Below are 142,742 nucleotides of genomic sequence, written 5' to 3' on the forward strand. Positions count from 1 at the left end.
GGGGGACATTCCTCAGGCAGGAGACAGATTTGACCTGTTATCATTTGTGTCTAACAAAAGGATTTGGGCTTGCATGAAACTTGCTCCCATGTAAAATTTGTGGAAGAAACAGATGATCCTGCCTGTTTTTGCATCAGTTGAATGTCTTGTAATGACAATAAATGTGTCTGATAGCCAGCCGTAGCCAGGCCTAGGTGGACAATCATGGAGAATCATTATCACCAGGACATTTCTAACATGAAGTTTTCTTTTCTTTTCTGTAACTCCCCCCCCCCTTTATGGTCTAGCACACGGGTGTCAAACACAAGGCCCGTGGGCCGAATCCGGCCCGCCAGACCTCATCATGTGGCCCGTGTAGCCGCCGCCGGCCGCCAGCCTTCACCTTTTATTCTCGCTTTTTTTTTGACACAAGAAAGCCGCCTCTTCAGCGCATGCGCGGCAGCCTACAAGCCAGAGAACGTCTGCCCTCTAGCGGCGCCAGCCGTTCTACACAGGAAACCTCCACTTTACATGCATTCAGGAAACCTATGTTTCTGCTTTCAGAGCTAGTTATTACTTACATTATTACAAAAAACAGTAATAATTGAATGCAGTGACAATAATTTATGATAATAAAGAGTGGACACATAGTCCTACAGATACAACCGGCCCTTTGAGGGTGACCAAACTGCTGATGCGGCCCCCGATGAATTTGAGTTTGACACCCCTGGTCTAGCAGAAGCCTTTTTATGCTTGCATGAATTTGCAGACTTCTCCAGTAATAGAGATAAGACTCTACCAGCTTAGCAAAATACAGTAAATGTGATCTTTAGGGTCTGGAAAGTACATACGTACTGAAACTTCGGGTTGCCATATTTCAGAAAGTGAACATTGGGGTTTTTTTGGCCAAAAAATGTTTTGCCCAGAGTTGTTCAGCCTTTTTCGCCGACATAGGTTGCCATATAGAGATCAGCCATGAGCTCAGGTACAGTGGTACCTCGGGTTAAGAACTTAATTCGCTCCAGAGGTCCGTTCTTAACCTGAAACCGTTCTTAACCTGACGTACCAGTGTATTTTCACAATATGTATTAGTATGTACTTCCCCCGATGTTTGGCACGCAGGCTTTGTGATCTTATTCACCCCGTGTCTTGATTGAAGCACCTCTCAGTGAACTGAATATCCTTTCCGCCCATCGTCTCCTCAATTGGCTTTAACAGGGGAGGCGGTGCTGGAGACCCTTTTGGGGGTCAATCATTTGTACAATTAACTGGAGAAAACCAACAGCCTGCTGCCTCCTTGTATCAAGCCCTGTATAGGAAAGCTGTTTACTGTGTGATGTTTCATTATGTTTTTATATTTGCTGGAAGCCTCCCAGAACGGCTGAGGCAGGGTACAAATAATAAAATGATTATTAGTATTATTGTTGTCGTTGTGGCAGGCTGGCATGGCGAAAAGGGTTGCTGTCGTCGGAGCTGGGGCCAGTGGCCTAACCGCTATTAAATGCTGCTTGGATGAAGGTCTCCAGCCAACATGTTTTGAAAGAAGTGACGACATTGGTGGGCTGTGGAGGTTCCAGGTATGTCAAAGTCTGGCTTTGTTGTTTATTTACAAGCAGGGCTGTCTTTAGCATAGGCGGCGCCAGGGTGCAAAATCTGCCCAGCGCCCCCAAATGTTCATTTTAGCTGCTGCCGCTGCCTCCTCCCGGATACTCATAAATGCTACTTTCACGGAGGGAAGACTGGGGGTGTGGGTCAAGGAAGAAGAAGAAGAGAAGAAGAGTTTGGATTTGATATCCCGCATTATCACTACCCGAAGGAGTCTCAAAGCGGCTAACATTCTCCTTCCCCTTCCTTCCCCACAACAAACACTGGGTGTTTGCTGGGTGACCTTAGGCTAGTCACACTTCTTTGAAGTCTCTCAGCCCCACTCACCTCACAAAGAAGTGCGACTAGCCTAAGGTCACCCAGCAGCTGCATGTGGAGGAGCGGGGAAGCAAACCCAGTTCCCCAGATTACGAGTCCACCGTTCTTAACCACTACACCACACTGGCTCTTGAGGGAGGGAGATGCTGCCTTCATGGAGAGAACACTGGGGGTGTGGGGTGAGGGAGGGAGGGAGGGAGGCTTGGGAAGGAAGCTGCACGCTCGCCAGCCATATGGTTGGCGAGGCGCAGCTGGCGGGCGTGCAGGGAAAGGGGAGGCTGCCGGCAAAGCCACACAACTCCCCCACTCGCTGGGGCGCCCCTGAGAGGCCGCTGCCCTGGCGCAACGAACCCCTAAGCCCTGTGGGAAAGACGGCTCTGTTTACAAGGGAATAGCAAAATGTCCATGTGCAAACAGCAATATTGCCCCTTGCGTCAGGATCAGCAAACAGCAAAGAGAATGGTGTTTTGTTTCTGCTTTGCCCACTTGTATCTGCTTAAAGAATACAGTGGTACCTCGGGTTAAGAACTTAATTCATTCTGGAGGTCCATTCTTAACCTGAAACTGTTCTTAACCTGAGGTACCACTTTAGCTAATGGGGCCTCCTGCTGCCGCCGCGCCGCCGGAGCACGATTTCTGTTCTCATCCTGAAGCAAAGTTCTTAACCCGGAGTACTATTTCTGGGTTAGCGGAGTCTGTAACCTGAAGCGTCTGTAACCTGAAGCGTCTGTAACCCAAGGTACCACTATATGTGGGGGAAGAAAAAGAGGCTGGGAGTTCAAAGTTATATTTGGATGGGGGAGGGATTGCTAATCATTGGAAGCTCCTATAAAAACCTTTGCATTCCCGAGTACCACATCCTCCATCAGTAGCAGCAATAAGCCATGGGTGGTTGAAAGGAATTTTCATTTAGCCGGGGACAAATCACAGGTGAGATATCTGACTGGCTATTCTTGGGAAGAGGTTGTGATTGCAAATGATATTTCAGATTTAGAGCAGGCCAAAATCAAAATGGCTGAAAGATTCAAACAGTTGACGCTAAAAATACTTTGCATTTTGAAACGGAAGTTTCTCAAAGTGTGAATCACAGGATAATAGTTTGCAGATTCTGAATATTTGTTTTGATGAAGCCAGTAAGGTATAGAACAATGATATACACATTGCTAAGCTCCTAGTTTAAGAAAAGCTGCACGTTTTCCCAGGGCCTTGAAAATGAGCTACTTTCATTCTTTAAGTTTCACTATGGGTCTCTGGTCAAAAATGGTTTTTGAAGCACTATGGAAACCTGGCAAAATGTGCTAGATCAGAAACCATAGCCTGGAGCCATGATAATAATAATAATAATAATAATAATAATAATAATAATAATAATAATTTTATTTATATCCCTCCCTCCCCAGCCAAAGCCAGGCTCAGAGCGGCTAACAACAGTAAAAATAACACAGTTTACATAAAATCACAATCAATTAATTGAAATACATTCTAAAATCAGTTCATTTAAAAATCAATTCAGAGTCAAATTAATGGCAACCATCAGGCTAGAGTTCTATGCGGATTACAGAAGGAGGGGGTCAGACTGTGCCTTCAGGTACTAAGTACCTGAAAAAAACCATGATCTATGCTCAGCTTTAGAAGCCCTGTTCTTAATTCTGCAATTTCCTTCAGGAGCATGATATTGGGGGCCAGGCCAGCATTTATAAATCTCTAACCATCAATACCTCAAAGGAGATGATGAGCTACAGTGACTTCCCCATCCCTGCTGAGTACCCAAACTACATGCACCACAGCAAAGTGATGGAGTACTTCAGGATGTATGCAGAACACTTTGACTTGCTCAGGCACATACGGTTCAAGGTAAGAAGCCTGGACTCATTTCTATGGCAGGGGTCGGCAACCCTTTTCAGTCGTGGGCCAGTCCACCGTCCCTCAGACCATGTGGTGGGCCGGACTATATTTTGAAAAAAATATATGAATGAATTCCTATGCCCCACAAATAACCCAGAGATGCATTTTAAATAAAAGGACACATTCTACTCATGTAAAAAACACGCTGAGTCCAGGACCATTCATGTGCGGGATTGAGAAGGCAATTGGGCTGCATCCAGACCCTGGGCCTTAGATTGCCTACCCCTGTTCGTTCTCTCTCTCTCTCTCTCTCGTTCTCTCTCTCTCTCTCTCTCTCTCTCTCTCTCTCTCTCTTAAAATAACTTTTACTGAATGATTTTATGTTACAAAAAACATTACAACCATACTACCACTAAATATAATTAAGAAATAAAATTACATACATCAATATTTAGTTTGATATTTGTTATTTACCGTCTTATTTCCTCCCAAACATTCCATACAAAAACACACATATGTACACACACACACACGATAATAATGAAAGTAAATATTTTCCCCCTTTTATCTTATAAAATCTTTTCTTCACCTTTGACTTCCTGTCAAGTCCCTTTGCATATATTTTATCTTACAATCGAATGCACACAAAACAATAAACCTTTCTATATAAATTTTCCAATACATTCTGAAAACATAATAAATCCTTAATTGTTGTCCACCTCCTTTTAGTTCCTTTATCACTCGAATGCTAGCACGGAGTCAAAACTATTATTGTATTTTTGCTTTGAGTTTCCTGTGAGTTTGCTAGTCAACTGAGCCATCTCCACCAATTCCTGTAATTTGATTTGCCAATCTGTTATTTTTGGAGCCTCGTGATCTTTGCCTACCCATTCTCTGGCTACCAAGGCAGCACCAAGCATGATCACAGTAGTGATGGTGGAAAACAGCTGGGAATGGAAAACAGAAGTAGATTCTCCTGTCGTGCCTCCCACTTCCTTTCCTTTAAATGGTTTTAAACTCAAATGATGCTTTTAATAAGGTCTTTTATTTAATTGTGGGTGAGTGCGTATCCTTTGTGTGTTTTTAAACTGTTTTCATGTTACGAGTTGCCTTGGGGTAAAGGCAAGATATAAACAAGCACACAAATAAAAAGCCACAAAGGCAACTTTCAACATGTTTCAAGGGAAATTTGTAAAAAAAACAAAACCCCACAAATTTTATACTCTAAAGAGGCACAAAGTTACAGGCTCTAAAAAGACAGCCTCTGATCTAATAAACTAAAAGCACATTTGGAGTGGTTGGGTTGGGGGACATTTTGACACCCCACCACAATCTCCCAGATTTGTTTGAGGTATGAACTTGATATTTCATGCCATGATAGTTTATTATATATGTTTTATGATTTCATTATGTATAATATGGGACACGGGTGGTGCTGTGGGTTAAACCACAGAGCCTAGGGCTTGCCAATCAGAAGGTCGGTGATTCGAATCCCCGCGATGGGGTGAGCTCCCATTGCTCAGTCCCAGTTCCTGCCAACCTAGCAGTTCAAAAGCACACAGTGCAAGTAGATAAATAGGTACCGCTCCAGCGGGAAGGTAAACGGCGTTTCCGTGCACTGTTCTGGTTCACCAGAAGCAGCTTAGTCATGCTGGCCACATGACCTGTATGCTGTATGCCAGCTTCCTCGGCCAATAAAGTGAGATGAGTGCCGCAACCCCGAGTCATCCGTGACTGGACCTAACAGTCAGGGGTCCCTTTACCTTTACATTTATGTATGATATATTATTGGCCCATCCAGTTCAGCCTTCTCGTCAGCTCTGACTGCTAAGCAGCGCTCCCTCACTTTAGGCGGGAGCATTTTCCCGCCCTTCCTGGGAGTGCCAAGTATTGCACCGCGGCCTTTTGAATGTGTGCAGCAACTACAGTTGTGCTTTGTAAGCTCCCTCTAGTACGGGTCATACCACTTGAGATTGTGGATGAGGCCTCACATGATTTTATGTGGACGTTCGATCTTGTCTCAAGTGATACAGTTTTTATAAGGCTCCCGCACCTTGGAAACTTGCACAATGGCTGTTCTTGTTTTCTGTGCGGAGGAGCACGATTTAGCCATGTAAGCTCCCACCTAGAACCTGATCTGGTCTTATCCAAGAACAGGTTTATAACACGTCATAGAGGGGTGGCAGTGGCGGGGGGTGGCCTTTATGTCTAATAATAATAATAATAATAATAATAATAATAATAATAATAATAATAATTTATTTATACCCCGCCCTCCCCAGCCAAGGCCGGGCTCAGTGACAGTGACAGATATATGTATAAGCTAAACAAGCTATAGCATACGACCCCACTCTCTTGGGGCCCCCAAAAAATTTAAAGGAAAAAAACAACCCGGATGTACATTTCCAAAATATTAGATAAAAAACAAATAAAATAAAACCGACGTACAGCAACAGTGTTTTGTGTTGTGTAGGCTCCTATGATGTAAGTAATGGGCCCCGCCTGCTAGCCTGCTCCCTAAAATATCACTGCTTTGCTCATTTCTATATATAGGGTGCCTACATTCTGCATGTGCAAATGGCTTTAGATACCTATTAGGTCTATAAATTACCATATAGCATATATTCAACACAAAAAAAACAGTGACAATTTGTTGTTGACAAAGGACAGCTGGACATATAAAGGGCCCCATTACCTTCAGTAGCTTAGGGCCTCATCAAACCTAAATCCGGCCCTGCGTCTAGATATTCATTGTATGAGCAGTTCCCAAAATGATTCAAAGGAACGTCATCCCCGTGACCCCCCAATCTGAGAGTGCAATATAAATGTTCCACTTTGCAACCCCACTCACTGGCCTTTGTGAGCATATTTTAATTCATGTGCTTTATTTCCCTTGTCTTTCAAGGCCTGTGTCTGCAGCATAAAGAAACGTCCAGATTTCCCCATTACTGGCCAATGGGAGGTTGTAAGTGAAATATATGGGAAGCAGGAATCTGCCATCTTTGATGCTGTCCTGGTCTGCACTGGACACCACATAGATCCTTATTTTCCACTGGATTTGTTTCCTGGTAGGTGTGATTTTCTGATGTGGTCAACTGCTTGAGAATTCTGGGGAACCCGTACGAAAGCACGCCAGGCACTCCTGTCTTCCACTGCCTCCCACAGCGTGGTCAAACTCATGTCCGTAGCTTCGAGAACACTGTCCCACCATCTCGTCCTCTGTCGTCCCCTTCTCCTTGTGCCCTCCATCTTTCCCAACATCAGGGTCTTTTCCAGGGAGTCTTCTCTTCTCATGAGGTGGCCAAAGTACTGGAGTCTCAGCTTCAGGCTCTGTCCTTCCAGTGAGCACTCAGGGCTGATTTCCCTTCATGGATCACTGCCTTGCCATGGTGAAGGGGCTTGAATAACTCAGAGAAGCTATGAACTATGCCAAGCAGGGCACCCAAGATGGACAGGTCTTAGTGGAGAGTTTTGACCAAACATGATCCACCTGGAGCAGGAACCGGCAAGCCACTCCAGTATCTCTTCCAAGAAAACTCCATGGACAAAGACAACAGACAATCCCTGCTAGGGGCACAGATAACTCTGTGAAACCTGTACGGATGTTTAAATTTGAGGCTTCCTCCTGACAGGCAAAGCAACAAGGATATACCTTCCCCAGTATCATGCAAAATGGCTTATTCCTCCTTTTCACAGGTGTTGAGAAGTTTAAGGGGAAAATTATGCACAGCCGAGAATATAAGCATCCTGAAAAATTCCGGGACCAGCGAATCCTCGTGATAGGATTGGGAAATTCTGGAGCAGACATCTCCGTGGACCTCAGCCATGTCACTAAGCAGGTTCTGCTCGTTTAAGAAAAAAAGAAATAAATCATTTGCCTTTTGTTCTCCTAAACAACTTCCTGGGGCACCTTTCTCAAGCTTTGGGCCCTGTAGTGCCACTGAAACTAGCACATGAGGTGAGCCCTGCTAGTGACACTTAACTGCTTAATTCTGCAAGTGTTTACTTGTAAGGAAGTCTCACTTAACTCAATGGGACCTGATGCCTCAGACTCTTTTTCCTAAATATGCAATTTAAAAACAAAACACAAAGCAATTCATGGGTGAAGGTTGAGCATTGGCCCCACAGAGGGTGGGATTGCTTAGCTCTTGGAGCCCCTACAAATCCTACCAATTTTTCACCCACAGGGGAAAATATACTGGAGTTCCCCCTGTAGGATAATATTCCAAAATAGTTTCCCCCACCTGCCGTGTATCAAAGGATAGTTTATCAAACCCCTACAAGGACACTGCCAGCACATTCTAATATATGTGTCGGTTATGCCTGAACATGTGAACATGTGATCCCATTACACTTGGCTCTTAGCAGGCATCTGTGGTGGGTTTTTCTTCCTTAACCTGCTCGTCTCCTCCGGATAGATCTTTCTGAGCACCAGAACTGGCACCTGGGTGGTGAATCGTGTCTCCGATGATGGGTACCCCTTAGACGTGGTTCATTTTACACGCTTCAAAAACCTCCTTCGCAATATGCTTCCTTGCACTCTGGTGAACCTGTGGGGAGAGAAGAAGCTGAATGCGAGGTTTAATCATGAGAACTATGGTATAAAACCCCAGCACAGGTAAGGCAGGAGACTTTTTTAATCTCGGAGAATCGGGAAGGGTGGGGAATTCTGCCTTTCTTTGCTGTTTTTAGCATTTCTTCTTTTTCTTGTAAATATTCAAGGAACCATTTGCATTCTTTTATTAAAAGTTGGTTACCTTGATTTCTTATTTTTCCAGTAAGTTTCACCATTTCTGCATATTCCATAAGTTTTTATATCCATTCTTCTTTCACTGGGACATCTTCTTCTTTCCATTTTTGGGCAAGTAACATTCTTGCCACTGTAGTTGCATACATGAATAAATTTCGACACAGCTTGGGTAGTTCTATGCCTATAATTCCCAAAAGGAAAGCTTCTGTTGTTTTTTTAACAAACATTATTTTAAACATCTTTTTCAATTCATTACATATCATTTCCCAGTTAAGCTTTAACCTTACTACAAGACCACCACATATGGTCAAAAAGAACCTTCTTTCTCTTTACACTTCCAACACTTATTTGATATTGATTTATACATTTTTGCCATTTATTCGGTGTTAGGTACCACCGATATAACATTTTCATATAATTTTCTCTTAGACCATAACATGCTGTAAATTTTATATCCATATTCCACGATTGTTCCCATGCTTCCATATCTAGATTATAACCAATAACTATTGTCCAATGTATCATTGAGGATTTTACTTGCTCATCCTTTATCTCCCATTCCAATAATATTTTATACATTTTAGACAGGACTTTTACATTACATTCCAACAGATCTCTCTTCAGTTGTGATATTTGTTTCCCAAACACTTGTATCCTACCTTTCTTAAATACTTCGTTCAAATGATGATATTGTATTCATGTTGTTAATTTTCCTGATAATTCCTTAAATTATTTTAATGGATACTCTCCTCCCTCTTGGTTTAATAAATTTCTTTAAGCTGTCCACCCTTCTATCAGATTCTTTTTCTTTACCGCTATAGTTTCCAATGGACGCGGGTGGCGTTGTGGGTTAAACCACAGAGCCTAGGATTTGCCGATCGGAAGGTTGGTGGTTCGAATCCCCACGACGACGGGGTGAGCTCCCGTTGCTTGGTCCCTGCTCCTGCCAACCTAGCAGTTCGAAAGCACGTCAAAGTGCAAGTAGATAAATAGGTACCTCTCTGGCGGGAAGGTAAACGGCGTTTCTGTGCGCTGCTCTGGTTCGCCAGAAGCAGCTTAGTCATGCTGACCACATGACCCAGAAGCTGTCTGCGGACAAACGCCGGCTCCCTCGGCCTATAGAGCGAGATGAGCGCAGCAACCCCAGAGTCGGTCACGACTGGACCTAATGGTCAGGGGTCCCTTTACCTTTATAGCTTCCAAAGGTGAGAGCCAAATGGATGGGGCTGAATCAACCAGCTCCCCTCTCTTATTCCTCTTCTCCCACATCACTGCCTGACCTCTCTCCACCTCCATTCTCAGAGTCCCCTCATCCTTTGACACATCCTGCCGTTCCCACCCCATCCTGGCCGGCACCACAGGGAACATGCAGCTAGTCTATCTGGCCTCACTTGTATGAATCTCCTCTCCATTCTTCTTTCTGTCCACGTGCGTGAAAACACATACCGTATTTTTTGCTCTATAAGACGCACCGGACCACAAGACGCACCTAGTTTTTGGAGGAGGAAAACAAGAAAAAAAATATTCTGAATCTCAGAAGCCAGAACAGCAAGAGGGATCGCTGTGCAGTGAAAGCAGCAATCCCTCCTGCTGTTCTGGCTTCTGGGATAGCTGCGCAGCCTGCATTCGCTCCATAAGAAGCACACACTTCCCCCCTTACTTTTTAGAAGGGAAAAAGTGAGTCTTATAGAGCAAAAAATGTGGTATGTATCCATACTGTCAGGCTTCAGGGAATTCTATCCCTCCCACGGTGGCAGCCAAGAAGCAGATAACAAGAAGAGTTCTTACGAAGTCTTTATTCAATATTCACAGAGAGAGATTGCAGAAATGCCATCTCTCTTAGGTAATGGTGTTGCTCCAAGTACAGTCCCACCCTCTCCGTCTCTCCTATTATACACCATCCCTGTGTTGGCTGACCTGTGCTTTCTGCCTCTGAGCTTTCTGTTCTACTACTCTCAATGCACGCCGGGTCCTGGGAGAGGGGGGTCAGGAATGCTTTCCAGAGACACTGAGTCTGTTAGCTGTATCTCCCCTGGTGCTTCTTCTTCCTGCTGCTCCTCTCCCAATATTTCCCAGCTTCTCCCCTCTGCAGCCCCTGAACTATGACCTTCTGTAAACCACTGTTCTAAATCTATACTGTCCTCCTCTTCTTGGGAAGATTCAGGAAGGGGGGGAGCGGTCCCCACCATTCCTCCTCAGTCCAGTTCTTGACACATACACACAGAGAAGCAAAGGCTTCTCCCCTTGTGCTCCGTAAAGAGCCATGCACACTGGAGGGTGACAAACAACCAAGGAATAAATCTTAATAAACTTCTGCAAGCACAGAAAAACCCACCCAGAGGTTGCAGCACTTCAAGGTCTCTTTCCTTCTTTGCTCCGTAGGTTCCTCAGTAGATATCCCATTGCAGCTGATGACCTTCCGAACGCCATAATTTCTGGCAGGGTGCTCATGAAGCCAAACGTGAAGGAGTTCATTGAGAGAGGAGTGATATTTGAAGATGGCAGCAGAGAGGAAGACATTGACGTGGTGATCTTTGCCACAGGATACAACTACTCATTTGCCTTTGTTGAGGAGCGAGTCATCAAGACAAGGGACAATTGGATCCCGCTCTATAAGTTTGTCTTCCCACCACAGCTGGAAAAGCCCACACTAGCAATCATTGGCCTCCTCCAACCTTTGGGAGCCATCATGCCAATAGCTGAACTCCAAGCTCGCTGGGCCACGAGAATCTTCAAGGGTAAGGAAGAGAGGAATACACTGGGGATTCCCGAGCTACTGCTCTGCTAAGGTCTCCAGCTTGGGCTCTGTTCTGTATAATGAACTCCCTGATCCTGGAACAACAAAGAATTATGGGTGGATTCTCATGGGTGTGAAAAGGTGGCTTCTAATCCAACCATGCATTTCTATAGCTGTGTCTGGGAGAGGACTGAGTTATGAGAGAGGTTGCAGTAGGCAAGGAGACCAGGGCTTGAACCAGAGTTTTACCTGAGAGGACAGGAAGAAATGAGCAGCTTTTTGCATTCTTGGTCAGGAGAAAGAGAGCTGCGAAACAATTGGGCAGCCGATCCTTTATTTGAAATGCTTAACTGGTACCCAGCCAGATGGGTGGGGTATAAATAAATTATTATTATTATTATTATTATTATTATTATTATTATTATTATTAATGTGTGTGTTATTTTTCAGGCTTGCTCAAGTTGCCTTCAGAGGATGAAATGATGGCTGACATTACCGAGAAGGTCAAGTATAATGAGAAACGGTAGGTTGCCGTCTTTCTATACTTACAGTGAGGGATGCTAATTTCTCTCAGGACTTCAACATCTTAAATTTCATGGTCTTGGAAGCTTGCGTCTCATTTCTAGCTTTGTAGAGTGTTCTTCAAATGTGTAGTTTGCCAGAGCTTCCCATTAGTTAATGTCGTTTTTCACCTCTACATTGCTGGTACATGCACATTGATAAAATGTGGCAGAAAAGCAATATTTGTGCCAGTGTACAAGCTTTCCCCCTGCAGGATTCCCCCAGTGTTTGAATAGGGTGGCAAGTGTGTGACCTTTGACCACCAATTTGGGAAGACTAGTAACCCTTGAGCAATAGGATGTGGGGCAGAGGAACAGTTTGGGACTAGTTTCCCCTTTCAACTAGGAGTCAGGGAAGCAGAAAGAGCAGTGAGTTGACTGAGGCTGAAGCATCCTTCCAGTCCACAGTTGCTCTTTGGTGACCTGATGCAGAATTACCGTATTTTTTGCTCTATAAGACTCACTTTTTCCCTCCTAAAAAGTAAGGTGCAATGTGTGTGCGTCTTATGGAGCGAATGCAGGCTGCACAGCTATCACAGAAGCCAGAACAGCAAGAGGGATTGCTGCTTTCACTGCGCAGAGATCCCTCTTGCTGTTCTGGCTTCTGAGATTCAGAATATTTTTTTTCTTGTTTTCCTCCTCCAAAAACTAGGCGCGTCTTATGGTCTGGTGCGTCTTATAGAGTGAAAAATACGGTACCAACTTTGTTGCCTGCTAAGATGTGCAGCCTCTGCCCAGCCTGGATATTTGTAAACAAAGCAAATATTCACAAGGGATGTTAAGTTTCCAATGCTCTCCCATCCACAGGAAAGGGAACCCTGCAGTTCTGTCCTGAAGCCTCTCGCGGAAGTAGGGAGTGTGTTGCCACTGGAAATTATGAGTCTTGCTCCCTGGGATTAAAAGCAGCCAAATGCGCCAAACTTGGCAAAGAGGAGAGGGGGTGGCTGTAGGGAGACCAAGCTGGGGCTGCGTTTAAGGCAGGGGTCAGCAAACCTTTTCAGCAGGGGGCCAGACCACTGTCCCTCAGACCTTGTCAGGGGCCAGACTATATTTTTATTTGGCGGAGGGGATGAACAAATTCCTATGCCCCACAAAGAACCCAGAGATTCATTTTAAATAAAAGCACACATTCTACTCATGTAAAAACACGCTGAATCCCAGACCATCCGCAGGCTGGATTTAGAAGGTGATTGGGCCGGATCTGGCCTCCGGGCCTTAGTTTGCCTACCCATGGTTTAAGGCAGCCTTCCTCAACCTGTGGATCCCCAGATGTTATTGAACTACAACTCCCATCACCCCTAGCTAGCAAGGCCAGAGCTCGGGGATGATGGGAGTTGTAGTCCAAAAACTTCTGGGGACCCACAGGTTGAGAACTGCTGGTTTAAGGTCTCCTTAAAGGTAAAGGGTAAAGGGACCCCTGACCATTAGGTCCAGTCGTGACCGACTCTGGGGTTGCGGTGCTCATCTCGCTTTATTGGCCGAGGGAGCCGGCATACAGCTTCCGGGTCATGTGGCCAGCATGACTAAGTCGCTTCTGGCAAACCAGAGCAGCGCATGGAAACACCGTTTACCTTCCCGCTGGAGCAGTACCTATTTATCTACTTGCACTTGGACATGCTTTCGAACTGCTAGGTTGGCAGGAGCAGGGACCGAGCAACGGGAGCTCACCCCATCACAGGGATTCGAACCGCCAACCCTCTCATCGGCAAGTCCTAGGCTCTGTGGTTTAACCCACAGCGCCACCCGCGTCCCCAAGGTCTCCTTGGGTTCTAACTAATGCCTGCCAATTCCCCCCTCTCTCCTTAGATATGTGCCAAGCCAGCACACCATGCTGCAGGTGCAGTATGTTGATCACATGGACGAACTGGCCTCCCTGTCGGGAGTGAAGCCCAACCTGCCGCGTCTCATCCTGACGGACCCAAAGCTGGCCTGGGAGGTGTTCTTTGGGCCCTGCTCTCCGGCGCAGTTCCGTCTGACCGGGCCTGGGAAGTGGGAGGGGGCCAGAAACGCCATCCTGACCCAGAAGGAGAGGATTGTCAAGGCCACCAAGACCCGAGGCCTGCAGAGCTGCGTGGGCACCAGTCTGCCTTCGACGCCTTGTTTCTTCATCAAAGTGCTTGGCTGTTTTGCCATCTTTGCCATCCTAGTAGCTTACCTGTAGATTGGAGCCAGAGGGGAACCCATTTCCTTGTACCTGCACAACCTTGTACCTGGCAAACATCTAGGATGCTGGGAAGAACAGGTGTGGTTTTAAAGAGAGCAGAATCTGTTACACGTTAACTCTAGCTTGTTCAGCAGTGGCAGATCGTGCAATGAATTCCCCAGAATTCCCCCCCACGTATTCTCCCTTACACTAGTCTGCTTGTTAACATTCACACAATCAAGGGGACTCTGTCCTCACAGGCATATTCAGAATAATAGTCACACTTCTTCTTTTTTGCTTTTGTTCTTTTTTTTAACAATAATTTTTATTAGTTTTCAATTACAGTCCAATCATAGCCTCATTATTTGTTTACTCGTTTAGTCGTGTCCGACTCTTTGTGACCCCATGGACCGGAGCACGCCAGGCACTCCTGTCTTCCACTGCCTCCCGCAGTTTGGTCAGACTCATGTTTGTCGCTTCAAGAACACTGTCCAACCAAGCCTCTTTATAACAATACCCATTTATAATACAATTACTAATGCCAATCGTTCAAATACCAAATTATATAATTTAGATAAGGTGACCCCCACCCCCGCATGCTACAGTTGATGGTTTGATGATTTTCTTTCTTTCTACATTCCAAAATCTTATTAATTTCAATTACATTCCGGTCATAATAATAATCCCTTATACAACAACTGCAATATTAATAACTTCTATTCGTGCTGACACATTAAATGATTTATAAAACTACAAGTTTTATAATCCTCGTTCTTCCTGTGTGTGACAGTTATTCTGTCCATGGTGTTTCTTCCTGTCCTTGTAAAATGTTACGTCTGTCTTTTCCTGGTTGTTGCTGTTATCCATCATACCTTGGGTGGAGCTGATATCCCATTGTGGTTCCAGAAATTTCTCCCTCACTCTGTCCCGTGCTTCGTTATTTTGCAACTTTCACAACAGCTGCAAAAGTCCTTCTGTCCTAATAAATAATTTTTTTTCGCCATTTTTCCTCTCAGCCTGGCTCTCTCAATGTGTTCAGCACCCTAATCTGAGGACTCTCACATTCAAAAGTTCCTAAGGAAAGCAAACCCTGTTACGATGGAAGATAATAAAAAGGTACCTAGTGACTTGTATGAGTTCTATAAACATCCCCCATCTTTTCCTGCACAGATCAGGCTTTTGAACTGCTGAGAAGTGAGGATAAACAGTTTTTGAAATTACAGAGCAATAGCCACGTTAATATTTTATTCATGCAGCTGTCAGTCTACAACAGCTTATAACACAATAAATCTGCCCGTCTTTTAAGATGCCACAAGGCCCTGGGCAACTCTAGCAGCTTAAGCTTCTATGAGACGGAGAAATATCAAAACTGGATGCTTGTTGAATTTCTAAGAAATAAAACATATAATACGCTGAGCTAATCACGGTGACTGTTTACTGAAGTGCAAGAAATAAAACATTATCGGTAAGATATCAAGCAGGGATGGGCAACCTTTTAGGCCATGGATAGGCAAACTAAGGGATGCGGGTGGTGCTGTGGGTTAAACCACAGAGCCTAGGACTTGCTGATCAGAAGGTCGGCGGTTCGAATCCCCGATTGCCTTCTAAATCCGGCCCGTGGACAGTCCAGGAATCAGTGTGTTTTTACATGAGTAGAATGTCTCCTTTTATTTAAAATGCATCTCTGGGTTATTTGTGGAGCACTAGAATTCTTTCATTTCCCCCCCCAAAAAAATATAGTCTGGCCCCCCACAAGGACTGATGGACAGTGGACCGGCCCCCTGCTGAAAACGTTTGCTGACCCCTGTTTTAGGGACTAGTACACGGGACCTGGGGACACGGGTGGTGCTGTAGGTTAAACTACAGAGCCTAGGACTTGCTGATCAGAAGCTTGGCGGTTCAAATCCCTGCGATGGGGTGAGCGCCTGTTGCTCGGTCCCTGCTCCTGCCCACCTAGCAGTTCGAAAGCACGTCAAAGTGCAAGTAGATAAATAGGTACCGCTCCGGCGGGAAGGTAAATGGCGTTTCCGTGCGCTGCTCTGGTTCGCCAGAAGCGGCTTAGTCATGATGGCCCTGTGACCTGGAAGCTGTACGCCGGCTCCCTCGGCCAGTAAAGCGAGATGAGCGCCTTACCTTTACCTTTACATGGGACCAGGTTCAGCTTGCTAGTCCTGCTTAGCAGAAGCCCACACAAAGACTTCTGCTAGAGCAGTGCCACCTCTCCCCACTTTCTGCCCGCCCCCCCGTGGCCCAAAATGACTTGGTGTGTGTGTGAGGAGAATCCCAGGATAGCATGCAGGGGAGCAGAGGGGAGATTGTTCCATTGGGCAAGCAGAAGGGCCTACGCAGACAGACCTTTCTAAGAGTGGAATGCCGAATTCCTCCCTATATTTCCTTGCACCCAGGGGGGGTGGGGAGCACACACTTGTCAATCTCCTTATGTCATGATCATCTGATGTCATAATGACAGCAGGTGGTTGCCATGTGTCAGAGCATAGCGCTTTGCGACGCACATCCCAAATGCCCAACAATAAGCTGGTTGCCGGGCGCTCTGCAACCCCCAAGCTTGAAAGTTAGAGAGGACGAAATGTGCAGAATGGGAGAGGCGCAAAAGTTGGTCTCTGCACCCTCCATTGCAGGAAGGCATTGAGAATTCGCTAAGAACTGCTTCTACACTATTCAGAGAATTACAGTTCTCACGAGCGCCAGAGGTCCAGGCCCAGAGAAGGGCTTGAGCATTAAACCCCTCCATTCTTCTGCCTTCCACAAGGTGTCGTCTGAGATCCACAACTGACTGGGCTCCGTCTCTTTCTGTTGAAAAATCCCCGCTTTCATTGTTAATAGCCAGCCTGATAAAAAGAGTTCTAGAGAACACAAACATTTGCACACTGTTTGGTAGCATTCAGTTGGCCACATAGACATACACCTTTAACTTATGTCCATTGAAAAAATGCTTCCAAATGTTTTCCAGGAAGTCTTAAGTCTGACGCAGACAGTTGGTGGTCCTAGCCCAGCCAGCTCACAGGTTTGCAGCCAGGCAAAGATCAGATGTAGGAAGCAACAGTTGGAGACTCTCTGCCACAATTTGCTCAGATGTGACAGTTATACAGTTTGACATTAAGGCAAATCCTCGTTGAATGTTTTTAAAAAGAGAGTTTTATTTCTGTTGAAATAACTTTGAAATTTATATTTTATTGCACTTTTACTGAATTGGCCCAGTACTGAATTGCTCCCAGGATTGATAGAAAACACATATGGATGGTAGGTTGAGAGGAGTTCCCTACCAGGACAGACTTTGCTCGTGTGCTCAAGACATTGATTCCATAAAACATATTTTGTTGCACTGTGCAAAATATGAGCAAGCCAGGGCTGAACTGATACTACCCTTGCTGGTACCTTTCCCGGGAAAATCAGAGGCTCACTATGTCAGGTTCCTATTGGAAGACTGGACAAATGCTAGAACATTAGCAGTGGCAAAGTTTTTATCGGTGGCTGCAAGAACCAATGATCCCTATATTCTGAACAAAATGCTTGTTTAACCTGGAGGTAGGCTGCATGAATTGTGTATTGCTTTGTAACGATTTGTTGGGTCTCTGGACCGTAATAAAGATTGCTGATGATGAGAAAACACATAAATCCACAGCTCAAAAAGTCAAATTACATTGATGACAGTATTTTGAATAATGGTAATGCGAATGAGTCTGGAGATTAAGTCATATATTACAGAGCCAATTCATTTACAGAGTTTTGCAAACATTGCACTCAAGCAAAGGTGTTCCAGGTAAAAACTAACAAACAAAACAAACAAACAAATGTATTTTGAAGCATGCCCAGGAGGTTATTGACTTGCTGGCTGGGTATTCTGCTTTAAGGACAAAGAAGATCAGAACATGCTGTAGGCAGCTTTGGAAAGCAACCATCTCTGCTTGCAGGTGGCGATGCTTCATTTTTCTGCATGTTTAGTGATTGGTGCTACATATACAATAGACACATCTGCATATAACTGTGACATTTACTGCCATTGCTCCCGATTTAGGGACCTTGAGCAGTAACACCATTGTAAAGCTCCAATTCTGCTGTGGTCCTCAATGCTAAGCACAAAAAAACATGCGTCAAAAAACATTATGACATGCCACTGGAAAAGGAACCATAAGTGGCATGTTGTCTTGCATGTACTGTATTTTTCACTCTATAAGACACACCAGACCACAAGACGCACCTAGTTTTTGGAGGAGGAAAACAAGAAAAAAAATATTCTGAATCTCAGAAGCCAGAACAACAAGAGGGATCGCTGCGCAGTGAAAGCAGCAATCCGTCTTGCTGTTCTGGTTTTATGGGATAGCTGCGCAGCCTGCATTCGCTCCATAAGACGCACAGACATTTCCCCTTACTTTTTAGGAGGGAAAAAGTGAGTCTTATAGAGCAAAAAATACGGTATTTCGCATATGCCTTTGTAGATGCTTTGCAAAGAAAATCTCTCTCTCTTGCACACACACACACACACACAGAGAGAGAGAGAGAGAGAGAGAGAGAGGGAGAGAGGGAGAGAGAGAGAGAGACAGAGACAGAGACAGACAGAGACAGTGCCTTCCTCTCAGAACTGAGTAGCTTGCCACAGCCTATCTACAATACAATTAAGACTAAAATGTGGTGATTCTCTCTTGGTGTTCAAGCAACTGGGTCCTTAGCAGTTCAGCTCCTTGCTTTTTGCACATGAAACTCCATGTTTGTTTGATTTTATGTTTCCCTTTCCAAAACCCCTTTGCAGAGCAGCAGAGGTCAGATCTGTCTGCTGTAAACTGCTGCTTTTGCAAGATTATTTTATTCATGGGATCTATTCACAACACAGCTGAGATTTAATCACCAAGCACATAATCGCAATGGAGTAATTGCTAACTGCCCCAATGGCCACCTATAATTTCTACCAGACCTAGCAATTAGCTCCCACAATTAATTGTATTAACTCGGTTAAACCCATAATTGAGTAATTTTAGTTTTGGGGAAGTATAAACAAGTTCATGTCTGCAAGCAATGCGAGAGCTTTTTTTTTTGGTTTTTGGTAGGTATTCAATAACAAGAGTATATGGAGCTGAAAAGATTATAGCTTTACAAGGCGGACATTTTATGGGTCACATCACATGTTTCGTGGATTGGTTTTCACATATTATCTTCAACCTGCTCCAGTGTGTAATCAAAGACTTGAGGAATCGAATTGCCCCCATGTTGTTAAACACGTAAACAAAATAACTGACCATTTGCTAGCTTATAATGGTGCCTTATATCCACCACCTGAGGGAAGTTGGCAAGCATGGATTGCTGTGGATGAGCAATTTATAGCTGTGGTATTCATTTTTGCAAAGATTCCTACCAGTGTTCTATAAGTCCAAACTGTAGCATTAATGTGTTTTTTAATCATAATTTTTATTAGTTTTCAATTAGAGTTCAATAATAGCCTCATTAGGGAGGCGGGTGGCATTGTGGGTTAAACCACAGAGCCTAGGACTTGTCGATCAGAAGGCTGTCATATCTCCTCTCAGTCTCCTGTTTCCCAGGCTAAACATACTCAACTTCCTTAGCAATTTCAAATAAGGCTTGGTTTCCAGACCCTTGGTCATTTTGGTTGCCATCCTCTGCACACATTCTGGCTTGTCAACTTCCTTCTTAAATTGTGGTGCCCAGAATTGGACACAGTATTCCAGGGACGCGGGTGGTGCTGTGGTCTAAACCACAGAGCCTAGGGCTTGCTGATCGGAAGGTCGGTGGTTCGAATCCCAGCAACGGAGTGAGCTCCCATTGCTCGGTCCCAGCTCCTGCCAATCTAGCAGTTTGAAAGCATGTCAAAGTGCAAGTAGATAAATAGGTACTGCTCCGGCGGGAAGGTAAACGGCGTTTCCATGCGCTGCTCTGGTTCGCCAGAAGCGGCTTAGTCATGCTGGCCACATGACCCGGAAGCTGTACGCCGGCTCCCTCGGCCAATAAAGTGAGATGAGTGCCGCAACCCCAGAGTCGGTCACGATTGGACCTAATGGTCAGGGGTCCCTTTACCTTTACCTTTTAATAGCCTCATTATAACAATGCCAAATTATAATACAGTTGCTAATACCAATAATTCAGATACCAAATTATATAATTTAGGTGGCCCCCCATGTGCTAGAATTGATGGTTTGGTGATGTGCTTTATTTCTGCATTCCAAATTCTTATTAATTTCAATTACACTCCAGTCAAGATAACAATCCCATATACAACAACTGCAATATTAACAACTTCAATTTGTGTTGACACATTAAGTGATTTATGAAACTACAGGTGAGGCACTCAAACTATGTCCTTATTCTTCCTGCGTGTGGCAATTATTCTGTCCGTGATGTTTCTTCCTGTACTTCAGCATTAATGTTGGCCAGTTGACTTTACAAAAATGTCTATTCGGCTTGAGATGCAGCAGGTTTAATGCTCATTTTCCAATATCTTTCAGAAAGAAACATCCACAAATGTTGGGTTCTGTGACTCCTATTTGCACCGATGTGCCTATTCTTCAAAAATAAGAAGATGGGCATGTTCCAAACAATGACTGGGGGTGGTTGCTCAACTGGAAACACTTCTGAACTTATGCTAACAGCTCCCATCCAAGTATGGTGAAAGAAGGCATGGCTGCAAACTGTTGCAAAATTGTTTAGGTTAAGGGAGATTTTGGGTAGAGGAAAAAATGAGATGCTCAGAAGTGGCTAATAACATATGTTTAGAAAAAAAGAAAAGAAAATAGCTATACAACAGACTAATCATAGAATACAGAAGTCACGAAATTAAAAGAAGCCTGCTTCTTGGGAGAAAGGCGATGACAAACCTAGACAGCATCTTAAAAAGCAGAGACATCACCTTGCCAACAAAGGTCCGTATAGTTAAAGCCATGGTTTCCCCAGTAGTGATGTATGGAAGTGAGAGCTGGACCATAAAGAAGGCTGATCGCTCAAGAATTGGGCACTCAGGGCTGATTTCCTTCAGAATGGAGAGGTTTGATCTTCTTGCAGTCCATGGGACTCTCAAGAGTCTCCTCCAGCACCATAATTCAAAAGCATCAATTCTTGAGCGATCAGCCTTCTTCATGGTCTGGCTCTCACTTCCATACATCACTACTAGGAAAACCATGGCTTTAACTATATGGACCTTTGTTGGCAAGGTGATGTCTCTGCTTTTAAAGTAGCCCTGGTCAAAACCAGTTTAGTGGAAGAAAGTGAGTCCATTTCCCAGGCTTCCCCTACAGTCTAATATCCAATTTCTATGGGTTATGATGATAAATAAAGAGTAGTCCAAAAAAAGCTGGAAACAAACGATTTTAATGTTTCCAAAAAATGTTCTGAACTTCATTCCAGAAGATTTAAGTCTCCGCAAGGGAAATGTCTGCATCTAATTAGGATAGAGGGAACATTTTTGTTTATTAGCCCCAGTTTATGTAACTGGGCCTGGCAATGTCAAGCTACTCCTTACACCAGAGTAGCAACACTGAACTCAGAAAGACTACTAGGGTGTAAGTGCTTTGAGAACTTGTCTTTCTCTTGGCCATCAAGCCCTTCAGTTTTTCTGTCACAAGCTATATTTAGATGTGTTGGATGTTTTTTATTTGCTCGTTGACGGTTCAATGGCAGCACAGAGTACAACTAGAAAGATAGAGAAAATAAAGGAGCATTGATAAAAAATCAACTCCCAGTCATGTACTTAGTGCCAAAGGCTTGAACATGTATTGAATTAATATGTCATGCACAAAACAGCAAAAGTCACATGCCTGATGCTTCTCCCTGGAAGCAAAAATGGGATAAAAACCTCTCATTGGCAATGTGATTTGCTGACCAGATCATTCTGAAGAGCTGGTGTGTTTGTGTGTGTGTGTGTGGCGGGGAGTAACTACACATTCTTACCTTTTCCAAAGGGCCTGGTGACTGTTGCCTTCTCTTTTTCCATCAGGGCCACCTTTTAGTGGATTTTAGTGGATATGGTTGTGTAATTCTGTACACATTATAATAATTAACAACAACAACAACAACAACAACAACAACAACAACAACAACAATTTATTATTTATACCCTGCCCATCTGGCTGGGTTCCCCCAGCCACTCTGGGCGGTCTCCAACAAAGTATTAAAATACAGTGGCCTGTTAAACATTACAAGCTTCCCTGAACAGGGCTGCCTTCAGATGTCTTCTAAAAGTCTGGTAGTTGTTCTTCTCTTTGACATCTGGTGGGAGGGCATTCCACAGGGCGGGTGCCACTACCGAGAAGGCCCTCTGCCTGGTTCCCTGTAACTTGGCTTCTCGCAGTGAGGGAACCGCCAGAAGGCCCTCAGCACTGGACCTCAGTGTCCAGGTAGAACCATGGGGGTGGAGACGCTCCTTCAGGTATACTGAACCGAGGCCGTTTAAAATTAAATGTTAAACTCAAGCTATTGATATCTTGTTGAACAGTAAGTCCCCATGAAGAGGTTAAATGGCTTTGGTGTTTTTATGTTGTTGTTTTTAATCACTAATTTAGTGAAGTATGTATGTTTGGGTGGTGGTGTGTGGCTGGAGGAGGAAGAGGAGGAGGAGATGACAGAAGGTGAAGGAAGAGCTGTGAGTGGGGGGGAACCTTTCCCCATCCTTTGGACCACCTGGGAACCTCAACAAACTTGCTGCACCTGGAACACAGCTGTAGGCAACCTGAGCATCACGTACCTTGAGCCTGTCCATAAAAAGCAATTTCAGAGTGAGACACTAAGGTGATGTTCTCTGTTCCCAGGATATCTTCTCATTGTGAGACTTTTGTAGGTGAGAGGAAAATTTGTTTGGACCCTGGGTGTGAACCTGGAGGCTGAGAGGGTGGGTACGTCAGAAGGAAAATGAAATTATATTTATTTATATATATTAAAAGGTAAAGGTACCCCTGCCCGTACGGGCCAGTCTTGCCAGACTCTAGGGTTGTGCGCCCATCTCACTTAAGAGGCCGGGGGCCAGCGCTGTCCGTAGACACTTCCGGGTCACGTGGCCAGCGTGACAAGCTGCATCTGGCGAGCCAGCGCGGCACACGGAACGCCGTTTACCTTCCCGCTAGTAAGCGGTCCCTATTTTTCTACTTGCACCTGGGGGTGCTTTCGAACTGCTAGGTTGGCAGGCGCTGGGACCGAGCAATGGGAGTGCACCCCGCCGCAGGGATTCAAACCGCCGACCTTTCGATCGGCAAGTCCTAGGCGCTGAGGCTTTAACCCACAGCGCCACCCGCGTCCCTTGTATAGTATAATATATATATACTAATATATATATTAGTAACTTTGTATTAATGTCACTTTTTATATGTAACTGTAATATTTTTGTAATGTTTTGTTTAAGTTGCCTGTCGTTGCTTCTTTTTTGTACTCTGCTTGGAGACATTTTTAATATATTAAGTGGTATGGAAATCAAAATTAAATAATCAAACAATGCTTGCTGAAAAACAAGTGGACAGATTTGAACTTTTGCATAAGGAAGGAAAGATTCATTCTCAGCTGGAAAACCACAACTGGAAGTGAGGGAAGCTGAGGTTTCCTGGAATAGTGTTCAGGGTTTTCATGCATATCTCTTCCGTTAATGTTCTGATTGATATGAAACTTGATACATAGAATTAGTTACTGGCTGCCCAAACACAGAAATAGACTTCACTGGAAGCACTACAACAAGAACTTGTCCAAAATCGTGTATTCCTTCATTGTGTTAGAAAAAAAGGTACAGACATTTTGGTTTCCCATTTGGATTTCTGAATTCTGATTTAGATTCAAGGGACAGGTCTGAATTGGCCCAGAGTGAATCTCAGCTCATTCTCTCTCTTTTTTAAAATATATTTTTATTAAACAATTTTAACAAAACAAATTATCCATCCAAGTAATCAACTGCAGTATTTTCTTCCCCTTTTTATCCCCCCTTCCCCATCCCTCCCTTCCCCCCCCTCCCGAGACATCCCTCAGCTCCCTTCTCAGATGATGATGATGATGATAATAATAATAATTTATTATTTATACCCCGCCCATCTGGCTGGGCTTCCGCAGTCACTCTGGGCGGCTTCCAAAAAAATATTAAAATACTGTAATACATCAAACATTAAAAGCTTCCATAAACGGGGCTGCCTTCAGATGTCTTCTAAAAGTCTGGCAGTTGTTGTTCTCTTTGACATCTGGTGGTTTCCAGGTCACCTTCAAAGGTAGCCCCACATAGAGCGCATTGCAGTAGTCCAAGTGAGAGATAACCAGAGCATGCACTACTCTGGCAAGACAGTGCGCGGGCAGGTAGGGTTTTAGCCTGCGTACCAGGTGGAGCTGGTAAACAGCTGCCCTGGACACAGAATTGACCTGCGTCTCCATGGACAGCTGTGAGTCCAAAATGACTCCCAGGCTGCGCACCTGGTCCTTCAGGGGCACAGTTACCAGATTCAGGACCAGGGAGTCTTCCACACCTGCCCGCCTCCTGTCCCCCCAAAACAGTACTTCTGTCTTGTCAGGATTCAACCTCAATCTGTTAGCCGCCATCCATCCTCCAACCGCCTCCAGACACTCACACAGGACCTTCACCGCCCTCACTGGTTCTGATTTGAAAGAGAGGTAGAGGTATGATTTGTTTGCACTTGTTATTCTCTGCATGTTAAAAATTGTACATATCAATACCTTATCTGTCATATATTCTATTAATAAACTTGTGGATGTTTATTCAAAACCTGCCAAGGAGTCCAAGTCATTTTATTGTTTTTTCAAATAATCTGTAAAAAGTTCCCAATCTTCTTTGAAGTCACAATTGTCCTTCTCACGTAGTTTATATGTCAATTTGGCCAGTTCTGCATAGCTCATCAGTTTTTCTTGCCACTGTTCTTTCGTTGGGATTTCCTCATTCTTCCATCCTTGTGCTAATAAGACTCTTGCCGCTATAGTCTCAGCTCATTCTCAACCACTGCATCAGAGGAGACCCGCAGTACCCTAGTAGAAACCTTCCTTGATTTAGAGAAGGCTGCTAGGTCAGCATAAACATCTGCCATAGAGTATGTAAAACATTTACTTTGCCTTTTTCACCATAAATTGCCTTTCTAAAAGTTCTGAACTTTTAGCTCAAAGCTGAGGCCAAGACATACCAAACGCACAGCCAAGAAAAGCATCGTATTTTGTTCACTCAAAGCCTAGCAAACCTGAACAAAGGGGAACTGGGTCCCAACGTAGAATAAAGTGAATGGTTTGGGGGGTGGAGTGGGAGTCAAATGCTGTAAAGAATGTAATTAATATATACAGTGGTACCTCGGGTTAAGAACTTAATTCATTCTGAAGGTCCGTTCTTAACCTGAAACTGTTCTTAACCTGAGGTACCACTTTAGCTAATGGGGCCTCCCGCTGCCGCCGTGCCGCCGGAGCACGATTTCTGTTCTCATCCTGAAGCAAAGTTCTTAATCTGAGGTACTATTTCTGGGTTAGCGGAGTCTGTAACCTGAAGTGTCTGTAACCTGAAGCGTCTGTAACCCGAGGTACCACTGTATTGCCTTTGACCAGCTTGCCACCTCAAGTTCCTATTTTATCCACCTGAGGGTCAGAATCGGGCTGCTGAAGCAGGCAATTTAGCAAAACAGTCTGGTCAAACATGCATCATTATGTGTGTCCAGACCTACTCTGAAATGTCACCCCCTAGCTGCCATCATGTGGCCTAACGGTTCTCAAACTTATTTGGCTTACCGCCCCATTTTCAGAAAGACAAAAAATTACTCAGTGCCCTCCTGGAATTCTACCTTCTTTCAGCAAACAAACAGAAAGATGCCATAATTTATTTTATGTATCTATATTTCTACCAATGTCCTAGTAAAGAAAGTAAGGAAAGATGTGAACAGCTAGGGTTGCCAACCCAGTGCCACAAAGCCAGGGACCGAGAGCTGAGACCTGTGATGTATGGCAGAGGGAGCACAGTGGCTCCTGGTGCTGCTTCTCCCAGGTAAAGGTAAGGTAAAGGACCCCTGGATGGTTAAGTCCAGTCAAAGGCGACTATGGGGTGCGGCACTCATCTCACTTCAGGCTGAGGGAGATGGCGTTTGTCCACAGACAGCTTTCTGGATCATGTGGCCAGCTTGACTAAACTGCTTCTGGTGCAACGGAAAACCATGAGTGCACGGAAACACCGTTTACCTTCCCACCACAGCGGTACCTATTTATCTACTTTCGGGAGTGCTTTTGAACTGCTAGGTGGGCAGAAGTTGGGACAGAGCAATGGGAACTCACCCTGTTGTGGGGATTCGAACCACCGACCTTCTGATTGGCAAGACCGAGAAGCTCGGTGGTTTAGACCACAGTGCCACTCGTGTTCCCCCAGGACCACAGCTGCTGCATCGATCCCCGGACAGCTAAGCCCCAGGAGCCTGCTGCTGCGGATCAGACCCACTCTCCATGCCCAACCAATGAGTAATTTGTTTTGTTTTGCCTTGGATTGCTTGGTTTGCTCGCATTTATTTATTTATCTATTTAGGTGGGTGAGTGCAGAGCAGACTAAAAATGGCAGCACCCACAGGGGAGCAGTGGCGGAGGAAAATACTCGGGTGCCTGGGGCGGGGTGCCCAGCGGCGGGGTACACTGCAGGGCCTTGGGAGTCTGCCTGCCTCCTCCCACTCAGCCACCCCACAGCTGGAGGGGTGGCAGTGGGCGGACTGTTTGGGCAGCACGGAGCCTGCGTGCACCGAAGCCACCGCATCTCTTCCAGGAGAGACGCATGGCTTGGGCGCGCTGCAGGCCCCGCGGTGAGTGCCGCCCGGCATTTAGTCACCCACCTCAGTGGTGACACCTGGGGCAGACCGTGCCTACCGCACCCCCTTCCTCCACCACTGCTTGGGAGGCCTGAGTTGACGAGAGCTTTCCCTCAATGATGCAGTCCTAGCCCTCAGGAACAGCTCCAGCCTCCAGATACGGCAATAACCATCCTCATCCTGATTATATATATACACACACACAGCTTTTTTTGGTTCGTTTTTGTATTTTTAGCCATTCCCCCCTTCCTTTTCTCTTTAATCCCCTTCTCCATTTCTCTTTCTACTCTGCTTTCGCTGACACCTCTTAATTATTGCCCCCTCATTTTTATTTTTAACTTTCATTTTTATTACCATTATTAAATATTTCAACACACTTTTTGTCTTTTACTGCACACACACGCTAGTACTGCTTTTTTCCCCTTCCTCCCCCCCAGCCCACCTATAAATGTGTCCTGGCACATCTGCCCTCTTTTTTGTTCTTCAAAATATGGCAGCGCTAGAATACGCCTGTACAGGACTTGAGGCAGAAGTGAGCTACTATCCAAATCAACATTTTCCTGAGGACAGGGAATGGATGTAGGACCAGAATCAGCCCAGATAATGTATGTCGTGCCTCCTGGCTTTCAAATAAACTCCTCCCACATTTCCAAAGCTAAGAGGGAGAAGTTTCACCTTCTCTGGCGAATCCCACTTGCATGCGGACAGGGAGCTGGCAGGACTGGAAGAAGAGGAGCAGCAAACAAGGAAAAGTAAGGTGATTTTAGTGGCAGCATAAGGGAAAGTAGAGCTGGAATTGGCAGGGTGGACAATCGCAGTATCTTTCCCCAGACTCACTGATTCTGCATCTGCCAAATCCTCATTCTGTTGTAGTTACAGCCTAACAGGCTGCAGCTGGAGGAAAGGGCAAGGTTCGTGTAAGCAGCTCTGCTGCTTGTACAGATGCTCGTGTTTCAAAGCCCTGTAGCCACAGGGGCTTCTCCAAGCCCATGGCATCTCTAGGGCTTGAGTAGGGGTAGCCTAACCCTAATACCAAAAATGTGAGGGGAGTATAAGCCTTGCTCTGCTGTGGACTTTTTGAGGCACTTTTCAGCGGCCGTGTCCTCCCTTTCTCACATTGAATGGAACTGATCTGCAGAAAAGACCTGAAAAGAAAAGAGAGGGTCCACATAACCTTTTTGTAACCTAAGAAATTTTTTAAAATAAAAATTATTTTTTAAAGAAATGGTGCAGGACATGTTTGCAGTGGTGGGAAGCTAGCTCACTGGGAGCCTAGCCAGGCTGGGAATGCCAACTATGCCAACTGGTCGTTTTAGAGTCAGGAGGACAGGCTTTCCAAGAGGTGGGGAAACTTTGCATTCATGCTGTGAGTGTATGGTCCCGGTTTGCAAGGGTGTGTGTGAATGCTCACGGAGGCAAGGACGAGCTTTTTGGTTGTGAGTTGTGTCGGGGTTTGGAAAATCATTTAGCATGGGAGCCCAAGTTCCTTTTGGGGCATCTTTGGAGACTCATACTGCATATAAAATGGCAAAGGAGATACACTTTCTTTTCTCTGTATTTTTGCTTCCCCTTATTTTATCCTTTTTTCTATTTCATCTGTTTTAGATTTCTTGGTTCCCAAGGATTTCAAGTAGTCCTTGGGGTGGGGGAAAACAGAGAGGGGTGGGTGGTTCATGGGGAGTTTACACTGGTACACCAAATGAGTCATAATGGTGGGTTGGCATCACTGGGGCAAACGGAATATGCTGAAGTTGTGTTTTATTGTACTATTCTTTAATGAAATAAAGGGGGGAGGTGTTGATGATGATGATGATGATTTTAACTGGTTTTGAGGAAGGACCTGTACAATTCCCCCTGTTCTAGGTGACCATGGTAAAAACAGTAGCAGTTATTGGAGCAGGAGTGAGTGGACTGGCATCCATCAAGTGCTGCCTAGATGAAGGACTGGAGCCTACCTGCTTTGAGAGGAGTGATGGCATTGGGGGACTGTGGCGGTTCACGGTGAGTGTGTATTCAGGGACAAATGTCCCATCTGTCCACCGAATGTGCTGGTCTTGTAGCTTGTTACATATTTCCCTCCTTATGACTGAAGCCTGCAATCCCAACCTATTTGGCTGGCCGGATCTGACCTGATGTGGTTTGGTATTAGATCTAATCACAAGACATGGGGAGCTGCAATCATGCTTAGAGATTTTGACTTGTAAAGGTAAAGGACCCCTGGACGGCTGAGTCCAGTCCAAGGAGACTATGGGGTTGTGCTGCTCAACTCGCTTTCAGGCCGAGGGAGCTGGCATTTGTCCACAGACAGCTTTCCAGGTCATGTGGACAACATGACTGAACTGCTTCTGGTGCAACGGAACACCATGGTGGAAAGCAGAGCACACGGAAACACTGTTTACCTTCCCGTCGCAGTGGTACCTATTTATCTACTTGCACTGGTGTGCTTTCGAACTGCTAGGTTGGCAGAAGCTGAGACAGAGCAATGGGAGCTCACCTCATCATGCAGATCCAAACCGCCGACCTTCTGATCGGCAAGGCCAAGAGGCTCAGTGGTTTAGACCACAGCGCCACAGATATCTAGTTGTAAAAATGTGTCAACTTGATGATTACAAAAAACGTTCATATTGATTGATTGATAAAAGATGTGAACCTGTTTTACAACTCATTTTGTTGGAAATGTGCATTTGACTTCCAAAAATTAATTTGTTTTTTTTTTATTTTATTTTTTTTAAAGATTTTTATTGGAGTTTTACAGAAAAGAAAGATAAAAGTTCACAGAATAAAAAAACCCTAAATTACAGAAAAAAGAAAGAAACACCAAAAATACAAAAAGAAAGCACAACTAATTAAGAAAAATTAAATTTGAACATAAAAAAGTTAAAACCAATCCATTTTTCAAATAACCTCAATTTCATATGCTTATGTTCTTGACCTCCTCCCGCCTCCCCCCTTTTGTATTCCCATTCAAATATTTAGTTCAGCAAATTCTTACCCTTTTTCAAATGTTAAACTTTATACCATAACATTTACTATATCCATGTTTTCAAGCATATCAATACCTATTTTTTTGCATAATCTTATTAACTTTTATCACTAATTACCACTTATTGCCAATCCAAGCACAGTTTTAGCATTCATTAATTTTATAATATTTCTGAAGATAGTCTTTGAATTTCTTCCAGTCTTCTTCCACCAACTCTTCTCCCAGGTCTCGGATTCTGCCAGTCATTTCCGCCAGTTCCATATACTCTATCAACTTCATCTGCCACTCTTCCAGGGTGGGTAGCTCTTGTGTCTTCCAATACTTTGCGATGAGAATTCTTGCCGCTGTTGTTGCGTACATAAAGAAATTTCTGTCTTTCTTTGGCACCAATTGGCCCACCATGCCCAAGAGAAAGGCCTCTGGCTTCTTAAGGAATGTATATTTAAATATTTTTTTCATTTCATTATATATCATCTCCCAGAAAGCCTTAATCTTTGGGCATGTCCACCAAAGGTGAAAGAATGTTCCTTCACTTTCTTTACACTTCCAACATTTATTGTCAGGCAAGTGGTAGATTTTTGCAAGCTTGACTGGTGTCATGTACCACCTGTATATCATTTTCATAATATTCTCTCTTAGGGCATTACATGCCGTAAATTTCATACCTGTGGTCCACAACCATTCCCAGTCAGCAAACATAGTGTTATGACCAACATCTTGTGCCCATTTAATCATAGCAGATTTAACTGTTTCATCCTGCGTATTCCATTTTAGCAGCAAGTTATACATTCTTGAGAGTGTTTTAGTTTTGGATTCTAACAACTCAGTTTCCAATTTAGATTTTTCCACCTGGAAGCCTATTTTTTTATCCAAGTTATAGACTTCTCTTATTTGAAAATAGTGCAGCCAATCTCGCACCTTATCTTTTAATTTCTCAAAACTCTGCAGTTTCAGTTTATCTCCTTCTTGTTCCAATATTTCCCAATATTTCGGCCATTTGGCCTCCATATTGGACTTTTTCAATGCCTTTGCTTCCATTGGTGACAGCCACCTTGGGGTTTTATTCTCCAGTAAGTCTTTATATCTTAACCAGACATTTAACAATGCTTTCCTGACAATATGGTTTTTAAATGCCTTATGAGCTTTAACCTTGTCGTACCACAAATATGCATGCCACCCAAAAACATTATTAAAACCTTCTAAATCCAAAATGTCTGTGTTTTCAAGAAGCAGCCATTCTTTCAGCCAGCAAAATGCGGCCGATTCATAATAAAGTTTCAGGTCTGGCAGGGCAAAACCACCTCTTTCTTTAACATCAGTTAATATTTTAAATTTTATTCTGGGCTTCTTGCCCTGCCAGACAAATCTAGAAATATCTCTCTGCCACTTCTTGAAACAGTCCATCTTGTCCAAAATTTGCAAAGATTGAAACAGAAATAACATCCTTGGCAATACATTCATCTTTATAGCCGCAATTCTACCCAACAAGGAAAGCTTCAAGTTTGACCATATCTCTAGATCTTTCTTCACTTCTAACCAACATTTCTCATAGTTATCTTTAAATAAGTTTAGGTTCTTAGCTGTCATATTAACCCCCAAATATTTAACTTTCTTTACTATTGTTAGGCCTGTCTCCTTCTGAAACCTATCTTTCTCAATCGGTGTTAAATTTTTCTCAAGAACTTTGGTTTTAGACTTATTCAACTTAAAACCAGCCATCTTTCCAAATTCTTGAATCACTTCCAAGACTCTTTTCGAACTAGATTCTGGCTCCTGTAATGTTAGAACTAAATCGTCTGCAAATGCTTTCAGTTTATATTGCTTAGCTCCGACCTGAATGCCTTTTATCAAACGGTCCCTTCTAATCATATTCAATAATACCTCCAGGACAGTGATGAATAACAATGGGGAAATTGGGCAGCCTTGTCGTGTGCCTTTCTCTATCTTAAATCCCTCTGTCACCATATTATTCACAATTAATTTAGCCTTTTGTTCTGAATAAATTGCACTTATACCGTTTTCAAACCCTTGGCCCACCCCCATCCCCTGAAGATTTTTCTTCATAAAATTCCAAGAAATATTGTCAAAGGCTTTCTCCGCATCTATAAAAATTAAAACTGCTTTAGTGTTTATATTCACTTGCAGCTTCTCCAAAATGTTAATTATATTCCTCGTATTGTCCGACAAGTGTCTACCCGGGAGAAAGCCAGCTTGGTCCTTATGGATCTCTTCCAATAGTACTTTCTTTAATCTATTTGCCAAAATGTCCGCAAATATTTTGTAATCCACATTAAGAAGGGATATGGGGCGGTAGTTCTTAAGTTGCGTCTTTTCAGACTCAGTTTTTGGTATAAGTGTAATATATGCTTCCTGCCACGACTCCGGCGCCTTTTTCCCCTCTAATATCTCATTGCACACCTCCGTTAGTGGTCGAATTAGCCAATCTTTCAAAACTCTGTAGTAATTGGAGGTTAAACCGTCTGGTCCTGGAGATTTGCCCAGCTGCATATTCCGAATGGCGCCCTCCACTTCCTGTTCTGTAATTTTGTCACTCAACATTATCCTCTTTTCTTGAGAAATTTTTTGTAGTCCATTTTTCCTCAGAAATTGGTCTAACTCAACCTCTTTCTGTGGCCCTTGTGTATAAAGTTGTTTGAAAAATCTCTGGAAGCAGTTTCTAATTTCCAATGGGTTCTGTATAATCTTTCCATTTACCTCCAAACTTGTAATAGTATTTAATTTCTGTCTTTTCTTCATCTGCCATGCAAGCAGTTTCCCACATTTGTTAGCCGATTCGAAAGACTTTTGTCTCATCTGTTTAATTTTCCATTCCACTTCCTGGTTTATCATTCTCATATATTGTACTTGATATAACTTAATTTCCCTCAGAATTTCTTGGGATTTTGGTTTCGCTCTTAATCTCTTCTCTCCTTCTTTTATTTTTTCCAAGATTTTATCTTTCTTCTCATTTTGGATTCTCTTCTTTATTGCATTCTGTTGAATCAGAAACCCTCTCATGACCGCTTTACCTGCGTCCCAGATTGTTCTTTTTTCCACCATAGTGTTTAAATTTATCTCAAAATAATCTTTCAATGTTTTTTGGGCCTTCTTAATCACCTCCTGGTCTCTAAACAGGGCGTCATTCATCCTCCATCTGAAGGAGCCGATTAGCGTTAGTTTCATCTCCATCTTTACTGCATTATGGTCGGAGCAAGTTTTAGGGCAGATATCCACTTTTCGAATCTTAGGTGCCAGTCCTCTAGTTATCCATATTTGATCGATTCTTGTCCATGTCATGTTGGCTTCAGAGAAGAATGTTCCCTCTCTTCCAAGGGGGTTCTTAGTTCTCCAAGTGTCAATCAGATCCATATTGTCAGTCAATTCAAAAAATGTTTTTGGTAGTCTTCCATCTTTAGTTACCACCTGTCTTTGCGACTTATCCATATTAGTAGATACCACTCCATTCATATCTCCCATCAAAATGATGTTATAGTCCATATAGTCCAACAATGTCTCATGCAATTTCTTAAAAAATTCAGATTTCCCCTCATTTGGTGCATATACTCCTAGAATCAGATATTTTTCACCTTGTAGTTGAATCTCAATTGCGATAAACCTTCCTTGTTCATCTTTAAAAACAAATTTCGGTGATAGGCTCTCTTTAGCGTATATAACAACTCCTCTCTTTTTAACTTTATCAGATGCAATAAATTCTTGACCCAACCTTTTGTTGATAAGAACTTTCCTATGGAGCCTTACCACATGAGTTTCCTGCAGGCAAATTAAATCCAATTGTTCCTTTTTCAATATATGAAATACTTTCCTCCTCTTCTCCGGAGAATTCAAACCGTGAATGTTCCAACTTAGTAATTGCAGAGACATAGTGTATTTATTTTAGTTTCCTCCGGCCGCTCCCAAAAGCTCGTCAAGTTCTTGCGGTGGTATCTTCTTCTTTTTGTCGAATCCCAAAGGTGGTGGTGCTATGTCAGCTCCTGGTCTCAAGGCTTTTGGCAAATCTGTCGCTTCCTTTTGTAAATCTTCTTCAAAATCTCTCAGAAATTTTTCCTTATCTTCCACTGATCTAATCCTGTACTTTTTCCCCTTAAACGTAAAGGACAGTCCCTGGGGGAACTCCCATCTGAAAGCAATAGTGTTCCTTCTCAACAGGGCCACCAAGTCTCCGTAGTTGGTTCTCAAATCCAGAAGGTGTTTCGGAATATCTTTAAAAATCTCCACTCTGGACTCGTTAATCTCTAAGGTCTTCTGGAAGTGAGCACTCAATATTTTGTCTCGTTCCTCTTTCGATCGGAGGGTCACCAAACAGTCTCTCACCCTGTTTTTCTTCCCTCCTCTTCCAAGTCTGAAGGCGCTCACTATCTTAAAATCTTTGTCCAGCTCCAAATTCCAGAATTTCTGAAATTCCTGTGAGAGATAGTCATTCAGGTTGTCTTTCTCAAGTTCTGGCACCGCCCTGATCCTCAGGTTCGTCTGCCTCTCTCTCAATTCAACCATAGACAATAAGGCCTGGTGGTCCCCAATCTGTTTACGTATTGGTTTAATTTCTTCCTCCACAGCCACGGCTTTTTCCTTTGCCTCCTCAGCTATTTTCCTGGTAGTCGCAGATTCCTCCAACAATTTTTCTATAGCTTTAGTATTTGAATTAATACTAGCTGTGTTCCCTTTAATTTCAGCTGACTGATCTGAGACCTGTTTACTTAGGCCTTCCAATTTTTCATAGATTTTATTCAACACAGATGTAAATTCCCCTTCTGAGGCCATTCCTTTTGGCTCAATTTGCCCTAGGTCTTCCTCCTGAGTCACAGGGAGGCCAGGCACAGATGCCCTACGTTGCTGGGAGACTGAAGTAGATTGTTGCACTTTGACCTTGGATCTTGTTGCTCTTTGGTCAGTCATTCCCCTTTATCTTCAGTCAAGGTCAATTCCCACAGTCAAGCCTTGCAGTGGAAAGTCCCCAAAGTTAGCAGTGGAAAATTCCTCCAGTCAGATACTAACTTCAATAGTCCTCTAGGGGGACACAGTAGCCACCATAAAGTTCTCAGTAACCAAACAACAAAGTCTTTTGTAACTTTCCGTGTCCCCTCTTTAGTTGAAACTAAGTATTCAGCCCAAATAGAACTCAAGATACAACTTTCTGCAGAGTTAGATCTTAAATATTTACTGTATCCACAGTCAATGCGAGCTCAAATGTAGCAATCCTCATTAATCTGACAGTCCGTTCCCATGAGAGTTCGAAAAAATTCTATTTAAGTTCCCAGAAGATCCCCAGAAGAAATACAGTCACTTTCTTAACTTCCCCCCTCTCCACTAACGGGGGAGTTCTTTCTTTTGGTGCTTTAGAGTTGAAGTTTTACAGTCCACATTAAAGTAATAGCGCAAAAAGGTCTTTGCTTTAATCTTTTACAAAACGGAAAGACGGACTTCCTTTTTACACCTTTCCGCTTCAGAGCCCAAATTCACAGATTTTTTGTTCTCAAATCCGAGTTTCTTAAATCCCCCTACTCACGGGTGTTCTTTTTTAAAGCCGAATTTCAAAGGAAGAAGGTCAGCGCTCTCCGGCAACAGCTACGCGGCTTCGCTCTGTAGACGCAGCAATCGACCCGTAGCACCGCGCCGCTCCCGCTGCACACCGGAGCCCCTTACGGAGCTCCCTCGCAAAAAACGGGGGGCGCAAAAGGTGCCTGCTGGGTCCCACGCTCGCAGGCTCTTTCTGCCTGCGATTTCTAGTCGGGTCCCCGCTTCGCCGTAGCGGAACAGACCCTCTTTCTACTGAGCTTCTCCTCCTACTCAGAAGGAGACCGCCATTGCCGTTGGCGCCGCCTCCGGAAGACCGAATGTGCTGGTCTTGTAGCTTGTTACATATTTCCCTCCTTATGACTGAAGCCTGCAATCCCAACCTATTTGGCTGGCCGGATCTGACCTGATGTGGTTTGGTATTAGATCTAATCACAAGACATGGGGAGCTGCAATCATGCTTAGAGATTTTGACTTGTAAAGGTAAAGGACCCCTGGACGGCTGAGTCCAGTCCAAGGAGACTATGGGGTTGTGCTGCTCAACTCGCTTTCAGGCCGAGGGAGCTGGCATTTGTCCACAGACAGCTTTCCAGGTCATGTGGACAACATGACTGAACTGCTTCTGGTGCAACGGAACACCATGGTGGAAAGCAGAGCACACGGAAACACTGTTTACCTTCCTGTCGCAGTGGTACCTATTTATCTACTTGCACTGGTGTGCTTTCGAACTGCTAGGTTGGCAGAAGCTGAGACAGAGCAATGGGAGCTCACCTCATCATGCAGATCCAAACCGCCGACCTTCTGATCGGCAAGGCCAAGAGGCTCAGTGGTTTAGACCACAGCGCCACAGATATCTAGTTGTAAAAATGTGTCAACTTGATGATTACAAAAAACGTTCATATTGATTGATTGATAAAAGATGTGAACCTGTTTTACAACTCATTTTGTTGGAAATGTGCATTTGACTTCCAAAAATTAATTTGGGGAGATGAACATGGAGGAACCCACGGAAGAAACTTCTTAAGTGTTGCTTGTTCTGTCATTATGAGTTATTTTGCCATCAATTGTGCTATGCGCCAGATTCATCGGACAATTTTTGGTGGGGATTAAAAAGGCACAAGGAGTCACTTTAGTCTGCAAACACAAGAGACCTTTGCTGCAGTTCAGCAGTTCAGCAGAGGGTAAAATGCATAACTGGCCGGGCATCAACTGAGAACAGTTAATAAGTTCAGGGAATTTCATAGCATTGCCAATGTGACTATTGCCCTCAAGGCTGGTTGTTGCAAAACCCGGAATAACCTTTATTGCTTCTAATCATGTGGTTTTAAGGCATTTTCCAGTTTAAGAGAGGCAGTGCTTCTCATGCTGAACATACATCTTTCTTTTACAGACCGTTGAAACCCCTGCAAAACTTGTTTAGCATGGAAGAAAGTGGGATTGGTATACAAGCAATAATCCTTCTTTCAAACTGCCTCCAACTTTCTGAAAACAACTGTTGCCTCTCTCCACCTGAAATAGGCCTAGGTCTCCATTTTAAACCTGTGCCAGGGGTCCAGGCTGCAGGACCCCCAGTATACAAAAAGTCCCTGCTCATAGAAAGCTAGTATGTCAGGGAGAAGACTCGGTGGGACCTCTTATTCCTAACAGTTTTCTATGTGAATGGGATTTTAGCAGCAGAGAACTATTCACTCATGTGGGCCCAACCTGACATCTAAAGTGGAATGGTTTGCAATAAAAGTTGACCGTCTAAGTATGACCAGAGTCGTTCCACAAATTCTTATAAGCAAGCATTTTGAGCAGCTGTTTTGTGAACTGTTTCTAAAATGTACCCTTCCATTTCAATAGCAAAAGAGTAAAAGATGATATTTATAGGTTAGGTATTGTGATGTGTTAAACATACTTCTCTATCCTCCATGGAGTCAAATAGTGGTAACAGGGAGATGAAGTCCTAGGGCATACTAACAAAATAAAATAAAAAAGACAAATCATCGGGTCCAGTTGGCATCCACCCAAGAGTTGTGAAAGAAGTCAGATGTGAAATGGTTGATCTTCTAACAAGATTAAGTAACTTGTCCCTAAGATTAACCTTCACATACTAGAAATTGAAAAGTGTCCAATATATCAATATAACAACCAATTTATTTATTCTTTAAGTGAATCCAGGGGTTCAGTTGCCCAGAGTGGCTGGGGCAACCCAGTCAGATGGGTGGCTAATACTATTACTATTATTGCAGGCCTGTTTGTTTAAAGTATGTTCATAAGGTAAAGGTAAAGGTCCAGTCGTGGCCGACTCTGGGGTTGCGGCGCTCATCTCGCTTTATTGGCCGAGGGAGCCGGCGTACAGCTTCCGGCTCATGTGGCCAGCATGACTAAGCCGCTTCTGGAGAACCAGAGCAGCGCACAGAAACGGCGTTTACCTTCCCGCCGGAGCGGTACCTATTTATCTACTTGCACTTTGACGTGTTTTTGAACTGCTAGGTTGGCAGGAGCAGGGACCGAGCAACGGGAGCTCACCCCATCGCGGGGATTCGAACCACCGACCTTCAGATCAGTAATCCTAGGCTCTGTGGTTTAACCCACAGCATGGTTCCCTCCAATTCTATGATTCTGCATTGGGTTTCCTCAGAATGAGGGACAGTGGATAATAATAATAATAATAATAATAATAATAATAATAATAATAATAATAATTTATTTATATCCCGCCCTCCCCAGCCAAAGCCGGGCTCAGAGCAGCTAACAACAGTAAAAATAGCACAATTTACATAAAATCACAGTCAATTAATTGAAATACATTCTAAAATCAGTTCAGAATCAAATTAATGGCTAGAGTTTATAAAGATTACAGGAAGAGAGAGGGGGTCAGACTGTGGCTTGGCCAAAGGCCTGGTGGACCAGCTCTGTCTTTCAGGCCCTGCAGAAAGATGTCAAGTCCCGCAGGGCCCTAGTCTCTTGTGACAGAGCGTTCCACCAAGTCGGGGCCAGTACTGAAAAGGCCCTGGCTCTGGTTGAGGCCAGCCTAACCTCCCTGTGGCTTGGGATCTCCAAGATGTTTTTATTTGAAGACCGTAAGGTCCTCTGTGGGACATACCAGGAGAGGCGGTCCCGTAGGTACGAGGGTCCTAGGCGTCTTTGTGTTGTCTTTAGGATATATGGTGTATTTATGCATATATAAAACTTGAGTCTGCGATGGAGGGGTTCACAGCCTTGACAACTCAAAGGGGTCCTGTTTCTCCCATAGCCACAGCCTTGGATTCAAACAGAAATCAGACATTGCTCTGGCCCTCTCTATCCTACAGGTCACATTCCAGCCAACTCTCAACTCTGCCTCAAACTCTGCCTTTCTTTTCATACTAACTCTGTTTTTAAAAAAATAATATTTATTAAGGTTTTAAGGGGTACAAAAAGAAAAAGTAAAAAACATCATTTTAAACAGAAAACAATACAACACATCACAATAGGTAAAGAAAAAAAGATAAAATACAAAGGGGAAAAAACAGAAAAATAAAATCCATTAAACAATAAAGAAAAAACAAAGAAAAATACAACAAATCTTCCCATTACTTATCTTTCATTAGCTTATTTCCTTGACCTCCTCACACCTCCCTTTTTTGTATTCTAGATCGATTATCTATTTCAGCAAATCCTTTCCATCTTTTCAAATTTTAGTCCTGTAATTTATCTTAGTATAATGTGGCTTTACTTTCCCTCCTTTCACCAGTTAACAGTCAGTTTTTCCCAAATCCTTTATATCCTTCCTGCTAAAGTCACATAACATCATTCCAACATCCTTCTAACATTCATTAATTTTACAATGTTTCTGTAAATAGTCTGTAAATTTCTTCCAATCTTCCTCCGCCGACTCTTCTCCCTGGTCTCGGATTCTGCCAGTCATTTCCGCCAGTTCCATGTAGTCCATCACCTTCATCTGCCATTCTTCCCGGGTGGGTAGATCTTGTGCCTCTTTTCATACTAACTCTGAGTTGAGCGAGGATTCCCTCCCATTCGCTGTCTGGTGCAGAGCCCCCTCTCTTTCACTTTACTAACGGTTGTCATGTTTTTGTTTTTTTTCCTTCTCCTAATGACCCATCACCCCAGGTGGGTTCCTGAACACAGGAAGCTGGGTTAGGAATCTGGCATCCAGTTTAAAAAGGTAAAGGGACCCCTGACCATTAGGTCCAGTCGTGACCGACTCTGGGGTTGCGGCGCTCATCTCGCTTTATTGGCCGAGGGAGCCGGCGTTTGTCCACAGACAGCTTCCGGGTCATGTGGCCAGCATGACTAAGCAGCTTCTGGCGAACCAGAGCAGCGCACGGAAATGCCGTTTACCTTCCTGCCAGAGCAGTACCTATTTATCTACTTGTACTTTGACGTGCTTTCGAACTGCTCGGTTGGCAGGAGCAGGGACTGAGCTCACCCCGTCGTGGGGATTCGAACCGCTGACCTTCTGATCGGCAAGTCCTAGGCTCTGTGGTTTAACCCACAGCGCCACCCTCGTCCCGGCATCCGGTTTAACCCCCACCAAATTCTAACACCCGCTTGAGCTAGGAATTTAAGGGAGCCTGGCACCCATACTCCTTTTAAAGCAAAAATAAAATAAAATAAAAAGCAAAATGTGCTCTGGGTGCTGTGAGGATTCCCAGAGAGGCCACAAAAATCACATAAGCCTCTTTACCTGCTAATTAGAGTGTAGTTAAGAAGCAGTCAAGAAGCACCTGGGTTTCTCCTTTTTCCTTGCTTGTGAATAGACTGCTTTTTTTTGTCTGTTATATAACCATTCTTAACTATTTACAGAAGAGTAATCCGAGAAAAGAGAACACGGAAAAACCGCCTGCCTAGACAATAGTTTGCCTTAATCTTTAGATTGCTTCCAAAGTGGCAATGGCCTTAATGCCACTAAAATGTCTTTAATTTATTTTTAATTTTTATTTGAGTCCCCTTCCTTCTGCCCCACCCAGCTCAACATGAGAACGTAGGGAAGTCCTCAGACAGAAGTGTGCGTGGGTAGCCTGCAGTTTCATGTAAGATTTCCACACTGGGGCACTGATCCAAAGCTGGTGTTAGAACAGCCATAGAAAAGGATCGTCTTGAATCCTCCTGCACATAAAGAAATGCCATTAGCTCTTCCCGGGACTAGAGATGGACAGTCATCCTGTTGCTCAACTTTGTAAGCATTGAAAGCGAAGTCATCAAGGCTTGAGCTGTTTGCACTAGGGCCTTGTTGTGAGGGAAGGTAGAGCTGGGGTCAGCAGTTCCATGGCCATGACCCTGATTGCAAGCATTTTTACAGGGGTGTAGCTAGCGTGATCTAGCGTGGATCAATGCAGTTCCTCTGCCAGGGACATTTAACTCACTCAGGTCCTGGCAGATGTGAGGAGGAACGCTCTGCCTGCTTCAGAATCAGCAGGGTGGATTTGATTTAAATCAAATCTATTTAAATCACTAGTCTGTAAGACTTGATTTAAATCATCATTATTATTATTTTACAGAAAGACTCATTCTTGCTGGTATAATCTTAATATTTACAACCAGGTGAAGGTTTCATTTTTGGAATAATAAATTTTCAGAGTAGTTTTTACAGTTATATCAAAAATCACTGATTTGGTTATACTATTAGAAATACATTGACAGATACTTATGAAATTATTGTGAGGTTTAATAAGTTCACTGTTTATATTTGGACAACTTTTCTGCTCTACTTTAGTGGAAGGAGAAAAATAATCATTTCCTTAATAACAATTTAAACAATTTATTTAACTGAAACAGTAACATTATAGCATACCTATCCATGTTTGTTAACTGATATGGTTAAACTATTTTTTAAAAAACAAAACAAAAGCCTTAGACTGAGTTTTAGCACACATGAAAAACTTAAACCAAATCCTTATTTCCTGATGAATAGCCTTTGGAATATAATGTAACTTAAATGGAAAACTATCTTTAGAAAGATTTTCCCTCCAAAAGTATTTTATTTTAAAAATCCGATTCAAATGAAAGAAATCCGATTTTTATTTAAAAAATCCAATTTAAATTAAAAAATTGATTTTTTTAAAAAAATCATTGATATTTATCCACCCTGCTTGTAAGTGTACTGACCGCCCCTTCTAACACCACCACAAGAGAACTCCCCCCTCCCCCAGTTTAGGAACCAAAGTATCTTTGTCACGCTGGCCACGTGACCCGGAAGTGTCTCTGGACAGCGCTGGCTCCCGGCCTCTAGAGTGAGATGGGCGCACAACCCTAGAGTCGGACACGACTAGCTCGTACGGGCAGGGGTACCTTTACCTTTACCTTTTATGACAATATATGGCTTAGGATTTCCAAATTCTTCAAACTGAGTTACTCCTACATATAGTAGCATAGGCCCTTTGGTTTCACTGGAGCCCCCAATGCTGCAGCACTGCATACGATCTCTCTAGAGAGGTTCACATAACATGTTGAAAGCACATGTGAGTGGGTTGTCTCAACCGTTCCTCCTTCCTGTGGCCAAGAGTCCCTGCCTCACATGCATGCAAACAAACAAACAAACAAACAAACAAACAAACAAACAAACAAATGATGGAAACATGTAGGGCTCCCCTACATCAGATACAGACAAGCTAGCAGCATGATGTGAAACTACAACTAATCCAGAATGCGGCAGCTAGACTGGTGACTGGGAGCAGCTGCCGAGACCACAAAACACCAGTCTTGAAAGATCTACATTGGCTCCCAGTACGTTTCCAAGCACAATTCAAAGTGTTGGTGCTGACCTTGAAAGCCCTAAATGGCCTCGGCTCAGTATACCTGAAGGCGCCTCTCCACCCCCATTTTTCAGCCCGGACACTGAGGTCCAGCACCAAGGGCCTTCTGGCGGTTCCCTCACTGTGAGAAGCCAAGTTACAGGGAACCAGGCAGAGGGCCTTCTTGGTAGTGGCGCCCGCCCTGTGGAATGCCCTCCCACCAGATGTCAAAGAGAAGAACAACTACCAGATTTTTAGAAGACATCTGAAGGCAGCCCTGTTTAGGGAAGCTTTTAATGCTTAACAGACCACTGTATTTTAATATTTTGTTGGAAGCCGCCCAGAGTGGCTGGGGAAACCCAGCCAGATAGGCGGGGTATATTATTATTATTATTATTAGCACACAGGGGGAGCAGGAGGTTGTGCCTGCTGTTCCCACACCTGACTTGACCAATGTGCATCCCCTTTGTATGCTCAGAATGTACGCCAGCTGGGCATGTGTAGGCTCTCTACATACAATCTGGGACTTCCCAAAAAGCAAGGTGTCCACTTGCATTGGGCACTTATGGAAAAATTGATGGAAAGTGTAATGTAATCCCAACCATTCACCACTGATCTGTTCTGGACTTTTGAAAGGAGGTAGGCAGCATAGAATATTAGAATCATAGAATTGTAGAGTTGGAAGGAACCCAAGAGTCCTCTAGTCCAACCGTCACAATGCGGGAATCTCAAGTACATCATACATGACAGATGGCCATCCAACCTCTGCTAAAAACCTCCAAGGAAGGAGAGTCTACCACCTCTTCTGGGTGTCTTTTCTACTGTTGAGCAGCTCTTATTGGAGAGCCTGTGTGGTGTAGTGGTTAAGAGCGGTGGACTCGTAATCTGGTGAACCGGGTTCGCTTTCCCGCTCCTCCACATGCAGCTGCTGGGTGACCTTGGGCTAGTCACACTTCTCTGAAGTCTCTCAGCCTCACTCACCTCACAGAGTGTTTGTTGTGGGGGAGGAAGGGAAAAGGAGATTGTTAGCCGCTTTGAGACTCCTTAGGGTAGTGATAAAGTGCGATATCAAATACAAACTCTTCTTCTTTTTCCTGTCAGAAAGTTCTTCCTGATGTTTAGTCGGAATCTCCTATCTTGTAACTTGAAGCCATTGGTCTTACCCACTGGAGGAGGAGAAAACAAGCTTGCTCCATCTTCCAAAAGGACAACGCTTTAGATATTTGACGATGGCTGTCATATCTCCTCTCAGTCTCCTGTTTCCCAGGCTAAACATACTCAACTTCCTTAGCTGTTCCTCATAAGGCTTGGTTTCCAGACCCTTGGTCATCTTGGTTGCCCTCCTCTGTACATGTTCCAGCTTGTCAAATTCCTTCTTAAATTGTGGTGCCCAGAATTGGACACAGTATTCCAGAGTGGCGCTGTGGTCTAAACCAGTGAGCCTCGGGCTTGCCGATTGGAAGGTCGGCGATTCGAATCCCCGCGACGGGGTGAGCTCCCATTGCTTGGTCGAAGCTTCTGCCCACCTAGCAGTTTGAAAGCACATCAAAGTGCAAGTAGATAAATAGGTACCGCTCTGGCGGGAAGGTAAACGGCGTTTCCATGCGCTGCTCTGGTTTTGCCAGAAGCGGCTTAGTCATGCTGGCCACATGACCCAGAAAAACTGTCTGCAAACAAAAGCCAGCTCCCTTGGCCAGTAAAGCGAAACGAGTGCTGCAACCCCAGAGTTATTCGTGACTGGACTTAACTGTCGGGGTCCTTTACCTTTACTTTATTCCAGGTGTGGTCTGACCAAGGCAGAATTGAGTGGTACTATTACTTCCCTTGATCTGGCCACTATACTTTATTTTTATATATTTTCTATATTAAAGTTGTGTATTGCTGTTCATCTGTAGATCTCAGGGTGGTTCACAACATCTGTTGATGCAGCCTAGAATAGCATTAGTACCTTCATCTTCTGATGAGAAATCTACTGTATTGTATTGGAAGCAAAGCTGGGCATGTAACATCCCAGTTGCACGTTAAGTGTAAGGATTTTCACCTCCTGAAGCTGTGCTTATTTTCTGTTGTTCATGCTTTGTCTTGCCTTCCCCATTAGGAGTCTACAGAGGAAGGCAGAGCCAGTATTTACCACTCTGTGTTCACCAACTCTTGCAAAGAAATGATGTGCTTCCCAGACTTCCCTTTCCCAGAGGAATTTCCAAATTACATGCACAACTCCAAGCTTCAAGAATATATCCAGTTGTATGCCAAACACTTCAATCTTGTCAAATACATCAAGTTTAAGGTAAGAAATTGCAATCTAACTGACGGGAGATTGTGGGTATGCGTGGGGCTTGTGTGCCATGACAATTATTTGTGGATACAAGAATTAGCCCCAACAGGGCAAATCTTTTTGCAAGAGTGCAAACAGCCACTCCAGAGCATTTGAAAATGTCAGTATCCATGATCTGGGATCTCTTCTTCAGGTCCAGGCTGCTGAAAAGCAGAGCTTGATGGGACAACTGCTAAGGGCTTATCCACATGTAAGCTTTTGCTCTTTGCAGACACATGCTTTAAAGCTCCATGTCGAACCATTCTTTCTTTTTTCTTTTCTGCCCTGGAGCACATTTAAGCTGAAGCGCAACCAATGGCAGTGTGGGTTTTTCCACAGTTTGTCATTTGCTCCAATTCAGCAGTAAAGAGCAGGTGTTTGTGGGGAGCTCTCCGGAGCAAAAAAAAAAAAAGGAAAGGGAAAAGCACGCTTAGACATGGAGCTTTAAAGTGCAGGTTGTGCCTGGAAAGCATGGAGGAAATGGGGGATGTGAAACACAAGAGCAGTCAAGTACAACATTCCTAGAGTGAACATGTTTACACATGGGGAGGAATGTTTGTCCAGGCGGCAGGTAAACTTCCTGTTTCCTTCTGGGCTGGCACAGACTTCCTCTGCATGTGACTAGAGGTGGGCGTGACCTCACCTGTGCAGGTAATGACAAAAGCACATGGCAGGGCAGCCATCTCTCTCTCTGTGTCTACTTTTGTCAAAGAAGCAACATCTGCTTAGCCAAAGATGCTCTCTTGGCCTCCAGCCAAGAGAGGACAAAGGGACAGTCTCCTTACGAGATAGTTTCTGGGTCCATGTTACTTTTCTAAGATAAGTCTGCCTTCTGGGATCCGATTGTGAACAGAATGTGAGTAAACTCTTTGTGTACTTTTATAGAAAACTGTGTTGTGTCTTATCTTTTATGAGGGAATAAGGGGGAAATACCAGAACAGTTATTATAGAGGTGTTAGCGAGCCTGAGCAAATGCATCCGCTATGAGTTTAAAAAGAGGAATGTTACTCTGCTAAATTGTGAACTTGTTTACACAAGTTGGAAAGGCTATAATCAAGCAATATATCCTCTCCTGCCTCCCTGAACATTCCAAGAGGAAAGGCCTAAGCTGAGGTTAATTTAGAAGCAGCAGACAGCCAGCACCCAAATTAGAAATATCTGAAGATGGAAGCAATCTCTCCACAGGAAGCCGTGTTTACATGGTTCCAGAAGTTCTGTGTGTGGAGGCAGGAAGAGCAAGTTCAGCCCATAATCTATCAGCATGGTTGCCATGGGCTAAACTTTTGTGTCTGTGTGCTCTTTTCCTCTGTCCTGCTGCTTTTGGCCTTTCTGCCAAAGGGGGGTTGCATTTTAGCTTGCGCAGGACTAGGAAGAGAGTGTGGATCCTGATGCAGGATTCTTTTGTCAAATCCCTTACTCCAATCAGGTGACATTTAGATAAGCCCTGCCTGACACAGCCCTTTCTGGACCCTGGACTCACTACTTAATTATGTCTACCTTTCAAGCCTAAACCAGGCTGATACACTTTCTTGAACATTTCCTCAAAGACTCTTGTGAGTAAAATTAGGAAACGCCCGGATTACCCTGTTTCTGGCCAATGGGAAGTCGTAATAGAAAAGGATGGGAAGGTGGAATCAGTCGTATTTGATGCTGTTATGATTTGCTCCGGACATCATGTCTATCCGAATATTCCAACGAATAGCTTTCCGGGTAAGTGACAATACAAAATAAAAATAAAAATGATTAAACATAATGTGAGCTCCAGTTAACAAACTGCTGTGGTGTGAGAGGCCTCTATGCCTTTTACTATCTCTCAGTGGAGGACAGAGGTAAAGTCCAGTTGACTTCACGTTGACTTCAGGCATTGTTGAAGGTTCCTCTGGGCTAAGGGTGAGGGAAATGAAGTGGTTACTTCATGCAGCACATTCAGGGGGGTCAGTTTCGTTTGTTACTATATTTTACCACAGCAATGGCACTGTTTCAGATTTCCCACCTCAAGTGCGCAAATGTCCAAGTCTGGCTACACACCCATCGCCACCGCAAGAAAATGGAAAGAGTGTCTGCTCTAGGCTGTATTTGTTTCGCTCTTGTCACTGAGAAGGATTCAAGTTAGGCTAATGACAAGGGTGAAACAAACAAATACAGCCTAGAGCAGGCATAGGCAAACTCCGGCCCTCCAGATGTTTGGGACTACAATTCCCATCATCCCTGACCACTGGTGCTGTTAGCTAGGGATGATGGGAATTGTAGTCCCAAACATCTGGAGGGCCGGAGTTTGCCTATGCCTGGCCTAGAGTTTATTACGAGATCACTTTGCAGGCTTTGAATAATTGTCTGAGGACTTGTGAAATTAACAGTTGTGCTACCAAAGTCATCAAGAGCCCAGAGTGCCTCTGGCGGGACGTCTTTATCAATCCGTGGGTAGGAAAAATCCATGCCAAACTTCTGAGCATCGGAATTTCCCCAGCGGACTCCTTAAAGATGAACTTACGCTCAGCCAAAAGCCTTATTGAACAAAGACTAGCAGACATTGAAAATCAACACAACCTCGCCAGGGGTGGAGGTGTCTGCTCCCCCAGGTATCACGGAATAACCCCACCACTTGGCCTTCCATCATACATGTCATCTCTTTCATCAGTACCACACCGACTTGCATTTATTTGTGCAAGGTTCAATGTCCTTCCATCGAACCTGCTGAGCCACAGATTTTCCAAGGGTTTGGTGTCTCCACTATGCGTGTGTGACGGGAAAACTGTTGAATCTCTTCCACATATAATGTTCAACTGTCCCCTACATAGCATAGCCAGGACTAAATTCCTGGGTCCTGCTTTACTGCGCTTGGTTGGCAGGCCTGTTGAGTTACACGCCGCACTGCTTTTGCAGGATACAGATCCTTCTGTAACTCTGCAGGTGGCGAGATTCCTGAATGCGGTTATCTCTCACACAAAAACCACCAAAAAACAACAAAAACATCAAAACTAATCGGACTGTTATGAGGAGAGTGCATGTCGGATCTCGTCTTCAGTTTTTCTTTTCCTGTGAACCGTCCCTTGGAGCTCTCCTGGCCCCAAGCTGTTATTTGGCTCTGCTCGATGACCCACCCTTGCATCGTGGTGTTCACCTTCTGTTGTCGGATATATCGGTCTTTATGTCTCTGTGTTTTTATGTTTGTATATTTTATGGGCTAATAGCCGTAAATAAATATTCATTCATTCAAAATATTCATTCATCAAGAGCCCAGATAATAAAGTCTTGCAGTTCACAGTGCCTTAATGCCAACAAGATCCATTTGTAAGTCTTTGTTTGTTTAAAACATTTATTCGTTTTCCACTTTTCTGCGCAGGGATAGAGAAGTTCAAGGGCAGAGTTTTCCATAGCCGGGATTACAAGGGACCCGAAAAGTTCAAGGGGAAGAAAGTCCTGGTGATTGGCCTTGGGAATTCCGGCTGTGACATTGCTGTGGAGCTGAGTGCCACAGCCTCGCAGGTACCTTCTCCCACGGCGCTTGGGAGGTCTCATTCTGCTTAATAATCGGCAGCCAAAGGGTAAGCACTTTTAAGTCCCGTTGATTTCAGTGGGAGAAATATTAAGTGCCCCATTTGAGTCTAATGGACTTGGAAATGCTTAGGTTTTGGCTGCTGTGCAGGCGCTAGTTAGTGGGGTGGGGAATGTGGGGTTATGGGGAAGGGATGAATCCTATGTCTTGCATGCAGGACACTGGTGGTGCTGTGGTATAAACCACTGATCGGCTTGCTGATCAGAAGGTTGGTGGTTCGAATCCCCATGACGTGGTGAGCTCTTGTTGCTCTGTTCCAGCTCCTGCTAACCTAGAAGTTTGAAAGCACGCCAGTGCAAGTAGATAAATAGGTACCGCTGTGGTGGGAAGGCAAACGGCATTTCTGTGTGCTCTGGTTTCTGTCACGGTGTCCCATTGCATCAGAAGCAGTTAAGTCATGCTGGCCACATCACCTGGAAAGCTGTCTGCAGACAAACGCCAGCTCCCTTGGCCTGAAAGTGAGATGAGCACTGCAATCCCATAGTCGCCTTTGACTGGACTTAACTGTCCAGGGGTCCTTTACCTTTTTTACCTATGCAGCTACATAAGGTCTGGAGTGCAATCCCCATCACCTTCAGTTTTAAGAGATCTCAAGAAGCACTGGAAAGATTGGGGCAAAGTAGGCAATACAGTGGTTACTGGTACATACGCTTCAGGTTACATACGCTTCAGGTTACAGACTCCGCTAACTCAGAAATAGTACCTTGGGTTAAGAACTTTGCTTCAGGATGAGAACAGAAATCACACGGTGGCAGTGGCAGAAAGAGGCCCCATTAGCTAATGTGGTAAAAGGTAAAGGTAAAGGGACCCCTGACCATTAGGTCCAGTCGTGACCGACTCTGGGGTTGCGGCGCTCATCTCGCTTTACTGGCCGAGGGAACCGGCGTACAGCTTCCGGGTCATGTGGCCAGCATGACTAAGCCACTTCTGGCGAACCAAAGCAGCGCACGGAAACGCCGTTTACCTTCCCGCTGGAGCAGTACCTACTTGCACTTTGACGTGCTTTCGAACTGCTAGGTTGGCAGGAGCAGGGACTGGACAACGGGAGCTCACCCCGTCGCGGGGATTCGAACCGCCGACCTTCTGATTGGCAAGTCCTAGGCCCTGTAGTTTAACCCACAGCACCACCCGCGTCCTGAGCTAATGTGGTACCTCAGGTTAAAAACAGTTTCAGGTTAAGAACGGACCTCCGGAACAAATTAAGTACTTAACCCGAAGTACCACTGTACTGGGTTTGCTTTGGCTCAAGGTAAGGCAGTTCCTTATATCTATTCCCTGTCAGACTGAAAGGTTATAAATTCATGCTGAAGCGAATGTTTAAAACAGAGATGGGAAACTCGTGGTGCTCTAGATGCCGTTGCACTTCCAACCCCCCTTGGCCCTAGTCAACATGGCCAATGGCCAGCAATGATCAAAGCTGTAGAGCGAGATGATCTGAAAAGCCACAGGTTCCACAGCCCAGATTCCTGAACGGAAGCTTGTACCCAGTGTAGCATCCTATCAGGTTTTACTTTTGAGCCATGGGCCTTTCCTTCCCTCTCCAAGTCTGCTCCGGAGGGTAGGGGAAGCTGCAGAAGAGTTTTAGGAGGTGCTCAAATGAAGGGCATATTTGCACTACAGAACTGTAGAGCAGGTGGGGGAATAGACGCGGGTGGTGCTGTGGGTTAAACCACAGAGCCTAGGACTTGCCGATCAGAAGGTTGGTGGTTCGAATCCCCACGATGGGGTGAGCTCCCATTGCTCAGTCCCTGCTCCTGCCAACCTAGCAGTTCGAAAGCACATCAAAGTGCAAGTAGATAAATAGGTACCACTCTGGCGGGAAGGTAAACGGCGTTTCCGTGCGCTGCTCTGGTTCACCAGAAGCGGTTTAGTCATGCTGGCCACATGACCCGGAAGCTGTACGCCGGCTCCCTCGGCCAATAAAGTGAGATGAGCACCGCAACCCCAGAGTCAGTCACGACTGGACCTAATGGTCAGGAGTCCCTTTACCTTTATAGGAAGGAACTTGGGAAACTATCTTATATCAGGTCAGACTATGTGTGTCTAGCCCAGTATTTCCTACTGAGTTAGCCAGCTTGATGCCATTCAGATACTGTTGGACTAAATCCCCACGATTCCAGACCACTGGCCATGCTGGTTAGGCCCAGAGGGGAGTTGGAGCCCCAAAGCAACTGGAGGAGCACAGATTTTCCATGTGTGGTTTATACCATCATCTGTCTCTTGAAACGGGCAAAATATGCTCATGCTAGAGCACTGAAATAGAATAGTCTTTGGAGACTTCTGCTGCAATCATTTTGCAATCTTTGGACACACTTTACCAGGACGCAATGATCTGAGATTGCTCATGAGCAAGCTCCGTTGAATGGAGTGAGAAAGAAGTTACACAAGAATGATGTTTGGTAACATGAGCCTCTTTTGTGTGTGTCTCTTGCCTTGTCTATTACCTGTTTTTAAAGGTTTATCTCAGCTCTCGAAGTGGCTCCTGGGTCATGAGTCGTGTTTGGGACAATGGCTATCCCTGGGACATGGTGGTCATCAGTCGCTTTGAAACGTTCCTCAGGAACACCCTCCCAACAGCCATCAGTGACTGGTTGTATGTGAAGCAAATGAACAGATGGTTCAAACATGAGAATTATGGCCTGATGCCACTTAATAGGTAATATTGGAAACTAAAGAGGTTGTAGATTGATTAGCTTTAAAAACACAAACAATTTGGAGCCAAACCCCATGTTGGTGGGTGTCAGGGAACTGCCATTGGAACGAGAGGAGGAGGAGGGGCTCCACGACGATGCTGGAGAGGGGCCAAGTAGGGAGAGAGGCAGGTCTCCTGTTGGGGAAGAAATTCAGCGCGACACCAGGGATGGAGGGGGGCCAACGGGGGAAGCGGAGAGCAGGCTCAGAGACTCTTCACTGGACACCAGCGGGGAGAGCACAGGTCCTCCGCTACCCACGCCCACCCTGCGCAGAAGGCTTCCGCGCAGGGAGGCTAGGAGGAGACTGGGCGTCAAACAACTTTTATGTTGGAAAAGGTTGAAGAAACTCCCACTGTCGGATTCTGCCAGCGACTGAGCAGCCACGAAGTGAGGGGCTGTCCAGCCAGGAAAGGTTTAACCAGGCCACCTACCCAGGAGTGGCGGCAACTTACGCACGAGCAACCCCATAACCATTAGAGCAATCCGACAGTCCCTGAAGTTGCTTGTGCGCAGCGACAGGCAGGCAGCACCATGAGCCAAACTGGGGGAGCAGGCGCCACGGAGCAGGCAGCTGGAGTGCAAAATCTGGTGGAGAGGAACCGAGATTTGGAACAGCATGTAGCTCTGCTGACGGCGCGGCTAGAAGAAAGGCGGGCGCAGGATGGACAGGTCAGAACCACCCCCGTCGCAAGGAAGGTACCGGGACTGGTACATAAGTTTGGGGGGAAGCCCCAAGACTATAACGCGTTCCGGACGGAAATAGAGTACGCTTTGGAACTGCAGCATAATGACTTTGCTGATGATGGGGAGAGGGTCGCATATGTCATTGTGCATCTACAGGATGACGCCCGGGAATGGGTCATGCCCCTAATGGCGACGCAAAACACTGCCTTGAAGGACCTTAGGAAATTTTTTGGCGCGATGGATGCAATGTACTCCAGCCAAGTAGAGCAAAATGTGACTCGCCGGGAACTGATGGGGTGCAAGCAGGGGAGCCAATCAGTTAGAGAGTACTGGTCACGTTTTGCGATGTTGATCCACCGGCTCGGGTGGGATCTAGACTCGGAGCCCATTCAAATGTTATTTGAGGAGGGGTTGTCCCCAACAGTGAAGGACGAGCTTTCCCGCGCGCCCCGCCTGCAGTCGATGGATCAGCTGACCAAGGCTGTGCTTGCGATTGGAGTACGCCAGGAAGCGCGGGCGGAGGAGAAGCGCGGAGGGAGAGGGGAACGTTGCCATGACTACCGCATTCCTGAAATACTGAGGCAGTCTCCCCAGCCAGATGAACCAATGGAGATAGATGGAGCGCGCGAGGTTTCAAACTCCGGTGAAGGTCGCAAAAAGGAGGGAAAGGATTGGAAAACCACCAAGAAGTGTTACCTCTGCCAACGGCCAGGACATTTTGCCAGAGTCTGCCCTCAAAGAAAGGCCTGGCAAGGAATGGTGGGAGCTGCCGGTGAGGGGGAGGAGGAGGAAAATGGGCAGGGGCAGGGAAACGCCAACGCTTGACTGCCGATCAGCGGGCACAGCAGCCAGGCCAGCAACTAATAGAAGTGCCCCAGCCAGACCCCCCCAAGGCAGCAATAGCCATAGAAGTGGTGCTAGAACTCCCGAATGGGCACCCAGTCAAGGTGAAGGCGCTGCTGGATTCAGGCAGCTCCTGCAATTTCTTTAGCAAGGACTTCGCTCTGGCACACCAACTCCACCTGCTGCCCCTGAATTTCCCCTTGCAAGTGACCACCATAGATGGCAGAGAACTTCTGGGAGGGGAAGTGACGCACCAGACCCCGCCAATGAGAATGAGGGTTTCCTGGCACACGGAGACCGTTGCTTTTCACGTAGCCACACTGGCAGGACCCCCAATAATACTGGGAATGAGCTGGCTGTCACTGCATGATCCAGTAGTGGCATGGCATCAGCGGACAGTCACCTTTGGGTCAGCTTACTGCTTGGAACATTGCATGGGGGGGAAACCCCAAGGATAGCAGTGGCCAGGGTGGCGGGAATGGCGGTGGAGCCAAAAGGGAAGGTGCCACCCCAATATGCTGACCTGCAGGAGGTCTTCAGCGAGAAGGAGGCGGATAGACTACCCCCCCATAGGCCCTTTGACTGCCAAATCAACCTACTCCCAGGGGCTCAGCTGCCAGTGGGTAAACTGTATGCCATGTCAGACAGGGAGATGCAGGAGTTGCGGGAATTTATTGACAAGAACTTGAAAAGAGGTTTCATAAGAGAATCAAAGGCGGTGGGGGGCAGTCCGGTGTTCTTTGTGGACAAAAAGGATACAAATTACCCCAGGCTCGTTGTGGACTACCGGGGCGTCAACCTGGTGTCAGAACCCGTGACCTTCCCAATGCCCAGGATTGATGACATTTTAACACGGGTGAGGCAGGGGAAAATTTTTACCAAGCTGGACCTCAGGGGGGCATACAATTTGATCAGGATGAGGGAGGGGGACGAATGGAAAACCACCATGTTCACCCCCCTGGGAGCCTTCGAATACTTAGTTATGCCATTCGGATTACAGTCCGGCTCTGCCTGCTTTCAAGCTTTCATGCACCACGTGTTGGGGTCCCTGCTGTACAAAAACTGCATAGCCTTCTTGGACGATGTCTTAATTTATTCTGACAATGAGAAGCAGCATGTCAAAGACGTCAGGGAAGTGCTAAAGAGACTGCGGAAGCACCAGTTGTGGGTCAAGCTGGAAAAATGCCAATTTCACACAAGGGAGGTCGAGTTTCTGGGGTACAAGTTGTCAGACAAGGGTCTAGCTATGGACCCCAGCAAGGTGCAGGCGGTACTGGAATGGAAGGCCCCCAAGACCCGGAAGGACGTGCAGAGGTTCCTAGGGTTCAGCAACTTTTACAGGAAGTTCATCAAGAACTTCGCTCATTTAACAGCACCCATCACAGACTGTCTCAGCAGCAAAAAGAAGTTCGTCTGGATGGAAGGGGCCCAGCGATCCTTTGAAAGCCTGAAGAAAGCATTTGCGTCGGAAGAGCAACTCCTGCACGTGGATCTGGAGAAGCCCATGAGGCTAGAGACCGACGCGTCAGACAGGGCCATAGGAGCCGTACTTTTGCAGCCCGGAACCCAGCAAGAGTGGAGGCCGTGCGCCTTTTTCTCGAGGAAGCTGAACAAGTCGGAACAGAACTACACGGTGTATGACCGCGAACTGCTAGCTATCTATGCAGCGTTTCGCTGGTGGAGACATCTGTTGATAGGGGCGCGGCACAAGATCCAGGTTTGCACGGATCACAAGAACTTGGAGTACTGGAGTACTGCGCGAGTACTCAACCAGAGACAGATTCGATGGGCACAAGAGTTCTCCAAGTTTTCCTTCGAGATCCGGTATGTGCCGGGAGCGGAGAATGTTAGAGCTGATGCTCTCTCCCGGAAGCCGGAGTACATGGAAGGAGAGGGACCGCCGGAAGCCCGACACGTGTTCCCCGAGGACAGATGGGTGTGTGGGGGAGTGTTGGTTGGGAAACGAGAACTGGCCGGTCTCACCAGGAACGACGAGTTCGCCCAAACTAAAATCAGGGCACTACGGGAAGGAAGGGAAAACCAGGGAGAATTTGAGGAAAAGGAAGGGGTACTGTACTATAAGGGAGCGCTGTACGTACCGGGGGAGACATTGAGGGGAAGGGTACTCAAACAACTCCACGACAAGCCAACAGCAGGGCACTTTGGTCAGCACAAGACCATGCTGCTTGTCACCAGGCAGTTCTGGTGGCCAAGGGTGAGGGAAGATGTACGGGAGTATGTACGGGGGTGCGACCGCTGCCAGAGGGCAAAGGGGGAGAGGGCGGCACCTGCAGGGCTACTGGAACCCTTACCTACACCGGGAAGACCCTGGGAGGTGGTCTCCATAGATTTTATGACTGATTTGCCCAAATCAAGAGGGAAGACAGCAGTCATGGTAGTAGTCGACCTACTGACAAAAATGTGCCATTTTATAGCTTGCTCGCATGCGGTGACGGCAGAGGAAACGGCCAGATTGTTTGTAGATCACATATTCAGGTTGCATGGAGATCCCTCGAAGGTCATCTCAGATCGCGGGAAACAATTTACTTCAAGGTTCTGGAGGAAGCTCATGGGCTTGCTGCAGGTCGAGGTGGGGTTCTCGATGGCGAGACACCCGGAAACCAACGGACAAGCGGAACGAGCGAACAGTATACTCCAACAATACCTACGCTGCTACGTCAGCAAGAGACAGAACGATTGGGTAGAGAAACTAGCGCTGGCTGAATTTGCATACAACAACGCTGAACACGTGTCCACGGGAATGAGCCCGTTCATGGCCAATTATGGGTGTCACCCCCGGGCCTTCCCGGGGAGAGGGGAGGAAGGGTGGAGCGTACCTGCAGCAGAGCAGTTTGTGGAAGAAATGGAGGCCTTGTACCAGCAACTCCAGATGAATTTGGAGAGGGCCAAAGAAATTTACAAGAGGCAGGCAGACAAGCACCGTCGAGAAGGGGAGACCATATGAGTGGGGGACCGGGTGTGGTTGTCAACCCGAGGGTTACCCTTTAAGGGAGGGTGCAAGAAGTTGCAGCCGAGGCGACTGGGACCTTTTGAGGTAACACAGCAGGTGAACCCCGTGGCATATAGGCTCAAGCTGCCTGACAGCATGAAGTTACACCCGGTGTTCCATAGGTCCCTACTCTCTCCGTACAGGGAGGGGCGGGAATTCCCGGGACAAGAGGGAGAAGTCACCACACACCCGCAACTAGAGGAGAAAGAACACCACAACCAAGCCACGGAAATACTCGATTCCAGGTGGCGGGGGCGCAGAGTAGAGTACTTGGTCGCTTGGGAGGGGGAACCCCGGTCTGAAGACACGTGGGTTCCCGCGGAGGCAATCAATGACGGGTATCTAGTGGGGTATCTAGTGGTTTCCCACACAAACCAAAACCACCAGCGAAATTCTGGGAGGAGCAATTTGGCACCACCGACGACGAGGAGGAGTTCGAGGGTTTTCCTGACTCCGAAGAGGAGGGAGGAGAAGCGTCGGAGAGGGAGGATTCAGACTGGGAGGCCCACCCCGCGAGGAGAGATCAGAGAGGGTGGGAAGCGGGTTTTGAATCCTCTGAGGATAGCGACAGCTCCTTCCGAGGATTTCCCGCATCGTCGGCCGAGGACAGGGACGAAGTTGGATCCAGAGGTCGGGCCGGGGGTGGAGGGGGCTCTGGGGGGGAGATGGATGTCAGGGAACTGCCATCGGAACGAGAGGAGGAGGAGGGGCTCCACGACGATGCTGGAGAGGGGCCAAGTAGGGAGAGAGACAGGTCTCCTGTTGGGGAAGAAATTCATCGCGACACCAGGGATGGAGGGGGGCCAATGGGGGAAGCGGAGAGCAGGCTCAGAGACTCTTCACTGGACACCAGCGGGGAGAGCACAGGTCATCCGATACCCAACCCCACCCTGCGCAGAAGGCTTCTGCGCAGGGAGACTAGGAGGAGACTGGGCGTCAAACAACTTTTATGTTAGAAAAGGTTGAAGAAACGCCCACTGTCGGATTCTGCCAGCGACTGAGCAGCCACAAAGTGAGGGGCTGTCCAGTCAGGAAAGGTTTAACCAGGCCACCTACCCAGGAGTGGTGGCAACTTACGCACGAGCAACCCCATAACCATTAGAGTGGGCAAATGAAATGACCTGGAGCATTTGAATGCCGCTTTTGAACATGCAAAGCACTTCACATAATCTCTTTACAACAACCCTGCAAAGCAGAATCGTATTAAACCAGAGCAGCTAATTACCCGCAGCTTTGTGGCTGTGTGTCCCTGGGGGATGTCTTCTAAAGGAGGTGTTTGTAGCTTCAGGTTGAGTGAAGGAACTGGAAGATGTGGGGGAAACTTTTTTTGCCACCCATTGTTTTGTTCAGAATCTTCCCCCAGCTACTTCCCTTCCTGAGAGATACTTTAATCTGTTTCTTTTCATCCATCAAAGAGAAAGGCAGCTGAGAAGAGGGGTTTTTGAGGAATGTGGCTTATCTGATCTGTAGCTTTTTCTCTGAAGTGCATTGGTTGTGCCCAACAATGAGGCACAGTGGAGTCTGTAGTGTCTTTATGATATATGGCTTATTTACACACACACATATATATACAGCTTGTATCTAGTTGGAGACAGTGCAACACATTCACATGCCAAGAGAGTCCTATTCCTCCCACTGCTGTAGCCTCAGATTCCAAGAGACTCCAAACATCATAAAACAGACTGCAAAAGCGACACCCTTTTCCCCTGTTCACCTACCTCATCCCCCACTGCAATTCTGTCCATCCATCCATCCCGAAACTCTGGCCTTTTGTCTCTGCTAACCAGTGGCGTAGTGTGGGTTGTCAGCACCCGGGGCAAGGCAAGTAATTTGCGCCCCCTAACCCGTGGATTTGCGCCCCTAACCCTAACCCCCAGATGTTGCGGCCAGCCCCCCCTGCACCCCCCACGCTACGCCACTGCTGCTAACTATCTTTCACCTCAGGGAAGGGCTTTCCCATTTTCTGCCTGGCCCAGGGAGTCTCTATTAATGGCATTCTTAATGGGTTAATGCAGGCTTCCGCAACCTCAGCCCTCCAGATATTTTGGGACTACAATTCCCATCATCCCTGAACACTGGTCCTGCTAGCTAGGGATCAGGGGAGTTGTAGGCCAAAAACATCTGGAGGGCCAAGGTTGAGGAAGCCTGGGTTAATGGCTGAGTCATTCTGCTGTTTACCTCTTGATATTTTTAGGGGAGATTTGCCCCCGCATAACAGTACTTTAATTAAAACTGCATTATAAGTGCAAAACTGCAGCAGCAGATGATTGGTGCAGAAAAAGATGTACCCATAAGAGAACAACTCAGCAAAGTTGATGTATTTTGTGCCGTTAAAAACTTTTGATGCCCAGAGGCCGCTTTGACTCTGGCTGGAGGCTTGTCACCTGAATTCTGGAAAACTTGATTACATAATCATTCAGTGAAAATAAAAATTATAAAGCAAGACAAAGGTCTGCTAAATGAGAAACCACAAAGGGACATGTGGGTGTGGAATCTAGGTTTTATGTTACGGGCAATTATAACCTTCATACCCTCTAGAAAAAATATAGTTGTCAACAAAACAATTATATAACGAAATATTCAGTCAATATTCTAGCCAAGAACATTTATGAGATCAAGCAACAAACACTTATCTTTTCCTGGAAAGACATTAAGAATTATTTTTCTTATGTAAATAGCCAAGTAAGAGGTGTGGCAGAACTGCAAAATATTTCAAATGCTCTTCTGAAGTGAATTTGATTTGTACAAGCTGTTAACTTTATACAAACTTTGAGATTAGAAGAGAATAGCCAGTGCTCACAGAAACTTCTAAAGAAGAAGAAAAATCATCTTGGCCAGAACCCAACCAGGAAAAAATACCCTACAAGCAATGTCTTAAGACTGACTTGCCAAATCCCAACAAACCAACATAGTTCAAATCAGCCACAAAACTCACTTCAATCCCCAACTGCTAGAGAACCACTGTTTTTGTTTTTCTCAGAACTTGTTTTGACCCTATGCAAAAATCCTGAGTGCTTTTAGGAACGCTTTCTGGGTGGCTGGGACCTGCTCCAAGGTAATCCCAAGTCAGAAGAGTAGTATTCTGCCACATTAGTTCTTGGGCCTTTTGCATGAGCCACAGCACAGATGTAGGAATAAACTGCAGCCAAATTGCAAAAGATACTTGATTTCTTCAGTACCTACCTACTCTCTGGATGAAAGAGAAATTTCCCAGGGTGCCATGAGGTCAGCTGCACTCCACTCCTTTCCACAACCACCAAGCACTCATTTCCAGGTCAGATGGCTTCTTAACCTGGGTTGGGGGAGAAGAGAGCCTGTCTGGATTTTGCTTTTAAGCCCCTCTTTAAAAGTAAAAAGAACACTTTTTACTGAGAGAAGGAGATAAAGTGGGATATCAAATCCTCCTCCTCCTCCTCTTCTTCTTCTCTCCCTACCCCAGAACCTCGCGCAAGGAGCCTGTCTTCAACGATGACCTCCCGAGCCGCATCGCATGCGGAACCGTGGTTGTTAAGCCAAATGTGAAGGAGTTCAGGGAAACGTCTGCGATATTTCAAGATGGCACTGCACAGGAAGGCCTTGACTATGTCATTTTTGCAACGGGCTACAGCTTTGCCTACCCATTCATGGAGGACGAGTCCATCATCAAATGCAGGAATGACCAAGTCACCTTGTACAAAAGCATTGTCCCTCCTCTGCTGGAAAAACCCACCCTGGCGGTTATTGGCTTAGTCCAGTCGCTTGGGGCAGCTATCCCAACCGCAGACCTTCAGGCCCGGTGGGCCGTGAGAGTGTTTAAAGGTGAGCACAACATCATGGCTAAGTAACGGACCTGTGAGCTGGAAGCCCCTGTTTCAAATCTCAATGCTTCTGTTAACATACTAGGTGGCAATAAACAAGCCACTGTCTCCCATCTTAATATGAACATAGGAAGCTGACTTAATCTGGAGATCCATGTTCAAGATCTCCCATGTTTATTTGGTTGCTTAAAGTTAAAAGTGGGGATGCGGGTGGCGCTGTGGGTTAAACCACAGAGCCTAGGACTTCCCAATCAGAAGGTCAGCGGTTCAAATCCCCATGACGGGGTGAGCTCCCATTGCTCGGTCCCTGCTCCTGCCAACCTAGCAGTTCGAAAGCACGTCAAAGTGCAAGTAGATAAATAGGTACCACTCCGGCGGGAAGGTAAACGGCGTTTCCGTGTGCTGCTCTGGTTCGCCAGAAGCGGCTTAGTCATGCTGGCCACATGACCCGGAAGCTGTACGCTGGCTCCCTTGGCCAATAAAGCGAGATGAGCGCTGCAACCTCAGAGTCGGTCACGACTGGACCTAATGGTCAGGGGTCCCTTTACCTTTACCTAAAGTTAAAAGTAGCCACCAAACCAATTTGGCCATGCAGCACTGAGAAGGGACTTTTAACAGTCCCCCCCTGCATTTAACTCCCCCTCCCTTCAAAAAAATAGACTGGTGGTCTGATTCAGTATAAGGCTGCTTCCTATGTTCCAGTAACCTATTATGCGTCTTCACCTGGGTATTCCAGATTGCATGCACATTGGTGTGTTTTTGTGCATAAGTTTGTTTGTATTTGGGAACGTGAATTTCAAGGGACATAGGGGATCATTAGTTCTTTCTTATTTTTCAGGTTTATGTAAGCTGCCTCCACAGAGCAGCATGATGGATGACATAGATGAGAAAATGGGGAAAAAGCTCAAATGGTGAGTTTTAAGTACTCATATTAGATTTTTTTGTTTGTTTTTAGTTTTCTGCTCACCTGGGAGGAAACTCCTTTATCTCCCTGCATTTTAAAGGATTCTTTGATTTCCTGCAATCAGGTGGTTTGAGGATTCTATGTTAAAATTTACAATAGGCTTCAATTGGTCCATCATCCTCATGTATATATGCTACAGTTGCCCCGGCTGGTCCTCCATGCAGATCACAAAAAACGTTCTTGGAAATATTGAAAGCATCAACCCTGAAGGACCAGCTGTTCCTATATGAAGCTGCCTTCTTAGGTCACTATCTGTCCCAACTCTATGCGAGGTGAAGGGCTTACCCACACCAGTCCCACTGCTTTCCCCTGGCGAAAACTGCTCTTTAGAGCTCAGTTGGAGCAAACGGCAATTGGGGTTTTCCGCAGACTGACTTTTGCTCCAATTGAGCTTTAAAGAGTGGGTTTTCATGTGGAAAGCTCCGGAGCAAAAAAGAAAAGGGTTCTTAGACATGGAACTTTAAATTGTTGGCCTTGCCTGGAAAGAGCAGAGGAAGGGAAAGTATGGAGAAGCCCTCAGCAACCACAAAGGAGAGGGACTTTTCAGCAGTGGCCCCTGGGTTGTGGAGCTCCATAACCCCAGGTAACAGAGCTTTTGAAGGGGATGAGGGATAATCACTGTTGTCGAGTGTTTTAGGCTGCTGCTGTGTTTTTACAATTAATACGTTTTTTGGTTTTGTAGGCTTTTATGCTTTAATTTAGCTATGTTGGATTTTTGCCTCAGTCACAAACTCTACTCCATCGCATCATTGGTATCCATGGCCAATCAGAAAATTATGAAAAATTTATCTCCTAAATGATTTTGCATGCACATGTCAGAAGAGCTAGCCAATTCCCGCTAGACGCAGAGTTCTTTAATGAGCTTCACTTCTGCTTATTCAGAAGCAAAGGACTCAGAAGCAGGGTGTGTAAAATCCCAGACGTTCTAGATGGCACAATTTAGCCACATAGGAATAAAGTTTCCCGACAGTTTTCTTCTGCCTTTTTCCTGCTCTGCTTGAAATACATCTACCAAATGTCCCCTTTCCTTTCCTTTCAGGTACGGCCAGAGCGATACCATACAAACAGATTACATTGTCTACATGGACGAACTCGCCTCCAGTATCGGTGTGAAACCCAACATTCCAGTCCTCTTCCTGACAGATCCCAAGTTGGCTCTGCAGGTTTATTTTGGCCCCTGCAGTCCATATCAGTTTCGTTTGTCGGGACCAGGGAAGTGGGACGGTGCCAGAGATGCCATCTTGACGCAGTGGGACCGAACGCTGAAGGCCACAAGAACCCGTGCCGTGAAGGGCGACCAGAATTCTTTCCCGCTCTTTTCTATGCTCAAAATACTCGCCCTCCCCCTTCTCCTTTTTGCCATTTTCATGATGTTCAACTGAGCGACCTCAGTGCCAAAATAAACATGACAGAATGCCGTGTGGTTTTTGTTGGAAAAGCTGCATTTTTACTGAAGATGTAAACTTTTTCATGCAAGAGAGGGGAAAAAACCCCCAAAGCAAATAGCATGCATAAACATAAGTGAAGCATGGTTGGGGAGATGCAGAAATCAGTGTGCATGATGTTAAACATGAAGTCACATAGGAAAGGTGGGAAAGAAGGGCTGACAACAGTAATACAGTGGTGCCCCGCAAGACGAACGCCTCGCAAGATGGAAAACCCGCTAGACGAAAGGGTTTTCCGTTTTGGAGGCGCTTCGCAAAACGAATTTCCCTATGGGCTTCCTTCGCAAGACGAAAGCCCATAGGGAAATCTCCGGGACAGCGGGGAAGTGCAGCGCGTCTTCCCCACTGTCCTCGGACCTCCTCCGAAGGCTGGCGGTGGGGCGGAGAGACCTCCTCCCGCCGCCAGCCTTCAGAAGGCTGCTCCGAAGGCTGGCGGTGGGGCGGAGACACCTCCTCCCGCCGCCAGCCTTCGGAAGGCTCCTCCGAAGGCTGGCGGTGGGGCGGAGAGACCTTCTCCCTGCGCCAGCCTTCGGATGGCTGTCCTGAAAACTTGCGGTGGGAGGAGGGTTTTCCTTCCCACCGCCAACATTCAGAATGCTGTTCTGAATGTTGGCGGTGGGGAGGAAAAACCCTCCTCCCACCGCAAGCCCCGGGAACAGAGGAGAAGCGCTGCGCGCCTTCCCCTCTGTTCCCATACCTGTCCTTAAGGCTTGCGGTGGGGAGAAAAGCCCTTCTCCGCACCGCCAGCCTGGCAAGCGGTCTCCATAGGAACGCATTAATTGATTTTCAATGCATTCCTATGGGAAACCGTGCTTCGCAAGACAAAAAACTCGCAAGAAGAAAAAACTCGCGGAACGAATTAATTTCGTCTTGCGAGGCACCACTGTAGTAGTAATAATAATAGTAGTAGTAATAAATAAGGCATCCCTCCCACCTCCCCACAGCCTTACTTGTCAAGTACCTTTTCCCCTGCTCAAAACATTCCAACTGGTCTGAGGAGAAAAGGATTTGAGGCAGAAGCTGCTCAAAGGTAAATCATTGACGGGGAGTCTGTATTCTCCATTATTTTACATTTATTCTCATGCATGCGAGCTGGAGGGACAGCTCTCAGCTGAACTGATACAAGCAACTCCCCATTTTACGCAATTTCGCACACATACTCAAAATGCTTTTGCCTTCTTTCTCTGTAGTCTTTCTCTGTTTAAGCCTTGTTCCTCTCTGGTACCGACACATAACTTGTCAGAAAAGAGGCAGCATTTTAGATTTATAGCAGGTATAAAATGTCAGCGTGCCACAGAGAACAAACATGAACTATTCCATCCTTTGGGGGTTGCCAACTTTCCATATTTTATCTGACCATACCGTATGGGCTGAACATCCTGTCTCCATTTGGAGAACTATTTGTCCCTTGTGAAAGAGATATTTTCAGGAGTTGGGAAGGGCAAATTTTAAGAATTTGAGGAGAAAGGTTCGTGCTTTGACCTACAAAATGGCTGAGGTTATTCTACCAGAGAAGATGATGCAGCCTTGGCACAACTTCAAGCAGCTGCGTGGGCACTTCAGCCACATTTCTGGGGCAGAATTCCCTTTAAAGTGGCACCACAATATGCCATAGCATAATTCCCAGGGGTATTATTGGGGGTGGAGCTGCCCCTGACATCAGCTCAACAATGTGGCCAGAGGAGTTGCCACAAAGTAGTGATAAAGCTTTTATGTAGCTAAACAAAAAAGGGGGGGCAGGACTCTCATCAACCTCAGATTTTAAAACACGTCCACCCGCTGCCCACAAATGCTTCAAATTTGTCCACTCATCTCCCAGGATCACTGTAATTCATGGAGGGCATATTCTTCCCAAAAACTAACACAATAATGCTATGCCAAATACTCTGGTTCCTGAATACTGCTACACAGCAGCCCAGTATCCGAGCGGTGCAAGATTCTGGGGGTTTCAGGTGCACTTAAAAGGGTCTGAGTTTCCTTTCAGACAGTGAGGTACAGTGGAGACTGGTGTCTTAATGGTATATACAGCATTCACATCCCAAGAGGGCCTATCCTCTATAAGCACATCATTGGATTCAAAGAGCAGCAGAAAGCCACACTCTGTCATGAAGTTGTAGCAAAGTTCTTGGGCAAACTCAAAAAACCCCCAATAAATCACTGCTGGCATGGAAAGTTGTGAAAACTTTATTTCAAGAGAGGAACAGATGTGTTAAAGCACCAAAGCACACCATTCCAAGTCACAGGGCTCATATTTTTATGGCTCCTCTACAAAGCTCCACGTGAACACAATGTGATCAGCACTGTGATCACTTTCGTTGGTTACCAAAAACATGCTCCTATCTGCGTAAGCAATACCATGGCAACCCTGTGATCAACTCCCGCCCGGAAACCTATGTCCCCACTGTGGAAGGATGTGTGGATCCAGAATTGGCCTCCACAGTCACTTACGGACTCACTGTTAAGACCAGGCACAGGCAAACTTGGCCCTCCAGATGTTTTGAGACTACAATTCCCACCATCCCTGACCACTGGTCCTGTGTGATGGCCTGGGAATCCGATTCAGAGGCTGAACCGGAGGAATCCCAGCCTGCACGGGAGTCCCCGCCTCCAGGGCTGGCTGAGTTGGGGCAGGACCTTGGATCTGAAGTGCCTGCACCTGTGCCGGATCCTCAGGAACAGGCACCAGGTGAATCCACTCTGGCTCTGGAGGTGATTGAGGACCCATTGCCTACAGGTGCGCCTCTCCCAGCCCTGTCAGGGGAAGGTGAGTCTCCCCCTGGGTCCAGTAACCCTCCAGCCTCTCCTGAGCTGCAGAGGCTCAGGGCAGAGAGGTGGAGGGAACTGGTTTCTCCCAGGAGGAGTGCTCGCCTTAAGGCCAGGAGAGGCGGGTCACCTGGGGGCCGGGACCGCCCCTGGCCTCAGAGAAGATAAAGGCCAGTCAGCCCGGTCCCAGGTTGCGGGAGCAACGTCGTTGAAGACCTGTTTCGGCCAGCACCCAGACCTGTTCTTCCAGAGTTCCCGTCCTTGCCCAGCTTCTCGCGTTGGACCCCGCTTCACCCTTGGAGGTCAGTCTGCAGACCCTCGACCCAGGCCCCTGACCACGCCTCATGGTAACCTCCCCCCGGGACCAGCACATCCTGTTATCTAGTGATGATGGGAGTTATAGTCCCAAAATATCTGAAGGGCTGAGTTTGACTATGACTGGTTAAAACCGTGTTCATAGAAGACAATCTTACTCGGCTACAAGTCATCGCCAAAGAAGAAGACCATGGCAACAGGTGGTCCCTCTCCCCAATAATATTTTATTAAGACCTTTCATAATACATTACATGGGAGCGGGTGGCACTGTGGTCTAAACCACTGAGCCTCTTGGGCTTGCTGATTGGAAGGTCGGTGGTTTGAATCCCCATGATGGGGTGAGCTCCCGTTGCTTGGTCCGAGCTCCTGCCAACCTAGCAGTTCGAAAGCATGCCAGTGCAAGTAGATAAATAGATACCACTGCGATGGAAAGGTAAACAGTGTTTTCGTGCTCTCTGGTTTTTGTCACAGTGTCCCGTTAAGCCAGAAGCAGCTTAGTCATGCTGGCCGCATGACCCGGAAAGCTGTCTGCGGACAAACACCGGCTCCCTTGGCCTGAAAGTTAGATGAGCGCCACAACCCCATAGTTGCCTTTGACTGGACTTAACCATCCGGGGTCCTTTACCTTTTTACCTTTTATAATACATTACAATAAAAAACAAACTAATGAAAACAGAAACAGAAAAAGAGCTAAAGAAGAATGTAAAGGCCTCTCTGACAGGTAGATCTTAACTCTTGTCCCACACAGAAACAGGTGAACCCTCCCAGCCTCCCACCCTGGGAGATCCTCCCTTCCCTGCTTCCACTGGCGGAGGAATGGGGGGACGGGGGGACGGGGGGAGCTTTTTAAAGGAAAAGCCCAAGGTTGTCGAGCTTTTTTTTTACAAAAACGCCATAAAAACCGTGATTTTTAAAATGGATTTGCCTAAGATCCAGGACAAAGCGCCACCTTTCAGAAATTCCCCCGCGGACGTCAATTCCACAACAGTCAAGAGTCAATATCTTTTGGACCTTAGGCCTAACTACGGAGATTTGGTAGCCCTGCTGAGAAGGAATAAAATCATTTTTAGGTGGGAGTTCCCCCAAGGCCTATCCTTCAGCTTCAAAGGAAGGAAAATAAAAATAAGATCAGTAGAAGATAAACTAAAGTTTTTATATAAATACGAAGAAGACCTGCAGAAGGGACTTGGAAAAGAGCCAAGAGCATCGGATAGAAGATCACCAGATAGAGGATTAGAGCAAAGAGCATCGGATAGAACATCACCAAACAGGGCAATATTGGATATATCAGCATTATCTTTTGGATTGGATCTCCCAGTGAACGTTTCATCACCACCACCAACAGAAGAAGAGCAAGCATTGGGTGCAGTTGGAGGAACATCAGCGTAATTACACGATGGCGTTGCAGGTCTCGAGCTGGAATATTAATGGACTAAATTCCCCAGAAAAAAGGCGGAGAGTCTTTCATTTATTGAAAAAAGAACATTTGGACTTGATTTGTTTGCAAGAAACACATGTGATAAGGCTACAGAGGAAGATATTGAGTAATAAAAGATTGGGCCAAGAATTTATCTCATCAGATAAAGTTAAAAAAAGAGGAGTGGTCCTTTATGCAAAGGAGAGCCTATCACTGAAATTCATATTTAAAGATGACCAAGGAAGATTTGTTGCAATTGAAATTCAATCACAAGGAGAGAAATTCTTGATTGTAGGTATTTATGCACCAAATGAAGGAAAATCGGAGTTCTTTAAGAAGCTACACGAGACTCTGATGGATTATATGGACTACAATATGATCTTGATGGGAGATATGAATGGAGTGGTGTCTACAAATATGGACAAGGCACAGAGACAGGTAGTCACCAAAGATGGTAGACTACCAAAAACCTTTTTTGACATGACTGAAAATATGGACTTAGTTGACATTTGGAGAATGAAGAACCCTCTGGGAAGAGAGGGAACTTTGTTCTCTGAGGCTAAAATGACATGGACAAGAATTGACCAAATCTGGGTAACCAGGGGATTGGCTCCAAAGATCAGCAAAGTGGAGATTTGCCCCCAAACTTGTTCTGACCATAATGCTGTGAAGATGGAAATGAAATTGACGCCAAATGGTTCCTTTAGATGGAGGATGAATGATACTTTGTTTAGGAATGAAGAGGTGACCAAGAAGGCCCAAAAAACTCTAAAAGACTATTTTGAGATAAATATGAATACTACAGTGGAAAAAAGAGTAATTTGGGATGCAAGTAAAGCGGTTATGAGAGGATTCTTAATACAACAGAATGCAATTAAGAAGAGAACTCAGAATGAAAAAAAGGGATAAGATCCTGGAGAAAATAAAGGAAGGAGAGAAGAAACTGAGAGTAAAACCAAAGTTACAGGAGATCCTGAAAGAGATAAAGTTTTATCAAGTACAATATACAAAGCTGATGAATCAGGAAATAGAATGGAAGATTAAACAGATGAGGCAAAAGTCATTTGAATCGGCAAATAAGTGTGGAAAATTGTTGGCCTGGCAAATGAAAAAAAGACAGAAACTCAATACTATTACGAATTTGGAAGTGGAAGGAAAGAATATACAGAACCCAGTGGAGATCAGGAAGTGTTTTCAGAGGTACTTTAAACAACTTTATACACAGGAGAAGCAGAAAGAAATGGACATTGATCGATTTTTGAAAATAAATGGATTACACAAAATCTCTCAGGAAAAACAGCTAATGTTGAATTACAAAATAACGGACCAGGAGGTGGAAGGGGCCATCCAGAACATGCAATTAGGTAAATCTCCAGGACCAGATGGTTTGACTTCAAGATATTACAGATCTTTGAAAGAATGGATAATACAACCATTGAAGGAAGTCTGTAATGAAATATTGGAAGGGAGAAGGGCACCAGAGTCGTGGAAGGAAGCTTACATTACAGTTATACCGAAAACAGAGACTGAAAAGACACAGCTCAAAAATTACCGCCCCATATCGCTGCTTAATGTGGATTATAAAATCTTTGCAGATATTTTGGCTAAAAGATTAAAAAAGGTGTTAGTAGAAGAAATTCATAAAGACCAAGCAGGCTTTCTCCCGGGCAGACATTTGTCGGATAACATGAGGAATATAATTAATATTCTAGAAAAACTACAAGTGAATATCAACACTAAGGCAGTTTTGATATTTGTGGATGCAGAGAAAGCCTTTGACAACATTTCTTGGAGTTTTATGAAGAAGAATCTACAGGGGGTGGGGGTAGGTCAAGGTTTTGAAAATGGTATAGGTGCAGTTTATTCAGAACAAAAGGCAAAATTAATTGTGAACAATGTAGTGACAGAAGAGTTTAAGATTGAGAAAGGGACACGACAAGGCTGCCCAATTTCTCCATTGCTCTTTATATAGGTCCTTGAGGTTTTGTTAAACATGATTAGAAAGGACCAAGAGGTTAAAGGTATACAAGTGGGAGCTAAACAGTAGAAACTGAAAGCATTTGCTGATGACTTAGTATTGACTTTACAGGAGCCAGAATCTAGTACTAAAAGGGTATTGGAAATGATTCAAGAATTTGGACAGGTACCAGGTTTTAAGTTGAACAAAATGAAAACTAAAGTTTTAGAGAAAAACTTAACTGTGAATGAGAGAGAGAAGTTTCAGGAGGAGACAGGATTAACATTGGTTAAGAAAGTGAAATATTTAGGGGTTAACATGACTGCCAAAAATGTGAATTTATTTAAGGATAATTATGAAAAATGTTAGACCGAAGTGAAAAAGGATTTAGAAATATGGACAAATTTGAAGTTATCATTGTTAGGCCGAATTGCTGTGATAAAAATGAATGTGTTGCCAAGGATGTTGTTTTTGTTTCAAACATTGCAAATTTTGGATAAGATGGACTGTTTCAAGAAGTGGCAGAAAGATATTTCCAGATTTGTTTGGCAGGGCAAGAAGCCTCGAATAAAATTTAAGATTTTAACTGATGCTAAAGAAAGAGGTGGATTTGCCCTGCCAGACCTTAAACTTTATTATGAATCAGCTGCTTTTTGCTGGCTGAGAGAATGGTTGTTTCTTGAAAACACTGATGTGCTGGATTTAGAAGGCTTCAATAATGCATTTGGCTGGCATGCATATTTGTGGTACGATAAGGTAAAAGCACATAAAGCGTTTAAAAATCATATTGTTAGAAAAGCATTGTTTAATGTTTGGATAAGATATAAGGATTTGTTAGAAAAGAAAACCCCAAGATGGAAGCGAAGGCACAGAAAAAACTCAATATGGAGGCCAAATGGCCGAAATATTGGGAAATTTTGGAACAAGATGGAGACAGAATAAAACTGCAGAGCTTTGAAAAATTGAAAAACAAAGTGCGAGATTGGCTCCATTATTATCAAATAATGGAGGCATACAATCTGGACAAAAAAGTTGGCTTCCAGGTAGAAAAATCAAAATTGGAAACAGAATTGTTAGATTCAAAAATTAAGAATTTGTCAAGAATGTATAACTTGCTGTTGAAATGGAACACTCAGGATGAAACGGTAAAATCAGCTATGATCAAATGGGCACAAGATGTTGGACATAACATAATGATGGCTGACTGGGAACAGTTATGGACCACAGGTATGAAATTCACGGCATGTAATGCCCTAAGAGAAAATTTAATGAAAATGATTTATAGGTGGTACACGACACCAGTCAAGCTTGCAAAAATTTACCATTTGCCCGATAATAAATGTTGGAAATGTAATGAGACTGAAGGTACATTCTTTCACCTTTGGTGGACATGCCGAAGGATTAAGACATTCTGGGAGATGATTTATAATGAAATGAAAATTGTATTTAAATATACCTTCCTGAAGAAACCAGAGGCCTTTCTCCTGGGCATGGTTGGCCAATTGGTGCCAAAGAAGGATAGAACTTTTTTTATGTATGCAACAACAGCAGCAAGAATACTTATTGCAAAGTATTGGAAGACACAAGATCTACCCACCCGGGAAGAATGGCAGATGAAGTTGATGGACTATATGGAACAAGCGGAAATGACTGGCAGAATCCGAGACCAGGGAGAAGAGTCGGTGGAAGAAGACTGGAAAAAGTTTAAAGACTATTTACAGAAATACTGTAAAATTAATGAATGTTAGAAAAATGTGGAAATGAAGTTATATGGCTTTAGTAGAAATGCTATAAGGAACTAAGTATAAATAGATTATTAGAGTATTAAAGGAAAAAATAAGGTTAGAATATGTTAAGATAATTATAGGATAGAAAACAGAGGAAGATGGAAAGGAATTGCTGAAACAATTAACAGAAGTGGAATACAAAAAGGGAGGTGTGAGGAGGTCGTTGAAATAAGTGAATGAAAGATAAGATATTGAAATTGTTTGATGTGTTTTAAATTGTTTTTATTTTATTTTGTTAGTTTAATGTGTTAGTGTTATGTAGTGTTTTTATGTTATGTTATGTAGTGTTTTTGTATTGTATTGTATTGTTTATTTTGTTTTGTAGTGTTTAAATTGTTGGGAAAGTAATAAATATTATTTTTTTTTTAAAAAAGAAACCACTCAGGAGATAAGGTTAAAAAAGAATGGGGTTGCTTTAAAAACTACCTAATAAAACATGGTTCCAGTAACAACCCTTGGCTATGTTTAGATTAATTTCACAGAAAATGAATTTTTTTCATCCTGTCTGGACAAATACAGATAATTTAAATGTAATAGTTGAGTTGAAACCACAAAGAGATAGAGGGAAGTCAACAAAATTATAAGGGACTCAAACCAGTATGAAGGTAATTTCCTTTTAGGATTTTGTGTATAGAATATTTAAGTTATGGTTTGTACTCCTTAAAAAATGTTGGTTTTGACAAAAAAAAAGTTCTGTTTTGATTTTTTGTTGATTTTTTTACTGTTTCTTTCTTTTCTTTTTATCATTTTTTTTGTATTATTTTCTTATTCGTTGTCCTATTTGTCCTAGATCTTTATACATCTTTACTATGTATTTTGTATTATTACTATTTTCTTATCTTAGAATATGTAATTTAGGATCAATTTATTCTTTTCCTTTTTTTGTAAATTTCAAAAATGTACTAAAGTTAGAAAAAGAAGGGGGAAAAGAGACCGGGGGAAACAACTAGCAAAGCCTGTGTTTGACCATATTGCGCTGTACTATTGTTTCAATTTGTTATAGTATAAATGGGTGGGATCAAGGAGAATATACATGATCTGAGGAGAAAGGAGAGAGGCCAAGGTGCTCCAGGAGCCTGGAACCAGCCCTGCAAGATACAGGGAGAAGCAATTGGCGCCTATCCCTACCTGTTCCCTGCTTCCTGTACTCAGCACCTAAGATACAAAAGCAGATATTGCTTAAACAAGACAGCTGCACGGAAAAGATGCCCTGCTGCATCAGCTTCCTCTTGCTCCTGGTTCTACCTGCAAAGATGAGTCAGCTAAGAAGAAGTGCATTGAGGTTGTGCCAAGAGCCCTGGGGACAAAGGGAATTCAGAAGCTGGTTTGCTTGCTAGGAATGAATCACTATTTAGCTTTGGAGAGGCTGGGTTCTGGTTGACTGAAACCCATAGCTGTCAACTTACAGATTTGAAAATAAGGGACCAGCAGCTTCGAAAATAAGGGATCAGCAGCCAAAATAAGGGATTTTGGCTTAGCTTATGCATAAATCCGCCACTCATGGAGCCATGCTGCTTTTGCTGCGAATGACTGTGTTTTGCAGGGGGTTGGACTAGATGATCCTAAGGGTCTCCAACTCCGACCAAAGAAGAGGGGCAGACAAAACTGATGAACGACGTCGAGATGGCAAAGCTTACAGGCAGAATTAGAAACCAGGAAGAGGACCTCTTTAATAAAGAATGGGGAAAGTTTATAATTTAGTTGAAAAGCTATTGTAAAGAGTTACATACATTGGTAGGATTGACAGAAAACTTGTAGTAAAAATTTGAACTATGGGTGGACAAATGATTTATAAAAATAGAGTTATGAAAGGGATGCAGAGGGGGAAATCTCGCGGAGGAGGACCCCGAGCCGCTGCTTCCCTCCCGAGCCGGGTGAGCATGAAACCCGGGAAATTTAAGGGACATCATCAATAAGGGACAGCAGCGGGACACGGCGCTGGGATAAGGGAGTTTCCCGTCAAATAAGGGACGGTTGACAGCTATGCTAAAACCACAGTTACTTTGCTACCAGCTGGAACTCGTCTAAGTTGAGTATCCTTTGTTTGGCGCAAGTTGTAGGTAGAGCAAAGGCACGGCAACTGCTTCTCAATTGTCCTGTTGTCTTTTCAAGGGAAGCCAGCAAGTTCAGCTTCCACCGCTCCACTACCTATAGCTGTCATTAAAGGGAGAACATATAAGCCCAAATCCACAGTCCCACATTCCATGTGATTGTGTAACCCTAGCCCTTGGCTAAGGTTGCCAAACTCCTTGTGTTTTCAAAGAAGGTTGCTCACAAACATCCACAGAACATTTTAAGGCAACTCTGTTTATCACACAGACACACACCAGTACCCCTAAAGACCGTTCCAAGGGAAAGGGGCATCTATCTGCATCAACAAGTTAACTCCTAGTGCTCTGTGCCTGAGAGATAAAGAACCACGTGAGCATGGACTCTCCATTTGTCAAAAGTCTCTGGAGCTCAGCTGGAGTGTGGATTTCCCTCTAGACACTGAAGAGACAATCTGCTTAATCCAGGCAACAGAGGAAGCCAGGTAAGAAATGCCATTTCCCTACGGTACTTTGGTTCTTCAACCTTTTTATCTCTTGACTCTTCAAGTCAAACCACATATCTGAGAAATCTGTGACCAGATCAGCCATCTCTCTCTCAATCTCTCTCTCAGTCTCTCTCTCTCTCATTGGGGTCAGAGCAGCAATGCTGGAGGCAGAAGTATTTCACTCTTTCCCCCATTGTGCTATTTTCCAGATCTACCTCTCGCACCTACAATGCTCACACTCTCTGCTTCCTCCACCAAATGCAAATACTGTACCTGTAATCTCTGGCCAGGGGACAGTTTTGATTTGTCAAAGTGGTGCAGAGTAATGTGTTAAAAACCCCTTGCGCCAATCAAATTTAATGAAGGGGAGATCTGGTCACAAATCTCTCACCAACATGTGAGGTTTGCCCCGTTCTTTCTAAATGCTCAGTTCGGATTTTTGTGCCCTCGCTGAGCATTTAAAAATGGTTTTGCTTTTTCTGTTTCCCGAAGAGAGAATGAGGAATTTCTGCCTTGTGTGTGCTGAAGTACTCTGATTTATACGTAATTGTTTTATCTCATATGGTACAAGGGCAGCTCACTATCGAAATCATTAAACAAAGAACTACAAACATTTCACAATACTGAAATACAGAACATCAGCGGTGCATGAAAGCAGCTGATAAAAATGATATAAAAACGATCCAAATGTCAAACTTTCCCAAAGTCCTAAGTAAATAGGTCCATCTGCAACCGGCAGCCAAAAGTTACCGTAATCATAATTTCTGCATGACAAGTTGAAATAACATTAGGAAGTTTACTTGAATGATTTTAAGAGACGTATATGAGTATTGTACAAATATATCTACTATACACTATTATGTAAAGTACAAACTTATATCTTAAATCATACAACTTACGTTTTCAAACTACTCAATCATGAGCTTTCCTGAACAGCAAACCACTTCAAAATCTGAGATGTCACTCTTGCATCCTCATAGTTTCTTAAAGTGCCACCAATATTTACTATTAAGGGGTGCTACTGTCATAATTCCAATTCTTATTTCCTATCTGCATTTAAGAAGTCAATATTTGGCAAAATCTACTAATACATAAGTTGATCCGTTACATAAAATTTCATTAATTTTCTTTCTTTTTTTTCCATAAGGAAATATCAAAATATCACATTGGTAACATTTTTCAAATAAAGAACAACAAAACAGATCATAATTATCCAAAACCAGCTATACTTTAATCATAGTTGCTCTTCCTTTAACCAGATTTTATATTCGCTTTCTTAATATCTAATTTGCATTATTTGACTTACATAATTTACATGATACAGATTAAATCATTCCATATTTTTCCTTCATTTCCTTCCCAACCTAGGGAACCTCATTCTATATTTCCTCTGTTTATATTTGGGTCAATGAATTTTATAAAAGGTCTCTAGTTATCCCCTCCTCTTTTTTACTATTACAAATATGTTCACTTTGTCATTATAGCTATTTTCCCATGGTTTTATCAACTAATATTTAACGCTGCTTCTCATTATGTGGCTATTAGTATACCAGCTGTTACTAAGAGTCCAGTTTAATTCTGGGTACTGCTGCAAAACATTTTCCTTCAAATATCCAAGCTGCATAAATATTAGCTGAGTATTTCATTGAGTACAGTCCTATATTCTTTTCTTTTTTTGCCTTTTCTTATAAATATGGCTGGCTTTTCTTTAATTAATTACTGTGTTAATCAATGCATTTTCAAAATAATGAGTGGCAACCTGAATAGCTTTATGTAAATGAAATTGTCTGTCACAACTTTAACTGAATGTGTATATATAAAAATAAAAACACATTTTAAATGGTGCTCAGATGTGTGAAAATTATGCTGTAACCATGAGATCAGCTTTATACTCACCAGCCATAACCCAACGTAGAATTAAGCATTCTGAATGCCACTGAAATCAACAGGCTTAAATGTGTATAGGTTTCTGTTGGATTATGGCCAATTAATATACTCACAATTTTTAAAGCCAGAGGAATTTAGTCTTCAAGTTTATTCCAGGTATCACTGCTCTGTACCTACCTAATTTGTGTTTTCCTGTAGTCCTGACTCTAAACTGAATTCAGACGTTCAATTTAAGGTGACAGCAAAGCAGAGTAGCTTTTTTACCCTATAACCTGAAAGAATAATAATGCTTATAGAAGTATGAATTTAACCTTGGAAATGAGATTTGTCCTCATTTCTCCTCTTTCGTAGGCTTCAGTAGATAACGCATCTCACACGATCCCTTGCTGTGATAAGAAAGCAATAGAGGTCCCCTTTTGCAAGTTGCAAAACCATTTTTTAAACCCCAATTCCCATGTCACACATTAATCCAATATAACCAATATCTCTTCTCCTCAACTATGGCCTCATCCAGACTTCTTTGGTGCTGCATTTTGAGGCACAGTTCCATGCTTTAAAGTTTCATGTCCAAGCATCGTTGTTGTTTTGTCCCGGTGCTTTTCCCGGGAAAAACCCACCCTTTGCTATCTTCTCCCCCCAATAAGGCATGCGACATAATTTATGGATGGTTCCCTCTTCATCTCATTCCATGTTGAAGTTGAATTTCTGCAGATGAAATGTCACATTTTAGTCAGAGGCTTAGCAAGGTGAGGTGGCACCCAGTGCAAAAAAATTTTTCACACACACACACACACACACACACACCACATTGCAATCCCCCCCCAAATTTTTTTATTGATTTTCCAAATTTATAATGAATATAACACTCCAAGAAAAAACACATTACAATCCTAAAAAGAAGAGAAAAAAGAAAAGAAAAAGCAAACATATAGACACATATTACTTCTAAGACCTAATTTAATTTTCATTGTTAACTGACTTCCTCGAATCCCCCCTAACTGAGTTTCATTGAATCACCTCCAATATCTTCTTCCTAATCAAATTAACTCCTTCGATTTACTATCTTCTTCTTTTTTCATAATTATCTAAATCCATAGTATTTTACACTTCATTCTGACTCTAATCCTAGGCCTGTTTGATACTTTCCAGTGACTTCTACTTATCTTATGTTACAATATTTGGCTAAATAGTCTTTGAATTTCTTCCAATCTTCTTGATATTCCTCTTCTTTCTGATCGCAGATTCTTCCAGTCAGGTCGGCTAGCTCCAAAAAGTCTAACATCTTCATCTGCCATTCTTCTACTGTTGGACCCCACATTGCAATTTTTGGGAATGTTGCCCAGAGTTGTTGAGCTTTTTAGGGAGGGTACCCAAAGTTGTTAAGGTTTTATTAGGAAGGGTTTTATTAGGAAGGGTATCCGTGAAACAGATACGCCCGCAGATTGCGCAAATCCAACCAACGATCACATAAATAATGGCCATGGTGCCCACCTGAAAGGTGCCAAAACTGAGTTCCGACTGATAAAAAGCCCTGCCTATAACCATGCACACTTGCCCCAGAGCAGACACGTACAGCGTTGCACTGTAAATTGGTAGTGCTACCCACAGATTTCTCACCAATGGGAGAAGTGGGTATAAAATTAATACAATTAATGGTGAAAACTTTCTTGTGGCAAGTTGCACAGTCTCCTTTAGTTGCCGTATATCAGACAAGGCAGTAGTTTGCACGATCGGCAGTTGGATTTTCACTATCGGCGGGTGGTGCTGGCCTGCCGGGGGTGCGAGCACTGCCTGCCAGGGGGTGCCGGCACCACCCGCCGATCGTGAAAATCCGACCGCCGATCGCATAAAGCCGCCCTCTGGGGATACCAGCGCCGCCTGCTGGGGGGGGGGTTGCCAGGCTGATCGTTGGGCGTATTGCGCGATCAGCGGACGGATTTTCACGACGGCGATCACTCCAATCGCAAAAATCCATCTGCCGGGAGTGCAAGTGCCGCCACGCCGATCCGCCCGGGGGATTTTGTCACCCCCCCAGGCAAGACACCAGGGGCAGACAGCACCCCCCGCAACCCCCTTGCGACGCCTCTGATTTTAGTAGCTTGGAGCACTTTCCAACATCATTAAGCGATCGTTAAAACGCTAGTGTGAATGTACTTTCTATATTGTCAGGTCAGGGTCCTGCGAGTTTAAGATGTGATGTGGCTGCTATTTGGATCATTTGAAATACGCTTAGATTCTTGGATCATATGTCTGTGGGGAGGGTCATGTAAACACTGCTTGGAACATCTGTCCCTCACTTCCCTCTCGCCTTATGCAAAGAAAGCCTGTGTGAAGGATCATGTGAATACCGTTCGGGTCATTTGAAATGTGATGTGGACGCTTCTCGGATCATGCTGCTTGCAACGTGATGTGACATTGCTCGAATCATCTGCCCTGATTGGCACAATGTCACTATTCTTAACTGTGTGGTTCTTGGCAAAGACTCCCCAGAAGGGGCATCAACGCAAACACATTTCATCTAAATTTGCCAACGAATGAAAAGTGATATGCCTTTGTTGGTTCATTCCAGTCAATGGGAAAGACATCTAAGGCTTCGGGAAATGACCTCTGTCCACAGATCTGGGGTGAAGCACAAGCCTGTGAGCAAAGGTAGCACACTCCTAGCGTTAATAAGAGGACAGAAGTGTCCTTCTGATTCAAGGGAGAAATGTAAGCTGTGCCTTTGATCTTTCCTTCCCATAGGGGACCATGGCTAAGAAAGTTGCCATTATCGGTGCTGGAGTGAGCGGGCTGACATCCATGAAAGGCTGCCTGGAGGAAGGCCTTGAGCCCACTTGCTTTGAACAAAGCAGTGACATCGGGGGACTATGGAGATTCACAGTAAGTCAGGAGACTTGTTGCTTGAAAGGTTAGAACACTGAATGAATGTATCTTGGGAAGCTTCCACTACAACCCACAGAGGGACACGCCCCGATTCTGATAGTTGTGTTCTGTGGCTAAGCTCCTATCGACCTCAGCTGCCAGTAATATGTAGGAAGGTACCTAGTTCTAAAAGTCTTCATCAACTGATAGTTGTCCTCACCTTCGCCAGCACTCAAGTTTCTGGCTGAATTGCATTGCTCCAGAAAGGAAGTGGCTGAAATTGTGTGCATAGGTGCTGGGACATTGCATGGCAGACTATACTGCCAGACTCATCCTCATCCAGTGTTAGTCACTAAGAGCCAAACCAGGTGTGAAATATATTTTCAGTAATGTAAATAGTTTCATGCCATTCGTGTCTTCCACATGGGTGTAGCCAGGATTTTTGTTAGGGGAGGGGGCAGCCAAATTTGTTGAGCTTTCTTTTCAGGAAATCAAAGCTGTCGAGCAATGTTTGCAAGAGGAGATCTTTGTGCAGTGGATTATGCCACAGCAGGCAGATCTGCCCATACGGCACACATAATCTGCCGCCTGAGGTAGAAATTTCATCTTGCCTTATGACAGAGCTGCTTTTCATCCTGAATTGTGCCAAAATAAAATTGGCTTGTCCCTCAGCAGTCACAAACCAAACAATGTGCTGATGGTTTAATAAATGCCCTCCACTTTTGAACATAACTGGGTGGATTGTTTCACCCTCGCTCCTAGAACTGGAAGATCTGTGACCAATTGATTGTAGTCATGTGGATTATTTACCCTCTACTGTGCTTTTTTGAACAATAGCATCTTAGGAACACTGGGAGCGCCCCATTCCATTTCTTTATAGTATGTAAACAGCTTTCATCCGAGGATGAACTGGATTTCCTTTTGGATGAATTTTTGTTGTTATTATTTTTCATTACATATATCAAAAACTTGTTCAAAATGGCTTCTCTTGGAATATTTTTTATCCTGTTGCGGATGTCAGATGACTCATGGGTGCACTGGATTGCATAGACAGGGAGATGAATGTTTTGGTTGTGACACCTTGCTGGGAATGCATTATATCTCTATGGAGATTTTGAGACCAATTGGGTTATTAGTCATAGCACTTTAATGGAGCCTCCATGTTCAGAGATAGTGAACCACCTGGCAACAGTTGATTGAGAAGCAAACAATGGTGAGGAGCTTTTGCCTTCATGCTATGTGTGTGGGATTCTTGGAGGCATCTGCCTCACCTTCACTGGAATCAGGACAGTGGACAAAATGGAACTAGGGTGTGATCAAGCAGGGATCTTCTTATTGCTCCCTAGGAAAAGGTGGAAGAAAACAGGGCTAGCATCTACAACTCTGTCGTCACCAATTCCTCCAAAGAGATGTCCTGCTTCAGTGACTTTCCAATGCCTGACCACTTTCCAAACTTCCTGCACAACTCCAAGTTCCTGGAATATTTGCGACTGTATGCAAAGCACTTTGGTCTGCTCAAGTATATCAGGTTCAAGGTATGTTGATTTAATTCACTCAATACTATCTCCTGTTTCTTTCTGAGAGCTAAATTTGGTATAATGTTAAGAAGACAAGAGAATCCATTAGCTCTGGTAAAGAGTGATGATGCTTGGACAATTCTTTTTCAAAATTTTTGATGTCTGTAGAACGTCCACCACACATGGAACGAGTCCGCTTTTTTTCATACAGTACCAACACTCACTAGCAGTTACAACCACGTAGTCCAAACCCCTGCAATGTAGTAATCTTAACTAAAGCACCCATGACAGATGGCCACCCAACCTCTGCTTAAAAACCTCCAAGGAAGGAGAGTCCACCACCTTCATTTGAAGATGGCTATCATATCTCCTCTCCACCTCCTCTTATCCAGGCTAAACATACTCAATTCCCTCAACTGTTCTTCATAAGTAGTTCCTTGGTTTCCAGACCTTTGATCATCTTGGCCGTCCTCTTCTAGCTTCTCAATATCCTTCGAAAAGCCCTTCAAAAATTTCCCCTTCAGAACTTCCTGCTGTTCAATGAAGTGGGGAGCGAGGAACGTGGTGTCAGAGAAAACTGGTTGCAAAGTAATCGTGTCATTTTTTCTGGCTTCATGGTAGACCACCGTCATCAGTTTAGAAAAAAGCCAAGATTACGCTACCACTGGCCAATGGACCATGGTCACAGAGACAGATGGAAAGCAGGAGTCATTCATCTTCGATGCTGTCATGATCTGCACTGGCCACCAGATAGAAGCATACACCCCAGTGGAGTCTTTTCCTGGTAAGGTTTCTTCAGCCTAACAGAGAGTTGAAACCCTGAACTTATTTCAGTTGACAACACAGTGTCTGGTTGGGTTTGTGAGGTTCAGTGACCAGGCATGAGGTCATGCTGGACCAACTAGAAGAGGCAAGTAAGGCAAGCATCCGGGGTGCCAGAATTCAAGAGACTCTTCTCACCTTAGTTATGAGCTTTCAAGGAGAGACCTGCTGCTTGAACTTTTGGAGGAGGGGCAGCTTAACAGAGGCAGCTTAGCAGATCAACACCATTTCAGGGGGGATGATAAGATCAAGAGTGTTCTAATCTCCATAATTTGCCTCAGGCATAGACAGCTATAAGTGGAAGGAGGGGGAGAAATGAAGGGACAAAAATGACAAATACAAACAAAAAAATGGTTTCGCAGCCAACTCTTATTGAATGTGCTATAGTTATTCTCTGCAGGGGGAAGGGCTGGGAATGAGCAAAAGAAAATTTTAGGTGAGCCCTGGGTAGGGATTAAGGTCCTTCATATGCCTGTGCAGATAAATATCCTCATTCCCTTGCCCTTAAAGGTAAAGGTAAAGGGACCCCTGACCATTAGGTCCAGTTGTGGACAACTCTGGGGTTGCAGCGCTCATCTCGCTTTACTGGCCGAGGGAAGCCGACGTTTGTCCGCAGACAGCTTTTCCGGGTCATGTGGCTAGCATGACTAAGCCACTTCTGGTGAAACCAGAGCAGCGCACAGAAACACTCTTTACCTTCCTGCTGGAGCGGTATCTATTTATCTACTTGCACTTTGACGTGCTTTCGAACTGCTAGGTTGGCAGGAGCAGGGACCGAGCAACGGGAGCTCACCCCATTGCGGGGATTCGAACCGCCAACCTTCTGATTGGCAAGCCCTAAGCTCAGTGGTTTAGACCACAGCACCACCTGCGTCCCTTGCCCTTACATCCCCCACAATTCCACATGAGAAATCCTTTCCTATCTCATTCCCTCAAATATATGATTTTGACATGTCTCTTCATCCCCAGTTGTGCTATGTGGTGAAAACAAATCAAGCATTGTTGCCTAATTTGTTCAACTTTTGCATATTTTTTCCCAAATTCTGGATTCCCCCCCACCCATATCAGAGTTCCAAATGTATTTATCTTAGCCAACTCACACTTGGAATTCCTAGGGGAAGGGGGAGATACATCGGATAGAAGATTTGGCAGAAAATGATGGCTCAGAGGGAGACATAATCAAGCTCACCCTTCTGATGCCATAAAACAAACCCTCTACTGCTTTGCTTAGAAGAGGCCATAGTTAACATGTTTTTGTCCTTAGCATGCTCTTTGGATGTAAAATAAAAATAGGAATTAAAAAACAACAACCATAGCTCCACTAGATCACTGACTCTACAAATATATACTGATTTAAAGTCATTGACTTTCACATTCTAAAAGGCTACTTTCTTGTACTGCATACTGCACCCATGTTTGATCACAAAACGGGTTAGTCACTTGGCTAAAGCTATATTGTTTTTACCAGTTTTTTCCTCTCGTGAGAAGATATATTTGAGGGAATAGCATTCTTCCACTACAGATGAGCCAAGCAAAGTTTGTCTTGTACCTGAATGCTGTGATATCCTGATCTGGAATCTATCCAAAAACAGCTTTTTGCAACTATTAAGTTATTCTGCGAGTGCTGTAGCAACTCTTTGCTTCATGGCAGGTTTTGAAAAGTTCCAGGGAAACTATTTCCACAGCCGAAATTACAAAAACCCTGATGGGTTCAATGGGAAGACTGTTGTGATCATTGGGATGGGGAATTCGGCTGCTGACATCGCTGTGGAGATCTGCAGGAAGGCGAAGAAGGTAAAGAGGCTGTTTGGGGAGAGGGGTGATGTGAAGAATTGGATATCTTCTTGATAGGCATGGATTACAAAACAAAATAGATGGAACCCAACCTAAGGTGGACTTACCCACGCGATGGCTGGCAGCAGGACCCACTGACTGAAGGAAGGAGCAGAGAGAGAGGAGGAAGAATGGGAAGAAGGTTTACGGTAAGAAAGAGGAGGATAGATGTAAACAGATATTGTAACAGTAAATGTTATTTTATAGATACCCTGCCTGTCAGGAACTCAAGTCCGCTGGCTGATAAAGTAAGAACAGCTAAGAGATCAGCAGCGGAAAACATTAAAAAGCAGCTGAACATACATATACAAAAACATATATAAATATGTCCTGGGCGCAAAATTCTTAGGGGCACAAGATTTCAAAACCCCGTGCTACTTCAATACAGCTGTGCCCTTCCATCACAGGGCTCTGTTGAACACGGCTTCTTCCTGTGAACCAGGAAGTGACCTCTCCAGGCAACGAAACAACTCTTCTTGTCTTATCTCTGTGGCTGCAATCTCCTGGGTGATGCAGACTCTATTAGGCTGTTGAATTTGCATGCATACTAAGTCCGTTCCCCTCTCTCCCCCTCCCCCTCTGTGTGGCCCGGGACCCTTGCAACCCACGCTACGCCACTGGATTTGTGAAGGAGAGAGGAAGCTTTGAGAGAGTTTTGGGGGCTCATCGGCTTCTCTTGCTGCCCCACAGGTTTTCCTCAGCACAAGGGGAGGCACCTGGGTGATGAGCCGAGTGTATGACAATGGCTATCCTTGGGACACCATCTTTCACACTCGCTTCAACGACTTGATCCGAAATTCTGCCCCTTGGTTCCTTTTGCAATGGATGACGGAACGGAAAATGAACCAGTGGTTTAGCCACGAGAACTATGGCTTGGTGCCTCGAAACAGGTATATAGTTCAGGCCTAGGCAAACTCGGCCCTCCAGATGTTTTGGGACTACAACTCCCATCATCCCTAGCTAACAGAAACAGTGGTTAGGGATGATGGGAATTGTAGTCTCAAAACATCTGGAGGGCCGAGTTTGCCTAGGCTTGATATAGCTGGCCATTTTGCTTCAAATCTGACCTGGGTTTGTTGCCAGGGTTATTGCAAGACACAACAAGAGATGAAAATCAGTTAGACACAAATTCTGTCAGTCCTATGCTTCCATCCATCTCCTTTTTGAAAAGGCATGTGATCCCTGTGTTTAGACCGGGAAATCTGTGAGAAGAATTTCGCACCATCTGAGGATGCTACTGCCTGTTGTGCCTCTGCATGGATCGCTGATCTGGGCTTTCCATCATCCAGCCAGCAGAGTAAACCTAAAATAGATTCACAAACAGAAATACAGAAACTGGTCTCCTTTGAGGACAGGTGATCCTTACTTCTTATAAGCATTCTTATAAGAAGTACATATTTGGGGGTGTAAGTGTAACAGGTCCAGCCTGACTTCAAGTCAAGGAAAAAGTGTGCAACTTGACCAAAACTTTGGGAAATGTAAGTACCGTATTTTCCTTTTTTTTTTTAAAGATATTTATTAAATTTTCCAATTTTTTTAAACAAACAAACAAACAAAAACAGAACAAACAAAAAGATTAAAAAAGACATATAGTTCATAAAACATACTTTCCAATAACAAATTTCTCAGACCTCCTCATACTTCTCCTCCTTGTATTCCATTAAAATTATTTGTTCAGCAAATCCTTCACTTAAAGCATTACAGCTTATAATATTACCTTATTTTCCAGACCCTTTTTTCCCATCTATGTTCCTTTATATCATTACAGCTAGAAACCACTCAATTTCAATCCAACACCATTTAACTTTCATTAATTTTGCAATATTTCTGTAAATAGTCCTTAAATTTTTTCCAATCTTCTTCTGCCGACTCTTCTCCCTGGTCACGGATTCTGCTCGTCATCTCTGCTAGTCCCATACATTCAATCAGTTTCATCTGCCATTCTTCCAGAGTGGGTAGATCTTGTGTCTTCCAATACTTTGCGATGAGTATTCTTGCTGCTGTTGTTGCATACATGAAAAAAGTTCTGTCCTTCTATGGCACCACTTGGCCGGCCATGCCCAAGAGAAAGGCCTCTGGTTTCTTCAAGAAGGTATATTTAAATACCTTTTTCAATTCATTATATATCATTTCCCAGAAAGCCTTAATCCTGGGGCACGTCCACCAAAGGTGAAAGAATGTACCTTCATTTTCCTTACATTTCCAACATTTATTGTCGGGCAAATGATAGATTTTTGCAAGCTTGACTGGGGTCATGTACCACCTGTATATCATTTTCATAATATTCTCTCTTAAGGCAATAAGTACCGTATTTTCCCATGTATAACACCCCCCCGTGTATAAGACATCCCCTATTTTTGGGGACTCCAAATTAAGAAAATGGGGGGAAGATTGCCCAGAGTTGTTGAGCTTTTTTGGGGGGGGGAATTGACAAAGATTGCTCATCCGCATGACCACACACATTGCCCATTCGCCACCAACAGCCTCCAATCGCCTGCCTAATAGCAGCAGCGGCAGCCAATCGAAAGCAGCCATTGCCACAGCCACCACTCACACACCCAATCACCTTGACAGTCTCCGGATAGGTGCAGCAACTAATCAACTGTCCCGCCAATCAACTTTCTCTTTTTTGAAGAGAAAAACCTCGTCGAATACACGGAAAAGTACGGTATGTTTGAACCCTATGAAGCACTGTAGAGGAGTTATGTTCCAGGGATTGCACCTAAAGCCAAAATTGCCTATACAAGTGAAATATATTCAGAGACGCAAAGTGATTTCATGCTCTTTATTCAGCTCATAGTGGTGAGGAGGAATGAATGAAAGTCCCCTCAAAGTATCTGCTTTATATACATTATTTACACAATGGGCTGCACATGATTGGCTAATTCTGGAATTCTACTGTAAGCCAATCAGGTTGTGGATTCACTTATATCTGGAGCATGATTGGGTGGTTTCTGCCAACCAATCATACTGCTGCATTGTTCTAGGACCAATCAGACTGCTGCATTCTGAATCCTATTGTTCTAGGACCAATCAGACTGCTGCAGTTTGGATCCTATTCAACTCAGTACATAACACCAAGCAATCCTTGTTTTACATGTGGTTTCCATTCCAGACATAGGGATGCGGGTGGTGCTGTGGTTTAAACCACTGCACTGCTTGGACTTGCCGATCGGTGGTTGGCAGTTCGAGGCCCCGCGACGGGGTGAGCTCCCGTTGCTCGGTCCCTGCTCCTGCCAACCTAGCAGTTCGAAAGCACGTCAAAGTGCAAGTAGATAAATAGGTACCGCTCTGGCGGGAAGGTGAATGTCATTTCCGTGCGCTGCTCTGGTTCACCAGAAGCGGCTTAGTCATGCTGGCCACATGACCCAGAAGCTGTTGGGGACAAACGCCGGCTCCCTCGGCAAGTAAAGCGAGATGAGCGCTGCAGTCCCAGAGTCGTCCATGACTGGTCTTAATGGTCAGGGGTCCCTTTACCTTTACTTCCATTCCAGACACTTCACCCTTCGGTGGAGCGCATATAACCCCATTCAGCCCCATTCCACCCCTGCCCCTTTTCATGACATTGTAGGGACGCCTGCCCTCTTTCCACCCCTTTTCTATTAATTTTTACTATCTTTCCCCCCCACAAAAAGCTGAATGCACTCAAGTCAAATGCACATAGGTTGGTGGCTTACTGTATTATTGGTGGAGAATAAGAACAGTGTTATCCCTTCCAGTTTCTGAGCATGTTTCTCCACTCTCATTTTGCCTTCCAGATCCCTGATGAAAGAGCCAGTGTTCAATGATGACTTGCCTAGCCGTATCCTCTGTGGTGCTGTGATGGTGAAACCACTCATCAAGGAGTTCACCGAGAGCTCCGTCATTTTTGAAGATGGAACTGTAGAGGAGAATGTGGATATTGCCATCTTTGCAACAGGCTACACGGTTGCGTTTCCTTTTCTGGACAAGTCAGTGATCAAGGTGGAAGACAATCGGGTCCCGTTGTATAAACACGTCTTTCCTCTTCATCTGGAGAAGCCAACGCTGGCTGTTATTGGCCTCATCCAGCCCCTTGGGCCTATCATGCCCACTGCAGAGCTGCAAGCTCGCTGGGCAACCAGAGTCTTTAAGGGTAAGATTCTGGTTCTGATTATACAGCTCAGTCAGGGTGCATAGTACAAAAGAACAGTTCCTTGCCTTGAGGAGGTTGCAATCTAACATTTTACAATAGAGTAAACAAAATAAGAAGCAGAAGGGGGTGAATGTGGAGGTAAACAGGAAATAACAATTATACCTTTAGTGAACCATTGTTTTGCTTTGCCTTGCTACTCATGTAGTTTGGCAATTTTCAAAGTTAGGATATCAGATTACAGTGGAATTTTGGGTTGCGAACGTGATCCGTGCGGGAGGCATGTTCGCAACCCGAAGCATTCGCAACCTGCAGCGCCACGTCTGTGCACATGTGTGACGCAATTCAGCGGTTCTGCGCATGCGCAAAGCACAATTTAGTGTTTCTGCGCATGCGTGAGTGCCAAAACCCGGAAGTAAGCCGTTCTGGTTCTTCCAGGTTTCGGCGCATCCATAACCTGAAAACGTGTAACCCGAAGCGTCTGTAACCCGAGGTACCACTGTAATTACACATTTGACGTGTCCCCAAATTTAAAATTTGGATATTTTGATAGTTCTTTGATTATAAAATCCAGTTTTGCGGTTGAAACACGAGTTGTAGGCATACACAGTGTCCCATCAAAATAGAGAGCCAAAGACACCATAAATCCTAATCAAAACCTTAAAAATCCAATATCCAAAATCTGGGCAGCTTGATCATGGATTTGTAATAATAATGGTTATGACAATCAGCATTTATATAAAGCTGCCCAAGAACTGCACATAGACTATCTTGGCAATTGCACCTACAGCTTTCTGAAACGGGCCAATGTTGTCACTGCACCGCTACCAATCAGGCAGCTGAAGATGAGAGATGAGTGGCTTGCTTACGTGAGATTTGAACTGGGAACTCCCTCAAGCACAGCCATCTTCTCCCAGCCTTGGGATGCCTACGTGGGCACTAAGGGAAGGGAGAAGGAAATTGGGTGGGACAATATGTGGTCTTTCTGACTTTCAGTATCATGGGGTAGATAGACTCCAAGGCTGTGAAGCAAGAATTGGCTGGTGGGAAAAGTAGAGGCACTTGGCCAAAGGCACTTGCTGGGGAAGGAATGGAACTCGTTTACTTCTTGACCTGTTAAAGGGGTCACGGCCAAGCAGGGCCGTCTTTAGCATATCTGGTGCCGTGGTGCAAAGATCCCTCCGGTGCCCCACCGGCAACTCCAAAACAAGGGAGGGAGCGGTAGAAAATGTCCTCTGCCTCCCCCACTGGCCCGATCCCCGGCGTGGTGGCGGTGATCAAGGAGGAAAATGTGGTGGCGGACATGCTCTCCAGCATCAGGGCACTCGAGAAGGCAGCCCAGGAAGGCTGCACGCCGCCTTTCACCAGAAAGCAGGAGAAGGACAATGACCAGGAGCAGGACAGTCTTTAGCAAATGCAGAGGTTTGGGAGGGAAGCTACGTGCAGCTTCCATCCTAAGCCTCTGCGGGGAGCGCTCTCCTCCTGTGGAGGCTTGGGAAGGAAGCTGCATGCCTGCCAGCCATATAGTTGGCGGGTCGCAGCTAGCAGGCATGCAGGGAAAAGGGAGGCTGCCAGCAAAGCCACGCAGCTCCCCCACCCGCTAGGGTGCCCCTGAGAGTGTGGCACCCTGGCGCAATAAACCACTAAGACAAATGCGAAAGACAGCTCTGCGGCCAAGTTGCAGACCTCTTGCAGACCTCCTGCAACAGTTGGGAAGTCGGCTCTGATGGCTTAGTCTCTTGGGGACGCCTCCCCCCACTATGATTTTATGAAGGTTTTTTTTGGGGGGGGTTGGCTGTTCTTTTAACCAGATTGCTCCTTATGGCATCATTCACTAAAACAGTGGGTCCACCTGTTGCACATTAAAACCAAAGCACTCTTATGTGCCGTAGATCTCTTCTGGTTCGCTCTGGTGCATTTTGAATGAGCCAGATGTTGTGGCTATGGCAAAAGGGGTCAAACTATGATTTCAGTTGGCTGTGTTGCTCTGTGCACCTTGCATCGCTTGCCTCTTGGTTTTCTTACTTCTTCTTCCTTTTCCCTCCTGGCAGTGATAAGTATTTTGACTGGGATCTTGTTGAGATTGGGACTTGCCACTCTGTAAAAGACAACATGCATTGATGGTGCTGCGTAACTCATTATATTTGCTACACAGGTTAAGAAAAGCATTCCAGCCTATGGTCAAACCACAACATACATTTTAAAGCACATGGCTCCCCCCCCCCAAGAATTGTGGGAACTATAGTTCACCCCTCACACAGCTCCAGTTCCCAAGATTCTTTGCAAATGTAACAGCTTTGCAGTATATTAACTTTCCATTATCAGAGTTAAAGAAATCAATATTCTGGAGAACCACTTTATTAAAGTGAGGAAAGCTACACATCATTCTTATTAAAGATGTAAAGTGGTACCTCGGGTTACATACGCTTCAGGTTACAGACTCCGCTAACCCAGAAATAGTACCTCAGGTTAAGAACTTTGCTTCAGGATGAGAACAGAAATCGTGCTCCGGCGGCACAGCAGCAGCAGGAGGCCCCATTAGCTAAAGTGGTGCTTCAGGTTAAGAACAGTTTCAGGTTAAGAACAGACCTCCGGAATGAATTAAGTTCTTAACCCGAGGTACCACTGTATATAAAAGCAAAATAGGGTTGCACGCCACCCTAGTCTCTGGCTGGTGCGAGATTCCAGGGATTCTAGGAACCTAGGCTCCATGTTTCCTTCTGGGAATGAGGCGCAGTGGTGACAGTGGTGTCTTTAGGATATATGGGTTATTTACACATGCATTTGCACCCTGAGATCTTGCAATAAAGGGTGGTATATAAATCAATCAATCAATCAAACAAATAACCTTAGTCTACAATGGAGAGGTTGATTAACACCCCTAAAGGGTCTTTCTTTCCCCATAGGGAAAGACTTCAGCCTCTCTGGCTTTTCAGCCTTCCGCTTTCCTATCCAGCTTCTAGCTCACAAAACCCAACCCTTTCAACCCTAAACTCTGGCTTTTGCCCTTCTCACTATCCGGCACACAGCCCCCTCTCGTTGCTTTCTTAATGGCTCATCACCCCAGGCAATGACCTCATCAGAAAGTTAGCCTGGCTTATATTTCAAGACTTGTTGGGTCCAGGCGTTAGAAAGGTCTGGCACCCACAAACTCATAAACAATAGATTGGCGTGGAGGGTGATGGGATGAGAAGCTATGAAAAGAAGTGGGGCAAAAGAGCTGGTCTCCTCTATCATGACTCCCCCCCAAGAATATATATTGTATACATGACCTCAGCCCCAACTCTTAATCTTTTTAGGGCTAAGTTTGCTGCCTTCAGAGAGCACTATGGTGGCTGACACCACCAAGAGGAACGAGAAGAGGATCAAATGGTAAGAGAAACATCCAATGCTTTATGGTTAATATCAGCTCCAGATCAGATGATGATGATGATGATGATGATGATGATTTATACCCTGCCCATCTGGCTGGGTATCCCCAGCCACTCTGAGTGGCTCCCAACAGAATATTAAAAACACGATAAAACATTCAACATTAAAAACTTCCCTAAACAGGGCTGCCTTCAAATGTCTTCTAAGAGTCATATAGTTGTTTATTTCCTTGACATCGGATGGGAGGGCGTTCCACAGGGCGGGCGCCACTACCAAGAAGGCCCTCTGGCTGGTTCCCTGTAACCTCGCATGGAGGGAACTGCCAGAAGGCCCTTGGAAGTGGACCTCAGTGTCTGGGCTGAACGATGGGGGTGGAAAAAGAATATAATAGAAGGGTGGACAACTTATAAGGTAAAGGGACCCCTGACCATTAGGTCCAGTTGTGGCCGACTCTGGGGTTGCGGCGCTCATCTCACTTTATTGGCCGAGGGAGCCGGCATACAGCTTCCACGTCATGTGTCCAGAATGACTAAGCCGCTTCTGGTGAACCAGAGCAGTACACGGAAACACCGTTTACCTTCCCACCGGAGTGGTACCTATTTATCTACTTGCACTTCGAACTGCTAGGTTGGCAGGAGCAGGGACCGAGCAACGGGAGCTCACCCTGTTGCAGGGATTCGAACCACCGACCTTCTAATCGGCAAGTCCTAGGCTCTGTGGTTTAACCCACAGCGCCACCCGTGTCCCGGATGACTTATAGAAATTTATTAAAACAGGAGGGAGGAGCGTATCAATTGAAAGAATTTAAGGAATTATCAGTGAAATTAACAACATGGATATAATATCAGCATTTGAACGAAGTAGTTAAGAAAGATAGGCTACGAGGGCTTGGGGAACAAATATGGATAGCTTCCACCTGCCAGATTCAAGATGAGTGCCCCTGCCTCCGCTTTTCTGCTACTAGACTTGTTCTTGCCTAAGTTATGTGCTCAAGATAAAATCATGTTATGCCTTCCAGGTCAAAGGCCTGGAAACGATGCCTTATGAGGAACGGCTAAGGGAGCTGGGCATGTTTAGCCTGGAGAAAAGGAGGTTAAGGGGTGAAATATTAAAGCCATGTTCAAATATATAAAAGGATGTCACATAGAGGAGAGAGAAAGGTTGTTTTCTGCTGCTCCAGAGAAGCGGACATGGAGCAATGGATCCAAACTACAAGAAAGAAGATTCCACCTAAACATTAGGAAGAACTTCCTGACAGTAAGAGCTGTTCGACAGTGGAATTTGCTGCCAAGGAGTGTGGTGGAGTCTCCTTCTTTGGAGGTCTTTAAGCAGAGGCTTGACAACCATATGTCAGGAGTGCTCTGATGGTGTTTCCTGCTTGGCAGGGGGTTGGACTCGATGGCCCTTGTGGTCTCTTCCAACTCTATGATTCTATGATTCTATGATTCTTCTCCACCTTAGATATTGGTGTGATTGATGTCTTTCTTCACCTTCAAAGGTTTGGCACCAGCCGCAGCCAGTCAATCCAAACGGATTTCATTGAGTATCTGGACGAGCTTGCTGCTCTCACAGGAGCAAAGCCACACCTGTTGACGCTCCTGCTGAGAGATCCCAAGCTGGCCTTGACCATCTTCTTTGGACCCTGCAGCCCATTCCAGTTCCGCCTGATGGGACCAGGGAAGTGGGATGGAGCCAGGAACGCCATCCTTACCCAGACACAGCGGATCATCAAGCCCACAAAAACTCGAACAGTGGGCAATTCTTCGAGTAATGCTCTGCTCTCCCTGCTTAAAATCCTTGGCTTCCTTGCTCTCTTGGTTGCAGTTTTCCTATCCGTTGGTCAGCGCTGAACTCTACCCAATGATGCAACAATGGCAAACTGCTGCTTTACTGATGCTTGCTTGCTCTTCAATGCATGTATAAGGGTCACACGGGGCCAACTTTCCACTCTCAAACTTGTGTCCCTCTTTCCTACAAACTTAGCAAATGGAAAGAAGGAAACGTCTGGGAAATAATTAAATAGGAACATACAGGCAAAGTATGGAAGGGCAAATCTGTCCGTTTCGGTTTCTCTTGATTTCTCATGCTTTCCTATCAAGTTTACTTTGCACATTTCCCGATCAACTTGCTTAAAAAGAAAAAGCGTCTCATGAAAATTCATCAATGTTTTTGTGAGCATTCCTCCTAATACATTTTTGCTAGGAATTTTCCCTAATACAGTTCATTTTGATATGCTATTTTCACAAATATGTGCATTTGAATGTGCACCTTCTCCCAATGGTGTTGTTTTCCAACAACAACAACAAAGTGAACAAAGAGAAGTATATTAGGAGAAGTGTGAATTTTGAAGGATAGCTGTTTCAGGACCCACAAAATAGGTACATTTGCCTGAAAATGTGAATTGAATGGGTTCCCTCCCATTTCTAATGTGAAGTCAGGAAAAACACACACACACACACCAGGGAGAATGGGCTGGTAAACCAATTGGCAAGGCCGACAAGGTCTTGTGCCTTTTGGGTGCAACTTAGAATTGTAGCTTTTATTTTTTAGAAAAGTATGTTTCTGGTCCTTTGAAGGGACATTTGAACTGTGTGGTCTATGTAAGGCTTGAGAGAGTCAGTGAGGGTGAATCTCTTTTGTGCTGCTTCCCCCTTTCTCATGAGCCCCCCCCCTGAGCTACAGTTACCCATTGCACCTGTGCCACTAAAACCTTCTGCATGCCTGACAAATACCTAAAATGCAAGAGTTTACAAATAAATCGTGCGCAAAGAAACAAAACTGTATGTGTTTTTAATCACTCATTTAACAGTGCCATTCAGACCAGTGCATCATTCTGTTCTATAGGAGCTGAGCCCCTGGTTCCTTCAAGTTTATTTCATGCTGAGCATCAAGGGCTATGCTTTGTTACTCCTGCTATGAAGACAGGGCTCCCAGTACATTTCCGAGCACAATTCAAAGTGTTGCTGCTGACCTTTAAAGCCCTAAACAGCCTCGGCCCAGTATACCTGAAGGAGTGTCTCCACCCTCCATTGTTCAGCCCAGACACTGAGGTCCAGCTCCGAGAGCCTTCTGGTGGTTCCCTCACTGCCAGAAGCAAAGTTATGGGGAACCAGGCAGAGGGCCTTCTTGGTAGTGGCTCCCACCCTGTGGAACACCCTCCCATCAGATGTCAAAGAAATAAACAACTACCAGAGTTTTAGAAGACATCTGAAGGCAGCCCTGTTTAGGGAAGTTTAAAAAAAAAAGTCTGATGTTTTAATGTATTTTTAATCTCCTGTTGGAAGTCGTCCAGAGTGGCTGGGGAAACCCAGCTAGATGGGCGGGATATAAGTAATAAATTATATTATTATTATTATTATTATTATTATTATTATTATTATTATTATAGGGCTTGATAGATGGGTTTTATTTATTTGATGTGTTGCATCACACTTTATGTTGCTGCAAATCAAGGTAGCAAACGGTATAATTGATCTGATATCCCAGTCTTCAAGGGCAAGACCAAAATGAATTATCCATGTTTCTTTATCCTTTTATAATAGGTATGTGAGGAAGGAAGGGGGAAAGGGGGAGTTAAACAGCCTCTTCCCTCTCTTCAACTCCCCCCCTCCATTTTCCCTTCAGCCATCCTCTGAAAAAAGATGTGGGGCTCAAATTTCATTTCATGCATTCAAATGCAGGTCTGGGTAGAAGTTTCTAGAGGACAATTGCCATTCTCTGATAGAAGTAAACTCCCATCAATACACTGACATTAGCATTACAGGTTGGACATGGGTTGTTGGGAGTCCTCTGCTGTCAACATAAAGCTTAGTTCCCACCCTTAGATTGATATATTTTTGACTTCCTTAGCTTACTAGAATAATGCAAAAGTAAATACTTCCATCAGCGACTGATAAGTACTTTAGAATCACTTTCGGGGGTGGGGTGGGGGGGTGGGGGGGACAGAACAGTGTAGTTAGTCCAGTTTTTGCACATACTGAGGTACTATATTACTCCTGGGCTTAGTACAAAGGTCAAAGTGTGTGGGTTTTCTTCCACTTACAATTCTCCATTTTTGCCCATCTGTAACATTGCCAAACACCTCCTTTCAAAGCTAAAACCTGATATTCTCCTCCCCACCCATCCGGGAAACAAATTCTTGGCAGCTAAAGGAGCCTAGTTTGGGGCACTTGTGCATAAAAGAATGAGGGGACAGGCAGCCAATTCTTAGTTTTGCACCTGAGGAACTAAACATTCACATTCCAGAGATGTTGCTGTGTTAAAACTGTTGAAGCAAAACTAACAAAAGGTACCGCTGGCACCTTAAAGACAAACATCTGAAAATATCTCATCAAGCATTCTTAAAGCAACAATATCCAGCCAATGAAGTGAAAAAGAAACATATCAGTGAGGCGAAACAGGTACTCAGGACGAATCACCTAGAACCAGAAGTGCCATAACTGTGTCTCCATGTTTCACCATCTCCTATATTTAGATCATCTGCCTCCTCTCACACATAACCAACCCCATCTTTAAAGGTAGAAAGTAATTGGTATGAATCAGGGCCGGATTTAGGTTTGATGAAGCCCTAAGCTACTGAAGGTAATGGGGCCCTTTATATGTCCAGCTGTCCTTTGTCAACAACAAATTGTCACACACTTTTGTGCATCTTTCATCCCAATGTGTTTTATTCTCTCAGAATTGCGAGTTCTGGTCTGATTTATTTGTCAGTTGCAGCCACCTGGAGAGGGTGACTGGGGACAGCAGAGGACTTCAAGATGACAATGTGCATTGGCCTGTTTGTCTTGTGCTAAAACAGATTAGTAAATCACCTTTAACAGAACAGACAGTAATGAAAGAAAATAAGTGCAGGGCTTCTGTCCAATTGCAGTATTTTAAAAACAACGCATGTGGAACACCAACAGTGACATATCATGAAATGTGACATAGCCTATGCCTGCTTCACAGCAGGCACTTGTGATGTGAAGCAGGGGAGCAAGTCTGAATGTCCCCATGAAGATTAACTCAGGGAAATGATACTACATGCATGGGGAGCACCAAGAAGATCAATGTACACTCATGTCCATCTCCAGCATGAAAACTGCAGCTTTTCCTTTGAATTAAATTGCATAGACCAGAAGGTACTGGGGGAGGACATATGCTTAACTTTAGAATACACACATATGTACAACCCAAGTAAATCAGATGGTATTAAATTATTTCCTGGTGGATCAGATTAGCTCTGTTAACAACAGGAAACGCTATAACAATGTTAGAAAGTGTGACATTTGGATTACTAAGACTAAGTACAATGACACAAAGAGAGCGACTGTGTGTGTTTTTAAATGGCCAAAAGGCATTTGACAGGGCTAGATGGTCTTTTCTGCTGGATGTATTCAAATATATGATGTTGGGACTAAATTGATTCAATGAATTTTTCTCATTTACAACATTTCAAAAGCAAAGATTCTAATAAATAGTAGTCAGAAAACGCCATACCTTTAGAAAACAAACACAACTGTATATAACGAAAAGTAAGATTATATGTATATAACGAAAAGTAAGATTATATGTATTGGGAAAATTTTGGGAAACTACACACAGGGTGAGTAATATGGAAATAAAAGAAAATGGGAATATGAGGGAAGTCCAGGGGAGGAGTGGGGGAAATATGGAAAACTGTTAGAGAAATATTGTTAGAGGGTGTATACATGGAAAAACCATTTTTTTTAAAAAAGAAAAGAAAGAGAAACATAACTCCAAAATTAATTGGGATTGCACAGCTGGTCACATGGTGCTTCGATCTTTATTTCAGGAAGGTTGGGGTACCTATGGTTATAAATGCAAGCTGGACTGGAGAAAAATTGGATTGGGTTTCTCTGTGAACAGTAATAGGCCAAATTCAAAATGATGCTGGAAGTGCTTATATGTATCTCTATCATCTTCAATTATTTTGTCGTCTTTAAATAGCAGCCGTAGAAGCGTTCAGGACTATAGCTTGGGGAGAGGGAGGTGACCAACAAACTTGTACCATTTCAGCACTGAAAATCTTGCCTCAGCTGCTACTTGCCACAGCTGTGGGGGAAACATGTTAACACCTCCATCTCCATCATAGGTTTCGTTTGGCTGTCAGGGGTGAATATTTTCGCAGCGTGGAGGTAAGTACTAATGTTTCTAGTGTCTATTCTTTAAGGTTTTGCACAAGAGGTTCTGCGCAAAAACCAGTTACAGAACTTGGCAGCTCCTGGGAATCAAATAACTTGCAAGACTAGTTTGGAGATCACCCCTCCTAGTTGTTATTTAGATTTTAAGATGTCACAACAATATGTTTCGCAACAGCAGCCTGCCCCTCTGGTACAAGCGGTATTTGGTGTAGTCTTCCCATTGAAACCACAAGGAAACAACCTAAGTGATGCAAATTTTTATTTGTTTTTTAACACATGGTTTTGCAGATGCCTTTCGTCATGTTAAATCTGGGCAGTGATCAAAGGGTTCCATTTCCACATCCCGACAAAGCCAGCCAACAGAGTCTGATTATGTGATGCTCTCCAGAAGGACTTTTGTGCATGAGGGATGTTATTCATATGCTTTTCAAAAGTTGATCGGCTAGGATCAGGAGCAAATCCCTCCAGAGGTGCCTGGGAAAGCTTATGAAATTTCTGCATATTCCAGTGCATGTTGTAAAGTTGAGGTAAGAGAGGGGTAACCTGTTGGTCTTTCAGTTTAGACAGTTCAGAGGAGGAAAGTGAGCCTAGGAGGAATATGGTCAAATGCTATGTATAAAGTTAGAGGCTTCATCCTCAGAGGTATAATGAAAATAGGGACCATAGTTGCCTTCTGAACAAGAAAAGCAGCCCCTTTTTTGTCTCCAATTGCTGTCATAGGAAAAGGTCTTTCCCCCCCCAAAAAATTGGCCAAAATGAGCCTAGCAGCCCATGCCAAACCCAAGGGAACTTTTTACTTTTCGAAATGGTTCTGGAATTTGGGAGAGTTCGGTGGGTGATACAGCAAGATTTTATTTGGGGGAAAGAGAGGTCCTGAGGGATAGAAAGACCTGTCCATTTGGCTTCTCTCTCTGTTTCTCATTTTTCCAGTCTTAAATCCAGCTCTCCACATTTCTGCAGGGTTCTGTGATTTAAAAAATCCTCATGATAATTCATTGTAATGCAATTTTCTCTTAATAAACACTGTTGTATGCAGTTTTGACTAATATGCACATTTCTGCAAGCATTTCCTCCTAATAGCATGCATTTTTGTTTGTTATGTTCACTGATATGCACACTTTCCCCTAATATATACATTTTTTTAAAATACATAATTTGATTGGAAAATTGCATTGCAAAATTTGGATAAGTGCACATTTTGGATGGCTGCGGTTTTGGTACAATATGTTTCTGAAAGTGAAAATATGCGGCTTTAAATGTAAACTGAATCAAATTTCTCCCCCCTTACTACCTGGAAGTAAATCCTGTTGAATGCAGTGGGAATTTCTTCTTACTCTTAAGTAGAAATGTACAAGACGAATGCATGTCTTCTCCTATTTCTATCTTGCATTCTCTTGCCTGAAGTTCTCCACAAATACATATGTCTGTATTTCTCCACTTTAAATTTTAAAAATTAGGGTTTCAATTCATAGTTATGTTATTTAAATCTGTCCATGCTTAGCATTCACCTCTATCTCTAAGTTATGATGATTCCCTTCTGCTTTGCATCTTTCTCTTATGGCTGTTAGTCACACAATCCTTTTTGCTAGTTGATTTTCAGTCAATCGATTCTCTTCAAAGCTGTTGCCTGACTCGCGTATTTCAGCATGCTTATGAATAACACATGGTTTTAAGTTTCACACTCCCTTCCTACAGGTTTTCATCAATTTGTGTTCCATTGTTTTTCAAAGCCTATTTGATCAGGGCCGGTCTTTCTAAGCCAATGGCTTTCAACCAGTGTGCCGTGGCACCCTGGGGTGCCTTGAATGATGGTCAGGGGTGCCGCAGGCAAACACTAGCCTCTGTCCCACTTCCCTTCCCTCTCTCCTCTGATACCTTCTTGTGTTTCTTCCTCCCAATGGCTTGCACAGCTCTTGGTTGCAGCAGCCATGCCTACAAGCTCTGCATGCCAATGGTGCCTCTGGGGCTGCTCAGCCAGTCCACCAGCCCTTGCTGTTGGGAATGGTCAGACAAGTCCCAGGCCCCTGTGGGGCAGTGTGAAGAGGCACCTCTCTTGGGGGTGGGGGCTCAGAGACCAGGGGCGGCAGCAGCGGACTCCCAAGGAGAAGGGAGAGGAGAGAGGCTGAGGGAACATCTGAAGGAGAGTCTCCACCCCCATCGTTCTGCCCAGACACTGAGGTCCAGCGCCGAGTGCCTTCTGGCGGTTCCCTCATTGTGAGAAGCCAAGTTACAGGGAACCAGGCAGAGGGCCTTCTGTGGAACGCCCTCCCAGCAGATGTCAAAGAGAAAAACAACTACCAGACTTTTAGAAGACATATGAAGGCAGCCCTGTTTAGGGAAGCTTTTAATGTTTAACAGACCGCTGTATTTTAATACTCTTTTGGAAGCTTCCCAAATGGGCGGGGTATAAATAATAAGAATAAGAATAAGAATAATAGGGGAGGGTGTTCGAAAAAGGGTGAGAGGCTGCCAGCTCTGCAGGCAAGGGATGGCATAACTGCGCTCCTGAGGGTTGCCTCAGAAAGAATGCAGTTGGTCAAGGGAGCGGTGGACTCAAAAAGTTTGGAAACCTCTGTTCTAAGTGTTTGTATAGCAGGTGTCCCCAACCTGGTGCCCTCCAGATGGGACTACAACTCCCATCAGTCCTACCCAATGCCAGTTTGAGATAGGCTGTTGTATAGCATCTAGGTTTTTCTTACTGTTACTATGATGATTATTACCATTACTACTGGAGATTGTGGGACGCGGGTGGCGCTGTGGGTTAAACCACAGAGCCTAGAACTTGCCTATCAGAAGGTCGGCAATTCAAAATCCTGCGACGGGGTGAGCTCCTTTTGCTTTGTCCCAGCTCCTGCCAACCTAATAGTTCAAAAGCACGTCAAAAGTGCAAGTAGATAAATAGGTACCACTCCAGCGGGAAGGTAAACGGCATTTCCATGTGCTGCTCTGGTTCGCCAGAAGCGGCTTAGTCATGCTGGCCACATGACCCGGAAGCTGTATGCCGGCTCCCTCGGCCAATAAAGCAAGATGAGCGCCGCAACCCCAGAGTCGGTCACGACTGGACCTAATGGTCAGGGGCCTCTTTACCTTTACCTTTACCAGAGATTGCAGAATCTAAGCACTTATTGCTACAGTTAAGCCAACTTTAACAACAGCAGTGCGGACAATGTTTGCCTTCCAAACCTGACATTTAAATGCACATGCATTCAAAAGATGTGTCTACTTCTAACACCATAGAAGCAGCATCAGGACTGAAGCAAAGTGGAGCCAAAATGAGAACTAGCGTGGTATAATGAATGACAAGTTTACACTTAGGACACTCAGAAATTAAATTTCAGCCTATGAAAACTCCTAATTCATGCAGTGACTCATAACCTACATAACAGGGTTGTTTAAGTTATCCCTCTGGAACAGAGGTGAAGGAATGTTAAGCTGTATTGGGGGCTGGGTACACATCAAAAGGTTTGTGTTCTTTCTTCCGATGACACTTCCGCTTATTAAAGAATGTAGTAGATGAGTAGACACTGTAAATCTTTAATTAGAGGATAGGCGGGTCTGGTTCAGCAAGGGTAGGCATTAGCACTGGTTGGAAAAAACAAGTACCATTGGCTTAAATGGCGGCTGCTAGCCTGGTTCTTCTGAAATCAGGTGGCACTTTGCTCGTGACAACAGGATTACACTGAACGCATGCTCAGTTGAGACTATTGACATAGCTTGATATGGACCGTAACATTTAAATGATGACTCTGAGAACTTCAAAAGACAGCTAAGAGAGAGCCAACTGGTTTTCCACATCCTCCTTGTCCTCCCCCACTCTGGGGAAACCCATAGCAAAGACTGCTGGAAGTGTGCTGTTTAGCCAGGTAAGTCATGGGAAGAAGTCTGGCGAGGGTTGCACTGAGCTCACAGGTTGTACAGACAGCTATGGTTGCTGGGGCAGAAGGTCAGCTCGGCTCTGAATAAGACCTTCCTGACCTGATTTCTGGGTGAGGAGCCTTGATATGGTCTATGTCACTTTTATAAACAAATTATTTATGCTTTTCAGGTTTCAACATCTCACTAATTTTACAGTCATTTTAACATTTAACATTTCAAAACTTGACTTCCTTCTTTCTGCAGTTCCTTAAATTTATGTTTAATATTTTCTGCATATCCAAATTAACTCAATTTGCTCATTTATTCATCTGCTTTCAATATATATATCCTGCCAGTGTTCTTATCTGTTCGCAATTTGTCTGTAAATATTCAATAAACCATTTCCATCATTTTATAAAAAGTTTGTTATCTTGATTTCTTCTTCTGGGAAGTTTCACCATTTCTGCATATTCTGTAAGTTTATGTATCCATTCTTCCTTTGCTGTGACTTCTGCTTCTTTCCATTTTGGGGCAAGTAACGTTCTTGCCGCTATAGTAGCAAACATGAATAAGTTTCTATACAGTTTGAATAGTTTTGTCCCTATAATTCCCAATTTTTTAAACAAAAGAATGGAAATGGTTTACTGAATATTTAAACCAATAAGAACATCAAAGGACCTGTTGATGGCATTTTACCATTGTACTGTTGAGAGTGTATTCACTTATGGTCTGTGTGTGTGGTTTGGGAGCTGCACGGGGAAAAACAATGCTGTCCAGGGTTGTAAAGACTGTGGAGAGAATAATTGGGTGCACTCTTCGCACCTTGGATCAAATCTATGCTTCCAGGTGCCATAAAAAAGCTGCAGAGATAGTGCAGGATAGTGCGCACCCCGGAAATGATCTCTTTCAGCTTCTGCCTTCTGGAAGAAGGTACAGGGTTATAAAGACTAGGACTAGCCGCCTGAGAAACAGTTTCTACCCAAATGCGATTTTGGTTTTAAACGCAGTGTAAGGTAGTCTCTGTGGGAGTATATTGTATTTAATTATGGGGTATCAGAGTTTTTAGGGGGCTAACCAGGCTGGTATAGCAGGCTTATTGGTTTCTGAATGTCTGATGTAGATTTTCAGTTTCGTTGTTCTGTATGGGACAATGACAATAAAGATTATCGTACTATCGTACTTATCGTACTTTCAACATGGGCAGGATTATTGTAATAACCTGCAGCTTGATAAGAGTAGATATTTAAGGAGGATAAATAACTGAGCAAATTAAGTTAATTTGGATATGCAGAAGGTATTAAAAATAAATTTAAGGAACCATAGAAAGAGGGGGAAGGAAGTCAAGCTTTGAAAGCTCAAAAGGATTGTAAAATTAGTGAAATGTATAAACTTGAAAAGTATAAATAATTCTTTTCTTCTTTTTTTTAAAGAGACAAGGCTGGTCTCGGAGGTGGTATTGAGACTGCTGGTTATAGGGGACTTCAACACCCATAGCAACTGGCTTTGGGGTGGCTTACAACTTCATGGCCGCCATAACGACCATGGGTCTGTCTCAACAAGTCATTGGCCCAACGCATGTGGCAGGCCACACTCTGGACCTAGTTTTCTCAACTGTGCAGGAAGAGATTGATAGGAAAGTGTACTTTATAGGAATCCTACAGAATCAGGGAGGGACGTGGGTGGCGCTGTGGGTTAAACCACAGAGCCTAGGACTTGCCGATCGGAAGGTCAGTGGTTTGAATCCCCGCGACGGGGTGAGCTCCCGTTGCTCGGTCTCTGCTCCTGCCAACCTAGCAGTTCGAAAGCACGAAGTGCAAGTAGATAAATAGGTACCGCTCCAGTGGGAAGGTAAACGGCGTTTCTATGCGCTGCTCTGGTTCGCCAGAAGCGGCTTAGTCATGCTGGCCACATGACCCGGAAGCTGTACGCCGGCTCCCTCGGCCAGTAAAGCGAGATGAGCGCCACAACCCCAGAGTCTCATTGGCCCTGCTACCCTGTCTTTTAAAGTAAGCTCTGTAAGTGTGCAATGCTCCCAGGAGCGTCACCTGCTCTCACAATGTCCCCTGCAGGCGCCTTTTGGTGCTGCTTGAACATACCTGTAAGGTGGTTTTCCAGTCCTCCTTGCCACATTTCTCAAAACTTGTCGCTGTGCTGGCACTCACGGCTGGCTGGTCTTACAACCCACCCACTCCCCCTACTTATGACAAATCAGGCTGCTTTTATTGTGTTACTTTCGGCTCCTGCTACCCAGGAATCTGCATCCTGGAGCTCGGAAGCAGGGTATGTGGGTGTGTGTGATTAAACTGGATATCGGCCAGAGAGTCGTGTTACTGAAGGGTGGGTCTATAAATTGACTATGGTAAATAACAGTCTGGCACTATTACAGGTGCCACATACTACTTGTTCTGCATCTGCAAGATATCAATCATTTAGTGATATCAATCATTTAGTGTGGGAGCACCTACACTGTGGAACTCCCCGCCTATTGACACTGGCAGATTTCTTCACTACACTTTTCAGCTCCTGATGAAAACATTTTTGTTTAGACAAGTCTACCCAGGCATGTAGGGTGCTGAAGTATGTTATAATCTGTTTGTTGCTGATTTTATCTGTTGAATGTGTCAAAGAACTGTCTTCACTAATGATTTTATTGTTTTATTTTTACTGTAAACCACACTGAGGGCTGTGGGGTTGTTGTTTTTTTACAATCTAGCAGTATATAACATTTTATGCAATGCTGATCTTAAGTCAAAAGTAAGCCCAACTGAGTTCAACACTTTATTTCCAAAAGTATGTACAGGATTGCACCTTACATTGATTACATAGCAATTTAACTCTTGTTGGGTAGTCTGGCATGTTGGAAGATTCAAAAAGCAATCATGTCTTTCTACAGCAGATGAAAGAGACCACAACTTTAGTAACGAGTGTTTACTGATGTAACAAGCTTAACGATCCATATATATTACCTGGAATCTCGTGATTTCTGTATGCTGGGTCCTGATTCTGGTATGGAAGTTTGTTGAATGTTTTCAGAGCTGGCTATCTGTTCATTTCTTTTGTCTTTTTCTGGAATCTAAATGGATGATAAATATTAAAAATAACAGCAATGCATTTTAATGTACTTTTAATTGAAAGCATGCATTTTATGTGTACTCCCCCTCAGTGGCGTAGCGTGGGTTGTCAGCACCCGGGGCAAGGCAAGTAATTTGCGCCCCCTAACCTGTGGATTTTAGCACTCGAGTCTCTTCCACTAGATTAGTTAGTGCGAGCGCCCCCCCCCAATGTTGCACCCGGTGCGGCCGGCCCCCCCTTGCACCCCCACGCTACGCCACTGCTCCCCCTAATACGTACACTTTTTGTTGTTGTTGGAGAACTGCAGGTTTCAAAGGATAGCTGTGGTTTCAATTAGGATTGTTTTCAGATGTGTGGATTAAGTAGAGTCACATTCAAGTGTGAACTGAAGCAAAGCTATGTGCTTTCTAGCCACTCCAAACAATTCTTTCCTGTGAAAGGAAGAATAAATTTGGCCTGTATCACATGTAGCGCTAAGTAATGGTCCCTTCAGCACAAAGATTTGTGTTTGTGCTATGGACTGTTTCTGCCTTCCTCCCACATTGTACCCCCAAATCTGTTCTGGGGGCTCCATCAACTTCTGGAGCAGATTTGGGGAGGGTGGGGTGCACATTAGGAAGAGCAGGGGGGGAGTCTCATTGTGCAAGTGGAAATACTTGCAATGATGGAACCATGCCGTTGTCAAGGCCATCTCACAGAATTCAGAGGATTGTGGATTCCGGAGTGGCTCCATGTTCTGATCCGCAAGTAGAACCCTTTTAAGGATGAACAAACACCAGACATGGGGTAATCATGTTTATGACTTTCCCACAAACCCTTTTCAGTTCTGTAGATGCCTTTCTGGCCTTCTGAGATTCCTATCTTGAAGGGAGCAATTGGATACCAAAGTTTGGAGGGAATATTTACTTTCTCAGTTGAGAAAGTTGATAAAATGCATATCTGCTGGCAGAAAGACCCCGGCGCCGTGAGTACTTTGGCCAATCTACTTGACATATTTTAAAGTCCACAAGCTTGAATAGGTCATGCCCAAGAAGTCAAGGCCCTTCACTCAAGGCATTCTTTTGTGAAGGACATTCCATAAGGCTGGGAACAATCTATTTTCAACTGGACATGAAAAGTCTGTCAGCATTCAGGTGAACTAATTGGATGTTGAAATAGGACTTGCTTAAGAACAATGATGGTGGTAATTTCAGTAGAAGACAATGTGGAAATGCCTGTCATTTCAGTCTCCAGAGCTGTCATATCAGGCAACCATTGTACAGATTCTACCCAATGTGATAAGTGAGATAGGGGGACCAGAGGGAAATGATTATACAGACAGGTTATACAGCCTTTGTTATCTAGGAGAGAGAAGTAAATTGCGCCTGCTGAAATTTAGTGAGTTCTTAACTCTTAAAGCTCCAGGAGCCCTACCCTCCATGTCTTCTGACCAACCTCCTCTCTTGGGCTGCTGGTGCATGCCCTAATCCTACATTTATTCATTTCTAGCCCTCATGCTTACAGGATGGGAAACTATTAAATTTCAAAATACATGCCCTTGGAGCATCTGAAACCATGACCATGTAACTCTCCTTATTTGACTCTTTCACAAGCTCTTCCTTCCATTTTTCTGCCCAATCAGGGGGGGGTTCTCCTGGTTTACAATGACATATTAGTGACTTATGTGATGTGGTAAGGTAAAGTTAAAGGGACCCCTGACCATTAGGTCCAGTCGTGGATGACTCTGGGGTTGCGGTGCTCATCTCGCTTTATTGGCTGAGGGAGCTGGCATACAGCTTCCGGGTCATGTGGCCAGCATGACTAAGCCGCTTCTGGAGAACCAGAGCAGCACACGGATATGCCGTTCACCTTCCCACTAGAGCGGTACCTATTTATCTACTTGCACTTTGTGCTTTCGAACTGCTAGGTTGGCAGGAGCAGGGACCAAGCAACGGGAGCTCACCCCGTCGCGGGGATTCGAACAGCCCTAGGCTCTGTGGTTTAACCCACAGCGCCACCCGCTGATGTGGTAACTGGATACAAACAGGCTTTTTTCTCCCACATCATCATGTCATTCATGTCTTCAGTCTCTTCCATCAGTGGCATTGTAGTTGCCCCGTGTGCAAAATTGTTAGGGCCACAAAATTTCAACAACCAATACTACCTCAATACAGCTGTGTGCTTGCATCACTGGGCTGTCGAAAATGGCTTCTCCGTGCAAGTGACCTCTCCAAACAACAGAATGACTCTTCTTTTCTTTTCTCTGTGGCTGCAACCTCCTGGGTGATACAGATGCCATTAGCCAGGTGAATGCATAAACATATTCCACCTGTTCCACTCCCTCCTATTTCAGCATAGCCCTGGGCACTGGCAAACCACGCTATGCCACTGTCTTCCACATCAGGCTGTGTTTATCAATTAAGTGGGAAGCCAGCCAAGGCTGAGCATTGGCGCAGCCTGTGCACATCTAGAGGCTGTTGGGCTCCAACTCCCATCAGCCACAACAAACATGGACAATGATCAGGGATGAAGGGAATTGGAACCTAACAACACCTGGGGCATCCCTGCTGTATACTACTGGGAGATAGAAGCTGCACAGATTCAATTTTCAGCACATCACATTCACTTACATGACCAAACAATGCATGACTACCTCTGACTACCACTTCTGGCTTGATCAGCAAGAACTCTTGTGCAACCAAAAGTTCTGCCCTTGTGAAGTGATTACTCCAGAGCTTGGTGACAACAGCCAGAGCAGTAGGTAAAAAGGTAAAGGTACCCCTGACCATTAGGTCCAGTTGCAGACGACTCTGGGGTTGCACGCTCATCTCGCTCTATAGACCGAGGGAGCCGACGTTTGTCCGCAGACAGCTTCCAGGTCATGTGGCCAGCATGACTAAGCCACTTCTGGCGAGCCAGAGCAGCGCACGGAAACACCATTTGCCTTCCCCCGGAGTGGTACCTATTTATCTACTTGCACCTTGACGTGCTTTCAAACTGCTAGGTTGGCAGGAGCAACAGGAGCTCACCCTGTCACGGGGATTCGAACCGCCGACCTTCTGATCGGCAAGCCCCAGCCCGTAGGTGGGGTGGGTGGGTGTGTACGCAAATGCCAGTGGGTCTTTGACCCAAGTGAAATAAAGCTTAGTTTTGCCTCTAGCAACAGCACCCTTAGTTATGTCACAGCAGAGTGTTTAAAAATAACACTTTATGCTAAATCATAACAGGCCAGATTCAGGTAGGTAGTTGTGTTGGTCTGACGCAGTCAAAATAAATAAATAAATTTTAAAAAATGTCCATTAGCACCTTAGAGACCAACTAAGTTTATTCTGGGTATAAGTTTTTGTGTGCACACACTTCTTCAGATAGGCATCTGGGCCACTGGTTTCCATCTGAGCTAAAATAATAATAGTTGCGCACTTTGTGGGTTGTGGGGTTGCAATCTGATCTGTACTTACAGATTGCAGTCAGCCTGTGGCATGAAGTGCTACTGGAATCTTTTCACAAACAGGGTTGTTAGGACTAGGAATGGGGGAGAAATTCAACTGAGTTCACATTTAGCGCTCATGTAGACTTCCTTTTGTGCTGTGCTTTCTTTTTCTGTTTGTTAAATTAGTTTTTATTGAGGTTTTTTTGTGTTACAAAGCAAACAGATAAACAGGGAGTGGTACATCTGTGGTCTCCATTTTGAATTCATAGTCTTTTTCACAGTTCGTTTACGTTTGGTGAGAGGCACTTTTGTTATAGACATCTTGCCCTTGGGGGAGAGGAGTTGGGGAGAGAGATGGGGGGTCTTGTTCTTTCATTCTAGTGCCTATTCTTAGTGGAGGGCGTTGTGTCAGCATCACATGGGTACGTCTGTTGTCTGTATATTTAAGGGTAGGGACAACCTCTTTTCAGCTTGGCTTGAGAAGTCTTGCCATTTTCTTCCTTCCCTTGCCATGTTCGCCAAACTCAATCCTCAGATTCTGAGCACAACCATGTTCTACCCTTATTCCTGTGCTATTCAGTGCCCCAACCGCCACTGTTGACACCTATCTCTTCAGAACGTGTACATGGTTACAGATGCTCATTGTGTTGTTAATTTTTTCTTACTTTACCCACCGGATGCCAAAAGCATACTTATTCCCAAGCAAATGGGTTTAGTAAACAACTAGCAGACTTTTAGAAGACATCTGAAGGCAGCCCTGTTTAGGGAAGCTTTTAATGTTTAATAGACTACAGTGGTACCTCGGGTTACATACGCTTCAGGTTACACACTCTGCTAACCCAAAAATAGTGCTTCAGGTTAAGAACTTTGCTTCAGGATGAGAACAGAAATTGTGCTCCGGCGGTGTGGCAGCAGCAGGAGGCCCCATTAGCTAAAGTGGTGCTTCAGGTTAAGAACAGTTTCAGGTTAAGAACAGACCTCCGGAACGAATTAAGTACTTAACCCGAGGTACCACTGTATTGTATTTTAATATTCTCTTGGAAGCCGCCCAGAGTGGCTGGGGAAACCCCGCCAGATGGGCGGGGTATAAATAACAAATTATTATTATTATTATTATTATTATTATTATTATTATTATTACTATTACTACAGTGGACACTCGGGTTGCGAACGTGATCTGTGTGGGATGCACGTCCGCAACCAGCAGCGGCACGTCTGCCCTCGCGCAGGTTGCGATCCGGCACTTCTGCGCATGCGCAAAGCGTGATTTAGCACTCCTGAGCATGCACAACCGCCGAAACCAGGAAGTAACCTGTTCCAGTACTTCCAGGTTTCAGCGGTCTGCAACCCGAGAAAACACAACCTGAAGCATCTGTAACCCGAGGTATGACTTTATTATTATTATTATAGTATCAGGGCAGCAGAAGCAAGCTCTACAGTCGTACCTTGGTTCTCGAACAGAATGCGTTCCGGGAGTCCGTTTGACTTCCGAAACGTTAGGAAACCAAGGCGTGGCTTCCGATTGGCTGCAGAAGTGTCCTGCAGCCAATCGGAAGCTGTGGAAGCCCTGCAGGTTGTTCGGCTTCCGAGGCAAAGTTCGCAAACCGGAACACCTACTTCCGGGTTTGCGGCGTTCGAGTTTCAACTTGTTCGTGAACTAAGCTGTTTGAAAACCAAGGTATTTTATTTCTGCAGGCCTATAGATGGTGCTATGATTTAAGTGAGCTTAAAATGTGAAACTGCACGTGCTCAGAGTATTTTTTTAATTTTTTATCAGAGTTGGCAAGCAGCTTCTTTTGTTTTTAGTGTTTGCTGTAACATAATGGGAATGTAGAATGGACAGATGAGGCCCCCCACCCGATAGCCCCCCCCCAGAAGAGTCTTATTTTATCTAACTGCACCGTTGTGTACATATATTCGAGTATGTGTCAGGAAACAGACTTTAAAGGTGTAGCTTTAAAATCTAAATTCAGCAAAGCAAACTCACCCTTTAAAAACTTTCTTTCTGTGTTTCTGTTCTTTTCTCCCCCAAGAAACCATGGCCAAGAAAGTAGCGATTGTTGGGGCAGGAGTGAGTGGACTGGCATCCATCAAATGTTGCCTGGATGAAGGACTGGAGCCCACCTGCTTTGAGAGGAGCGATGACATTGGGGGGGTGTGGCGATTCACGGTAAATTGAGGAGGGGCAATATGGTTTGATCTCTGACTAGGGTTGCTCAATTGAAGAAGCTCGCATTTGGGATAAGCAGGGCTAGTCAGTCGTCAGAAATAATCCTATTCAAAATAAACAAACTAATTGAGCAAAATCCTCTGCAAATTCTGATGACTATTCAGCATGTGATTCCAAAATAGTAGCCAAATATTTAATATTTGCATTTGGCGTCTGTTAATTTTGGCGTCTGTTAATAAATCTATAAGCACTTGGATTTAGCAACACATTCAAAACCTGAACCAAAGTTTTGTACAGTTTTAAATTTTTGAGAATATTCTGCCCATTGGTTTGGTCCTCTTTGACAGAAACAAATTATGAACACTTTCTCCTCTACTTGCCTCTCCCCCCCCCAAAAAAGCATCCCAGTTTTCCAATACAGGCCACATCCTGACCACTAACAGGTGTAAACAAGTTCTAGACTTGCTGAAGCATGGAAATAAACCATATTCCAGCTGCAGGCTGTCTTATTTATGAGCATCCTAACCACAAGCCATTCTAAATATAAATGTAAGCAGGTCTGCATTGTCTGCGGTTATCTAGCAGATGCAGCATTTTGGCTTTTTGGTGAAAAAGCAACATTAGCATTCTTCACAGTGCTGCTTGATGGGATGGTTGGATCCTGAATGGGGTAACTGTGCTCCTCAAGAACCAGGTGCGCAGCCTGGGAGTCATTTTGGACTCACAGCTGTCCATGGAGGCGCAGGTCAATTCTGTGTCCAGGGCAGCTGTTTACCAGCTCCATCTGGTACGCAGGCTAAGACCCTACCTGCCTACAGACTGTCTCGCCAGAGTTGTGCAAGCTCTAGTTATCTCCTGCTTGGACTACTGCAATGCGCTCTATGTGGGGCTAACTTTGAAGGTGACCCGGAAACTACAACTAATCCAGAATGTGGCAGCTAGACTGGTGATTGGGAGTGGCTGCCGAGACCACATAACACCGGTCTTGAAAGACGTACATTGGCTCCCAGTACATTTCTGGGCACAATTCAAAGTATTAACGCTGACCTTTAAAGCCCTAAATGGCCTCGGTCCAGTATACCTGAAGGAGCGTCTCCACCCAAATCGTTCAGCCCAGACACTGAGGTCCAGCTCCGAGGGCCTTCTGGTGGTTCCCTCACTGCAAGAAGTGAGGTTATAGGGAACCAGGCAGAGGGCCTTCTTGGTGGTGGCGCCCGCCCTGTGGAAAGCCGTCTCATCATATGTCAAAGAAATAAAAAACTTTTAGAAGACATCTGAAGGCAGCCCTGTTTAGGGAAATTTTTAATGTTTGATGTTTTATTGTGCTTTTAATTCTGTTGGAAGCCAACCTGGCTGCCAGCCAGATGTGCAGGGTATAAATAAAGAATTGTTATTCTTGTTATCGGAGAAATTTGAATTAAATGGGGAGAAAGTGCAGGCTGCCACTTAGATGAGGATGACAGGAAGAACATGCACACCTGAGGTGAATTGAATCCACTTTGAACTGCCTTGTGCACACATCCAGATGGGTGGATCTTCACCTGAATTCTGAGCATCCTCACCAAACCATAGTTCCCAGCATGTGGAGGGGGGCAAGGTTAAGTATGTCTATAGTTTCTGATCTTTTAGGACCACATTTGGTCCATAGTTTTGGATATCTTGGCAATCTTGTAATACAGTATATACAGCTTTTGGTATGTGAGGTGGATGAAAAGAAAGGATCTATTTAACGGTGTTTCCAACACTTAGAATCATAGAATCATAGAGTTGGAAGAGACCACAAGGGCCATCGAGTCCAACCCCCTGCCAAGCAGGAAACACCATCAGAGCACTCCTGACATATGGTTGTCAAGCCTCTGCTTAAAGACCTCCAAAGAAGGAGACTCCACCACACTCCTTGGCAGCAAATTCCACTGTCGAACAGCTCTTACTGTCAGGAAGTTCTTCCTAATGTTTAGGTGGAATCTTCTTTCTTGTAGTTTGGATCCATTGCTCCGTGTCCGCTTCTCTGGAGCAGCAGAAAACAATCTTTCTCCCTCCTCTATGTGACATCCTTTTATATATTTGAACATGGCTATCATATCACCCCTTAACCTCCTCTTCTCCAGGCTAAACATGCCCAGCTCCCTTAGCCGTTCCTCATAAGGCATCGTTTCCAGGCCTTTGACCATTTTGGTTGCCCTCCTCTGGACATGTTCCAGTTTGTCAGTGTCCTTCTTGAACTGTGGTGCCCAGAACTGGACACAGTACTCCAGGTGAGGTCTGACCAGAGCAGAATATAGTGGCACTATTACTTCCCTTGATCTAGATGCTATACTCCTATTGATGCAGCCCAGAATTGCATTGGCTTTTTTAGCTGCCGCGTCACACTGTTGGCTCATGTCTAGTTTGTGGTCAACCAAGACTCCTAGATCCTTTTCACATGTAGTGCTCTCAAGCCAGGTGTCACCCAGCTTGTAATTGTGCCTCTCATTTTTTTGCCCAAGTGCAATACTTTACATTTCTCCCTGTTAAAATTCATCTTGTTTGTTTTGGCCCAGTACTCTAATCTGTCAAGGTCGTTTTGAAGTGTGATCCTGTCCTCTGGGGTGTTAGCCACCCCTCCCAGTTTGGTGTCATCTGCAAATTTGATCAGGATGCCCTTGAGTCCATCATCCAAGTCGTTGATAAAGATGTTGAATAAGACCGGGCCCAAGACAGAACCCTGTGGCCCCCCACTAGTCACTCTTCTCCAGGATGAAGAGGAACCATTGATGAGCACCCTTTGGGTTCGGTCAGTCAGCCAGTTACAAATCCACTGAGTGGTAGCAAAGTCAAGACCGCATTTTACCAGCTTCTTTACAAGAATATCATGGGGCACTTCCTGTTGATTTCTGCATAATAAGGCAATTGATAAATAATGAGAAATGTTTCTTGTGCTGTTCTGTGGCCCAGGAGGATGTCGAAGAAGGAAGAGCCAGCCTTTACAGATCAGTGGTCAGTAACACCTGTAAAGAGATGTCGGCTTTTGCTGACTTTCCATACCCAGAAGATTTCCCCGTCTTTTTACCACACGCCAAGCTCCTGGAATATCTTAGGATGTATACAAAACATTTTGATCTTCAGAAGCACATTCAGTTCAAGGTAAGACCACCCCCCCCCCAATGAACTGCTGAAATTAACATGTTAACATTTCAGAATATTTCTATGTAAGGACCTTGGTGAGAGCCAGTGTGGTGTAGTGGTTAAGAGTGGTAGACTCGTAATCTGGGGAACCGGGTTCGCGTCCCCGCTCCTCCACATGCAGCTGCTGGGTGACCTTGGGCTAGTCACACTTCTCTGAAGTCTCTCAGCCTCACTCACCTCACAGAGTGTTTGTTGTGGGGGAGGAAGGGAAAGGAGAATGTAGGCCGCTTTGAGACTCCTTCGGGTAGTGATAAAGTGGGGTATCAAATCCAAACTCTTCCTCCTCCTCCTCCTCCTCCTCCTCCTCTTCTTCTTCTTCTTCTTCTTCTTCTTCTTCTTCTTCTTCTTCGGTTTTTTTACAACTCAAAACCAAAGCATCTGAAACTCAGGCTGAGAAATTGCTAGGGTATGCAACAAACCTGGCTCGAATCATAGAATTGTAGAATTGAAAGGGACCCAAAGACTCATCTTGTCTAACCCCTGAAAAGCAGGGATCACAACTAAAGGATCTCCATCAGATGAACATTTAACCTCTGTTTAAAAGCTTCCAATGAGGAAGACTCCTTCTACTGTCCAACAGCTCTTACTGTCAGAAAGTTCTTCCAGATGTTTAGTTGAAGACTCCAATCTTTCACCCTGCACTGCTTAATCAGAGAAACATATTTGTTTCTAGTTCGAAAAGATGCCTATGACCTTAGTAAAGCCAGACTCCTAAATCTTGTTCTTATTTTCAAGTCCACTAGTTCCTTCTTGCAATTGGTTCTTTCCTTGAAATATTTCAGAGTACCGTGATCAGCGTAAGGAAGTGCCCCGACTTCTCTGCCACCGGCCAGTGGGACGTTGTCACGGAGACTGATGGGAAACAGAAATCCGCCATCTTTGATGCTGTCATGGTTTGCATTGGTTATCTTGCCGATCCCTCAGTGCCACTCAAGTCTTTCCCTGGTATAGCTGATCTGGAGTTTCTTTCTGTTTAGTGTTTGCTTTAAAAAGCTCTTGCATGCGTTCAGAAAGAAAAGCAACACATGCAGAAGCAAAGTTCATATTGTTTCCGTGTATCCGAGGGTCCAAGGATGTGTTTGTCTTCCTAAAAGAGATATTTTGAAGTATAAATACAAGCAAAACTGTGCATGTCCCTCTCGGGACAACAGTTCAAAGTGATTAATTACATTTCAGGATTTTTGAAGCACCATGTCCAACAAAAATGATTCCTGGATGCAGAAAATCAGCATGTTTCTTCCATGATAGCATGAGGGGACCTTTCCCCCGAAAAACCCGCTCTTTAAAGTTGAATTGGAGCAGACAGCAATCTCTGGAAACCCTGAATTGCAGTTTGCTCCAATTTAGCTTTAAAGAGCAGTTTTTTTGGGGGGGACAGCTCGGAGAGGGGGGAGCACTCGGACATGGAGCAGGGCAAAAGGCAAGTGTGGAAAAGCCCATCCAGGGGGTTGGCACATCCCTTCTGCCCAAGGGTGGCTCTGCCGTAATATAAATAATGTATGTTTAGCACCTTGTACACTAGACATGCACTGCATAAATCCAAGGTGTGCAGCCTGGGAGTCATTTTGGACTCACAGCTGTCCATGGAGGCGCAGGTCAATTCTGTGTCCAGGGCAGCTGTTTATCAGCTCCATCTGGTACGCAGGCTGAGACCCTACCTGCCCGCGGACTGCCTCGCCAGAGTGGTGCATGCTCTAGTTATCTCTCGCTTGGACTACTGCAATGCGCTCTATGTGGGGCTACCTTTGAAGGTGACCCGGAAACTACAACTAATCCAGAATGTGGCAGCTAGACTGGTGACTGGGAGTGGCTGCCGAGACCACATAACACCGGTCTTGAAAGACGTACATTGGCTCCCAGTACATTTCTGGGCACAATTCAAAGTATTAACGCTGACCTTTAAAGCCCTAAATGGCCTCGGTCCAGTATACCTGAAGGAGCGTCTCCACCCCCATCATTCAGCCCAGACACTGAGGTCCAGCTCTGAGGGCCTTTTGGCGGTTACCTCAATGAGGTTACAAGGAACCAGGCAGAAGGTCTTCTTGGTAGTGGTGCCCGCCCTGTGGAATGCCCTCCCAGCAGATGTCAAGGAGATAAGGAACTACACCACTTTTAGAAGACATCTGTTTTTATATGTGCTGGAAGCTGCCCAGAGTGGCTGAGGCAATCCAGTCGGACAGGCAGGGTATAAATAATTAAATTAAATTAAAAGCTGCAGTCATGGGCCCTTGTACTTGAGAGTAAACCTTACCCACGGGGTTGACTTCTGAACAAACATGCCGAGGACTGAGGTATAGGTGCTGTTTCAGTTATTATTTGCCGGGGCATGTCCTCATTTCCACACAGGTCTAGACAAGTTCAAGGGGCAGTATTTCCACAGCCGCTACTACAAAAGCCCCGAGGTCTTCAAGGATAAGACAGTCCTGGTGATTGGCATGGGGAATTCTGGAACCGACATCGCCGTGGAAGCAACTCAGACAGCAAAAAAGGTAGCATCCCTCAGACCAGTTGCACGTTTTAAACTGGGCACCTTCACACACACCCCCTTTTAAATACAGAATTGCTGTTCTTCTTCAGATTAGACATTTCTGATGCTAACACTTTCCAGACAATGAAATACTCTTATTTTAGACAATTAAGCTTTGCAACGGGGTTATGTAAGTTTTTATTGCTGTAAGGAAAGCACAGCTTGAACGCTCATCTGGAGATGTGGTGGCCCCACCTAGTGGGAAAAGTTGGATATGGCACTGTAAATATTACTTTGTTTCCATAGTTAGTCCAGAGCATTGGTAGGCAAATTAAGGCCCGGGGGCCGGATCCAGCCCTATCACCTTCTCAATCTGGCCCATGGACGGTCTAGGAATCAGTGTGTTTTTACATGAGTAGAATTTGTGCTTTTATTTAAAATGCATCTCTGGGTTTTTTGTGGGGCATAGGAATTGGTTCATATTTTTTTCCAAAATATAGTCCGGCCCCCCACAAGGTCTGAGGGACAGTGGACCGGCCCCCTGCTGAGAAAGTTTGTTGACCCATCGTCCAGAGATATAGGGAGCCTGTTCAGCATTCGTCTGCTTCTGCTTGCACAAAGTTTATGTGAAAGTTAGGGTATCACTGTTTCTTCCGATTGGTTTGCAGAGGAGATTATATGACAATGAACCTTCATGTTGCAGTTGTCCTGGCTTGCTTTCTGGATGTTCACCTTCACAATCCAAGTTAAAATCACCCCCTTGTGCTGCTAGTATTGGGGGGACAGGACACTCATTGGCACCCATGGGAGCATTTTCATAAAGCAGTAGTTGATAACAACACACTTAGTGACGTTTCAGTCATGTTTCTGGCCTATTTGATCTTGGGCTATCTTTGAATTTTATATATCCAGCTTATAAGGGTGGATGAAGGCAAGAGACTGCTGCTCCAACTCACCTTTATCTCAATCAGCATCATTTCCTTTTCACTGCAGTACTGTTTCTGCCACATTATTCACTTTGCAATTTACCTGAATCACGGATTTAACACAATTATCCCCACATCATTCACATCAAGGGAAAGGAAGGGCAATTTAAATGGAGGGAAATGTACTTTTTTTGACAGTGCTCACTGATACATAGGGCCATTGCCTCTTTGCTTTGGTGCCCATGGCACTTTTATCAAGATAAGGATAGGAGCACATTTGTTTGTGTACCAGCTCCATCTGGTACACAGGCTGAGACCCTACCTGCCCGCAGACTGTCTTGCCAGAGTGGTGCATGCTCTAGTTATGTCCCACTTGGACTACTGCAATGCGCTCTATGCGCTCTTTGAAGGTGACATGGAAACTGCAATTAATGCAGAATGCGGAAGTCACTAGACTGGTGACTGGGAGTGGCCGCTGAGACCATATAACACCGGTCCTGAGAGACCTGCATTGGCTCCCAGTACATTTCCGAGCACAATTCAAAGTGTTGGTGCTGACCTTTAAAGCCCTAAATGGCCTCGGTCCAGTATACCTGAAGGAGCGTCTCCACCCCCATCATTCAGCCCAGACACTGAGGTCCAGCTCCAAGGGCCTTCTGGCGGTTCCCTTACTGCAAGAAGTGAGGTTATAGGGAACCAGGCAGAGGGCCTTCTCAGTAGTAGTGCCTGCCCTGTGGAACGCCCTCCCATCAGATGTCAAGGAAATAAACAACTATCTGACTTTTAGAAAACATCTAAATGTTCCCTATATTGGGAAATTTTAAATGTTTGATGTTTTATCGTGTTTTTAATCTTGTGTTGGGAGCCACCCAGAGTGGCTGGGGAAACCCAGCCAGATGGGCGGGGCATATTATTATTATTATTATTATTATTATTATTATTATTATTATTATATTATTATTATTATTATTATTATTATTATTATTATTAAGCACTATTATTATTATTATTAAGCATTGGTGGTTGGCATTTGCTGGATAGATGCCCGTTTCAGGCTTGGGGCACGAACATCAGTAATTTCCTCTTCTGACATCTCCCTTGCTCTAAGTACCAAACTTCCTTTTTTTAAAAAAACTGGGTCTGCTCCATAAACTCTACCAGGCTGTTTCTTTCTAGGTGATGCTCAGCACAGAAAGAGGTGCTTGGGTGATAAGCCGTGTCTTTGACAATGGCTACCCGTGGGACATGGTGTTCCTAACCCGTTTTATGAACATTGTTCGAAACATCCTCCCGGGGCGCTTCACAGGATGGCTGATTGAGAACCGAGTGAGCCAGTGGTTTAACCACGCAAACTATGGCTTAATTCCAAAGGACAGGTATGTGGTGTCAACACAGGTTTGAAAGTGGGAAAGAAACAGAAATACAGTATATTCCTCCCCCAAAAACAAAACGTAACCAAAAGCATTTTCTAAGAAATCTACGGGATCTCCTCTCCTGATATGCCCCGCAGAGGACCTTAAGGTCCATGAATAACCATAGTTTAGAGGTCCTGGGCCCTAAGGAAGTCAGAGAAAAGGAAGGGAGGAAGGCTGCTGGCAAAGCTGCACTGCTCCCCGCCCCCCCCCCGCTCCAGGGAGCAGCCCACCATGGGTGACTCGCTCCACCCCATGAGCTTCTCGCCCCCTGGGCAGCTCGCCCCGCCCCCATGGCCCCCGCTCCGCCTCTGGCCACAAGTTGTGGTGGTGGCTTCTAGCTTGTCTGCCACATTCCTGGAGGATGAGCTATTGGCCATGAGAGGTGCATGGAACCTCCAGGTTCAAGCGCAGTGTAGCTTTGAACAACAGGTGCAGGAGACAACAGGTGATGGGTGATCGTCCTTATATGATGCTTATGGGCTTCCCAGGAGCATTTGGTTTCTGAAGGGGTTGTAATAAAATGAAGGGCAGAGGAGGAAAGCGAGTAATGGGGAGAGGGGGCTAGCACTCTGTTATGTACTGAGTTGAATAGGATCCAAACTGCAGCAGTCTGATTGGTCCTAGAACAATAGGATCCAAAAGGCAGCAGTCTGATTGGTCCTAGAACAATAGGATTCAGAATGCAGCAGTCTGATTGGTCCTAGAACAATGCAGCAGTATGATTGGTTGGCAGGAACTACCCAATCATGCTCCAGATAGAAGTGAATCCACAACCTGATTGGCTTACAGTAGAATTCCGGAATTAGCCCATCATGTGCAGCCCATTGTGTAAATAATGTATATAAAGCAGATACTTTGAGGGGACTTTCATTCATTCCTCCTCACCACTATGAGCTGAATAAAGAGCATGAAATCACTTTGCGACTCTGAGTATATTTCACTGGCGACAAAGGTGGGATTCCGCTGAGCTGACTGCCACACACAGCACCGCAGCACCGCCACCTGCCGCACCGCTGCCTCGCACCGTGTATCCAGGCTTTAACCAGCATGGCAACAACCAGTGCTTTTTTCTGGGGGTACTCAAAGGCATGCAGAATCAAAGCACTGGCAACAACACACTGAACCGCTCTCTTTTGTCTGCAGCTTCCTTATCTGGCAATCTTTCCCATTCTTCCTCCTCCCTGTAGGACGGTGACGAGAGAGCCCATTTTGAATGACGAGCTCCCGTCCTGCATCATCACTGGGAAGGTCTCTGTTAGGCCCGAGGTGAAGGAGTTCAGAGAAAACGCCGTTGTGTTTGTGAACGCTCCTGGGGCAGAAGAAGTGGACGTCGTCGTCTTCGCCACGGGATACAAAGCTTCTTTCCCTTTCATCGACGAGTCGATTGTCAAGGTGGAAAACCAGCAGGCTTCCTTGTACAAATACATCTTCCCCCCTCGGCTGGAGAAACCGACCCTCGCCTTCATCGGCTTCCTCAGGCCATTTGGGGCGGTGATGCCTGTTGTGGAAACTCAAGCGCGCTGGGTCACACGCATCTTTAATGGTAGGAAGGGGGAGATACAAGCACCCTAGGAGGCCAGGAGGTGCTTGTATGTGTGTGGAAATCCTGGGGAAGCTCAGCCTGGCAGCTGGACCAGACCCTTGCTCTCGGTGCCATGGGTAGGGGGGACCTGTGGCCCTCAAGATGTTGGACTCGCCCTTTCATTGACCCTAAGTAGCATAGCCAATGGCCAGAGGGGATGAGGATTTTAGGCCAAGATACCTGGAGGGCACAGGTTTGTGCTGTGCCACCTTAGCTTTTGCCCAGCTCTTTCTAGGCACTGGTTTGGGCTTTAAAGCCCCATATCCAAGCACAGGCATCCCCAACCTTTGGCTCTCCAGATGTTTTGGACTACAACTCCCATGATCCCTAGCTAACAGGACCAGTGGTCAGGGATGAAGAGAATTGTAGTCCAAAACATCTGGAGGGCCAAAGGTTGGGGATGCCTCTCCAAGCACCACCACCACCACTTCTTCTTCCTCCTCCTCCTCCTCCTCTTCTTCTTCTTCTTCTTCTTCTCCTCCTCCTCCTCCTCCTCCTCCTCCTCCTCCTCCTCTTCTTCCTAGCCAATTTCCCCAGGAAAACTTGCTTTTAAACACTCAATCAGAACAAACAAACATCTATTCAGGTTTTCTGCAGATTGCCATTTGCTCCCATTCAGCGGTAAAGAACGGGTTTTCGCAGGGAAAGCTCTGGGGTGAGAAAAAGAAGAGCACTCAGACACAGACTGCCCCTGGAAAGCCCAGAAGAAAGATAAGTGTGGATAAGCCCTACCTTGCTGGCAGAACAATGACCCACCACACCAGAGGGCTAGAGAGAAGTACTGCAGCTCAGCAGAGCTCAGGGACACCCAAGGCTGTTATTGGTGGTGATGGTAGTAATATTACCGTATTTTTCGCCCTATAAGACGCACTTTCCCCCCTCCAAAAATGAAGGGGAAATGTGTGTGCGTCCTATGGGGCGAATGCAGGCTTTCGCTGAAGCCTGGAGAGCGAGGGGGGTCGGTGCGCACCGACCCCTCTCGCTCTCCAGGCTTCAGGAAGCTATCTGCTAGCCGTGGGAGACCCAGCTCTCCCAGGGCTAGCGGAGACCTTGCCTGCACCCAGAAGCTTGGGGCGTGCTGAGCTCCGCACGCCCCAAGCTTCAGGATTAGCGCAGCGGTCTGCTAGCCGTGGGAGAGCTGCGTGAAGTTGCGCAGCTCTCCCACGGCTAGCGGAGACCTTGCCAGCACCCAGAAGCTTGGGGCGTGCTGAGCTCCGCACGCCCCAAGCTTCGGGATTAGCACAGCGGTCCGCTAGATGTGGGAGAGCCGCGCGAAGTCACGAGGCTCTCCCCTGGCTAGCGGAGACCTTGCCAGCACCCAGAAGCTTGGGGCGTGCTGAGCTCCGCATGCCCCAAGCTTCGGGATTAGCGCAGCAGTCTGCTAGCTGTGGGAGAGCCGCGCGAAGTCACGGCTCTCCCAGGGCTAGCGGAGACCTTGCCGGGACCCAGAAGCTTGGGGCGCGCTGAGCTACGCACGCCCCAAGCTTCGGGTTTAGCGCAGTGCTCCGCTAGCCCTGGGAGAGCCGCGCGGCTCTCCCACGGCTAGCGGAGACCTTGCCGGCACCCAGAAGCTTGGGGCGCGCTGAGCTCCGCACGCCCCAAGCTTCTGGTTTAGCGCAGTGCTCCGCTAGCCCTGGGAGAGCCGTGCAGCTCTCCCACGGCTAGTGGAGGCCTTGCTGGCACCCAGAAGCTTGGGGCGCGCTGAGCTCCGCACGCCCCAAGCTTCGGGATTAGCACAGCACACCTGGGGGGGGAAATAAAATCCCCCCCCAAAAAAACTAGGTGCGTCCTATGGGCCGGTGCGTCCTATGGGGCGAAAAATACGGGTACTTCATTACTGACTTTAGACCCAAATCTGCTGAGCTTCAGCAAGGGGGCTGCATCATGTGTCCTTCTCTCTCTCTCTCTCTAGTTTTTATTAAAGCACATATTATTCCTCAAAATTCACAGAATGCCTCACTCCACTGCAAGGAGAGTTCCATAATGTAAGGTAAAGGTTAAGGGATCCCTGACCGTTAGGTCCAGTCGTGACCAACTCTGGGGTTGCGGCGCTCATCTCGCTTTATTGGCCGAGGGAGCCGGCGTACAGCTTCCGGGTCATGTGGCCAGCATGACTAAGCCGCTTCTGGTGAACCAGAGCAGCGCACGGAAACGCCATTTACCTTTACCTTACCTATTTATCTACTTGCACTTTGACGTGCTTTCGAACTGCTAGGTTGGCAGGAGCAGGGACCGAGCAATGGGAGCTCACCCCGTCGTGGGGATTCGAACCACTGACCTTCTGATCGTCAAGTCCTAGGCTCTGTGGTTTAACCCACAGCACTACCCGTGTCCCTAAAGCCACCTTACGCTGGACCAAAGCATTGGTCCATTTAGATCAGCATTATCAACACCAACCTTCGCCAAGTGGGTGCCCTCCAGTTGCTGGCTGGGGGTTGATGGAAGGTATAGTCCAAAACCTCTGGAGAGCACCCAGTAGGCGAAGGTTGGTGTTGATAATGCTGATCTAAATGGACCAATGGAGATGCTTGGAGGTGAATCTGGAACCTTCTTTGAAGCATTTTGAGGGAAATAGACTAGTTTTCCTAGCCCAGCTTCGAGGCTAACCAGGATTCTCACCTCATCGGTGGACAATGCCATGATTGTCTCTATGTGAAGGGGTCTCTCACACATGCAATGTGTTGTGTTTGAAACCCTGTTTCGTCTCACACCAGGCAGAAATGGCTGCTACTAACAATTGGGCAGCCTGTACTTCTGCTTGGAAGGCACATGCTCAGTTTTCACCCCCCTGCAAAAAGAAAGTCCCTGTTGATGAACCTCAAAAAAAGGTGACTCACTGAAAAATCCTTCCTGTCTTCTAGGCTTGTGTAAGTTGCCTCCAGTGACTGAAATGATGGAGGAGGTCAACGAAAAGAAGAAAAACAAGCTCAACTGGTAAGCTCCCACATATGACCTGACAACGGTGAGCCCAGACACTGAGGTCCAGGGCCGAGGGCCTTCTGGCGGTCCCCTCACTGCAAGAAGCCAAGTTACAGGGAACCAGGCAGAGGGCCTTCTCGGTAGTGGCACCCGACCTGTGGAATGACCTCCCACCAGATTTCAAAGAGAAAAAGAACTACCAGACTTTTAGAATACATCTGAAGGCAGCCCTGTTTAGGGAAGCTTTTAATGTTTAATAGTTCCAGTTACAGATAGGTAGCCGTGTTGGTCTGCCATAGTCAAAACAAAAAATTTTTTTTCCTTCCAGTAGCACCTTAAAGACCAACTAAGTTAGTTCTTGGTATGAGCTTTCGTGTGCATGCACACTTCTTCAGATGCACAGTGCTCATACTAACATAGTTGGTCTTTAAGGTGCTACTGGAAGGAAAAAAATGTTTAATAGGTTATTGTATTTTAATATTCTGTTGGAAGCCACCCAGAGTGGCTGGAGAAAACCAGCCAGATGGGCGGGGTATAAATAATAAATTATTATTATTATTATTATTATTATTATTATTATTATTATTATATTCATTGGTCAGATGGAGGTGCATGAGGGATGCCAGCTGATCAGAAAGAAAGCCTGAGATGTTCTTGTGCCTTCAGCTGATGTTTGATCTTTAGAAAACAGGGGGTGGAGATTTTCACATTACAGATGTAACTATGTGGATGTCTGCCCACTGTGCCACAGCTAAAGGCATGTTTGACAAAGCCTGTAACAGACCCAGCTACAGCTGCTGTGAGCTGGAGACTGGTGCTGTGGTCTGAACCACTGAGCCTCTTGGGCTTGCCGATCAGAAGGTTGACGGTTTGAATCCCTGTGACTGGGTGAGCTCCTGTTGCTCGGTCCCTGCTCCTGCCAACCTAGCAGTGCGAAAGCACACCAGTGCAAGTAGAAAAATAGGCACCTCTTCAGTGGGAAGGTAAATGGTGTTTCCATGCGCTCTGGTTTCCGTCACGGTGTTCCGTTGTGCCAGAAGCAGTTTAGTCCTGCTGCCCACATGACCTGGAAAGCTGTCTGTGGACAAGCGCCGGCTCCCTTGGCCTGAAAGCGAGATGAGCACCGCAACCCCATAGTTGCCTTTGACTGGACTTAAACCTCCAGGGGTCCTTTGCCTTTTACCTTACAGCTGCTGTGCAGTTGGGTGGGAGAAAGGCAAAACCAATGAACACACAACAAGCGCAAGGGCTTGTCCACACTTGTGTTATGTTCAGCTTCAAACCATTTCACTCCTCCCCATTTCCCCTTGTATATTGTTTCGTTTAGGTTTGGCTTGTCCTTTGATGAGGTTTTGAAAACAGATTGCCTTGTATACATGGACCAACTTGCTTCCTACATTGGCATAAAACCGAGTGTACCAGCCCTCCTTCTCCAAGATCCAGAACTGGCCCTGAAGATCTTCTTCGGTCCCTGCTCTGCCTACCAATTCCGCCTGAGTGGACCAGGGAAGTGGGACGGGGCCAGAAACGCCATCATGACCCAGTGGGAGAGGACAGTGAAGCCCACAAGAATCCGAGTGGTGGAAGACTCTGGAAGTTTCCTCACATACCTGATGAAAGTCCTTGCCATCTTTGCTATTTTTGTCGGGATTTTCTTCAGTTTCAATTAGTTCTGCCAGTTCAAAAGCATTATTACCTGTATCTTTCCAGATGCATATGTTCTGCCTACGTGATACTTCACTTTGCAGAAGTAAGAAAAGAAAGAAGGGCCTTTTCTAAAGTACATACTCAAATCTAAATGTGGACAATTTGACATTTTTATACTTGAGGGTTAAAAAAATCAAAATGGAAGCACAAATCTTTGACACCTGAACATGAAAATGTGCTCTTGTTGGCGCACTATTTGCACGCTGCTGTGTGCAATGCACAAAGAAATCTTCTCTACATGCTTGGCTATTATAAATGCACAGAATTATTATTTGGATATTCATTTACTCTGTACGACATAGTGCTCTTTACATTGAGGGCATAAGAAGACCCCTACTAGAGGAGATCAAAAGTCCATTTAGTCCAGAATTTGGTTTTCAACAGTGTCTCAGATACTTCTGGAAAACCCACCCTCAGGTCACAAAGGATTGCTACCTTTCCAGCAGATGGTATTTATGCTGTCTCTGTGGTGAAGGTTTTCTTTAGGTATTCTGTTTAATAGTCCCTGGGTGCTTCCAGAGAACCTGTTTATTGAACATTCATTCTGATCTATTCGTAGGGAGATTAGGCATCGTTAGCTATTTAATGAGCATTCATTCTGATTTATTATTATTATTTTGAAGGAAGCTTAGATGTTGTTACCTCAAAGCAAGTGTCACTGCACACTTTCCAGGCCATTCCTGATCACTTTCCTTATTGCAAAAGGTTTGATCTTTTGAGGAAGCAGGTATGTCATGCAAGACTTCCAAATCAACTTTCACCATGCGACCTGAATTTGCCAGTATGTGATCGAATCCCACCTGAAAATAGTGACAGTCTGGAAGTGCCCATTCACAGGCCTCTCCTCCATGAATTTGCCTAATCATTTTTTAAAGTCACCTGAAAGAACTTCTTAAGAGAGTCAGGTGCATCTATCTTCTCCCACCAAGCTGAGGCTTGTCTGAGATTTGCACCTGAGTCCTCTTTCACCCAAACCAAAAATCATAGCCCTGGTGGATTCATAGCACTAGGGCTTGTCAATTATACAGCTATACCTTTGCGACTTTGCTCTGCAAAAAAATAAAATAATGTATCAACAACTTTGAATATCATTATAACACAGACTATCGCAGATATTTCAGTTACAGAAAGGTAGCCGTGTTGGTCTGCCATAGTCAAAACAAAATTTTTTTTTCCTTCCAGTAGCACCTTAAAGACCAACTAAGTTAGTTCTTGGTATGAGCAGATATTTCAGCTTCAGTTGAAAATGACAGGTACAGAATGAAAAAATAATGGGGCTTATTATATTGCTACATGGAAAAACCAGATGTTAAAACAGATGATTTTATTATATAGTCAAAAGAATCATGCTTGTTTAAATTGTATTGATATTTCTATCAATAAATGACAATGAATATAATTCAAAAGTTTGCTTTCCTTCTTCCCTGCCTCAACTGGATACTTCAGTAGTTTCATGGTTTATGTCTCCTTTAGGAACATGCCATTTAAAGGTAAAGGTACCCCTGCCAATACGGGCCAGTCTTGACAGACTCTAGGGTTGTGCGCTCATCTCACTCTAGAGGCCGGGAGCCAGCGCTGTCCGCAGACACTTCCGGGTCACGTGGCCAGCGTGACGAAGCTGCTCTGGCGAGCCAGCGCAGCACACGGAACGCCGTTTACCTTCCCGCTAGTAAGCGGTCCCTATTTATCTACTTGCACCCGGGGGTGCTTTCGAACTGCTAGGTTGGCAGGCGCTGGGACCGAGCGACGGGAGCGCACCCCGCTGCGGGGATTCGAACCGCCGACCTTTCGATCGGCAAGCCCTAGGCACTGAGGCTTTAACCCACAGCGCCACCCGCGCCCCTAACATGCCATTTAGATACAACTAATTGGTTGCATATGTTAAGAAATTTCAAAGAAGGACTTGCTGATTTTATAAATATGTTTAAATTTCACAGCAAAGTGTTTTATTGAATTTCATGTGGGATCTCATACTTTATCCTTAATTCTTACATAAGCTGTTTTTTTCTTTCAGCAGACTCATGTTTTTTGATAGGCCCATCAAATATATATGAATTGAAATCACCATTAGCCACTGGTATAGCAGTGCCAGTTCTTTTTTCACCAAACTATATTCTGTTATCCTGGAGAGAGAAAATAATATATTAAATCTATCTATCAAAAATGCTAAACATGATTAGCATTCCTGGATCCGGGAATTTAGGAGAGTCAGGCACCCCACCCCAAATACATAATACTATCGTTTTCCATGTATTTTTTGGAGCTTGATTTTACCCAATACCAGGCTTTCTGATTGCACAGCAACTGCACATTTAAAAAGTGTGAACTTTATTTGCTTTGCGAATCCAGCTCCCTTTAGTGGCAGCTAAGGGAAGAGAAATATGATCAAATATTAAAGTCAGGCTGCACCAAGGAGATCTGTTGGGCAGGTACAGGTTAGAGAAAAAGGAGACATATTTCTTTTGGGGGCTGAGGGGCAGGAAGTAAAGACATTTTGGGGGAATCTCCTGGGGAAAGCAATTGAGTGTGGTGGGAGTTCATCGCTTTGGGGTTTTCATGCTTGGAACTCAAACCCAGTCTCTGCAGTACAGTTTGCGGTTTTGGATAAATTACTTTCCTATTAGCTTTGTTTGTTTGCCTTCTGTAAAACAGATGCTTCGGCAGAAACATGAAAGGTTCAGATCAAGGGAGTCTTCTGCTCAGTTTGCTGCTTTGTAAACTGCCCTTTGTGAACTTATCTTCACACAGACCAACAATATATTTTCCAGTAGGGGTCATCTAAGAACTTCTGGGAAGACCACTTGCAGGAAATGAGGGGCAACAATGTGCAGAGGTCTACTGCTAGGGTTGCCATCTTTGATCAGGCAAAATAAGGCATAGTTCGGGCAAAATATGGGGCAAGTCAGGAGGCAGGAATTGGGAGGCTAACCATTACTTTACCTCAGGCATAGGCCCTCCAGATGTTTTGGGACTACAACTCCCATCATCCCTGACCACTGGTCCTGTTAGCTAGGGATGATGGGAGTTGTAGTCCCAAAACATCTGGAGGGCCAAGTTTGCCTATGCCTGCTTTACCTGGTGCAGAAACGACTTAAAAGCCATCCATTACAATTGTTGTTTCCAGCACTGGTCAAGCTCATAGAGGAGACCTGACAAAATTTATGGATCTAAGTTAGCAATGCACATTCATTTCAGTGACACACATCCTTCCCAACTGCTGAATTTCTGCTTGTCAGGAGAATGGCAACTGTGTGCCAAGTCTGAGTAAGCAACGAGGGCATTAGGCGTGCATAGAAGAAGAAGAGGAGGAGTTTGGATTTGATATCCCGCTTTATCACTACCTGAAGGAGTCTCAAAGCGGCTAACAATCTCCTTTTCCCTTCCTCCCCCACAACGAACATTCTGTGAGGTGATTGAGGCTGAGAGACTTCAGAGAAGTGTGACTAGCCCAAGGTCACCCAGCAGCTGCATGTGGAGGAGCAGAGACGCGAACCCGGTTCACCAGATTATGAGTCTACTGCTCTTAACTACTACACCACACTGCTGCTGTATTTATGATACCAGCTGAGATTTTTTGGGGTGTGTGTGTGAATTATGGAACTATCCTGGGGAATATTATGAATCCATTCATTCAGAGTGAAAGAGCAACAAGAGATGCTTACTCCACAACGTGACGATTCTGATGCTTAGGAGCACTGAAGTTTAAATGGTCCTGGTGAATTTATTCTAAAGGCTGAGTAAGGAAGCGCTAACACACTTGTGGCATTTCATACCCAAAGGTGGATTGTGTCATGGCTTAATTTGGACTTTACTTGTGGCAGCAGAACTACTTTTTTCTCATTTTAATTCTGTCTAGGACTTTGAGAGAGAAAGGAGAAAACAGTGAAAGAAAGGGAAGGTGAGAGGAGAAAATAAGAGATAATGAACAACAAAGAAGAGTAACTCTGGAAGATGAGACAAACGGGTATAGATGGGGGGAAAATCAAAAATCTGCTGTAGACCAAGAAAATTTCAAAGACATTTATTTTGTAATGCACATTGCTTTCTATAGCTTAACAAAAATCACAGCTATGTGTGTTGAATTTTCTGTAATTATGCTTTAACTGCAATGTACCTACAGGTATACATCTTGGGTAGTCCAACTTGCCCTCTCTACATTGGGCTCTGAAGGGAGGCGAGGATGGATCTTTCTGAAAGCCCCTTTTGCAGTCAAACTCTGTCACGTCTCCAGATGCGGAATAGATTTTATTAGCGTATTTCCACTTCAGCTGTATATTGATTCATATTGATTCATATCTTCTTCAGTTGCTGTTCAAGGAGCTGTAGAAAGGCACAAATCATGTCATCTAAGAGATTAATTTGACAACGAGGAAGTCACCTGACCAAAACAAAAAAACAACAACTCTTTGGATTGTGTCCAAAGTTAGTCATACTCAATCAAACCCACTGAAATAAATTGAGATTGATAATGTGGTCCCATTAGTGGGTCTCCTGGGCAGCCCAGGAAAAATGAGAAGCTGCAAGAACGGAAATTGACAGATCCATCCATACCTCAGACAGATAGTTATTTTAACCCAAGGTCATTTAGTTTAAGTACAGTGGTACCTCGGGTTACATACGCTTCAGGTTACATACGCTTCAGGTTACAGACTCCGCTAACCCAGAAATAGTGCTTCAGGTTAAGAACTTTGCTTCAGGATAAGAACAGAAATCGGGCTCCGGCGGCAGCAGGAGGCCCCATTAGCTAAAGTGGTGCTTCAGGTTAAGAACAGTTTCAGGTTAAGAATGGACCTCCGGAATGAATTAAGTACTTAACCTGAGGTACCACTGTATCTCTAAGATACTTGACTTGTTCTGCTATAATATAGGCCATGTTAAGCTCTATGTTGCATAGATTTCAGTGGGAAGAATAACTACGTTGAATAACTTGGCTGGATGTTGCCACTGCCCTTTAATTGAATTGTATTAGGCAATATTATTTCTTCAGGGCAAAATTTAAATTTGACAAAGGGACAGCTACAATTATGACGGCAGCAGAACCTGGGATTCAGCACTAAATTCCTAAATATAACCATCAGAAAACCAATTTACATTACGTATCACTTAGCAATAGGACGCGGGTGGCGCTGTGGGTAAAACCTCAGCACCTAGGACTTGCCGATCGTATGGTCGGCGGTTCGAATCCCCGTGGCAGGGTGCGCTCCCGTCGTTCGGTCCCAGCGCCTGCCAACCTAGCAGTTCGAAAGCACCCCCGGGTGCAAGTAGATAAATAGGGACCGCTTACCAGCGGGAAGGTAAACGGCGTTCCATGTGCTGCGCTGGCTCGCCAGATGCAGCTTGTCATGCTGGCCACGTGACCCGGAAGTGTCTGTGGACAGCGCTGGCTCCCGGCCTCTAGAGTGAGATGAGCGCACAACCCTAGAGTCTGGCAAGACTGGCCCGTACGGGCAGGGGTACCTTTACCTTTACCTTTATCACTTAGCAACAGTTTACATCAGGGGTGGGGAAGTTTAGGCCTGGGGACAGGATTTAAATGCTGCCAGCCTCTGAGGCCCTACAATCTAATGGTGGGGCAAAAATGCCTCACTCCACAAAAAAATAATAAATGTTGCCCCCAACCACCCATTCCATTCATCCAAACATACCAAGTTCTAAAAAAGCATCCATTCCATTCATCCACACTTGCAATGTCATGATCCCCACTTCCCAATTCCTTCATAAAACAAATTGGAAATTACCGTATTTTTTGCTGTATAAGACTCACTTTTTCCCTCCTAAAAAGTAAGGGGAAATGTGTGTGCGTCTTATGAAGCGAATGCAGGCTGCGCAGCTATCCCAGAAGCCAGAACAGCAAGAGGGATTGCTGCTTTCACTGCACAGCGATCCCTCTTGCTGTTCTGGCTTCTGAGATTCAGAATATTTTTTTTTCTTGTTTTCCTCCTCCAAAAACTAGGTGCGTCCTGTGGTATGATGCGTCTTATAGAGCGGAAAATACGGCAGAGCGGGGGTCAGACCTCACCTGGAGTACTGTGTCCAGTTCTGGGCACCACAGCTCAAGAAGGACACTGACAAACTGGAACGTGTCCAGAGGAGGGCAACCAAAATGGTCAAAGGCCTGGAAACGATGCCTTATGAGGAACGGCTAAGGGAGCTGGGCATGTTTAGCCTGGAGAAGAGGAGGCTAAGGGGTGATATGATAGCCATGTTCAAATATATAAAAGGATGTCACATAGAGGAGGGAGAAAGGTTGTTTTCTGCTGCTTCAGAGAAGCGGACACGGAGCAATGGATCCAAACTACAAGAAAGAAGATTCCACCTAAACATTAGGAAGAACTTCCTGACAGTAAGAGCTGTTCGACAGTGGAATTTGCTGCCAAGGAGTGTGGTGGAGTCTCCTTCTTTGGAGGTCTTTAAGCAGAGGCTTGACAACCATATGTCAGGAGTGCTCTGATGGTGTTTCCTGCTTGGCAGGGGGTTGGACTCGATGGCCCTTGTGGTCTCTTCCAACTCTATGATTCTATGATTCTATGATTCTGTGATCTACATTCCTCTCCTTAATGCTTTTGAGATTGGAGATGGGAGATGGAGGAGGAGTCAGGAGGTTGCCCTGTGAAGAATGATAGTAGGTTGAAGTAATCACTGCTGTTTGTCCTCTCTGTTTGTGAGGCATGGGAGGGAAGCAAAGAAGGAGCTGTTGCCCCCACCATCACTTGCAACAGTGTTAACACCACCAGAGAGCATTTGCCAGAATGCATTTTGGCAGGGAACTAGTGCTGGCAGTAAGAGCCTTCATCTAAAAACTTACTGTTTTCAGTTTTTTAACGTTATATAGATTTCACAGCAAGATTCCAACCCAAAAAGAGGTTATGTGTGTGATGTGGGCCCACTTCTTCCTGGGTTGATAAGGGAGGTACAGTATGATGGGACACACTGCTTGCAGGGACTGCTCAAGTGCTGATACAAATAAAAGGGTATCCTAGGGCAGCAGGACCTGTGATGTTGATCAGAAGCTCTCTTTTCTCTAAGCGTAGGAGTGGCTGACCACTTCTCTGATTTGTCAGAGAACATTCTGCATCTAGTAGCATTCACATAAATCGGAAGCTGTCTTTTTCCACAAATACCCATTCGTTGCTGAATCGGAGCAAACAGCAATCCACAGAAAAGCTCATAGATATGGAGCTTTAAAGCTTGGAGCTCTGCCTAGAAAGTGCAGGATGAAAGGTCAGTGTGGATGAGCCCAGATTCTTGCCTGATCGAGCACACTACAGTGGTACCTTGATTTAAGAACAGCTTAGTTTATGAACAAATTGGAAATAGAATGCTGCAAACCTGGAAGTAGGTGTTTTGGTTTATGAACTTTGCCTTGGAAACGGAACATGTTCTGCTTCTTGTTGAGTGTGTTTCATTTGTAAATTGAGTCCCCCACTGCTAATCAGAGGCTTCCTGTTGAGTCTGTTGGCTATTGAGTCCTGAGCACCCACACAATTCAGAGGTGACATTTGGATCTTTTGTTTTTGCTATATTTTTGCCTTTTGGTTTGTGTGGCTTTTACATTTTTTTGACTGTGACTTGTTCTTCATTTTATGGGACTGACTTGTGACTGTGGATTGTGCCTTCGTTTTTGTGACTGTGTGGAACCCAGTACAGCTACTGGTTGATTGTGTGACTGCAGAAATGGATAAAGGCCCCCGTTCCTCCAATCTAAGTCCAGATGGTTTCCATATATCTCCTTCGTAGATAACATCGCTCTTTCCATCATAAATTAGGCATTTGTCACTCTTAAGTCCCACCAAGGAGTTGATCCACGATATGTAAACAGCTCTATTTCTCTCTTTCTCCTCCCAGACCCAAGAGCTCCAACAATGCCTCCCAAAATGGCGACGGCATTTTTAACTGCGTCATTCCAAAACTCTTAGCTTTCCAGCTTCGTCTTGAAACATTGCTTTGGTTCGAAAGTTTATCTCCACACAGCCTTAAATCCACAGCTTAAGTCCTTTTCTGACTCATTGGGGGAGGGGATTCTTGTTTAATCACATAAAAAAAGGAAAGGCAGGTTTTTCCCCCCCTCCCCCCTCAGTCATTTGTCATACCGTATCTTGACGTATCTTCTCATATTTTATTCTTGTCTTGTTATCAGAGATCTCTTCTGTCAGCAGTCTTTACTCCCCCTTTTTCCTTGAAGTATGTGCAATTTATCTCGTCCAAATTGTTTCTTTTGAAGATTCTTGCAACTAGTGGCGTGGATCAGGGACGGCGTCCAGGAGTGCCGGAATCCCACAGGAGGGCTTTGTGCCTAGTGCCCTCACTCCCACAAATTCGGGGGTGGTATAGGGCACAGCAGGCAAGGGCCGTCCCCCCCGCAATCCTGGGGGGGTTAAGGAGGCTAATTACCCCCATCATAGCTTCCAAATTACCTCGTGTGGGTCGGAGAGATGTTATTGTCAGCCATCTTCCGATGCGCCACCTAGTGGCCCCCCCGATTCATTGGCTATTTTCCAGACCTCATTATGTAGGCTAATCTGAGGGACAAGTTGCATATTGTAGCTAAAAGGACAGCAATTTCACATTTGAGTTCCTTGACTACTCTAAGATGGATTTGCCAGTTTGCAGTTCATCAATGAGGCCTAGAACTTTGTCTCTCATCAACTGATTGCCAAGAAAACAACTTCTTGTTGTTAGTTTGAGTCTCCTGCTGCTTTGTTAGGTAAGAATCAGCTTCTTGTGAAGTCCACTACAATGTTTCATAAATTTCTCAACTGAGATCTAGTCTGGTTAAGTTATGTAGCTCAGGTTTTAGAGAGACTTTAAGGTTCATTCCACAGCCTGTCAGAAGTCCCACCCTTTGAGTACAAATATTAAACAAGTCCTTCCAGGTTCAGCTCCATCTACCACATGTTTGGTAAGTACCCAGACTGCTTGTGATTGCTTCACCCTGTGAAGAAGAGATGTTCAGAAGAGATAGGTGCTGCAAAGGCCTCTTTCCTCTGCTACTCATTACAAATCAACATGAGATTTGCAAACATGCACATCCTTAAGCTTTCCTATAACTGTGAGAAGTCCAAGAAAATAATATAATGTACTGGTTGTTCACAGCAGGACAGGGCAGGCTCCAGGTTCTCAGGTTCTATATTGTCAAATTGGATTCCATAAATCCTTATCAAATTCAATGAATTTATTTACTTTTAAGTCCAGAGTTGCAACATTGGTAGCCAAAACATCAATTTGGCCTTGTAACTTTCCCAAGAGAAGAAACACTCTGTCCAATTTAGCTTGAGTTTTTCCTCCTTCAGCCATTCTTGTAATGTCCCAAAACCCCCTCTAGAGGGATTTTGGTTACTAAATCTTCCTTCCAGTTCAAATCCAAAAATCAAGTTAATTTGTATCAGTTCTTCCTTGTTTTCAACAAAATAACCAAATTGTAACAAATATATCCAGCAGAGACAGCAGAAACAAAGTTCTCTTTTTCCTTCTTGACAGCTAATTTGACAGCTGTCAAACTCTTCTATATCTCCTCAACAGGCTCTCTCGCGGATCACTCCCGGGTCCAGGGGGGTGGCACTTCAGCTCTCAAAATTAGCTCTTATCCTCCAGTAAAATTACTTATACTGCCAAGTCGTGAAATTAATATCTTTTACTCAATAAAGAAGAGGACGTTCTCTCGACCTTAGTTAGTTAGTCCTTGCTTTAAATTATTTACAAGACGGGGAGACGGACTTCCTTTTTGCGCCTTCCCCGATCGTGCCTAATTCAAAAAAAATTTTTTCCTTGCAAATCCAATTTCCGTACTACTCACGGGTTGTTGCTTTTAAAGTCCAATTGTTCAAAGGAAGAAGTCAGCGCTCTCCGACCATGGCACGCGGCTTCACTCCGCAGGAGGAGCAGTCGACTCTCAGCACCGCGCCGCTCACCACGTCCCCCGTTCCGAAGCCTTTAAAAAGGCTCCTTCGTGGGTCGGGGGCGCAAATGGTGCCCGCCGAGTCACTAGGTTCACAGGCTGCAGCGCCTGTGATTTCTGAGGGTCCCCGCGTCGCCGCAGCGGCAAGACCCAAATCCTGCGGAGCAGATTCCCTCCGGAGCTCGGAGGGAATCTGCCATTAGCCGATGGCGCTAACCCGGAAGCTTATCAGCCGATGGCGCTTATCAGGAAGTACATGCAGCTGGACAAGAAGAGAAACTTGAGAGATTTGAGAGTGTGGAGAAAGAGGTATATGTTGTTTCTGAGGAAAAGGAAGGAGGAGATGTAATGTTGCAGATGACAAAGGAGAGCCAGAGGCCTGACATGATGATTACAAAGGAAAATAAGTACTGGATAATGAAAATCTGGTCTGAATTGGAGATTGAAGAATGGAGAGATTTCCTTATGTGGAGATCTGAAGATCTATGGATTACAAATTTGATTAAGGTGGAAGTTGGAGCTTTTGGGACATTTGGACTTAAAAGGAGTAAGAAACAAGATTCGGGCTCCACTTTTAAGTATGGAGGTCTGGCTGGAAGAAACATGGACCCTATTGGGACAGAGCTTCTCCGAGATTTGGTGTTTAATACTAAGGACTATCAAAAAAACCGGCAGAGAGGAATTGAGAGAGAATTAAGAGCCTCGGACGTGAGGTCTCCAGGCTGATAGCAGATTAAGACTGATGGACATTTGTTGGGGATCGAAACCAGGAAAGGGGGGGGTGTTGGGAATCCAAAGGGTGCACAATTATATTCTGTTTCTTTTTTATTCTGTTTTGTTATTAGTATGAAAATTGGGGAATTCGTGGAAGGGAATTTGGGTCGACTTTAGAAAAAGGTTTTAAGAATGAGCACTGATGTACAAATATTGATGTTTATAAGTTAAAATTGGTTTCTCTAAAATGAATTAAATATAAAAAGGTCAAAAATTGGGGACAAGAACTTGTTGAACTAACAATTTGAATTGGAATACAAGAAAGGGAGGTGTGGGGAAGTCAGGGAAATATGTTATTGAAAATAAGGATTGTAAACTTTATGTGTTTTTAACCTTTTTGTTTTTTGTTTTTTGATTTTTTAATGTATTAAGATGGAAAATCCCAATAAATATCTTTAAAAACAAATTGGATTCCATAAATAACACTTACTTTTTACATTACAACGTGGAGTAGGTGACCAGCCATTTTTGGTGCACACGGCCTTAGCTTGTTGATTTGTAGGATGATATCCAGCCTCACAAGAATACGAAATTTCATCACCTTCTATGAACTTCTGCCAAGTATGGGCATTGAAGGTACCATGTGCAAGCAGTCTAGGAATATCACATTTCTCTAAAAGGGGGGGGGGAAGGTTACATCATTGATTGACACATATTTTGGCAATTGAAATATTATTTTCAAGATAGATGGTGCATTACTCAAGAGACTTGGTTTAAAGTTCTCCTATATGCTTTTGCAACATATAGATGTAGAAAATAGACACACAATATGATTCATAAAATAGGTCTTTTATGGACCCCTTCATGTGTTGAAAGAATCTTTAGGCGTCACAGTGACACACCACTTTTTTTCTCTTTTAACAAGCTTTCCTAGCTGCTTAAATACGAATTGATCCGATTCATATTTGAAGGTGAATCTGTATTTGAACATGAATGTTATTTGCCTTCGCAAAACAATTCAGAAACCAAAACACAGACATCCTTCGAAATTCCCACTGCTCTGAATTTTGCAATGCAGTTCTCTGGCCAACTGATGTGTAGAAAGGTGCATATGCTAGGGTACTGTGTGGATTAAAATACATACATATTTGGAAAATAGCATACAAAAATGTATTCTGTAGGGGGAAATGGCTTTGTAAAAATGTGTATATTAGGCAAACTGCCATACAATGTTAGCCAACATTTACTGACAATTTGTCACTACACACACACCACACTCAAACCAATAAACTGATGTGGAAATGTGGAGAAATGAACTTAAGATTGGAAAAATTAGAAACCCAAAGAATCTAAAACTAACAGATTTGTCCATCACTAACTAGAGGCCCCTGGAAGCGGGGGGACGGGACACATTGTGAAGTGTGACGTATAGAGAAAAAGAGAGGTGACTCCATAGGGCAGCCATTTTTGTCTCCATACAATTACCCAGGAAGGGGTGTCACATCATAAAGCACTATGGCCGCCAGGTGCTTATTACACCAAACTTGAGCAGTTAGATTTTTTGTTAAAGGAAAACGTGTACCCCCTCAAATACCATTATAACTATTATTTTTTATACTTAAAGAATAGGCGTATTTTTAGGATTTGGTCTTAAAATATTACACAGGCATTTGACAGAAGGGATTTACAACGTACTTGTGTGGTGATCACAAGGAGGAGAGATTAAGATGATCCAACCCACCCCTACGTCCATAGCCACCTGCCCAAATGCCAAGATCTTCCACTGATATCAGGGGGGTGGTGATCACACAGAAAGCCTTTCCATCAGCCCCCCCCCATATTTATGGAACACAATTGCCACTACCAAATGGGTCAACCTGGTACTCAGCTTATTATATTTTTGGTGCCATATGAAGACATTTTCATATTAAATTTTAAAGTTTTCCACTCTGATTACTCACTGTTTAACCACGTTACACATTTTCCTTCCACATCTTTAGGAATAGGCATATTTTGGGTTTGCACATGGTCGTTTCCATTTCTGATCAAAGTTGAGAATGCAAGGAAAATGTTAACTTACTGAAGCATTTTGGTTCTGGACTCCAGCCGAATTTGGTGCATGAACTTCTATCCCATGTTTCTTTATTTCTTGGTAGAAAACCATGACTGCAACGATAGTCAACTGTTTGTCCCACCCTTCTTGGAAAATAGTAGTCTTTCCAGCGTTCATGGGTATCAGATAGTTGTCCATTCTCAATCCGAATATAGTCACAGTTCTTTGCTTTGGAGAAGATGAGAAAAAGGCTGGTTTAATGGAGGATGCACATTTGGCTCAAGTGTATCAGTGTCTGAATATTATCTGGGTTTCCCTCTTTGGTCTGTGTATGAAAACAGAAATAGATGACTGTGGCAGCAGATGCAGGTGGTTCTCAGACAAGCACTCAGGGTTATGGTGCAGGGAACTCTAATATTTTCAGATGCATTGAATGCTATCTGCTCATGTTTTGAAACTGCAAAGAGAAAGCTACTTACGAATACATATCGGAGGAGGAGACCACCCCGTCTCTGTACACGTGGAAGTGGCTTGGTGGCTCTGAAGCTGATACCCAGACTGACACTGTGTTTCGATTGTGTCTTGATATTCATACTGAATCTGATTAGGCTGAAAGTTGCCATTTTCTACTTGTGGTGGGGAGCAGACAATTTCTATGAAGGAATGCAAGAAGGACATTTGGTCAGCAACAGATCAAGCAACAAATTCTTTCCCTGGCTAGATATTATTCAGCACATGGGTATGAACATTCATTATTATTTGTTAAAAACCAACAAATCTCAAAGCAGCTTACAAAAAAAAGATAAAGCAATAAAATGATTGATAAGAAAGATTATCAATAATTTAAAACTTAAACAGGAACAACAACCTCTCATTGTCCTTCCATTTCTAACTTGAGTTACCTTTGCATTCAGGATACACAATTGAATCTCCATTGCACTGGATTACAGAAACAGATTGTGAAGGATTTGTTGTAACCATGTAGCCCATTTTACAGGTGAACTCAACAGAACCACCACGTGGTACATAGATGTTTTCAGATATGACTTCATCCAACATCCTTTTAATTTCTATCTTCCAATTTTCCATTTCAGCCAAAGAGATTGCACAGGGTTCTGTGAGGAGAAAGAAAATAAATTCTGTTCATGAAGGCAATATATATTGCCAATATATATATACAGGCTGGCAAGCCCATGGAAAGTCATCAGCTGCCATGGTTGAAGAGGAAGGATGAAAAACCAGACGCTTTCCTATTAGGAATTTTAGGTACAGAAATACCAATGAAGCAGAAAAGACTTTTTATGCACATGACAACAGCAGTGCAGCTACTTTTGGCCAGGAGATGGAAAGAAGATAAAATCCCATCCAGAGAAGAATGGTTGATAAAGATGGTGGACTACGCTGAAATGGCAAATATGACCGGGAAGATTAGAAACCAAGAATAATAAGGAATGGGGGGAAATTATAAATTACCTTGGAGAACACTGTAAAGAACTAAAAACGTTAGCAGGATTGTAACAAAACTTGTAATGTAACTAGTTGTTGTTGTTGTTGTTGTTGTTTAGTCGTTTAGTCGTGTCCGACTCTTCGTGACCCCATGGACCAGAGCACTCCAGGCACTCCTGTCTTCCACAATGTAACAATTACTGTGGTAAAACATGGCATTTTAAGAAAAAAACTGAGAATAATATAAGAAGCAGTTGAATGACAGTGGGACCCGTGGAGGGTGGAGGAAAGTCCAAGGATTAGATATGGGGTTGTAAATGTAAATTGTAAACTTGAATAAAAATATTTAAAAAAGAAGACGAGGAAGGATGATCTTCCTGAGAAACCTTGCAGGCCCTACATCTCACGTGGCCTGGTGGAGTGTCAGGGAAAGGAGGGGTACCCCCTTTAAAATGGAATAACCATCATCTCACATAACCTTTTCCTTCTTCCTCACAGGGCAAAACTTTCCCACCCTCCAATTCTTTGATTTAGAGGCTCCCACAGAGGCTTTTTGCAGTCACTGGTTTACACAGCCAGAAAGGATTTTTTCTCCCAACTACAGTTGGCCCTGGCTTGCTTAAAAGCAGTGCATTCAAAAAAGATATGAATTAGGTATCTCCCATGCTTTATCTCACTTCCGTTACTATGAATTTGCCCCATATGATTCAAACGTCATAGAGAACCGCTGTCTGTAATATTAATGAAACCAGAAGTCAGACAATACAAACGACGGCAATGAATTTCCTTAAATGATATTCTAAACTCACTCATGCAAATAATATAAGCACTACCTTTGTTCTTACCTAAGCAAACAGGTGCTTTTGTCCAGGTCCCATTATCACAAAAAGTTCTGTTATCTCCTTCCAGAGCATAATATTTTTGGCATTTGAACTGAACTGAAGAGCCAGCCTTGTACTGCTTCTTTGATAAGGTAATAATGTCTCCATTCTCAATAGCAGGTGGGCGGCTACAGTTTTTCCCTCTTTCTGGTAAACAATAAAGCAATGAGAATGGTGACTTAGTTCAGCAACCAAGGGCCAAGAGTGAAGAACAGCAAATACTCTCACTACCCTGGGATATTTATAGCAGGGGGAAAGTCACTTATGGCCCATGTGCAATAACATGGCAGCTAACTACCAAGGTCTGTTGGGGCTTTGACTGCACTAAAGAACTGGTGGATTGAACCACCAAGGCATTAATCTCATAACTGCAATAATGTGATTCGCTCAGAATCTGAAGCATGCTAGTTCTTTTCTAGTATGTTTCATGGGACATGGCAGAAAATGTAGCACCAAGTGGTTGGGGAAATTAATCCATTCTGTAGGTCATGCACGTTGGGAAACGGTTTATCAAGGCTAATTTTTTTGGCCCAAACCAGGATTCCAAAGTAATTCACAAGAAACAATAACACAATTAACACAACGTTAAACGTTATGAACTACATTTAACAGCATGTGTTAAGCATGACAACTCGGAGCTTTTTTTCCGGCCAGAACTGTGTTCCAGCATCTCTCAGGTGGGTTCCATTGCCATTATGAGAGAAAAAGTGAGATGTTCGTGGTGCGTTCCAGCACCTTTTTATCTAGAAAAATAGCACTGGATACACTGATTCTCATCGCCAGAGTGTCTGGGGCAGCCCAGTCATATGGAAGAGGTACAAATAATAATAACAAAACATTATGGACATGCCTCTGGTCCATACATTCATACTAACTGGATAGCCAGCACACGCAAGCCTATTTCTGATGCAACAGTCCTGGTCCAATCAAACCACAATGCAGTGGACTGAAAACAACCACTACAGCCTTGTCTCCATGTGCTTATAGCAGGATACAATCAATTCTGTGGAAGGGGGTGGTGAAAATTTGTGAACAAATGAGGAAGGCAGCCGTGGAACTTGTGGAACCAGTCAAAATGGGAAGTGTGGTGCCTACAAACCCTTCGGGCATTTGAGTAACTTTTGAATAATTTTTCAAGATGAACAATGTCTTTACCAGAGATACATGATGGCAAATCCATGTGCCCATCAAGACACTTCCTGTCCATAGGCACCGTGAGGACATGCCCTTCCCTGCACTGGAACTGCAACATATGATTATGTTGAATCAGTTGTGTCCGTACTCGATTCCCAGACAGAAGCAGGTTTTTGGCCTCTAGCTGTTGTTTTGTGACAATACAAGGTGCTGAAAGACAAAAAGGTGGCGATGGGGACACAAGTCAGGGATAATCACTGGTGCTCATTTCTTCATGTGCCCTATTCCGTTTGCCCTCTTTGTACGCTAAGGATTGGCTCACATGTGTCATTGTCTTCAGGGAGGGTTGCCATATCTTGATGAGCAAAGGAGAGGACAGCCATGGCTGCTGCCGTCTCAAGCTGGGGAAAGAGGCATGTTCCTCTTTTTCCATCTCGGGCTGGCAGCAACCGTGGCATGCGGAGCCTCATCCAGGAAAGCAAAAACATTCAAGGAGGGTGCAAAACAGGCTGGTGAGGGGCACAGCTGCTGAGGGACTATTATCTAGGGAGAATACCGAGGCTCAGTTAGAGAGGCTGGAAAGCCCATATTTGTCTCCTGGAGATGAGATTCTCACACTCTGCGTTCATGTTTCCAGCCTGAAAACACAGCTTTGCATGGAGAGAAGCTATCAAAGGTCCTGTTGGACAATCCACAGTCTAATTTGAAGGTTGTAGTATTCAAAGAGGAGATGGCCTCTTACCCAAGCATTTTGGTGGTGGTGTCCACTTTTGTCCACTGCATGTTATCCACTTGGAGCCTTGCAATGCAAATCCAGGGTTGCAGTTGTATTGCACTCTGTCACTTTCAACGTAAGCGGCCTTCTCACCACTTCTTATTTCCCCAAAATCAATGTCAGGTGGTTCTTCGCACACTGCAATCATATGTACCATCAAAACCAACATAATAATAATAATAATAATAATAATAATAATAATAATAATAATAAGGATTGTAGTAAACTTCGTAAATCAAATACAAGCCAACATTACCAACACTTTCCAAAGATATATTTTAAATTTAGTAAATTCTTTTTCCTAACATTTTTTGGATGGTAATTCATTAATTTCTATCGGTCATTTTGTGAATGGAATTACAAGGCATCAAATACAGAAAAGGATGGTCATAACTGGAATGATCCATGTAGTAATATATCAGCTTCTTTAGCCAGTTAAACAAAAAAAAGCACCTAAAGGGTTATGTGTAATTACAAAGGTATGGAGAATATTGCTACATTAAGCATTGTTGATTCCATCACTATCCTAATCCTCAAAGAATCTACCACTATCTTTTATTTTATTTTTAAAATCAATTTTATTAAAGGTTTCCAACCCAACTTAGCATAAAATCCCGACTAAACTAATATAGAAGAAAACAATATAGCATAAGAACAACTAAATACAAAAAGAAAATAAAACATATTAATGATCCAAGATTATAAATATATCTATGTAGCCCTGGGTCACCCTTTCATCTTGATTTTCACAGATACAGTTGAATCCCCCCCCACACACACCTGAGAGAGCTTCCTCTTCAATTGCTTCTTCAGTCACTTCAACACAACGTTGCTTCTTCAATTAGCTGAGCAAAGACACTCTAACATTTATGTGCATGTAAGGATGAAGGGGAAATATTCTGTCATTAATTAGTTAATATCAAAACCTTATTACAGTGTTAGTGAAATGTCTCTGGTAATCCTTGGAGAACTGCCAACACAAATGGACCAAAAAAATTGCAGCTTTATACATAAAACAGTACTGAATTAACTTACATCTTTCCACACCTGCTGAATGCAAATGTTTCTATTATTAATACTGCAGTGACCATTTACCTTGGCAAAAGGTTGCCCTTTTCCACCATCACTCACCATTTGGGAAGTACAGCATGTCCACTGAAGAAATGGTAGAAGATAGACCAGCAAGTTCTTCATAGCAGTGCTTGTTGCTCACCTTCTAATTTTTCTAATGACTGACCTTGCAAAAGTCACTTTTGGTTTCACCAGTGGTTCATGGCTCTGTGTCATGAGAAGAGGAAGATTTACTGGAACGGGGAACATGAACTCTTTAACCCAGCAAGGCATGTTTGCAGAAGGTGGGTCAGTTTTATGTTGCAATTCTGGCAACAGTGGTCGAAGCACTGGCCCTTTGGTATAGCCCTGGCAATGAGCCCAAAGAAGAGAGTCCTTTTTGCAAGTGTTGAAAACTTTTGGGCAAGCCCTTTTAGCCATCTATTAACCTAGTAAGGGATAAATGCAATTCACTTTGCATTTAAAGCCAAATATATCCAATTCTCATTTCACAAAACAACACAAGAACCAAAACACAGTTGCCCTTCAAAACTCATACAAATTTGGGAGGAGGTTCTCCAATAAAACAGTGAATACAAAAATGCATCTTTTAGGGAAAGTATGCAGGAAATGAATTGGTGAAAATAACATGCAAAATGCATTATATCAGCAGAAATTGCTGGCGAAAGAATGTGTGCCTTAGCCACTACTCCATACAAAAAGGTGTTCATTAGGAGACACTGGGATTAAAATCTTCCTGTTCTCCTGAAAATATTATGGCAATGATAGGGTAGATTTGATTTTCTTAATTTAAAAATGTTATACTCTGCAGGAGTGCCACCTCGTCCTCAGGTTTGCATGTGCCCGCCGCCACACATGGATATGCGATGTCACACGCACGCACCTGCACATACTGCATGTGATTTTTTACACAGCCAGTGAGGCACACTTTCTGCAGAGAGGGACTCGGACTCAGAGGCAGAGGGAGAGAGACTCTGCCTCTGCGACTGAGCTGTACCCCTCAGAAAAGGATGCCTCACTTTCTGGCACAGGAGAACGGATCCAAACTACTTTCCCTGCCGGTTTTTTCCATTGACTTTGTGGGTGCCGGACTCCCACAATTATATTATTGTGGGTGCCTGAGCACCCACAGTCCCCTGGATTTGGCTCCTGTGCTACTTTGCCTTTCCTCTGGAAAGCCCACAAGGCAGCTAGCAACAAGGATGAAACCCTGAGTTATCAATGTAAAGCAAATTTTACAATGGCTGGATCTAATCTGACCTGTTTAACACTTTGCCCCTGTATTAGAACGATATTAGAGATGTCATTTGAAAATGCCTCAGGGCCCAGACTAACACTCAGCAGATAATTTCCCTTTAAAACCAAATCTAATCTCAATATTAGTACTTGCTGGTAAGAGATGTAGCTGTTTCATTCACATCTCTTCAACTCCACCTGGTGGAACATGAAGCATTTAAAAAAAAAAGTGAATTAGTATTTGCTGCACTGTGGAGGCTGCTGCTCTTGAAACTATCAGTTTTATCACATTTTTAAGCCTTAAGAATATAGTTTTGCAAGTCTTGATTAGGGATTTTTTTTAAAAAAAGTTTTCCCGCAGGTTAAATTGTGGAGGGCAGATTTCTGGTCCTGTGATAAAAAGCCTTTTGTTTCCACCGAAAAACCTTTCAGGGGAGCATTTGTGACAGCTCGGCACCATTTTTGAGTGCATTGCAGAACGCCAGATTTTTGCTGAAATTGTGACCGCGCAGCTTAGGGATTTTTTCAAATAAAGTTTTTCCGCAAGTTCAGTCGTTGAGGGCTAATTCTGTTTCCGATGATAAAGACCCTTCTGTTTCCACCGAAATACCTTTCAGGGGAGCATTTGCAACAGCTGGGCACCATTTTTGAGTGAATTGCAGAACGTCAGATTTTTGCTGAAATTGTGACCGCGCGGCTTAGGGATTTTTTCAAAAAAAAGTTTTTCCACAAGTTCAGTCGTCGAGGGCTAATTTGGTTAACGATGATAAAAACCCTTCTGTTTCCACCGAAAAACATTTCAGGGGAGCATTTGCAACAGCGGGGCACCATTTTTGAGTGAGTTGCAGAACGTCAGATTTTTGCTGAAATTGTGACCGCGCGGCTTAGGGATTTTTTCAAAAAAAAGTTTTTCTACAAGTTCAGTCGTCGAGGGCTAATTCTTTTTCCGATGATAAAAACCCTTCTGTTTACACCGAAAAACCTTTCAGGGGATCATTTGCAATAGCTGGGTACCACTTTTGAGTAAATTGCAGAACATCAGATTTTTGCTGAAATTTTGACCGCGCGGCTTAGGGATTTTTTAAAAAAAAAGGTTTCCCGCAGGTTAAATTGTGGAGGGCAGATTTCTGGTTCTGTGGTAAAAAGCCTTCTTTTTCCACCGAAAAACGTCTCTGGGGAGCATTTGCAACAGCTGGGCACCATTTTTGAGTGAATTGCAGAACGTCAGATTTTTGCTGAAATTGTGACCTCGCGCCTTAGGGATTTTTTTTAAAAAAAGTTTTTTCGCAAGTTCAGTCGTCGAGGGCTGATTCTTTGTCCGATGATAAAAACCCTTCTGTTTCCACCGAAAAACATTTCAGGGGAGCATTTGCAACAGCAGGGCACCATTTTTGAGTGAGTTGCAGAACGTCAGATTTTTGCTGAAATTGTGACCGCGCGGCTTAGGGGTTTTTTTTCAAAAAAAAGTTTTTCCACAAGTTCAGTCGTCGAGGGCTAATTCTTTGTCCGATGATAAAAAGCCTTCTGTTTCCACTGAAAAACATTTCAGGGGAGCATTTGCAACAGCTGGGCACCATTTTTGAGTGAATTGCAGAACATCAGATTTTTGCTGAAATTGTGACCGCGCGGCTTAGGGATTTTTTCAAAAAAAGGTTTTTCCGCAAGTTCAGTCGTCGAGGGCTAATTCTTTGTCCGATGATAAAAAGCCTTCTGTTTCCACTGAAAAACATTTCAGGGGAGCATTTGCAACAGCTGGGCACCATTTTTGAGTGAATTGCAGAACGTCAGATTTTTGCTGAAATTGTGACCGCGCGGCTTAGGGATTTTTTCAATAAAAAGGTTTCCCGCAGGTTAAATTGTGGAGGGCAGATTTCTGGTCCTGTGGTAAAAAGCCTTCTTTTTCCACCGAAAAACGTCTCTGGGGAGCATTTGCAACAGCTGGGCACCATTTTTGAGTGAATTGCAGAACGTCAGATTTTTGCTGAAATTGTGACCGTGCGGCTTAGGGATTTTTTCAATAAAAAGTTTTTCCACAAGATCAGTCGTCCAGGACTAATTCGGTTTCCGATGATAAAAAGCCTTCTATTTCCACCGAAAAACCTTTCAGGGGAGCATTTGTGACAGCTCGGCACCATTTTTGAGTGCATTGCAGAACGCCAGATTTTTGCTGAAATTGTGACCGCGCAGCTTAGGGATTTTTTCAAATAAAGTTTTTCCGCAAGTTCAGTCGTTGAGGGCTAATTCTGTTTCCGATGATAAAGACCCTTCTGTTTCCACCGAAATACCT

At 44.5% G+C, this 142,742-nt stretch overlaps 5 protein-coding genes across 8 annotated transcripts; 4 read left to right on the forward strand and 1 right to left on the reverse strand.

The window, feature by feature from the left end:
• Positions 1-1,424: 1,424 nt before the first annotated feature.
• Positions 1,425-14,258, forward strand: LOC128415322 (flavin-containing monooxygenase 5-like). Its single transcript, XM_053391389.1, has 8 exons — positions 1,425-1,556; positions 3,568-3,756; positions 6,653-6,815; positions 7,444-7,586; positions 8,166-8,365; positions 10,880-11,235; positions 11,685-11,757; positions 13,601-14,258. The coding sequence occupies exons 1-8, from the start codon at positions 1,425-1,427 to the stop codon at positions 13,953-13,955; spliced, it is 1,611 nt and encodes a 536-aa protein (XP_053247364.1). The 3' UTR covers positions 13,956-14,258.
• Positions 14,259-27,208: 12,950 nt separating this feature from the next.
• On the forward strand, positions 27,209-61,410 carry LOC128415320 (flavin-containing monooxygenase 3-like). Of its 2 annotated transcripts, none has more exons than XM_053391386.1 (9): positions 27,209-27,450; positions 28,562-28,699; positions 44,034-44,222; positions 45,797-45,959; positions 47,593-47,735; positions 50,262-50,461; positions 58,475-58,833; positions 59,671-59,743; positions 60,836-61,410. In XM_053391386.1, exons 1-9 carry the CDS (start codon positions 27,397-27,399, stop codon positions 61,176-61,178), a joined length of 1,662 nt encoding a protein of 553 aa, XP_053247361.1. In that variant the 5' UTR covers positions 27,209-27,396; the 3' UTR covers positions 61,179-61,410. The 2 variants fall into 2 exon arrangements, with proteins under 2 accessions (XP_053247361.1, XP_053247362.1); XM_053391387.1 differs by having other exon boundaries at positions 27,339-27,455.
• A 10,293-nt stretch (positions 61,411-71,703) lies between these two features.
• LOC128415321 (dimethylaniline monooxygenase [N-oxide-forming] 2-like) lies at positions 71,704-90,383 on the forward strand. The gene is made up of 9 exons (XM_053391388.1): positions 71,704-72,013; positions 76,646-76,783; positions 78,112-78,300; positions 78,904-79,066; positions 80,756-80,898; positions 81,628-81,827; positions 84,696-85,051; positions 88,348-88,420; positions 89,919-90,383. Exons 2-9 carry the CDS (start codon positions 76,652-76,654, stop codon positions 90,268-90,270), a joined length of 1,608 nt encoding a protein of 535 aa, XP_053247363.1. The 5' UTR covers positions 71,704-72,013; positions 76,646-76,651; the 3' UTR covers positions 90,271-90,383.
• A 4,068-nt stretch (positions 90,384-94,451) lies between these two features.
• LOC128415323 (flavin-containing monooxygenase 1-like) lies at positions 94,452-121,555 on the forward strand. Of its 3 annotated transcripts, none has more exons than XM_053391392.1 (9): positions 94,452-94,557; positions 106,933-107,069; positions 110,004-110,192; positions 111,017-111,179; positions 112,581-112,723; positions 114,804-115,003; positions 116,230-116,585; positions 119,486-119,558; positions 120,871-121,555. In XM_053391392.1, the coding sequence occupies exons 2-9, from the start codon at positions 106,938-106,940 to the stop codon at positions 121,211-121,213; spliced, it is 1,599 nt and encodes a 532-aa protein (XP_053247367.1). In that variant the 5' UTR covers positions 94,452-94,557; positions 106,933-106,937; the 3' UTR covers positions 121,214-121,555. The 3 variants fall into 3 exon arrangements, with proteins under 3 accessions (XP_053247367.1, XP_053247365.1, XP_053247366.1); XM_053391390.1 differs by lacking the exon at positions 94,452-94,557 and adding an exon at positions 94,974-95,090; XM_053391391.1 differs by lacking the exon at positions 94,452-94,557 and adding an exon at positions 98,141-98,426.
• An 8,622-nt stretch (positions 121,556-130,177) lies between these two features.
• Positions 130,178-139,932, reverse strand: LOC128415095 (coagulation factor XIII B chain-like). Its single transcript, XM_053390964.1, has 9 exons — positions 139,270-139,932; positions 138,116-138,277; positions 137,395-137,583; positions 136,204-136,386; positions 134,815-135,027; positions 134,392-134,565; positions 133,940-134,140; positions 132,350-132,532; positions 130,178-130,182 (listed from the first exon to the last, which is right to left on the reverse strand). Exons 1-9 carry the CDS (start codon positions 139,340-139,342, stop codon positions 130,178-130,180), a joined length of 1,383 nt encoding a protein of 460 aa, XP_053246939.1. The 5' UTR covers positions 139,343-139,932.
• Positions 139,933-142,742: the final 2,810 nt, after the last annotated feature.

The sequence above is a fragment of the Podarcis raffonei genome, chromosome 6 (assembly GCF_027172205.1).
Source record: "Podarcis raffonei isolate rPodRaf1 chromosome 6, rPodRaf1.pri, whole genome shotgun sequence".
In the NCBI taxonomy this organism is placed as follows: Eukaryota; Metazoa; Chordata; class Lepidosauria; order Squamata; family Lacertidae; genus Podarcis; species Podarcis raffonei.

Bases quoted from the DNA above. Each gene is read 5' to 3' on its own strand.
- LOC128415323 (XM_053391392.1), top strand. From the start codon at position 106,938: ATGGCCAAGAAAGTAGCGATTGTTGGGGCAGGAGTGAGTGGACTGGCA. The intron at 110,193-111,016 runs GTAAGACCACCC...GAAATATTTCAG, and splicing joins AGAAGCACATTCAGTTCAAG to AGTACCGTGATCAGCGTAAG. The intron at 119,559-120,870 runs GTAAGCTCCCAC...TGTTTCGTTTAG, and splicing joins AAGAAAAACAAGCTCAACTG to GTTTGGCTTGTCCTTTGATG.
- LOC128415320 (XM_053391386.1), top strand. From the start codon at position 27,397: ATGCGGACAGGGAGCTGGCAGGACTGGAAGAAGAGGAGCAGCAAACAA. The intron at 44,223-45,796 runs GTAAGAAATTGC...ATTTCCTCAAAG, and splicing joins TCAAATACATCAAGTTTAAG to ACTCTTGTGAGTAAAATTAG. The intron at 47,736-50,261 runs GTACCTTCTCCC...CTGTTTTTAAAG, and splicing joins TGAGTGCCACAGCCTCGCAG to GTTTATCTCAGCTCTCGAAG.
- LOC128415321 (XM_053391388.1), top strand. From the start codon at position 76,652: ATGGCTAAGAAAGTTGCCATTATCGGTGCTGGAGTGAGCGGGCTGACA. The intron at 76,784-78,111 runs GTAAGTCAGGAG...ATTGCTCCCTAG, and splicing joins GGGGACTATGGAGATTCACA to GAAAAGGTGGAAGAAAACAG. The intron at 88,421-89,918 runs GTAAGAGAAACA...TCACCTTCAAAG, and splicing joins AACGAGAAGAGGATCAAATG to GTTTGGCACCAGCCGCAGCC.
- LOC128415095 (XM_053390964.1), bottom strand. From the start codon at position 139,342: ATGAAGAACTTGCTGGTCTATCTTCTACCATTTCTTCAGTGGACATGC. The intron at 138,278-139,269 runs GTGGAAAAGGGC...CAGTGTGCGAAG, and splicing joins TTCCCAAATGGTGAGTGATG to AACCACCTGACATTGATTTT. The intron at 135,028-136,203 runs GTAAGAACAAAG...TTCTCCTCACAG, and splicing joins AAAAGCACCTGTTTGCTTAG to AACCCTGTGCAATCTCTTTG.
- LOC128415322 (XM_053391389.1), top strand. From the start codon at position 1,425: ATGGCGAAAAGGGTTGCTGTCGTCGGAGCTGGGGCCAGTGGCCTAACC. The intron at 1,557-3,567 runs GTATGTCAAAGT...AATTTCCTTCAG, and splicing joins GTGGGCTGTGGAGGTTCCAG to GAGCATGATATTGGGGGCCA. The intron at 7,587-8,165 runs GTTCTGCTCGTT...TCCTCCGGATAG, and splicing joins TCAGCCATGTCACTAAGCAG to ATCTTTCTGAGCACCAGAAC.